Source organism: Hyperoodon ampullatus, assembly GCF_949752795.1.
Source record: "Hyperoodon ampullatus genome assembly, chromosome: 12".
NCBI classification, from domain to species: domain Eukaryota; kingdom Metazoa; phylum Chordata; class Mammalia; order Artiodactyla; family Ziphiidae; genus Hyperoodon; species Hyperoodon ampullatus.
The window spans coordinates 57611733-57755911 of record NC_136925.1 but is presented as its reverse complement, the minus strand read 5'-3'; the positions used below and the strand labels follow the sequence as shown (position 1 = coordinate 57755911).

Below are 144179 nucleotides of genomic sequence, written 5' to 3'. Positions count from 1 at the left end.
ATCATTTGAATAAAATACGCCAATAGAAAAGTGGGCAAAGTATAAAAACAATTATGTGCATGTGTGTGTGTGTACACACACTACATACATATATAGCTAATAAAGATAGAATGTATGCATAAATATTGTATATATCTATAAATAATATATATTATATAAAAATATTTTACATGGCTAATAAACATCAAAATATATTCAACCTCACCAGTAATCAAGATATGCAATTTAAAACAATAAAATATCAATATTTACCTCTTTGATTAGCCAAAATAAAAAAGAATAATAAAACCGGAGGTGGAAGAGTTGTGGGGAAATAGGCACGTGATGGGACTGTTGATGGGAATATACATTGGTGCTAGTCTCTGAAGGGCACATTGACAAGGTGCATCAAAACCTTAAAGATATGCAAGCCATTTGACCCAGACATTACACTTCTAGGAACTCATAAAGAGATAATCTAACAATAGTATTTCGTATGCTACTGATTATGATAGAAAAAAAGAAAGCAAATATGGAACTAAGCAAAAAATATGGAACTCTGCTTAGGGAAGAGAGTTATGCTCCACTTGCTTTTGCTCACCAGTGTTTCCCTAGTTCCTAATACAAGGTCTAGATGCTCAATATAGTTGTTGAGTGAATTAAGATAATGACATAATTAAGATGTTGATGGTATAGTTAATTACCTGGAAAAATGTCCATAGTATATTAAGTGAAAAAAAAAAAGACAGAGAGAATATAAAATGTGATGACTTTTAAAAAAATCATCCCCATATCTGTACATGTGTCGATAAACTTGAAATAATACACACCATAATGACTGAATGAAAACAGTGATTCAGAATAAATGAACTGTGAATGTGAAATAGTTTTAGAAATATCTTAACTAATGTGTTTTGTTCATATTTTCCTTCTATGTATATACAGAGAATGACATATAATAAAAATTGATGCCTGAACACCTCTAAAGAAGTTCTTCCAATAAATATAAAATGAAAATTCTACACAAGAAAACGTTAGATCATAGTTCAATGGCAGTTTTGTTTTGTTTTGTTTTTTCCTTAGAGGCATATAAAAAATGGTGTGTCTAACAACTGATATTGTTGCAGGTGGGATGAAATATTGTACCTCTAGATTGAACTATTGCAATGATATTTTAACTGGCCTCTGTATCTCTTTTCAATTCATTCATCTATTCACAGCAGATTTACCTTCGAAAGCATCAATCTAATGATGGTATTTGCCTTTTCAGAAAATGTCAGTTCTTCTTTGCGTACAAGTTAAGATCTGTTATGTACTGAATGGTTGCAACCCCCAGCCCCCAAATGTATATGGTGAACTCCTAACCCCCAAGGTGATGGTATTTGGAGGTGGAGACTTTGGGAAGTAATAAGATTTAGATGACATCATGAGGGTAGGACCTCCACGATGGGATTAGTACCCTTATAAGAAGAGGAAGACACATTGAAACACTCTGTCTCTCACTCTCTCTTTCCCTCTCTTTCTCTTTATCTCTGCCATGTGAGGAAAAAGCAAAAAAGGTGGCCATCTGCAAACCAGGAATAAGGCCCTCACCAGGGAATTGAGTTGGTTGGCACCTTGATCTTGAACTTCCAAGCCTCCAGACCTGTGGGAAATAAATTCCTGTTGTTTAGGTCACCAGGTCTGTGGTATTTTGTTGTGGCCACCTGAGCTGAATAAGACAAGATATGAACTCTTTAACAGGGCACAGAAGGGGCCTCCATGCTGGAGACTTCATGAGTTCCTCAGCCATTTGCCACATACTCAGCACATCCACGATTCTGCACCCGATTCCCCCAACGTCCTCTGCCCCTTTCCACCTCTGATCCTTTGTTTATATTCATCTGTCTACCCGGATTGCTCTTCTAGACCTGCAATCTCAGTCACTGCCTGAGGAAATCCCTTGCTTATTTCAAAATCACCAACTCCATGAGGCTTCCCAGACTGTCTTATTCATAAAAGAATTGTCCTCTTACTAGGATAATAATATTGGACATTGATTATAGCACTTAATAAAGTCAGCCATGTTTAATTGCTGATTTTGAACACATCTGAGTCTAATCTTGTCTTATTTGGCTTTTCCTTTTCTACCTTTTCACATACCCAGATACTATGCACAACACCAAACAAGTACATGATAAATGTTTATTGGGTCAGTGTTTGATTTATTAAACTCTCTTATCAGAATTCCAGAACTAATATTAAAATATATTTAAATGTATTTAAAAATATAGGTTTCTCCACAAAGCTAAGACAATCTGAGCCATCACACTTTATTCCAGCATGAGAATTTCTGCATTTGGTTGAATACTGTTTATTAAAAACACAACCAGGGCTTCCCTGGTGGCGCAGTGGTTGAGAGTCCGCCTGCCGATGCAGGGGACACAGGTTCGTGCCCCGGTCCGGGAAGATCCCACATGCCGCGGAGCGGCTGGGCCTGTGAGCCATGGCCACTGAGCCTGTGCGTCCGGAGCCTGTGCTCCGCCACGGGAGAGGCCACAAAAAAAAAAAAAAAAAAAAAAAAACACAACCACACAGTAATCATAGCACTTACTATGTACCAGGCACTGAGCTGAATATTTTATAGGCATCATGGCATTTAACTCAACAAGAATTCTATTGTGTGGAAACTATTATTCCTTCTCATTTTACTGAGAAAAAAAACAGGCTTTGGGAGGTCAAGTAGTTTCTTTAAGATCACACAGAGAGAAGAAATAGAGCCAAGTTTCTGACCCAAGTCTGTCTGAATTTAGTTGATACTCTTAACTTCCAAACTATATTGCATCTTAATACATGTTGTTATTGAACATTTTACCCTGCCTTTGTGAAAGTAAAATAATAAACAAGTGACTGCCATTTGGAGCTACAAAGGAGAGCCGCATAACCTTTACCACATCTGTTTGATTAGATTTGGTACTTCTTGGATTCTGAGTTTCTCTGTAGCATGGAATGCCTTTGCTGCAATGCTCTCATATTCTCAGATTAAATACACAATCATAAAAAAGATACATGGACATATTTTCACTTTCTGAAATTATTGCATAAATCAGATTTCCCAGTGATTTCTACTTCCTTAAAATACTTCACGTGAATATTTCACGTAGATAATTCTGAAATCTTCTAGGGACAAATTAAGACTTAAATCTTAGACTTGGATAACAGTACCTTAAAGATATGTGAAGACTAGAAAAAAGTCCATGTACCATTAAACTAAATCAGATGAAAATTAAAAAAGTTAATAACACATTCCACAAACGAGAAGAAAACAAAGGCTGTTTTTTTTTCTTTTTTTTTTTATTAGTTTCTGCTTTATAATAAAGTGAATCAGTCATACATATACATCTGTTCCCACATCCCTTCCCTCATGCATCTCGCTCCCTCCCACCCTCCCCATCCCACCCCTCCAGGCGGTCACAAAGCACCGAGCTGATCTCCCTGTGCTCTGCAGCTGCTTCCCACTATCTATCTACCTTACGTTTGGTAGTGTATATATGTCCATGCCTCTCTTTCGCTTTGTCACAGCTTACCCTTCCCCCTCCCCATATCCTCAAGTCCGTTCTCAAGTAGGTCTGTGTCTTTATTCCCGTTTTACCCCTAGGTTCTTCATGACATTTTTTTTAAAATTCCATATATATGTGTTAGCATACGGTATTTGTCTTTCTCTTTCTGACTTACTTCACTCTGTATGACACACTCTAGGTCTATCCACCTCATTACAAATAGCTCAGTTTCGTTTCTTTTTATGGCTGAGTAATATTCCATTGTATATATGTGCCACATCTTCTTTATCCATTCATCCGATGATGGACACTTAGGTTGTTTCCATCTCTGGGCTATTGTGAATAGAGCTGCAATGAACATTTTGGTACATGTCTCTTTTTGAATTATGGTTTTCTCAGGGTATATGCCTAGTAGTGGGATTGCTGGGTCATATGGTAGTTCTATTTTTAGTTTTTTAAGGAACCTCCATACTGTTCTCCATAGTGGCTGTACCAATTCACATTCCCACCAGCAGTGCAAGAGTGTTCCCTTTTCTCCACACCCTCTCCAGCATTTATTGTTTCTAGATTTCTTGATGATGGCCATTCTGACTGGTGTGAGATGATATCTCATTGTAGTTTTGATTTGCATTTCTCTAATGATTAATGATGTTGAGCATTCTTTCATGTGTTTGTTGGCAGTCTGTATATCTTCTTTGGAGAAATGCCTATTTAAGTCTTCTGCCCATTTTTGGATTGGGTTGTTTGTTTTTTTGCTATTGAGCTGCATGAGCTGCTTATAAATTTTGGAGATTAATCCTTTGTCAGTTGCTTCATTTGCAAATATTTTCTCCCATTCTGAGGGTTGTCTTCTGGTCTTGTTTATGGTTTCCTTTGCTGTGCAAAAGCTTTGAAGTTTCATTAGGTCCCATTTGTTTATCTTTGTTTTTATTTCCATTTCTCTAGGAGGTGGGTCCAAAAGGATCTTGCTGTGATTTATGTCATAGAGTGTTCTGCCTATGTTTTCCTCTAAGAGTTTGATAGTGCTTGGCCTTACATTTAGGCCTTTAATCCATTTTGAGCTTATTTTTGTGTATTGTGTTAGGGAATGATCTAATCTCATACTTTTACATGTCCCTGTCCAGTTTTCCCAGCACCACTTATTGAAGAGGCTGTTCTTTTTCCACTGTACATTCCTGCCTCCTTTATCAGAGATAAGTTGACGATATGTGCGTGGGTTTATCTCTGGGCTTTCTATCCTGTTCCATTGATCTATCTTTCTGTTTTTGTGCCAGTACCACACTGTCTTGATTACTGTAGCTTTGTAGTATAGTCTGAAGTCAGGGAGCCTGACTCCTCCAGCTCCGTTTTTCGTTCTCAGGATTGCTTTGGCTATTCGGGGTCTTTTGTTTTTCCAAACAAATTGTGAAATTTTTTGTTCTAGTTCTGTGAAAAATGCCAGTGGTAGTTTGATAGGGATTGCATTGAATCTGTAGATTGCTTTGGGTAGTAGAGTCATTTTCACAATATTGATTCTTCCAATCCAGGAGCATGGTATATCTCTCCATCTATTTGTATCATCTTTAATTTCTTTCATCAGTGTCTTATAATTTTCTGCATACAGGTCTTTTGTCTCCTTAGGTAGGTTTATTCCTAGATATTTTATTCTTTTTGTTGCAATGGTAAATGGGAGTGTTTTCTTGATTTCACTTTCAGATTTTTCATCATTAGTGTACAGGAATGCCAGAGACTTCTGTGCATTAATTTTGTATCCTGCTACTTTACCAAATTCATTGATTAGCTCTAGTAGTTTTCTGGTAGCATCTTTAGGATTCTCTATGTATAGTATCATGTCATCTGCAAACAGTGACAGCTTTACTTCTTCTTTTCCAATTTGGATTCCTTTTATTTCCTTTTCTTCTCTGATTGCTGTGGCTAAAACTTCCAAAACTAGGTTGAATAAGAGTGGTGAGAGTGGGCAGCCTTGTCTTGTTCCTGATCTTAGTGGAAATGGTTTCAATTTTTCACCATTGAGGACAATGTTGGCTGTGGGTTTGTCATATATGGCCTTTATTATGTTGAGGAAAGTTCCCTCTATGCCTACTTTCTGCAGGGTTTTTATCAAAAATGGGTGTTGAATTTTGTCGAAAGCTTTCTCTGCATCTATTGAGATGATCATATGGTTTTTCTCCTTCAACTTGTTAATATGGTGTATCACATTGATTGATTTGCGTATATTGAAGAATCCTTGCATTCCTGGAATAAACCCCACTTGATCATGGTGTATGATCCTTTTAATGTGCTGTTGGATTCTGTTTGCTAGTATTTTGTTGAGGATTTTTGCATCTATGTTCATCAGTGATATTGGCCTGTAGTTTTCTTTCTTTGTGACATCCTTGCCTGGTTTTGGTATCAAGGTGATTGTGGTCTCGTAGAATGAGTTTGGGAGTGTTCCTTCCTCTGAAATTGTTTGGAAGAGTTTGAGAAAGATGGGTGTTAGCTCTTCTCTAAATGTTTGATAGAATTCGCCTGTGAAGCCATCTGGTCCTGGGCTTTTGTTTGTTGGAAGATTTTTAATCACAGTTTCAATTTCAGTGCTTGTGATTGGTCTATTCATATTTTCTATTTCTTCCTGATTCAGTCTTGGCAGGTTGTGCATTTCTAAGAATTTGTCCATTTCTTCCAGGTTGTCCATTTTATTGGCATAGAGTTTCTTGTAGTAATCTCTCATGATCTTTTGTATTTCTGCAGTGTCAGTTGTTACTTCTCCTTTTTCATTTCTAATTCTATTGATTTGAGTCTTCTCCCTTTTTTTCTTGATGAGTCTGGCTAATGGTTTGTCTATTTTGTTTATCTTCTCAAAGAACCAGCTTTTAGTTTTATTGATCTTTGCTATCGTTTCCTTCATTTCTTTTTCATTTATTTCTGATCTGATCTTTATGATTTCTTTCCTTCTGCTAGCTTTGGGGTTTTTTTTGTTCTTCTTTCTCTAATTACTTTAGGTGCAGGGTCAGGTTGTTTACTTGAGATGTTTCCTGTTTCTTAAGGTGGGACTGTATTGCTATAAACTTCCCCCTTAGAACTGCTTTTGCTGAGTCCCATAGGTTTTGGGTCGTCGTGTCTCCATTGTCATTTGTTTCTAGGTATTTTTTTATTTCCTCTTTGATTTCTTCAGTGATCACTTCGTTATTGAGTAGTGTATTGTTTAGCCTCCATGTGTTTGTATTTTTTACAGATCTTTTCCTGTAATTGATGTCTAGTCTCATAGCGTTGTGGTCGGAAAAGATACTGGATACAATTTCAATTTTCTTAAATTTACCAAGGCTTGATTTGTGACCCAAGATATGATCTATCCTGGAGAATGTTCCATGAGCACTTGAGAAAAATGTGTATTCTGTTGTTTTTGGGTGGAATGTCCTATAAATATCAACTAAGTCCATCTTGTTTAATGTATCATTTAAAGCCTGTGTTTCCTTATTTATTTTCATTTTGGATGATCTGTCCATTGGTGAAAGTGGGGTGTTGAAGTCCCCTACTATGATTGTGTTACTGTCGATTTCCCCTTTTATGGCTGTTAGTATTTGCCTTATATATTGAGGTGCTCCTATGTTGGGTGCATAAATATTTACAATTGTTATATTGTCTTTGTGGATCGATCCCTTTATCGTTATGTAGTGTCCTTCTTTGTCTCTTCTAATAGTCTTTATTTTAAAGTCTATTTTGTCTGATATAAGAATTGCTACTCCAGCTTTCTTTTGATTTCCATTTGCATGGAATATCTTTTTCCATCCCCTTACTTTCAATCTGTATGTGTCTCTAGGTGTGAAGTGGGTCTCTTGTAGACAGCATATATATGGGTCTTGTTTTTGTATCCATTCAGCCACTCTGTGTCTTTTGGTGGGAGCATTTAGTCCATTTACATTTAAGGTAATTATTGATATGTATGTTCCTATTCCCATTTCCTTAATTGCTTTGGGTTCGTTATTGTAGGTATATTCCTTCTGTTGTGTTTCTTGCCTAGAGAAGTTCCTTTAGCATTTGTTGTAAAGCTGGTTTGGTGGTGCTGAACTCTCTCAGCTTTTGCTTGTCTGTAAACGTTTTAATTTCTCCATCAAATCTGAATGAGATCCTTGCTGGGTAGAGTAATCTTGGTTGCAGGTTTCTCTCCTTCATCACTTTAATTATGTCCTGCCACTCCCTTCTGGCTTGTAGAGTTTCTGCTGAGAGATCAGCTGTTAACCTGATGGGGATTCCCTTGTGTGTTATTTGTTGTTTTTCCCTTGCTGCTTTTAATATGATTTCTTTGTGTTTAATTTTTGACAGTTTGATTAATATGTGTCTTGGCGTATTTCTCCTTGGATTGATTCTGTATGGGACTCTCTGTGCCTCCTGGACTTGATTAACTATTTCCTTTCCCATATTAGGGACGTTTTCAACTATAATCTCTTCAAATATTTTCTCAGTCCCTTTCTTTTTCTCTTCTTCTTCTGGAACCCCTATAATTCGAATGTTGGTGCATTTAATGTTGTCCCAGAGGTCTCTGAGACTGTCCTCTGTTCTTTTCATTCTTTTTTCTTTATTTTTCTCTGCATCAGTTATTTCCACTATTTTATCTTCCACCTCACTTATCCGTTCTTCTGCCTCAGTTATTCTGCTATTGATCCCATCTAGAGTATTTTTCATTTCATTTATTGTGTTTTTAATCGATGCTTGATTCATCTTTCGTTCTTCTAGGTCCTTGTTAACTGTTTCTTGCATTTTGTCTATTCTATTTCCAGGATTTTGGATCTTGGAAATAGAATCTTGGATCATCTTTACTATCATTATTCTGAATTCTTTTTCAGGTAGACTGCCTATTACCTCTTCATTTGTTATGTCTGGTAGGTTTTTATCTTGCTCCTTCACCTGCTGTGTGTTTTTCTGTCTTCTCATTTTGCTTATGTTACTGTGTTTGGGGTCTCCTTTTTGCAGGCTGCGGATTCGTAGTTCCCATTGCTTTTGGTGTCTGTCCCCAGTGGCTAAGGTTGTTTCAGTAGGTTGTGTAGGCTTCCTGGTGGGGGGGGGGGGACTAGTGCCTGTGTTCTGGTGGTTGAGGCTCGATCTTGTCTTTCTGGTGGACAGGTCCACGTCTGGTGGTGTGTTTTGGGGTGACTGTGGCCTTATTATGTTTTTAGGCAGCCTCTCTGCTAATGGGTGGGGTTGTGTTCCTGCCTTGCTAGTTGCTTGGCATAGGGTGACCAGCACTGTTGCTTGCTGGTCGTTGACTGAAGCTGGGTGCTGGTGTTGAGATGGAGATCTCTGGGAGATTTTTGCTGCTTGATATTATGTGGAGCTGGGAGGTCTCTTGTGGACCCGTGTCCTGAAGTTGGCTCTCCCACTTCAGAGGCACAGCACTGACTCCTGGCTGCAGCACCAAGAGCCTTTCATCTACCCGGCTCAGAATAAAAGGGAGAAAAAGTAGAAAGAAAGAATTAGTAGAAGAAAGAAAGAGAGAGAGAAAGAAAGGAAGAAGGAAAGAAAGGACGGAAGGAAGGAAGGAAGAAAGAAAGGAGGGAGGGAGGAATGAAAGAAAAAGGAAGAGTGAATGGAAGAAGGGAGGGAGGGAGGGAGGAAGGAAAGAAAGAAAGAAAGAAAGAAAGAGAAAGAAAGAAAGAAAGAAAGAAAGTAGGGAGAGAGGAAGAAAGGAAAAAGAAAGTGAAAGGAAGAAGGGTGGGAGGGTGGGAGGAAGGAAAGAAAGACAGACAGGAGGGAGGGAGGGAGGAAGGAAAGAAAAAGAAAGAGTGAAAGGAAGAAGGGAGGGAGGGAGGGTGGAAGGAAAGAAAGAGAGAAAGAAGGAAAGGAGGGGCAGAGGGAGGGAGGGAGGAAGGGAAGGTAGGAAAAAAAGAAAGAACAGGTAAAGTAAAATAGAATAAAGTATGAAATATAGTAGCGTTATTAAAATTAAAAAGTAATTATTGAAAAAAAAACGGACAGATAGAACCCTGGGACATATGGTGGAAGCAAAGCTATACAGAGAGAATCTTACACAGAAGAATACACATACACATTCACAAAAAGAGAGCAGGGGGAAAAATCAAAAATCTTGCTCTCCAAGTCCACCTCCTCAATTTGGGATAATTCCTTGTAAAAAGAGGAAAAGGGGGGAAAGTCTTAAACCTTGTCCTCAAAGTCCACTTCCTCAATTTGGGATGATTCGCTGTCCATTCATGCACTCCACAGACGCAGGGCACATCAAGCGGACCGTGGAGCTTTAATCCGCTGCCTCCGAGGCTGCACAGAGAGATTTCCCTGTCTCTTCTCTGCTCTCACAGCTCCCGGGTCTCAGCCTTGGACCTGGCCCCGCCTCTGCGCGTAGGTCGCCGGAGGGCGTCCGTTCTTCGCTCCGACAGGACGGGTTTAAAGGAGCCGCTGATTCGGGGGCTCTGGCTCACTCAGGCAGAGGGGAGGGAGGGGCGCGCAGTGTGGGACGGGCCTGCGGCGGCAGAGGCCGGCGTGACGTTGCCGGGAAAGCCGTCCCCGGGTCCCGGGACCCCGGCAGTGGCGGGGTGCACAGGCCCCCCGGAAGGCGGGGCGGACAGTGACCCGCGCTCGCACACAGGCCCCGCGGCGGCGGCGGCAGCAGCAGCCCCAGCGTCCCACGCCGGTCTCCGGGGTCCGCGCCTTTAGCCGCGGCTCGCGCCCGTCTCCGGCGCTTCCCCAAGCAGCCCTCTTAATGCCCTCTCCTCGCGCTCCAGGAAACAAAAGGGAAGACAAAGTCTCTTGCCTCTCCGGCAGCTCCAGACCCTTTCCCCGGACTCCCTCCGGGCTAGCACTAACCCCTTCAGGGTCTCTTCCTGCCGCCAGCCCCAGACCTCTCCCTGCGCTCCGACTGAAACCCGATACCCGAGCCTCAGCTCCCAGCCCCGCCCGCCCCGGTGGCCGAGCAGACAAGCCTCTCGGGCTGGTGTGTGCCTGAGGGCACCGATCCTCTGTGCCGGAATCTCTCCGCTTTGCCCTCCACACCCCTGTTGCTGTGCTCTCCTCCGCTACTCCGAAGCTTTCCCCCTCCGCCACCTGCAGTCTCCGCCCGCGAAGGGGCTCCTAGTGTGTGGAAACCTTTCCTCCTTCACGGCTCCCTCCCACTGGTGCAGGTCCCGTCCCTATCCTATTGTCTCTGTTTATTCTTTTTTTTCTTTTGCCCTACCCAGGTATGTGGGGAGTTTCTTGCCTTTTGGGGGGTCTGAGGTCTTCTGTCAGCGTTCAGTAGGTGTTCTGTAGGAGTTGTTCCACGTGTAGATGTATTTCTGATGTATCTGTGGGGAGGAAGGTGATCTCCGCGTCTTACTCTTCCGCCATCTTCCTCCGGGCTCCCAAAGGCTGTTTTTGTAAAGGCATAAACAGTGAAGCAGGATGCTGCCCAAAGCTTTGCAAATGACATCACCTGCACAGGAACTTGTCTGCCTGAACATCTGCCCGAATAGTCAGGGCTCACCCTGTACCCCAGGGTCTGCTCTGCTCCTGCTCTTTTTTTCCCCTCAGTGTAGACAGTCTTTACTGGCAGGTGTTGAGTGCAAAAGAGTAACAAATCCAGAGGGATGGGTACGGAGGTGGGGCATGGCTCTCCTCCCCCATGTGAGGATCCTGTAACCAGGCCAGTGGGGTGGAAGCACTTGACTGTGGCCATCTTGGGCCCAGCATCCCCTGGAGGGCAAGCTCCCAGGCAGGAGGTCTCCTCACAACACAGGGAAGGGAGTAGCACCCCGGCAGGGGCAGGGGCTGTGTCCCACCCCAGGCTGCTTGGTTCCTGCCCACCAAACACCTCGACAGTTTGGAGGAGGGGTGTTAGGGGACTGGGCTAAACCAGGCTAGTTGCCTGCTTCACCAGGTCTTTTTTGTGGTCTTGAAAATTGCTGCTTACAGTGCCCTATTCATTGTATTTCTTGACTTTCTGTCATTTATCATTTTTCTTTTGAGAGATATAAATCGATCGGTCAGAGAAGACTTGATTCATCATTGGTTGTGCCCCAAATGCTTATTCCACTGTGAATTACTGGGTTAGCTCTAAGAGTGAAGGTGTGGAAATAAATATATATATTTCAAGGTTAAATATTTAATACAGGCTGTTTGACTATTCCTATATAGCTCTCTATATTTTACTTCTACATCATTGGGAGATTTCAATGGCCTCCAAAGACCCCCTTTGCTTAATTATCTTTAGTTAAAGTGTGGTTTATTGACTCATTTCAACAAAGGCAAACACAAGCCACAGGGAACTGTGCGGCCACTCAGTACGAGGGTGTTAGAACAGGCTTAATGTTATTATCTTTATGAAATCTTTTTTTTTTTTTTTTTGCGGTACACGGACCTCTCACTGTTGTGGCCTCTCCCGCTGCGGAGCACAGGCTCCGGACGCGCAGGCTCAGCGACCATGGCCCACGGGCCCAGCCGCTCCGCGGCATGTGGGATCTTCCCGGACCAGGGCACGAACCCGTGTCCCCTGCATCGGCAGGCGGACTCTCAACCACTGCGCCACCAGGGATGACCTATGAAATCTTATCTAAATAGCAGGAGGAATGAAGCCAAGCTTAAGCTATAATTAGTAAAGCTGCAGCACTCCTATCAGCCGGGATAGGGGATGTTAGTGATTTTGGTGACAGTGTTTGGACAATGTTCTTGTCTGTGTCATTGTTCAGACATCATTTGGAGGTAGTCTTGATTGTGTCATGATCTATCAGAGTCACAGGGTGTACATGACCAATGTGGCTGTTCTGTGAAATTATGTCCAGCTGGTGAACACTGCAACTTGGCCCTGTCAGGCCAGCATCTAGTAACACTAAGGCCTAAGTGGTAATGCCAGGCTGGCTTCTGACTGCCAGGGTCTGCTTTGCTCTTTCTCAGAGTCCATAACCAAAGCTTAGAATCACTCAGGTCCGAGTCTGTGTCCCCACGACCCTGGCCTTGAGTAACTTCTCATGAATGTGCTCAGGGAGTGTTGGTTGGGACTGAGTTATCCTTTCTCTCTGACCCCAGGGTGGCTTTCAGCTGAATAATCTGAAAATCTTAAAAAAAAAATCTAATTTTAAATCTATTTGGGAAATAAAAAAAATTAGGAAAATAAGTTTTCTTGGTTCCAAATATACTGCTTTTCAGCTTAGTTGTCTTAATTAGCATAATTTACCAACACTAAAAATAATTTCTAGAACAAAAACCTCTGAATATAGATGCAAAGAGAGCTTTTGTCCTCCTTATTTTAGAAATCAATTCCCCACTATTTCACTATAAAATCTTTAAAAGACCATGATGAAATACTGATACTGATTTATACACTGAACTATTTCCTTATTATTGTCCATTAACCATTTGCAATTCCTACCATGAAGTACAGTACTGGGGGTGGTGTAGGGGAAATATTTCCCCCTTGATTTCAAGCTCAACCTTCTTCTAAGACTAGCCTTGGACATAACAGATTTAAAAAACAATCTCCAAGGTAACCTTGAGAGAAACAATGATCACAGTTTATCACATGGTGGCCATTCAGAAAAGAACTCTGATGGCAGAGGTCATTCATTCACCAAATCATTAATTACTTAATTTAATGTGTATTTGTTGAATTCCAAATCTGAGCCAAATTTAGTGCTCTGTAGTGGAATGCCAATGGTGAGCAAGAACAAGCAGGGCCCCTACTCACATGGAATTTTTTGTTGAGTAGGTGAGACATGAATCAAACATGCAAATTAACGCCCATATAATTGTAAACAGAAGTCCTCTGATTTTGAAAAACAATTATTTTATTGAAGTATAGTTAATTTACAATGTTGTGTTAATTACTGCTGTACAATAAAGTGATTCAATTATACATATATACTTTTTCATATTCTTTTCCATTATGGTTTATCACAGGATATTGAATATAGTTCCCTGTGCTATACAGTAAGACCTTGTTGTTTATCCATTCTATATATAATAGTTTGCATCTGCTAATCCCAAACTCTAAATCCATCCTTCCCCCACACCCCACCCCCTTCTTGGTAACCACAAGTCTGTTCTCTATGTCTGTGAGTCTGTTTCTGTTTCATAGATAAGTTCATTTGTGTCATATTTTAGATTCCTCATACAAGTGATATCATATGGTATTTGTCTTTCTCCTTCTGACTTACAGAAGTCCTCTGATTGAAGGGAACTGGTTTTCATGAAAGTATGTAACAGCAGGACCTGAATTAGATGGACTTTCAGGAAAGGCATTACTGGGGAAATGATCCCAGAGCTAAGAAAGAGGGGTAAGTGAGACAGTCAGGGGAAGAGGGAGGGGAGGATGGCTAAAGATTGTTCCAGACAGAAGAAAGAATAGTCACCAGACTTCTGGGCAGGTATGAGTGGAGCTTGCGTCTTATATTGGGTTCCCTGGAAACAGACTCTGGGATGGAGATTTGCGGTCAGCTGTTTCTTGGGAGTGCCCTCAGGAATCACACTTGTAAGGAGGCGAGGCTGGCTGTGGAGCTGCGGTGACCCCTCTGAACTGCCTCAGATTGAACCCCTGCACCCCCTTTGGACCTTCATCCCCAAGGTGGAGGGTGGGACCTTAGGCGAGCCTGCAGAGGGCAATTCCCAGCATGAGACGGAGTGGTGGACATTAGCAAGCCACACCCTGGGAGCTGGGAAAGAGTACCTCGGACCTGGAGGAGGGGCCGGTAGGATGCCACAGCCTTCACTGCTGCTGGCCCCATGAGGCTCTGCGGCTGGACATCGGAAAGCTGGAGGGAGAGTGAGGGGTAGGACAGAAGTCAGAAGGGTGGGCAGGAGCCAGACTACAGAGGGCCTTGGAAGCTGTCTGAGGGATTTCAGACTTTATCTTAAGAGCTAGTGAAGGGAATCAGAAGGACAAGGGATGGACACAGCTTCAGGCAGGTAATGCAAGTCCCAGGCAATGCGATCCCCATAAATTGCAGTGTAGCTGTCCCGTATGTTTCTGCCTCCTTTCAAATTGGCTCAGTGACCTCTACACTCAAGGACATCCATTTCAGCCCTCCCAGTTGCTCTCTTTCAAAATTTCCAACTCAGAAGCAAGGTAGAAATATAAAAGAAAAAAGTGAGATAGGGGGTGAAAAAATGAGGAATATTTTGACTGCGGGCTGAAAGATACTTGTTCCATCTAAAGGTATTCAAATTCAAATGTTTCAAAAAGCTGTGCAAAACGTGTTATATTTTACTGGCTATTTCCCCACTGGCTGTCGAATGTAATATGTAATATAAGAAGTCCATTTCCTTAATGACACATGAAGCGTGTTACTGTGTGAGGCTGTCATAATTGGTGTCAGTTGACCATGTTTAGTTAGAAAGATTCTGTTTCATATGTAGGTAGCTATATTCTGGATCTCTACAATCCCTAAACCCCTAAACTCACATGAAAACGACTTTCATAATACAAACCAGAAAAATCAGGTTGATTTAGTAAAACCACATCACAGGCTTGATAATAAGATATCAGGAATGTACACTTTGTGTGTAGATGTTCAATCAAATCTGGATGCTATTACTATGAATCATTCTTTATGCTCTAATGCTCTAGTTATGTGATACTTCAGGAACTCCCAAGAAGTGGCAGAAAAGATTCTTACTCGGATCCTTCCCCTGGAAAGATGAATCATGGTAATTCATAAAAACCATGGCAAGCTCTTGCCTGAGAGTTTAATAGTGTTCCCTTTAGTCAGTTGCTGTAAGAATCTAATTTTTAGCCTATTCATTTGTGAAAAAGGTCAGTGTAATTTCCTGATATCTCCTGTGGCCTCCTCCAGAATGAGTTGTCTTCCATATATAACATGATGCTGGGGGTGCCATATTGCATAAAGGTAATGCTCTGAGGTGTTTTTCCCACTGAGTGATGCTACATAGGCCAGATTCACAGGTACAAAACCACATCTGGATGTCATGCTAGACCTTCATCTCTGTCTCCTCACAATCAGTCAATTATTTAATCAATCAGCAAGTCTGGCAAGTTCTACCTCTTAAGTGACTCTCTTCTCCCCCTCTTCTGCTATCACCATTGACAAATCTACCACCATCACCCCCTGGTTTGACTCCTGTACCACCCTCATGACTAGTTCTCTAGTCTCCTGTACCCCTCCAGTTCAGCTGGGCAGTCTGCAATTGATTCTCCCAGAGTTTATTCCCCCAAATGCAATGTGATCAGGTACTCCCCTTGATAAAAACCCTTTAGGAGCATCTATCACTCTATTTAGCCTGTTCATAAACCACTCGCCACTCCTATCTCCACACACAACTCTGGTTTCCATAGAAGGAGACTCTTCCATTGGTCCTTAGGGAAAGTCTTTCAAATGGTAATATAGCCTGGATATGATAGGCAGTTTTTCCAGTTGGAAGCTTGTAGGAAGGATTACTCTTCAGAGGAACAGTCATGATTATTTCAAAGTCATAGTTAATATCTCCCCTTTGTATTTTTGAGAATAGAGTGAATCATTTCCCATATGCAAAGGCCTGTTGAAACTGTATGTTGTAATTCAGCAGACCTTGATATTGTATTGTATTTTATTGATAATTACAAAGATGACTAAAATAAAATACCTAACCCTGGTGTGATTAAAATCTATTTGTGAGATAGAGACTCCTAAAAAACTAATTACAATTGCAACTAATTCTGTATTTAAAGTATAATGAAATAGTATGGGAAGAACACAATCCATTCTGACAAGGGTACAAGGAAAGATAGCATTTGGTCTGGGTTTTGAAGTAGAAGGAGTATATTCTAGGTGAATAGAATCACAGCAACGGACCTCTTCCAGGAATAGAATCTTAGGGGTGCTATGCAGTCATTGGCAGGAGGACAGGATGATGGAGGGTCAGAGTGGGAAATGAGTTTTGAAGATGAATTAAAGTTAAAGGATGGGGATTTCAAATGCCATGTTAAGGATTATATACTTTATTCCATAGGCAACAGAGAGGTTTTGAAGGTTTTTGAGCAGATGTGATTTATATTTTAGAAATGTTACCCAGCTATGAAAGGGAATTTCTAGAGGCTACAGACTTGAGGCAAGATGGCAAGAAAAGGGAAATAGGGCAGGGGTAACTGGACTCTAAAGAAGAAAACACGCATGGCAGATAGTGAATGTATAATTGATGAGTCTTGGCTATGGGTTGTATATGGCAGTGAGAGTAAGAGAGTTGAAAATATCCTGGTGTTTCTTGTGGTTGTGGTATCCAGTCTTCAAGATGACTCCCCATGGTCCATACCTCCTGGCATTCCCATGTTTGTGTAGTCCCCTATCAGACTGCACCAGGGTTGGTCTCTTTGGCCAATACAATATGGCAGAAGTAATGGTGTGTGACTTTCAGTATTAGGTTATAAAGTCACTGTGACTTCTGTCTTGGTTGCTCGTTCTCAGATATTTGCTCTGAGAAAGCAGCTGACTTCTAGTGAGCAGCCCTATGGATAAAGCCACATGCTGAGGAACTGAGACCTTTTGACAATAGCTGTGTGAGTGAGCTTGGAAGTCATATCTCCAGCCCAAAGGAGGCTTCATATGGATATGGCCCCAGTTTGACCACAAGCTCTGAGCGATCCTGAGCCTGAACCATGAAGTTAAGCCATTTCCAGAATCGTGACCCTCAGAAACTGTGTTGGAGAATAAGTGTTTGTTGTCTCCAGCTGCTAAGGTTGGGGAATCTGTTACATAGCAATAGATGACTAATAAACTGGGTAACGGGGCAGATCTACTTAGCTAAGATAGAAAATACGAAAAGAGGAACCAATATGCCAAGGAGATGAAACACTTGGTTTTTGGTGTGTTTTTGGATTGTGCCGTCTCTCTAAGTCTCCACTCATCTGGTATTTGGGAACAGATGTAGATTTGGAAGCCACCCACCTGGTAGAGAGTGGTGGTTCTCAAACTTAAATATCCATTGAATCGCCTGGACCTGGAGGGCTTGGTAAACAGATTGCTTAGCCCTGCTTCCAGAGTTTTTGGTTGTAGATCTGGAGCTAGACCCCAGATTTGTTTTTCTAAGAAGTTCTCGGGTGATGCTGATGTTTCTGGTCCAGAGATCAAAGTTCAAGAACCACTGGCATAGAGTGAAATTGAGAAGAAAACCCAAAATGATAGCATTTATTATAATGAATAGTTATTTCTCTCTAGTACTATATATACATCATAGAGCTAAAGTATTTAGCCATTAAAGAATATGAATGTTTAAAATTATTGACCAAAATTAAGGCTGGGAACAGTTGTAGATAATTAAAAACAATGTACAAGGTGAAAACTGCATTTCCTTGCTCTATAAGGTACATATATATTCAACACCTCAACTATGGATTTACAATGAACTTCTTTTTCTTTATTCCACTATTGAATTTTACTCTTAGTTTTGTATTTATAACCTGCAAATGAGTTTCAGTTGGACAGTGAGTACATGTGAAAAAAATCCAGAGAGAACTTTCTATAAAATATTCAATTATGTGCTATAGGACTTTCATATTTCTTAGATTGCTGGAATAAATCTCTGGAGATTTTGCTTTGACAACCAGGAGGACTGATTACATAGACCCCAGATCAAAATTGCATGGTGTAGAGCTCTGCATCTCAGCAGCTAAGGCCTGACAACCAATTAGAGGTGAGGCCATTTTCATAATGAATAGCTGCTACTCAGGGATAAAGGGTTGTATTTCTTAACTCTTTTGAAAGTTTACAATGTGTACCAATTAAACATTTGATTCATACAATTAGCTAAATAAGGAGAGCTAATAAATTGATTTGTTTTCTTAATGAATTTTTTTACAAGGGGGCCCTTATGGGTTTTTTTTTTTTTTTATGTCAAGGATTTTGGTTTAAATACCTTCTTCCTTGGCCATACAACATAGAATGAGAATAGAGTACATAATCTCTGCTGTTCCACTGGAGAAAGCTGATCCCTCTCTGAATTAGGTACACTGGTTTCCTAGTAACTGATCTCTTTCCTTGCCACTTTGAGATAGAATTCCAACCTGGTTGCCTGGTGACTGTGTTTATCTGGATTTCCTGCCAATGAATGCTGGATTCTTCATGACTGGATTCCAATGCCAACCACCTGCCTTCCAACACCTTCATCTATTTCCTCTTCCTTAAGAACTCATAGATTACACATCATACCCACCTGTGCTATCTCCCTTACCTCCTGAACATTTCTTATAGCTAGACCTTCTAGTTTGGGACTTACCTATAAATTCAGGTCCCTATCAACCTGTCCTTTGAATCACCCACTCCAGATATTGATCTCATGGGCTTGTACCTACCCTTTGTTTGTTCATTTGTGTCTCACTAGACTCCTAGCTCCAACCTTCTCCAGTCTGGTTCATTCCATCACTAGGTAAGCCACAATATGTCCCTAGGGAAGAGAGAAGAAAGAACAAGGGGAAGTGTGTAGATTACAGAAAACCAAGTTCAACTGCCCCTTGGAATTATGATGTTGCTTCACCCTGAAATCTGAAACTTAAAACCATCACCATATTTGTTCTGTCATATTCATTTGTCTATAAAGAAAAGAACCCACTTCTGGTTATTATCTAAGCTCAGTGGCCCAATTAAAATATCTCATTTTAGCAGACATTTCCTACTAATCACTTTTACCTTTTCCCAACCACTTCTCCATACAGATAAGCTGGTCAGACTCTCAATCTGAAGGTTTGTGTTAATGTGAGCTGACAGAGGGAATGGCTGCCTTGGCAAAGCGCTCCATCAGGATATCCAGAGCATTCTTGGCATAGAACTTAGAGCATAATCATCTCCCAAAGGCAGGACAAGGAAGGCAGCTGTTTCACAGCCACTCATTAGACTAGTATATGAATGTAGCCCCCAAAATGTCCACAAAACCCAGGACTGGAGGGAAGCAAAACCTAACACTCAGATTCTGATGTATGTTCAGAGGCTTTGTGGCTTTTGACACAATGAGCATGTAACATTACCAGCTAAAACTGATGTATGAAACAGCTTTGTTTTATTCAAGTATGCTACACAAAGAGGTGAAAAGGTTAATTCCACCTCCCAAATTTGGCTAAAAGTCTTGCTAAAATTTCCTTGTTGAAAAAGTTCCCAACTAATTTACACAATCATCAATAGCAGCCCTGCAGGATTTTGGTCACAGGCAGGATAATTGTCCATATGATGGGGTGGAGGTAAGGGCATGTGTGTGTGTGTGTGTGTGTGTTTGTATGCACACACGCTTTACTTCCCAAGTTGTCCCACAGTACTGGGGTCTTCATGGCCTATGAATGCCAGTTTTGTATAAATCTCTTCTCTTTTTAAAAAATTTTTAATACAATTTTGAAAGGTTACTTTCCATTTACAGTTATTACAAAATATTGGCTATATTCCCCATGTTGTACAATGCATCCCTGAGTCTCTCTTATAAATCTCTTCTCTTAAAAACTTCCCTTTTAATTAACCTACTTACCCTGCCCCTGCAAATAGTCAACATGTCTTTAGTTACTTTTAATTACTTTCTGTGAAGAATACCATGTCTATTTTGGCATGTCTGAGTGACCAACTGTCCCAGGTTGTCCAGGACTGAGGGGATTCCTAGCACAGAAGTGTCCTGGGAAAACTGAGACAACTAGTCATCCTAGCCCTGTGATACCACTTCACATTGGTGGGTCTTAATGACAGATCTCAAACTATTCAGACTTTTGCCAGAGAATGTCTATTCAGTGAATCTTTCCTGAGATGCTCTCTGAAGGATCAACCATCAGGTATTATTTGAAGTACAGTGGTGCTTTTACATGAAATTAACAATGAAAATACAGATGGGAAACTTCTCTCAGTTTTTTTCTTTTTTTAATGAAATCAGCTTTCCATTTTTATTGTCTTCCTCAAAAATCTCTATCTTTCATATTGACAGAATGGAATGTATATAGCTCAGCATAAGAGGGATTGAAAATACAATGGGCGTATTTCCTTAGAAAAACTGCAAATATTATTAATTCTGTTGTGACTGCTCACACATTCTAAGTCATCTTTAAGTGTCTCCCACCTTATAGCTGAAAGTTGGTACCCTTTTACTAATTTTCCCATTTCCCCCATGCTATAGTCCCTGACAACCATTTTTCTACTCTCTGTTTCTATAAATTTAAGTTTTGTTTTGCTTTTTAGATTCCATATATAAATGGTACCATGCACTATTTGTCTTTGTCTCTCTGGCTTATTTCACTTAGCATAATGCCCTTAATGTCCATCCATGTTGCCACAAACGGGAAGGTTTCCTTCTTTCTCATGGCTGAATATTACACTGTGTATATATATCACATCTTCTTTATCCATTCATCCATTGATGGATGCTTAGATTATTTCCATATCTTGGCTATTGTGAATAATGGTGCAATGAAAGGGGAAGTACAGATATCTCTTTGATATTCTGTTTTCATTCTTTTTTGGGGGGGGATATATACCCAGAAGAGGGAGTGCTGGATTTTATGGTAGTTCTATTTCTAATTTTTTTTTTTGGCTGTGCCACGTGGCTTACAGGATCTTAGTTCCCTGACCAGGGATGGAACCCGGGCCCACGGCAGTGATAGCACCAAGTTCTAACCACTGGACCGCCAGGGAATTCCCATATCTCTAATTTTTTGAGGAACCTCCATATTGTCTTCCACAGTGGCTGCACCAATTTACATTCCCACCAAAAAAGAGTTCCCTTTTCTCCACATCCTTGCCTACACTTATCTCGTGTCTTTTTGATGATAAGGTCTGAGGATCTAACGTAAAACATGGTGAATATAGTTGACAACTGTGTTGTATAATTGAAATTGTCAAAAAGAGTAGAACTTAAATGTCCTCACCATATATGTGTGTGTGTGTGTGTGTGTGTGTGTATAGATATATAGAAATATGTGAAGTGATGGATATGTTAATTAACTAGATGAAGGGAGTTCTTTCACAATGTATGTGTATATCAAACCACCACAACATACACTTTAAATATTTTACAATTTTATTTGTCCACTGTACCTCAATAATGCTGAATTTTTTTAGAAAAAGATCCCCCAAACGCTAACCTGGAGGGGACCTCTGACTCAGAGCATTTCCTGCTGTTTAACGAAGTAAGCCTGAACGGAAAAAAACAGTGCCAGTTCCTAGCAGATGCAAAAATATTGATATCATCCTTGAAAGAGCTGGCATCTTCAGAAAATGTCCTCCTTTTATACATATGATTGAGGAGGTTGGGTTTATTTGCATGCCAAAGAATCTATTTTTTAACACCTGCAAAATTTGTTCACTAACTAATTTATAGATATGTCTCACACACAGATCAAACCATGGTGTCTCAGTCGTCTTTATGCCACAGGGAAAAATTAAGGCTTAAAACAGCTCCAGGAACTTCAAACAAACAAATTCATAGAAAAAGAGGTGAGATTTATGGTTATCAGAGGTGGGGATGGGGGAAGAGGGCATCAGATGAAGGTGGTCAAAAGGTACAAACTTCCAGTTACAAGATAAATAAGTCCTAGGGATGTAATCTACAACATGACAAACATAATTAACACTGCTGTGTGCTATATATAAAAGTTAAGAGAGTAAATCCTGTGTTCTCTTCACAAGAAAAAATTTTTTTCTAATTCTTTAATTTTGTATCTACACGAGATAACAGATGTTCACTAAACTTACTGTGGTAATCATTTCATGATGTATGGAAGTCAAATCATTATGCTGTCCATCAGTGCTGTATGTCAATTATATCTCACTAAAACTGGAAGGAAAACAAACAAAAAAACAAAACAAAATGACAACAACCAAAAAACAGTTCTGAGAACTTCATGTAGAACGTTTTTATGTTCTTTCTGCCTGGAGTGTTCTTCCCCCACTTTTTCTGGAAACAAACAAATAAACAACAAGGAAAAAACCCAAACACCTACTCATCCTTTTCAGCCTAATGTCACTTTTCTGACTCTTCAAACTAAATTAGGCATCACCCTGCTCCATCCTAGTTCCTAAAACAGTGTTGTTTGCATGTTAACTTGGGTAATAATGTTCATGTCTCCATAGGATGTATACCCTCTGAGGGCAGCAATCTCATGGATTTGGTTGATTGCTCTCTCCCTGGGACTTAACACAGTACTCAGCACATGGAGACACTCATTACATATTTGCTGAATAAATAAAAGAATGAAACATCAAAATGATCAAAGATATGGGCTCCCTAAGAACATGCAAGTTTCCACAGAATTTACTATAGATACTTGCCATTACACATCATGATGCTTTCCTGGGAAAATGGTGCTTAACTCCAAAGGCCTTAACATTTAAATTCTAAGAAGGCCACTGTATTGAAAAGCTTTATTTTATTTCTACAAAAATGTCATAAAGTATTTAATGAAAAGCACATTGAAAAATATTTAGTGCCTGTGCACTGTATTTTAATGACAGGTTAGGTGATTCCTTGACCTTCTGTGCAATAACACTGAGAGTACAGGTATCCATGAAAAAGACAAGATTAGGCTTTGGTCGTTTCGAAGCACTATTTGGGTGGCCTAGTTGACCGCTTAGTGTCATGATAAGGATGCTATTAAAAGCCAGCTTGGTTATGGCATTTTTGAAAAGATGATAGCTAGGTCATTGTGAGGATGGCAATCAGCTCTCTCAAGAGGATCATCTGAATGTTCTTTTGCAGGAGAATCAGTGAATGCAGTATCATGCCTGACAGGATAAGGGGCAAAGTGTAGCTTTTTTTTTTTTAACTGTTTATTTGACAACAGACTCACGCTGTGTTAAAAGAAACTCAGATCGTAGGCAGTACAGTCCTGATGTATTCAACATCGACAAGGTGACAGTTGAAAAGTTGCTTTTAATTATTTAATTGGATGCACTACTCTTTAAAGTAGAAATTTATAAACTAGAATTCACCCAGAGGAGAGCAACCAGGGTGATGGGGAGGGTTGACAGACTGGAAAAACTAAGGACATGCAATAGTTATATTTACACATGGTGCCAAGAGGGCAGAACTGGAATTAAGTGTTCTCCATATCAGAGCAAAGCATATCTGTGTCATTTTAAGAAGGTACTTTTCAAGTGGCAGAGCTGTCCAGCAATGATACCAGAGCCTTTATGAAGTAGTGAATTCCCTATCACAGAAAGTGTCCAAGCAGAGTCTGGATAATCTTCTAAAGAGGCCTTTATAAGAAGGATGCTCCTATTGGGCAAGAATTTAATTTACCTTTAAGATTCCTTTCAATTTTAGAATTATTCTAACATTCTAAAATCTATATGAATGCCAGGTATATAGATTAAAAAAATAAAGATGGCTCATGTTAAAAAAAAAAGATTCCATATATAAGTGAAAAATAAATAAATAAATTAAATAAAAATAAAGATGGCTCTGACCATCGGCATCTCAAACCTCTTCCATCTTAAAAAGAAAGCAAATTTTCACATGCCCCATTTTCTGTCTCCTTCCCTTCACAGCTAAATCACTTACAAGAATTGACCACGTTTGCTACTACCGCCACAATTTTACCTTTCCCCCCACCACATCTCAAGCTACTGAAATCCAGCTGTTGTCTCCTCAGCTCTGTTTGTAATGTGTCTCATTAAGGTCACCAATCACCTCCTTATTGATAAATGCACTTGAAAATGCTGAGTCATTATAACACTATCTGGGGCATTTACCATTGCTGGCCACTCCCATCTTCATAAAATACTGTTGCCTCTGGGTCTCTGCAACCTATGCTTGTGTGTTTTTTCTCCTCTTTCTTTGGCTCCCCCTCTGTCACCTTTGAGGCTTCCTCTTCCTCTATCTCTACAACATGGTATTCCTGAGAGTTCTGTCCTGTGTGCCTTCAAATTCTTACTGCACCTGCTCGCCTGAGATCTTGCAATTGTTCCTATATCTTCCACAATCATCTGTGTGTTAATGACTCCTGAGTCTGTATCTATCTCTAACCCAGATAATCTGTAGGCTGAGTTCCCATCCCACATATCCAATTGCCTTGGAATCTCCATCGGGGTGGCCCTCACACATTTTAGCTCTGAGCTCATCTCCTCCTCCAACATCTGCCCCTTGGCTTTCATGCCAGGTTTCGGAAATGACCCCACTACCCACCCAATTACTCAGGTTAGACACCCAGATATCTCTGTTCTATTCTTCTAACCCATATTCACCCAAGTGCCAATTGCCTGTTCATCCCTGTATTGGTCCTCTCATCCAGAACACCGTCATCTTTTGCCTGGGCTGCTGCGGTAGCCGGATAAAAAAGTATCTCTGGCTCCAACTTTTCCCAACATTAGTTCACACCACAGATGGTGATTTTTCTAAATGTTCTTATGTCCTTCTCCAGCTTCAAAACCTCCAGTGGCCCCCAGTGCCCTCATGGTAAAGCATAAACTCCTTAGAATAACTTACAAGACGCCATTCTCTGGTCTCTGCCTATGCCCTCCGTCTCAGCTCGTGCCTCTTTCCTACTGCAGCCGTACAGAACTTCTTTCATACACATTTTGTTCCCTCAGCCTGAACCCTCCTCCCTGTCCTTCCCCTAGGTTCCCCCCCACCCCCCTGCCATTCTGCTGCTACCACCACCATGCTAACTCACCTTTCTGGCTTCACTAAACTTAGAAGTTTCTTCCTCTGGGAAACTTTCTGTGATCTCCACTCCTGCCCCTCCTACACTGAACTTTAGCAGCTCTTCAGCCTCCCAACATGCAAGCTTAGCAAATGTCATCATAATGCATTTAAAGGGGTTACTTGTGTGTGTTCATCCCCGGGATGTTCCTTGAGTAGAGATGGTCACTGTTCCTTCCAAAGGGCGTAGCATAGTCCTCGGCACATCAACTATATTCTATGGTTAGCAGAGGCTAAACTTGGCTTTAAGACATCGTATGGCACAGAAAACTTCACCTCACTTCATAGACTCTCATGTGATACGTGGTATGGTATTTATATAGGTGTACTAGTAGTGTCTTAGTACATGAGCATATGCATACAAATGTATGTATTTATATATTTACATATATATGTATATGTATACATACACACACACAATACATATACATATTGTATTAGTTTCCTGTGTCCTCTATAGCAAATTACCACAAATGGGGTGGCTTACAAACAACAGACATTTATTCTCTCACAGTTCTGGAGGACAGAAGTCCAGTAACAAGGTGTTAACAAGGCTGTTCTCCTGCCTGAAACTCTAGATTCTAAATTCTGTTCCTTGGCTCTTCCAGCTTCTGGTAGCTGTCAGCTTTAGTTGGCTTGTGGCTTCATCACTCTTATCTCTGCCTCTACCTTCATATGGTCCTCTCCTCTGTGACTGTATTCTCCTTTGTGTGTCTTTTAGGAAAACACTTGCCACTGGATTTCGAGCTCACCTGGGTAATTCGGGATGATCTCTTCATCTCAAGATCCTTAATTACATCTGCAAAGACCCTTTTTCCAAATAAAGTCACACTCACAGTTCCCAGGGATTAAGACATATCTTTTTGACATATCTTTTTATATTATCCTGATGTAACTTAAAGACGCAAACTTAATATCTTTTTTTTTTCTCCTGGAAAAATAAAATTCTCTCTCTCTTAAATGTCCTGCCCTACCCTGACTCTACAAGTGTGTGTGTGTGTGTGTGTGTGTGTGTGTGTGTGATATATACACACATATATGTACTTCTAACCGTTTTAATATATAATGTAAAAGTATGTATATGTGTAAACGTATGTGTGTGTATACACACACACACATATGTATTCTTTACTCTTGTTACTTTCCTTCAGACTAAGCTCCCCAAACACCACTGTTTTAGAGTTATTAAAAAACAACTCTGTGTCTTCAAGATAGAATTTTAAGGAATAAAGCAGGTTGCTGCATAAATTTAGCCTCCTTTTAGTATGTGTGCTATTTAATCTACTGAAATATCTGTTCCTTCTCATTTTAAAAGAAGGAAGGACTTAGCTGGTGCCACAATTGATGTTACAGTGTAGGTATTTCTAACTAAATAAGATTACTTTTACATGTCTGTAGGCATTTTGCATACTTTTTTTCTTCCCAACTTATATTCCCTCCATTCTATAGTTCAAGTTTAGCTAAACATATTTGCATGCAAATCTACTCCTAGACAATGTAGCTAAAAAGAAATGTTCCCAAACAGGTTCTTACATTTGTAAAAATCTTACTTTTCTTTTAGTATGAACTTTTGTTTAAAACTACCAAAAAGAACATTGAAACTAGACCAAATTTAAATTGGGACACATTTATACACTGCTTTTAAATGTTACTTATAAACAAGCATGTTGATTAAGATGATCACAACCTTCTACTACATATTATGAAGAGTTGGTATCTCTATATTTAATAACGGTAACCTATAAATATAATGGAAGGATTATACAGGCTGCATTTCTTAATTAATTCTTCGTAAGAAACACTAGGAATGATTAAGATATTTCTGAAAGTTAAAAATGTTTTAAAATCTCTTTTTGAACAGAAATAAATTTAATCCTCTTTAAAGTTCTGAAGAGAGACTTAAACGGAGATGGGTAAATTAAGGCTATGGTATTTTGTCGCATAGGATTATATCCTCAAATGTTCCTTATCTTTTCCACCTTGTTTTTGATGATTCAAACTGTTGCACAGTTTTCCCAGGAAGGACTTATTTTTTTCTAAAGTTTTTAGTTGTGTAAGTTCTAGTTAAAGATGCTCAAAAATGCATAAACATTTATTGATAGCTCATATGTATTCGTTATTTTTTCTTCTCTGGTAAATGTCTAGTAACAACACCCTTTAAATGTAATTATTTAACATTGCTTATTATTCTAGATTGTGAGTTATCACTCAGGAAAAGACCTCCTACACTTGGTCTAGGAAGATGTTGGACTGACTTCTGTTTTGATGTCGTGTGGTTTTTCTTTACCAAATTATTCCATTAAGCATCATGAGTTTTTTTTTTTTATTAGTCTCTGCTTTACAACAAAGTGAATGAGTCATACATATACATCTGTTCCCACATCCCCTCCCTCCTGCGTCTCCCTCCCTCCCACCCTCCCCATCCCACCCCTCCAGGCGGCCACAAAGCACCGAGCCAATCCCCCCGCGCCACACGGCCACCCCCCACCATCCATCCACCCCACCAAAATGTTCATTGCAACTCTATTCACAATAGCCCGGAGATGGAAGCATCATGAGTTTTTGACAAACGAGATAATGGTAGCCCTGGGGAAGAAGTGATATATTATAGAAGGAATTCTGTTATTAGAAAAAGAGGTAACAAGAGGAAAATTATTTGAAGAATGAAGACTGTGAGGCTGTAGAGATTGATTTTGGTAACAATGACTCTGCTTTAAAGTACTAGAGGAAATTAATTAGGTAATCTTTGGGGTGGGTAGATTTAGTCTTTAAATCTAACAATGTGAAAAAATCTCTGGAAGAAAAACAGAGTAAAACTTTCTTAGGATATTCAAGTGTCAAAAAAGATTCAACTGCCTTATTTAAAAACTAACATTAAGAAGTCAGTAAAGGTAACATACCTGTGTTATTACTTTGTGGATTTATAAATATCCTTAGGTAAAGTTTATGTATAAATATATAGTAACCTTGTAGGTTTATTTCATTTCATCTCATACAGATACTCTCTTAGCTTCCTTGAAATATGTTTTAATAATACAACAATATACAACATTGTAAAAACCTTGTATTCAATTCTGGATCTTAGTTGTTTAGAACAAAAGTTTTACAGGGCAGAGATCTGTATAGTCTATGGCATAAAAAAAAATCTGCTTACCTTGTGGATCTAGAAAAAATAAGGATATAATATTGAACTGTCTACATAAAATGCAGAGCAAATTTTCATCTAAAGGGTACATTTCACTTTTATTGTTCAGTGACCAAATCAGTGTAAGAAATAATTGATGTCGTGCATGTCAACGTTTCCAGGCATTGCACAAGTGCTCATCTTTGATTTTCACTCACAAAAGAGACAATGTGAATAGATATTAAAAAGAAATCACTGATAGAAGAGGTTGACAAAGAATATGGGGTTAGAGCTTCCCTGGTGGCGCAGTGGTTGAGAGTCCGCCTGCCGATGCAGGACACATGGGTTCGTGCCCCAGTCTGGGAACATCCCACATGCCGTGGAGCGGCTGGGCCCGTGAGCCATGGCTGCTGAGCCTGCGCGTCCAGAGCGTGTGCTCCACAACGGGAGAGGCCACAACAGTGAGAGGCCCGCGTACCACACAAAAAAAGAAAAAAAAAAGAATATGGGATTAAATAATTTATTAATGAAGGGATAATTTTTAGAGTTTCTTTTTCATTTCTAACTATACAATACAAAAACACCTTCAAAATGTGAGTCATATGTTATTTTCAATACAAGTGCTCCTTTGCAGTTGGTAGCTTAGTAGCTTTGGCTAGGATACAAGGCGTGTCTGGCATTATTAATGGGTTATTCTATCAGATAATAAGTGTACCCCATTGTTTCGCACTGTGCCTAACACAGAACAGACACTCAAGAAATGTTTCTTAAATGAATAAACAAATAAATCCTTTCCCTTCCTTCCTGCTAACTCCCTCCAACTCCACCTCAACCCTCCATCTGAGAATGCCAGCAGGCAGCCAGCAAAGGACCAGGAAACTCAGCCCAGTGCCTTGAGCCCTTTCAAGTTGTGTTGAGATTTGCTTAAAGGTTTTTTAAACCAGGTAAGTTCTAGGAACTTATAATAAGTTATGGCAGTCTTGTTCGATCACTTGGTGTTCAGTAGATCAAAGAGGTACTCAAACATCTGGATCACTTCTACTCAACATCTTGGATAAGCTACAGTCACTACTGCCTTTGTGCCTTTAAGTTCTTCTCAGAAGTTTTATTTTCTACCTTTGTTCACCCCTCTGCCTCATCCTGTGACTGTACCATAGTCTCCCACATGAGGTCATGCCAGACAGAGATTGTCACAATGGGAGGCTCATTGCATTTGAGGCTCATTGAGGCTCATTGCATCACAACCTCTCTGATTCAGGTCAATACTTACCTATCCCCCTTTTCTAGCTGGCCAGAGAACATAGTTAAAGTGACAGAAAAAAATGCACTGAATTCTTTGCCTAGTTAGGAAGCTGAAGAGCAGGAACTTTTACCCACATTGTTCCTGTGCTTGCTATGGTCGCCATGTGCAATGTGTTCTCTGTGAAGAATGTAGCTATTTTCCAGTCTTTGCCTCTTTCTTACCCATCACAGTACCTTTGATTCCAGGTTATAATGACTGAGCTTCTTCACACAGTCTTTCACCACGCTGTCCTGTGCTTGCCACCCTTTCATCAATTTTAACCCTAGAGTTCTCATATCCTGTTGAACTGTGGGCCTCTAAAGAGATTACAGTTTGAGACCATCAACCATCTGAAGACATTTATTTAGCATTTAAAATGTTCAGGGTATAATATCAGGTGTGGTGAGAGAGATCCTAATCTCCAGAAATCTTTCAGTCTAAGAGGAGAGAAGAACCAACAAAACTAACAATCTAACAGATGGTCTCTCTGTTGGCCTCCTGCTCTCTGGCTTCAAACCTTGCCTGTGCCTTTCTTATCTTCCAGAACTTTTTTTTTTTTAACTATTCACCTATTTTCCTGGTTTCATCGCCAAATTTTCTTAAGGAGAGACAGTATAATATCAGGCTTGACAGTACTGATGTTGGATTTAGGCAGAATTAGGTTTGGATCTTGTGTAATCATAAACTGTCCTTTGTATTTCAAAGACCTGCACCATACCAAGACTTAAAATCTATGGATTACTTTATGGATAGAGGGTGGAATCAGCTCTTTTGTATTCAAAGGATTAAAAAAGGGAGTCTGAAGGACCTGAGGGAAGAATGGGGTGCTTGGTTCAAGTTCTTTGCTCCCTTTGGCTTGTGGGTGAAGATGTGTGTACTCTGGAGAATGGAGCAGGCATGGTGGGCATCCTGAGCTGGGGCCAGGGCAGAGTGGATTTGCTGTGGCTTCATCTGCCTCTGTGTTTCCATTGCCTACTCTCAAACTCCAGGGATCTTACATGTACCCTAACCACTCCACACAATCGATTCTTGCCATGAGTCCTGTCCTAAGTCGAACTGTGTGTGCTCTTCATAGTTTGGTCTTCCTCTCTCCACTGTTCTCTTACCATATTATCTTCCTTAGAAATCCCATTTACTCTTAGGTAGTGGAGCCAGACTTGTAATGTTCAGTGAGTGACTGACACAAAGTGAAACCACCCAAATTGTCCTTAGTCAAGAAAAATGATAAATGAAGCCACAAAGGGTAGAATCAACATTAAACAATGGTTCTCAACCAAGAGCGTGTATTAGAATTTCTTGGGAAACTTTTTTTTTTTTCCCTTGGGAAACTTTTGCTGAATACACAGGCCACCTCGTGATCAGACGCCCCAGGAAAGTGATCTAGGCATGTGTATTTTCACAAAGCCTCCCAAGAAATTCAGAAGCATGCTTATGGTTAGAACTGCTGGTCTAAGAGAATTTAAGCTCCTATTTAATCTACTTTTATCCCTTATTTTAAGTATCCTGAATTAAAATTTATGCCCAGTGAACTAAAGAAATACTTTCCAATGACCAATCAGAATTGTAATGTGGCTGAAACGAAGGGTGATAGAAATAGCTGAAAAGGTTTAATATGGGGAGGAAAAAGATTAGAAAGACAAAGCATTGTTTTTGTCACAAAAATCAGACTGCATGAATTGTGTAGGAGGAATAAAAAGGTTTACAAGACGTGTAAAGGTATTGTCAACCAAACATCAATGTCAAATGAACTAGTCTTAAAGGAGTATACTTTTAAGGGTCAGTGTTTTATATAACAACTTTTAGAGCCAGATGTTTGTTTTGAATTTTAATCAGGAGCAGACTGCTTGCGTTTTAGGTCACGGCACACTTAACTCATCCTAGAATCTGCCTGTATAGATGTTTCTTGCCAGATCTCATCTACATATGAATATAATACAAAGCAGCTAGAAAAGTATGTAATATCTTCAAATACTTGCAGTCTGCATGGTATATGAAATACACCTTAGACTGCCCAGTAGGATAAGTAAATGGTTATTACAGGAAGATTTCTTACTCAACGTAGCTAGCAGTTAGAGCTGTCCAACCCCAGAATGAACTTCCGCCCGAGGCTTTTAGTTGGGTGGCAGTGAGGGCATAAGAGCTGTGGTTGTAAGAAGACTCACAGGGGTGGGTAAGAGTAGGGAATGTTGCATCGTTTGGACTCCAACATGGTATGACTGGGAGTCTGGGTTGCTGGTCGGAGCAGATGTGGTTGCTCTACCTGAGTGCCTTCTTTCAGAACGGTCCTTTTACAGATTTTAAGAGCCCAAAGATCTTTTCTATAAGCTTTCTGATGGTAAAACCAGTCTATGTCCTGACCTCCAATGAACCCTATAATTGTGAGAACCTACAATTCCTAGATCCTGAACCTTGAGTACCAACTCCCGTCTCTTGCTCGGCTCCCTCCCTCTCTCCCTCTCCCTCTCCCTCTCTCTCTCTCTCTGTCTCTCTCTCTCTCTCTCTCTTTCTCTCTCTCTCTTTCTCTCTCTCTCATCTCCAACTGCCCAAGTCTGTATTTTCCCTGTTTATACGTCACAGATACAAACATGTAGATTTCAAATGACATATGTAGATTTCAACATCACTTTTATTCACCAACATAAGAGCAAAAGCTTGCTTTCCAGTAAGTGTGTAAATGGAGTGGAATGAAAAGCCTTTACCAACATCAGGAAAGATTATTTATTGTTTCCTTTCAATCTACAAGGCCTCTGAGTCTGTCAGAGTAGGAGATTAACCCATCAGCAAGGAATTACTGTTAGCAAAGCTGTCTTACTTGTGACACAAATCCCTGATCTCTGCAGGGTTTGTTAATTTATTTTGGAGTTGACGAGCATGTTTTCTGGTAGAGGTTGATCTCTGTTTACAATTAAATATATTTCTGATGATCAAGGTGTAAACCAAAGATCTGTAAGTACTCAGTATTTTCCTTCTCATTGTCAAAGAAGTATTTCCCCACAAGAAATAAAAGGATCTAATGTGCAGAGAAATTCACTTTTAAGGCTCCAAGCATCGCCTCAAGAAGCATTCCATCCTTGCCAATATTCATTATATTTAATTCTCCATAGACCCTGAATGCAAGGCTAGTAGAAGGAACACATGAGAATCAGGTACACAGAGCTCAAATCTTAGCTTACTTTTTTGTTTTTTTAATTGCATGACTTTAGTTAACTGCTCAGCTTCCTCATCTTAAACACCTACTCAGTAGTACTGCTGTGAGGATTAAATGAGATAAAGTATGTAAAGCCCTTAGATAGGTGTTTGGTAGTTGAAATTTTTTCTGCTTTCTTTTGTCCCGCCTTTATTGCATGGTCGACTCCATGATGGGTTATTATTTCAGGTATTGAGGTCTGGAGAATCATATAGACATAATTCCTAGATGACTTAGGCAAAGTCAGCAGTATCTGATTTATATGTGTCATAGAGCCCTTCAAACAGAATTCACTGCACTGTGGTTTGGAGACACTGCTGACTGATAATATTCCAGGACCTCAGACCTGATTAAAACAAACTATACAGACGTGTGTGGTGCTTCCCAAGCTACCATGGATGTTCCTTGACTACTAACATGACAGTGTGTTCAAAAACATTGTGTTCAAAACCTAGCACCTGATACATCAGCCACATCCCTGTCACACTTTAATCCCAAAGTCAAATCCAAACCTGTGTAAGGGAATAGGTACAAATGTAGTTCCTCCATTTAGAAGTAGTTTGGTTCTTCCCATTCCTTTTATTGCTACCAAATTTTTTCATTTAATTAATTTTCTAAATTTACTTTAAAACATAGCACCCAAGTCAAAAATGCTGCAGAGCAAAGAGAGTCAAATAGTCCTATAAGGTTTGTTAAACCAAACCCAGCAGCCCTTCAACCTCAGTTTCCATTTCCTGCTCCTCAGAGACAGACTCTTTCACTTCTTTTCACTGATTAATTTGGCATTTATTTCCAAATCTTTACATTAAAAATAGGATCTAAAAAATTTTAGGAATAATATATTAACTACTTTCTATGGAAGATAAGACTTTTCTTCCTCCTAACACATAAATCTCCTCACCTGCCAGTGCGGATATACAGAATTTGATTATATTCATATTCAGTGTTTACATTATTGTGAACACATAGATGATGTTGACAGTTGACCCATACATATACTAGGATTCTTCCTTCTTTGTGAACTTTTTTTGGCTCATTTTTTCACTCTTTTTAGACTCTCATTTTTCCAAACTCGTTCCCCCCTGCCCCACCACTGACCCATTTGTTTTGGCCACTATTTTCCTAATTTGAGGCCATCCTCCAAATCCACTCTTATTTAAGAGTAGGGCAGTAGAAGGCTAGAGGGATATAGGGCTTGTTAACTCTGGGCTTCAGTGTAGCAGGTTCTGGTTGGGACATTCTTTTGGGAACTTGGATGTCTGTATTCTTAAATGTTTTTTTCTTCAGATAACCAGATTACTGGGACAATTCTCCTGTAGTCTCAGGCTGAATGTATGTATACTCTTCTGCACGTAACTGTCACTTAATCCTCCTGTTTCTCTATAGCAGGGCTGCCTCAAATGAACCTGGTGCTCCCCAGACCAAAAACTTTATGTTTTTATCCTATCCAGAGAAGAAATCTTCAGGCCTCTGTTGGGTGCAGAAGAGAAATTAGCCTCCCTACAGATATATAGGGTGCAAAATAGGCTGAACATTTAAACATGCTTATTTTTTGTATATAATGATGTTTTAATAAATTTTATATTATAAAAAATTATATAAATTTTAATTAAAAGGTTTTAATTTCCCACTATATTTACAAGTATTAATTCTTCTTTAAATATGTGTATCTTATTCAAATTATTTTTCAACTTTTAAAAATTTCTATTTCCTATAATCCTATAATGTTAGGAAGAAAACATCTTGGCTTCCTTTTGAGGCCAAAAGAAGCAAACCACAGGAAAATTGTAGATTACACAATATACATTAATTAAAGAGCATGGAAGCTACTGTTTTCCTATTTATTAGCATCTTGCACTATTTCTATCTTAATGATATAATGAAGCCTGATATACATTAAGGTTAACTTTAGAGGCAGTTGGAGTTTATTTTGACTTGATTTCTTTGTTTTAATTTAATTTTTATTTTATATTGGAGTATAGTTGATTTACAATGTTGTGTTAGTTTCAGGGGTACAGCAAAGTGATTCAGTTATACATATATCTAGTCTTTCTCAGATTCTTTCCCCATGTAGATTATTACAGAGTACTGAGTAGAGTTCCCTGTGCTATACAGTAGGTCCTTGTTGATTATCTATTTTATATATAGTAGTGTGTATATGTTAATCCCAAATTCCTAATTTTATCCCTTCCCTCACCTTTCCCCTTTGGTAACCCTAAGTTTGTTTTCTAAGTCTGTGAATCTGTTTCTGTTTTGTAAATAAGTTCATTTGAATCGTTTTTTAGATTCCACGTATAAATAATATCATATGATATTTGTCTTATTCTGTCTGACGTATTTCAGTTAGTATGATAATCTCTAGGTTCATCCATGTCACTGCAAATGACATTATTTTCTTCTTTTTTATGGCCAAGTAATATTCCATTGTCTATATGTGCCACATCTTCTTTAGCCATTCATCTATCAATGGACATTTAGGTTGCTTCCATGTCTTGGCTATTGTAAACAGTGTTGCAATGAACATTGGGGTGCATGTGTCTTTTCGAATTATGGTTTTCTCTGGATATATGCCCAGGGGTGGGATTGTTGGATTATATGGTAGCTCTATTTTACTTTTTAAGGGACCTCCATACTTTTCTCCACAGTGCCTGTACTAATTTACATTCCCACCAACAGTGTAGGAGGGTTCCCTTTTCTCCACACCCTCTCCAGCATTTATTATTTATAGACTTTTTGATGATGGCCATTCTGACTGGTGTGAGGTGATATCATTGTAGTTTCGATTTGTATTTCTCTAATAATTAGCAATGTTGAGCATCTTTTCATGTGCCTTTTGGGCATCTGTACTGACTTGATTTCTTTTTAAAATGTTTTTTCAGTTTCACTGCAAGATAAATAATTTATTCAAGGTAAGACATACTATATATTTGAAGTAGGGCTTTACACCTTTTATCATGTACCCTTTCTTGAATTGTAATGTTTTGAAACATTTACTTATGTATGATTCTACTGAAGCATTATGGAGTACCTTCATTTTATGTAGGAACTGTTTATATTTTCAAACATAGAACTATAATTCATAATATACATATCTTTTAAAGACATTTTTTTGAATGCTTGTACTCATAACTGCTCTCTTAGCTGATAAAATCTTCATTCTATTTCTTTTTAACATCTTTATTGGAGTATAATTGCTTTACAATGGTGTGTTAGTTTCTGCTGTATAACAAAGTGAATCAGTTATACATATACATACGTTCCCATATCTCTTCCCTCTTGCGTCTCCCTCCCTCCCACCCTCCCTATCCCACCTCTCTAGGTGGTCACAAACCACCTAGCTGATCTCCCTGTGCTATGTGGCTGCTTCCCACTAGCTATCTATTTTACGTTTGGTAGTGAATATATGTCCATGCCACTCTCTCACTTTGTCACAGCTTACCCTTCCCCCTCCCCATATCCTCAAGTCCATGCTCTAGTAGGTCTGTGTCTTTATTCCCATCTTACCCCTAGGTTCTTCATGACATTTTTTTTTTCTTTTTTGCGGTACGCGGGCCTCTCACTCTTGTGGCCTCTCCCGTTGTGGATCACAGGCTCCGGATGCGCGGGCTCAGCAGCCATGGCTCACGGGCCCAGCCGCTCCGCGGCATGTGGGATCTTCCCAGACCGGGGCATGAACCCGTGTCCCCTGCATCGGCAGGCAGACTCTCAACCACTGCGCCACCAGGGAAGCCCCTTCATGACATTTTTTTTTCTTAGATTCCATATATATGTATTAGCAGACGGTATTTGTTTTTCTCCTTCTGACTTACTTCACTCTGTATGACAGACTCTAGGTCTATCCACCTCACTACAAATAACTCAATTTCGTTTCTTTTTATGGCTGAGTAATATTGCATTGTATATGTGTGCCACATCTTCTTTATCCATTCATCTGTTGATGGACACTTAGGTTGCTTCCATGTCCTGGCTATTGTAAATAGAGCTGCAATGAACATTTTGGTACATGACTCTTTTTGAATTATGGTTTTCTCAGTGTATATGCCCAGTAGTGGGATTGCTGGGTCATATGGTAGTTCTATTTGTATTTTTTTAAGGAACTTCCATACTGTTCTCTATAGTGCATCTTCAGTCACCGAAGTATAACCTGAAAACTCCTAAACTTTTGTAAATCATGAAAAGGATTATATTTCTCAGTTAAGAATTTCTACCAAAGATAGTTTAATATTGGGCTTAATGGTTCTCAAAATAGAGAAAATTGTATTAATGTATTCAATCCATGCTCTGTTCTCTCTGTATTCTCCTCCAAACTCACATAACCACAGTAGAGATGCCTAAATCCAATTCTTAGGTGCTTTCACTCAGCCCACACTAGCAGATAATCACATATTTTAGTCATAATGGCATTGGTATGTATGTTATACCAATTAAATAATTAAATGAGAAAATTAAATGAGAAAATCCAATCTACCTTTGTTGATGGGTTCTAAGGCCGCTAACTATTTCATTATCATGTCACACAAGTTGTTTGTCTAGTTTTTACTGGGAGAATGTAAAATGAGCAAAGCAAATATAATCAAATCAAAATTCTACTCATGCTCCCTTTACGGGTTTGCTTTGGAATACACGTTTTACAAAAACGTTGATTACTTTAGCTGCAAAACTGTTTTATCTTTCAGTGGTAACTTAATGATAACAAACCTCTGCTTCCTGTTAGAGAATCAATAACACTGGTTAATTACTCTGTGCAGAGAACTTTTCTGTAGTCTCTCTAAACTCTAAAATCTTAAGTATAAGGAAACCTAAATATAAACACCAACATAATTGGAAAAGAAGTTGGGAAGCATGACAGTAGGGACCTGGCTAGTTTCAGAAGAGGGTAAATTCCTTACATGCTTATAGAGAGGACTTGAGATGAGGCTTGGATGTAGTTTTTTAATGAAGAGAAGGGAAAAAAAAATAGGGAGTAGATGAAGAAGGCATTCTCAGAGGAATGCTTGAGCAGAACCTGTTTTTGGAGTTGGTTTAGCTAAAGATGAGTCATTAAATGAAAACATTTAATAATTGTCCCCGATAACTGTTTTGGGGGAATGAGTTAATGAATGACTCATGCATCCAAGACACAAGTTGAGGTCTCTGTAAGGTTTGATTATTAGGAGTCATGGGATCCAAGCCAGTCTTGGAGGAGCTCCTACCCTGTGACTGGCTGACTGAGAAAGGCCCTGAAGGCTAGAAGGCTGACCACAGACTTCCTGAGGGCTGTGGGGGAGTAAATGCCAAGGGTCAAGGAGACAGAAGATGTCTGGGAAAAAAACATTTTCTCCTCCACTCACAGAATACTTCTGCACTCTTAGTACTTCACTTCTGGCCACCAAATGTTTGGGTTTTCCATACCAGGCAGTTCTGGCATTAACTGCCTGTGGTTAGCATAGACCCCCAGATTAAGGGCTCAGTCCCACAAGATTGCCCCCCACTTCAGATGCCAGTCATAAGTAGTGAGTCCCCAGGTTACCCACAACTTCTGTGTGACTTAGCTGCAAATTAGAGGCTCCCACATCTCTCTGGGTTCCATCATTTACTACATACGACAGCTCACAGAACTCAGGCAAACATTTACTTTACTGGTTTATTATGTAACAAAGAATATGATAAAGGATACAGAGGAACAGCCAGATGAAGGGGTACATAGAGCAAGGTCTGGAAGGGTCCCAAGCACAGGAACTTCTGTCTCTGTGGAGCTGGGGTGCACCACTCTCCAGGCACATAGATGAGTTCACCAACCCGGAAGCTCCCCCAATCCTGTACTTTTGGGGGTTTTATGCAGGCTTTATCACAGACATAATCAATTATTAATTCTACTTCCAGTCCCTTCCCTCTCTGGGTGAGGCTGAAAGTTCCAAGCTTCTAATCATGCCTTGGTCTTTCTGATGACCAACACAACCAGGAGCCCACCAAGAATCACCTCATTAGAACAAAAGATGCTCCTGTCACCTAGGAAATTCCAAGAGACTTAGGAGCTCTGTCTCAGACACTCCTATCACTCAAGAAATTCTAAGGTTTTGGAAGCTCTGAATCAGGAATTGGGGTCAAAGATCAAGTACTAACAAGAACCAGCATCAGAGAACAATTTATATTTCTTATTATTACACAGACTGCTTATGGACATAAATGTAATGCTTGTAAGGCATTAGTGTGCTACTGCAATACTTTATGACTGTTTTTCAGCTGATAAGAAGATGAACCATTTAACATATTTTGATGACAAAAACTGAAGCCTCAATCAAGAGAGACTAGACTTGACTTTCAAGTGTTTTGAGGTTCATCATTTTACATTTTTAAAAAGTGACACACGGATTATACATAAATGCCACTTCCTGGACTAATAGAACCACGTCAATCCGATCATTGTTTTCTGAATAATACATATTAACAGCACAAAAAAAGTATGCCACAGTCTGCACTCGGCAAGAAAAAATAGAAAAATGTCTTCATGTGAGTTGTTAAAACCATTGTTTAGGAGTAGAAAAACAGACCAATAAATTATTTTCAGAAACAGACCAATCCATAAATATGTTCAGGAGAAACAGCAGGAAGCTGTTTGTTCCACACCTTCAAATTTTCAGATTAAGAAAATTATTAGCTGTTGAAATGTGTTAGAAACTTGTCTAAGGTAAATTGCAGTCAGATACATAAATTGGAATCTAAGCCATAAGGCGGGGTCAAATGCAAACTTGTCATCAAGATAGGAAATAAAACCCACTGTTACAAAACCAAAATAATCTGTGACCCCCATCTATGACCTTGCTGATGTTTAGTAGACAAATCTGTTGATTATGATAGCAGTTAATTAGATCAGATATTAATTCATAAATATTAATTTCACACTTATGCATGCAATACCTCCCTTTCCATTTTTTCTTTTTACTTCTAAAATGAGATGGAAACCATATAAGGAGATCAGAAATACTTATTAATTTTTAAGTCTTTGAGATTGTCACTCCCTTTAATAAAAATACAAAGCTCACTTAAGGTTATACGGTGGCCAATGGTAAAGCAAAATTAAATGGGAAATTCTCACCTTTCTCCTATCATTCAAACCATGTGCCTTAATAAAAGGGGCCAGGTTTTAATGCCTATAAAGTTTATGATAAAGACAGCATATTAGAAATACACACATGAGAATATAGTTATAAGAAAGATGATGAAAGGGTGAGTTTATATGCAAGGTATTTTCATTTTCTCTCCCTGTCAAGCTTTTTGACGAAGTGATGAGATTCACAGGAAGACCAGGCTAGCTCTGTGCATCCCAAATTCCCTGAAGGTTGAGGGTGCTTCAGATTAAACAAATAAACAACCCCAATCTCCAGGAAGGGTGCCAGATATAGAAGAGAAAAATTACAAAGATTGTTAATGGGTTTGGGGAGCAGAGAGACAGGTAGACAAAGATGGAGAAAAGTGCCGACTTGCTTATGTGACCTTTACCCCAATCATGGACAAATATTAACCTGCAGCTTTCAATTCATTTTTGCTTGCCCTAACAGGGACAAAGTAAAGCCATATGTATATGACCTTGATGCAGTACACCACAATGCCCTACTGAGATGGGAAGCAGGGAAAATGTTTCACCCTGGCTGCTTCAGTCATGTGATAAAAATTCACAGGTTGGGGAAGACAGTTATGACTAAAAGGGTTTCCCAGTGAAGGAGATAAAACTTCCAGGCAACACCTGATGCTTTAAGACAGGAGGGTCTTCAAAATGTTCCACTTCAATAATGGAAGAGATTTTCCTAAAACTATTGGTAGATGCACTCACAGTGCAAGTTGTAGGTTTGTAGAACACAAATGAAAATAGCCCAAGTCAAAAAATGTGGTTGAAGACGTTTGTATAATCAAGTCACAAAATTCCTGAAATTTAAAGACTATACTTTGTGATTGCAGATGGGGAGGTTGAGAATACTTTGAAATTATTTTATCCTTGCAGCTAGATTAGACTAGACCAGAAGACCGTGCTTGGTGTGTATGTACCCTGGACCCTCACGGGCTAACTCTTGCTTGCCTCCCCAGCCTCTTCACAGTCTTTTTGGATTCCCAAACTATAAGCCTACAAAACTGTACCCAGTTCTCTGCCACATGCTACTCCCTCTCCTTGGAAAGTCAATCCCTGTACTTTACTAGTGCCTCAATTTTCATGCCCCAGTTTGAAAATAATCTCCTCCAGGAATCCCTATACAGGTACGCTAAGGAAGATTTTGTTCCCTTGGAATCATCTACTTACTTGTTAATCTCCCCAGCTAGACTATAAATTCATCCATTCACTGGACAAAGATTTAACTTTCTATGCACGTCAGTAACAGGCCCTGGTGGACAACTGGGAAGCAGATGGAAATGGTGCCTGCTCTCACAGTCTTCCAGTAGAGAGAGAGGTTCCAGAATCTTTGATCTTCTCGGCACCTCTGCCTAATCTACACTGTTCACTGAGTTTCCAGATGTGTCATGGAGAGATTCAAAAAGACTAAGATCTGTGTGTGGAATTTTACCACTTTGGTAATACAAAAAGCCATATCTAATACTTGTCAGTCATTGTTCAGGGTATCAATTAGGAATGGGTTTGGCTGAATATAACTGAAAACCCATTTTACAAATAAACGTTTAGTGCTTTTTCCCATACCAAGAAGTGTGTAGGTAGGCAGACCATCATCTCCACGATGCCATCAGGGATTTGGACTCTGATTTCAGGCACCCCTAACATGTGGCTTTAATTTTCAAGATTGTTGCCTCATGGTGGCAAGGTGGCTGTTCCCACCTTCAGCATCATGCTGCAGTCCAGGCAGAAGGAGGAGAAGGTCAAGGGGCAAAAGGTACAGGCTAAGTGAGCCTCCTTTTCAGGAGATTTCCCTTAAGTCACACCCAGCAAGTTCCGCTTACATCTCATTGGCCATAAAGTGTGTCACAGGACCATAGCATAGCTAAAACACAGGCTGAAAAAATATATTTTAAACTCATCATACATTTTCACCATGAAAAAAATTGAATTTCTGTTTGTGAAAGAGGAGAAAATGGATATTGAATAGATAGCTGGCAACGTCTGCGGTAGAGAGAGATCATTATTCTAAGTCATTTTATTCATTTGTTTACACATATTTCACAGGCAATTACTAACTCTGGATTGACTGAAGTTCTAACGATGTTATTTCCTATATTTATTGTTTGTAAATCCAATTGTATTTACTTGTGGTGAAACTATACATGGGTTAGGAGTGCTCATTTATTCCCAATGTGTTCCAACCAATACAGATTAGGATCAGGATCATATTGCATGGAGGTAAACGCCAAAAATCCTGGAGGATTTTTAATTCTCTTGACAGTTGTGGGAAGCCTTATCCTGTTTGGCACAAAGCCAAACATCTTATAACAACTGAATGTCTCAAAAGATAAATGAAACAATGAGTGGAATTAACACTAGGACTTAATTCTAACCCACAAGAAAAAATTAGACAAGTGGTGTAGTGTAAAGAGTCCTGGCTTTAAAATCAGATGGCCCAAGTTTGAATTCCTAGCTTTTATTCGTGTTGGCTATTCAACTTTGGGCTGTTTATGCAATCTTTCCAAGCCTCAATTTTCTCATTTTATTCGTGTTGGCTATTCAACTTTGGACTGTTTATGCAATCTTTCCAAGCCTCAATTTTCTCATTTTATTCGTGTTGGCTATTCAACTTTGGGCTGTTTATGCAATCTTTCCAAGCCTAAATTTTCTCATCTAGGAACTGGGATAATAAGACTACTTCACAGGGTTATTGGAACAATTAAATAAGAGAATAGTGTGTGTTAAAGTCCTAATACATAGCCCGAGTTCACTTTTTTTTTTTTTTTACTATAAAAGGCATATTTGTGTTTTCAAGTTGAAGCAATTGGAATATTTAGGGATAAATGATCCTTTTAGGGTTAATAAACCTTAAGGAAGGGAATTCTAGGTATAGACATACTTCAGAAAATACATATTTGGAGCCGGAGGAAGATGGCGGAAGAGTAAGACGCGGAGATCACCTTCCTCCCCACAGATACATCAGAAATTCATCTACACGTGGAACAACTCCAACAGAACACCTACTGAACGCTGACAGAAGACCTCAGACCCCCCAAAAGTCAAGAAACTCCCGACATACCTGGGTAGGTCAAAAGAAAAAAAGAATAAACAGAGACAATAGGATATGGACGGGACCTGCACCAGTGGGAGGGAGCCGTGAAGGAGGGAAGGTTTCTACACACTACAAGCCCCTTCGAGGGCGGAGACTGCAGGTGGCGGAGGAGGAAAGCTTCGGAGTAGTGGAGGAGAGCACAGCAACAGGGGTGTGGAGGGCAAAGCGGAGAGATTTTGGCACAGAGGATCGGTGCCCTCAGGCACACACCAGCCCGGGAGACTTGTCTGCTCGGCCGCCGGGGCGGGCGGGGCTGGGAGCTGAGGCTCGGGTATCGGCTTTCAGTCGGAGCGCAGGGAGAGGTCTGGGGCTGGCGGCAGGAAGAGACCCTGAGGGGGTTGGTGCTGGCCCGGAGGGAGTCCGGGGAGGGGGTCTGGAGCTGCCGTAGAGGCAAGAGACTTTTTTCCCTTTTGTTGCCTGGTGCGAGAGGAGAGGGCATTCCCCTCCCTCCCCTCTGCCTGAGTGAGCCAGAGCCCCCGAATCAGCGGCTCCTTTAAACCCGTCCTGTCTGAGCGAAGAACGGACGCCCTCCGGCGACCTACGCGCAGAGGCGGGGTCAGGTCCAAGGCTGAGACCCAGGAGCTGTGAGAGCAGAGACAGGGAAATCTCTCTGTGCAGCCTCCGAGGCAGCGGATTAAAGCTCCACGGTCCATTTGATGTGCCCTGCGTCTGTGGAGTGCATGAATGGACAGCGAATCATCCCAAATTGAGGAAGTGGACCTTGAGGACAAGATTTAAGACTTTCCCCCCCTTTTTTTTCCCTCTTTTTACAACGAATTATCTCAAATTAAGGAGGTGGACTTAGCAAGATTTCAGACTTTTCGCCCTTTTCCTCTTTTTACAACGAATTATCCCAAATCGAGGAGGTGGACTTGGAGAGCAAGATTTTTGATTTTTCCCCCTGCTCTCTTTTTGTGAATGTGTATGTGTAATCTTCTGTGTAAGATTCTCTCTGTATAGCTTTGCTTCCACCATATGTCCCAGGGTTCTTTCGGTCCGTGTTTTTTTTCAATAATTACTTTTTAATTTTAATAACGCTACTATATTTCATACTTTATTCTATTTTACTTTACCTGCTCTTTCTTTTTTTCCTCCCTTCCCTTCCTCCCTCCCTCCCTCCGCTCCTCCTTTCCTTCTTTCTTTTTCTTTCCTCCATCCCTCCCTCCCTCCCACCCTTCTTCTTTCTACTTTCTTTTTCTTTCCTTCCTCCCTCCCTCCCTCCTGTCTTTCTTTCTTTCTTTCCTCCCTCCCTCCCTCTCTTCTTCCATTCACTCTTCCTTTTGCTTTCATTCCTCCCTCCCTCCTTTCTTTCCATCCTTCCTCCCTCCCTCCTTTCTTTCTTTCTTCCTTCCTTCCTTCCTTACTTCCCTTCTTCCTTTCTTTCAATCTCTCTTTCTTTCTTCTACTAATTATTTCTTTCTACTTTTTCTCACTGTTATTCTGAGCCGGGTGGATGAAAGGCTCTTGGTGCTGCAGCCAGGAGTCAGTGCTGTGCCTCTGAAGTGGGAGAGCCAACTTCAGGACACGGGTCCACAAGAGACCTCCCAGCTCCACATAATATCAAGCAGCGAAAATCTCCCAGGGATCTCCATCTCAACACCAGCACCCAGCTTCAGTCAACGACCAGCAAGCTACAGTGCTGGTCACCCTATGCCAAGCAACTAGCAAGGCAGGAACACAACCCCACCCATTAGCAGAGAGGATACCTAAAAACATAATAAGGCCACAGGCACCCCAAAACACACCACCAGACGTGGACCTGTCCACCAGAAAGACAAGATCGAGCCTCAACCACCAGAACACAGGCATTAGTCCCCCCCACCAGGAAGCCTACACAACCTACTGAAACAACCTTAGCCATGGGGGACAGACACCAAAAACAACGGGAACTACGAATCTGCAGCCTGCAAAAAGGAGACCCCAAACACAGTAACATAAGCAAAATGAGAAAGCAGAAAAACACACAGCAGGTGAAGGAGCAAGATAAAAACCTACCAGACATAACAAATGAAGAGGTAATAGGCAGTCTACCTGAAAAAGAATTCAGAATAATGATAGTAAAGCTGATCCAAGATTCTATTTCCCAGATCCATAATCTTGGAAATAGAATAGACAATATGCAAGAAACAGTTAACAAGGACCTAGAAGAACTAAAGATGAATCAAGCATCGATTAAAAACACAATAAATGAAATGAAAAATACTCTAGATGGGATCAATAGCAGAATAACTGAGGCAGAAGAACGGATAAGTGAGGTGGAAGATAAAATAGTGGAAATAACTGATGCAGAGAAAAATAAAGAAAAAAGAATGAAAAGAACAGAGGACAGTCTCAGAGACCTCTGGGACAACATTAAACGCACCAACATTCGAATTATAGGGGTTCCAGAAGAAGAAGAGAAAAAGAAAGGGACTGAGAAAATATTTGAAGAGATTATAGTTGAAAACGTCCCTAATATGGGAAAGGAAATAGTTAATCAAGTCCAGGAGGCACAGAGAGTCCCATACAGAATAAATCCAAGGAGAAATACGCCAAGACACATATTAATCAAACTGTCAAAAATTAAACACAAAGAAATCATATTAAAAGCAGCAAGGGAAAAACAACAAATAACACACAAGGGAATCCCCATCAGGTTAACAGCTGATCTCTCAGCAGAAACTCTACAAGCCAGAAGGGAGTGGCAGGACATAATTAAAGTGATGAAGGAGAGAAACCTGCAACCAAGATTACTCTACCCAGCAAGGATCTCATTCAGATTTGATGGAGAAATTAAAACGTTTACAGACAAGCAAAAGCTGAGAGAGTTCAGCACCACCAAACCAGCTTTACAACAAATGCTAAAGGAACTTCTCTAGGCAAGAAACACAACAGAAGGGCTATACCTACAATAACGAACCCAAAGCCATTAAGGAAATGGGAATAGGAACATACATATCAGTAATTACCTTAAATGTAAATGGACTAAATGCTCCCACCAAAAGACACAGAGTGGCTGAATGGATACAAAAACAAGACCCATATATATACTGTCTACAAGAGACCCACTTCACACCTAGAGACACATACAGATTGAAAGTAAGGGGATGGAAAAAGATATTACATGCAAATGGAAATCAAAAGAAAGCTGGAGTAGCAATTCTTATATCAGACAAAATAGACTTTAAAATAAAGACAATTAGAAGAGACAAAGAAGGACACTACATAACGATAAAGGGATCGATCCAAGAAGAAGATATAACAATTGTAAATATTTATGCACCCAACATAGGAGCACCTCAATACATAAGTCAAATACTAACAGCCATAAAAGGGGAAATCGACAGTAACACAATCATAGTAGGGGACTTTAACACCCCACTTTCACCAATGGACAGATCATCCAAAATGAAAATAAATAAGGAAACACAAGCTTTAAATGATACATTAAACAAGATGGACTTAATTGATATTTATAGGACATTCCACCCAAAAACAACAGAATACACATTTTTCTCAAGTGCTCATGGAACATTCTCCAGGATAGATCATATCTTGGGTCACAAATCAAGCCTTGGTAAATTTAAGAAAATTGAAATTGTATCAAGTATCTTTTCCGACCACAACGCTATGAGACTAGACATCAATTACAGGAAAAGATCTGTAAAAAATACAAACACATGGAGGCTAAACAATACACTACTCAATAATGAAGTGATCACTGAAGAAATCAAAGAGGAAATTAAGAAATACTTAGAAACAAATGACAATGGAGACACGACGACCCAAAACCTATGGGACGCAGCAAAAGCAGTTCTAAGGGGGAAGTTTATAGCAATACAATCCCACCTTAAGAAACAGGAAACATTTCGAGTAAACAACCTGACCCTGCACCTAAAGCAATTAGAGAAAGAAGAACAAAAAACCCCCAAAGTTAGCAGAAGGAAAGAAATCATAAAGATCAGATCAGAAATAAATGAAAAAGAAATGAAGGAAACGATAGCAAAGATCAACCAAACTAAAAGCTGGTTCTTTGAGAAGATAAACAAAATTGACAAACCATTAGCCAGACTCATCAAGAAAAGAAGGGAGAAGACTCAAATCAGTAGAATTAGAAATGAAAAAGGAGAAGTAACAACTGACACTGCAGAAATACAAAAGATCATGAGAGATTACTATAAGCAACTCTATGCCAATAAAATGGACAACCTGGAAGAAATGGACAAATTCTTAGAAATGCACAACCTACCAAGACTGACTCAGGAAGAAATAGAAAATATGAATAGACCAATCACAAGCACTGAAATTGAAACTGTGATTAAAAATCTTCCATCAAACAAAAGCCCAGGACCAGATGGCTTCACAGGCGAATTCTATCAAACATTTAGAGAAGAGCTAACACCCATCCTTCTCAAGCTCTTCCAAACAATATCAGAGGAAGGAACACTCCCAAACTCATTCTACGAGGCCACCATCACCTTGATACCAAAACCAGGCAAGGATGTCACAAAGAAAGAAAACTACAGGCCAATATCACTGATGAACATAGATGCAAAAATCCTCAACAAAATACTAGCAAACAGAATCCAACAGCACATTAAAAGGATCATACACCATGATCAAGTGGGGTTTATTCCAGGAATGCAAGGATTCTTCAATATACGCAAATCAATCAATGTGATACACCATATTAACAAGTTGAAGGAGAAAAACCATATGATCATCTCAATAGATGCAGAGAAAGCTTTTGACAAAATTCAACACCCATTTATGATAAAAACCCTGCAGAAAGTAGGCATAGAGGGAACTTTCCTCAACATAATAAAGGCCATATATGACAAACCCACAGCCAACATTGTCCTCAATGGTGAAAAACTGAAACCATTTCCACTAAGATCAGGAACAAGACAAGGCTGCCCACTCTCACCACTCTTATTCAACCTACTTTTGGAAGTTTTAGCCACAGCAATCAGAGAAGAAAAGGAAATAAAAGGAATCCAAATTGGAAAAGAAGAAGTAAAGCTGTCACTGTTTGCAGATGACATGATACTATACATAGAGAATCCTAAAGATGCTACCGAAAAACTACTAGAGCTAATCAATGAATTTGGTAAAGTAGCAGGATACAAAATTAATGCACAGAAATCTCTGGCATTCCCGTACACTAATGATGAAAAATCTGAAAATGAAATCAAGAAAACACTCCCATTTACCATTGCAACAAAAAGAATAAAATATCTAGGAATAAACCTACCCAAGGAGACAAAAGACCTGTATGCAGAAAATTATAAGACACTGATGAAAGAAATTAAAGATGATATAAATAGATGGAGAGATATACCATGCTCCTGGATTGGAAGAATCAATATTGTGAAAATGACTGTACTACCCAAAGCAATCTACAGATTCAATGCAATCCCTATCAAACTACCACTGGCATTTTTCACAGAAGTAGAACAAAAAATTTCAAAATTTGTTTGGAAAAACAAAAGACCCCGAATAGCCAAAGCAATCTTGAGAACGAAAAATGGAGCTGGAGGAATCAGGCTGCCTGACTTCAGACTATACTACAAAGCTACAGTAATTAAGACAGTGTGGTACTGGCATAAAAACAGAAAGATAGATCAGTGGATCAGGATAGAAAGCCCAGAGATAAACCCACGCACATATGGCCAACTTATCTTTGATAAAGGAGGCAGGAATGTACAGTGGAGAAAGGACAGCCTCTTCAATAAGTGGTGCTGGGAAAACTGGACAGGGACATGTAAAAGTATGAGATTAGATCATTCCCTAACACCATACACAAAAATAAGCTCAAAATGGATTAAAGACCTAAATGTAAGGCCAGAAACTATCAAACTCTTAGAGGAAAACATAGGTAGAACACTCTATGACATAAATCACAGCAAGATCCTTTTGGACCCACCTCCTAGAGAAATGGAACTAAAAACAAAGATAAACAAATGGGACCTAATGAAACTTCAAAGCTTTTGCACAGCAAAGGAAACCATAAACAAGACCAAAAGACAACCCTCAGAATGGGAGAAAATATTTGCAAATGAAGCAACTGACAAAGGATTAATCTCCAAAATTTATAAACAGCTCATGCAGCTCAATAGCAAAAAAACAAACAACCCAATCCAAAAATGGGCAGAAGACTTAAATAGGCATTTCTCCAAAGAAGATATACAGACTGCCAACAAACACATGAAAGAATGCTCAACATCATTAATCATTAGAGAAATGCAAATCAAAACTACAATGAGATATCATCTCACACCAGTCAGAATGGCCATCATCAAGAAATCTAGAAACAATAAATGCTGGAGAGGGTGTGGAGAAAAGGGAACACTCTTGCACTGCTGGTGGGAATGTGAATTGGTACAGCCACTATGGAGAACAGTATGGAGGTTCCTTAAAAAACTAAAAATAGAACTACCATATGACCCAGCAATCCCACTACTAGGCATATACCCTGAGAAAACCATAATTCAAAAAGAGACATGTACCAAAATGTTCATTGCAGCTCTATTCACAATAACCCGGAGCTGGAAACAACCTAAGTGTCCATCATCGGATGAATGGATAAAGAAGATGTGGCACATATATACAATGGAATATTACTCAGCCATAAAAAGAAACGAAACTGAGCTATTTGTAATGAGGTGGATAGACCTAGAGTCTGTCATACAGAGTGAAGTAAGTCAGAAAGAGAAAGACAAATACCGTATGCTAACACATATATATGGAATTTAAAAAAAAAATGTCATGAAGAATCTAGGGGTAAAACGGGAATAAAGACACAGACCTACTTGAGAATGGACTTGAGGATATGGGGAAGGGGAAGGGTAAGCTGTGACAAAGGGAAAGAGAGGCATGGACATATATACACTACCAAACGTAAGGTAGATAGATAGTGGGAAGCAGCCGCAGAGCACAGGGAGATCAGCTCGGTGCTTTGTGACCGCCTGGAGGGGTGGGATGGGGAGGGTGGGAGGGAGGGAGATGCATGAGGGAGGGGATGTGGGAACAGATGTATATGTATGACTGATTCACTTTGTTATAAAGCAGAAACTAATAAAAAAAAAAAAAGAAAGAAAATACATATTTGCATTCTGGGCATAAAAATAATGGCATTTCTGATTTTGGAATATAGATTTTAAAATTTGCCAAGACAAAATAGATATGAATTTATAATCAGAGATTTTAAAAGGGAAGAATCGAGGAGATAGGTAGGCAATAATAAATAACACTTAGACCACATCATTCCTGTGATGAGAAAGAAATAAGTAACATTCAGAGAGCATCTCAATCAGTAGCCACAAAGTTTTAAAAATATACCCAGAAGGTGGTAAAAGAGGGGCACATAAGTTAACATGCTGTGCAGCTCTAGAATAGCTGGCCTGGCCAGCCAATCAGAGCCTCTGTGAAGTTCTCTGTACCTCTCTCAATCCTGTACTTCAGAAAGGTTTTTTAGCAAATCAAAACAAGTCAGGAGACCATTCAGGATGGTTAGGGATTTGGCACACTTATATACCAAATGGTTAATGAAGGTGGTGGCATTTGATCTGGAAGAAAAGATATCCCTGGAGACTCAGTGTCTGTCTTCAAAGGCTCAGAGGCTGATGTGTGGTTCAGCCTTCAGACTGGAGGTAGCAAGATGGTGGTCTACAGAGGTATGATGTTTGGCCAACTCACTGTTGGCCCAAATAAAAATTTTAAATGTTTTTAATTAGCTGCTGACTCTTAAAATCATAAGATTTCACTTGAAAATCTTGCTCTCTGACCTCTTGAAGAATTAGAAATTCTATCTCATTTATATCAGCAAACAGCTGGAGAGGAGTAGCGGTTACCCTTTGTACAGGGCATGTGTCTTCCATTTCACCAATCACTGTTATTCTCCCTTACAAACTGAGGGAAACATCAGTTTATAGCCATCTTTCAGCATTTTTTAGCCATACTTTTTCTAATAGGATAATTGTATTTTTCACATCTCTATCAATTTTTTTCTTACTCCCCAAAAGCATCACTCACTGTCATTCAAGATTGTAGCCCATGGTTTAGATTTATTCTCTATTGTGTTGGGTGTAGAATTAGAGTTCATGAGAAGATTTAAGCCCAATTAAAGAGTTTTCTGGCAGAGTTGTATGAAGAAGAGTGAACAGTGCTTTCAGAATGTGGCCATTGATGGCGAGTTCCCTATAACTATAAATATTTCAGAAAAGGCTGAATGTCAAGAAGTAGAAACAGCCTAAATGTTCACCTATGGATGGATAAAGAAAATGTAGAATATACATATTCTGCCTTAAAAAAAAGGAAGGCAATCCATCCCTGGATGAACCTTGAGGACATTATGGTAAGTGAAATAAACCAGTTACAGAAGGACAAATACTTCATGATTCCACTTAAAGGACGTGTCTAAAAGAGCCAAACACGTAGAAGCAGAGAGTAGGACAGTGGTTGCCAAGGGCAGTGGGTGGTGGGGAGCTGTTATTCGATGGGTATAAAATTTCAGTTATGCAAGATGAATAAGCTCTAGAGACCTGTTGTACAACATTGTGTCTATGGTTAACAACACTACGGAACACATAAAAATTTGTTAAGAGGGTAGATCTCATGTTAAGTATTCTTACAACAATTTTTTTTTAAAAAAGGAGAAGTCTGAATGTTGACCATCATTGATGCTGTGTGAGAAATTCTTGTATGTCTTAGGATAGTTCATCATTGTTGGGCTACAGCTCAGAGATATAAACATAACTCCCACCCATCTGCCACTACTTTTTGACCAATATAGAAAAAAAATCACTTAAAAAAACTGTAACTGAAGCTGAATCCTGTACTGTTAGAATGTTGGGCTGAACTGCTGAGAAGATAGAAGATAATGGTAGTGCAGAGTAAGGTTCATCCTGCTACAAGGACAAGATAAGAGAAAAGCAGATATTAAAAATTGCATGTTTCCAGGGAAATAAGAAAACTTTGCCTTTGGGCCTCTAAGAAGGTATGGTCAGGGCAGTAAACAATTCTACTCAAGTGGAAATATAGCGCTGAAGGACAACCAAGCATAAGCATGGATGTTATAGATTCCGTGAAGCCCTGTTATGTGAGATAGTGATTCCACTGCAATTATTGCTAATTTGTTTGGTACTCTTTTCAGTCTTCTAATCTCTTTAAGCTCACTACCACAAGGTTCAGAATTTGTAAGTGTGCTGCAAACACAAAGCAGTTGAGGGCTGGACTCAAAGACTGAACTGGGCAGCCTGTGCTTTTGTCCAGCTCTGAGAAAGTAATAGACTGTTCATGGAGATTCTAGACAAAAGAGAGCCTACTGTGAACTCATCTTGTTTTGTAAAGACAATAAAAAGTGTAGATACACAAGGGACCATTTCTTTGATGTTCAAAGATATGAGACTTGATGCGTTTTTTCGTATTCAATACATTTTGGGCAATAGCAAAATATGATTCCAGTCTAGTCACATCTGTTAACGTTGCTACACACCATTTGTTGATTCAATCAAGGAAATAGAAGACTTTCTGCCTGTTTAGGCATAAAGTACTAGAGTCCATGATGGCTCCAAAACAGGTGCTACTCTGTGATGTGGGCCTCTACCCAATAACTTATATTATCCCTCTTAAATCAATTGAGATTAAGGCTGAAGATTAAGGAAAAACTTGAAAATAAATGCAAATAATGTGCAAAATTCAAATTTGAAAAGTCAATGGCAATAAAGATTTAATCTCAATGGAAGAGCAAACTGTCTTTCCTTTTTTCCTGCTGTTTAATTTAAGGGGGCTTTTTTTTTTTTCATAGCAACAGAGTATTTCAAACCACTTTGTTGGGGATTTATGAGAATGTTTCTTCCCAGGGCAACTCATTCTTCTCTTTGGAGACTCTTGCTCATTTGTGCATTAAGAAAAGAGTATAAAGTTTGTGGTGAAAGATTAGACAACTATTCTCAATTCATGGGTCCACAATGGCCATTATCTCAAAATGTTTGTAAAAAAATTGAGACTATCCTGTTCCTTTCTTCTCCAAATGTTAAAAGTTTATTCCATGTACATGGCAGAAAATATGAGTTTATCTTTGTTTTTATTATTTGATGAATTGATTTAAGTTAATGGAATACAACAAACATTTTTTTAAGCACAGATGTTTTTCAATGTGTTACAACATAGTAAAATTATAAAATGTAATTGACATACCTTTTTTTAACTGACATTTTTATTTAGATAATTGTGGAATCACATGCAGTTGTAAGGAATAATACAGAAAGACTCTTGTACACTTTGCCCAATTTCCCCCTATGGAAATATTTAGCAAAAGTATAATATAAAATCACAACAGGGATATTGACATTGATAAAACCCACCTCTATTATTCAGTTTTCCCCAAACATACTTGTACTATGATTAATTCATAGTAATTTTGAGTGAATCTCTTTATATGATTTTCATAGTGGTTGCTCTGAAGATTACAATATAAATACAGGACTTATCACAGTCTCCTGAATTCAACATTTACTGCTTTGAATGAAGTATGGAAATATCACTTCCATTTAAGTTCCTTTCCCTTCCCCACTTTTAAATATCATTGTCTTGGATGTCAGATGGTGTTATAATTTTTGTTTCAATCATCAAATATACTTTATAAAACTCATGAGAAAATGATAGTTTATTGTATGTACCCATATTTCTTTCCTCTCTGTGCTTTCTTCCTTCCTGATATTCCAAGATTTCTTTTTAAAAAAAATCAATTCCTGTCTGTTTGAAGAATTCCCTTCATCAAAAATTTAAGTGTGTGTCTGTTAGAAACAAATTCTTTTACTTTTCCTCCATCTGAGAATGTTTTTCTTTTCTCTCATTCCTGAGAGACATCTTTGCCAGGTTCAGAATTCATGGTTGACAGTTCTTTACTTTCAGCACTTGATTAATATTGTGTCACTTTTTTCTGGCTTCCTTGGTTTCAGGCGAGGTATCCGCTGTCACTTGAACTGGAGTTTCTCTAAAGGTAATGCATTGTTTCTCTCTGGATTTTTGTCTCAAATTTTTCTTTTTCTTTTTCATTTTCAAAGGTTTAATTATTATGTGTCTTGATATGAATTTCCTTGTGTCTATCCTGTTTGGGTTTCATTCAGCCTCTTGGCTGTATCTTTTGCCAAATTTGGGGAGTTTTCAGCCATTGTTTCTTCAAATATTCTTACTGCCCTGCCCCCCATCACTCTCTTTCTGAGACTCCAGTATTACTGTTGGATCTTTTATTATCCCACAGGTCCCTGCAACTTTGTTTTTTTGTTTTGTTTTGTTTTAAACTTATTTTCTCTTTGTTTTTCTATTTTTCTGTCTTCAAGTTTGGGTTAATTCCATTGTTCTGTCTTCAAGTTCACTGATTCTAACCTCTGTCATCACCACTCTACTGAGCCTGTACAGCAAGTGTTTTTTTAAAAAATTCTGTTACTGTATTTTTCAATTCTATAATTTCTGTTTGATTCTCTTTTATAACATTTATTTCTTTGCTGAGATTTTTTTTCTCATCTGTTGCAAGAGAAATTGTAAGTGATTGTTAAAACACTGTTATAATGGTTGCTTTAAAATCCTCGTCAGAGAATTCTAACATTTGATCCATCTTGGTGTTACATTAGTTGATTACCTTTTCACACTGAAGTTGTGATTTTCTTGGTTCTTGATATGACAGGAGATTTTCAATTGTATTCTAGGCATATTGTCTGTTATGTAGCAGATTCTGGGTCCTATTCAATTCTCTTATTTTAGCAGCAGCATGCAGGTCTTGGCCTACTTTTGAGGGCTGTTCTTCCAATGGCAGTTTAATTTTTACTGATTTTGTGGTGTTATTTTGATCCGTTTGGTTTATCAGGTGCCACTGGGGTTCTCACAGGTCCCTGCTGGTGCTGCCTGAGGGGGATGGCAGAGGTTTCCCCAGGCTGGGCCACTAGAGGTCTCTCAGTGGGAAAGGGCATGGTGGGATCCCCCTACTGTACCTCTTTCCTGCCCTGGTGTCTCTGACGGGTGGGGGCAGGAGAAGTCACAGACTTAGGGACTTCCTGGACCAAGCTGCCAAGCTGTTGCTTCTGCTGGGCCCCTTATCTACATGCACTGGTATCTTTGGCCCAAGAAAGAGAATCTCAGGCCTAAAGGGAAAAAAAGTCTTCCCATACTAGCCTACATGCTGCGACTTGGTCCCCTTATCAGGTTCTACCTCTGCTCCAGATAAACATGTTATTTAAAAATTACCTTTAGGGGCTTCCCTGGTGGCACAGTGGTTGAGAGTCTGCCTGCTGATGCAGGGGACACGGGTTCGTGTCCCAGTCCGGGAAGATCCCACATGCCGCGGAGTGGTTGGGCCCATGAGCCATGGCCGCTGAGCCTGTGCATCTGGAGCCTGTGCTCCACAACGGGAGAGGCCACAACAGTGAGAGGCCCGCGTACAGCAAAACAAACAAACAAACAAACAAATAAATAAAAATTACCTTTAATGGTGATATGTAGAAAAAGCTAGTTTAATTATGATTGGGAATATTTCCAGGCTGTATTTGTGCAGTTGATTTTTTTTTTTTTGAGTGTCAACAACTTTTATTACAACTCACATATTTCATAGGAAAGGGAATGTAGCAATCAAGTCAGAGTTGTATAAAAACACAGGTCGGCCCGTGGTCCTCCATTGACACCTGGGGCAGGCTCTCCGCGACATCAGGCACAGCAGCTGCACTTGTCCGAGGCCCCTTTGCAGACGCAGCCCTGGGCACACTTGGCGCAGCCCACGGGGCAGCAGGAGCAGCAGCTCTTCTTGCAGGACGTGCATCTGCAGGCCTTGCAGGTGCAGGAGCCGCCAGTGGGGCAGGAGCACTTGGGGTCCATCTGAGGAGAAGTGAGGCCCGAGGTCCAAAGCAAGGGGCGAAGCGGCTGCACGGGTCCGGTGGGGGCCGTGTGTGCAGTTGATTTTTGAGTATGTTTCCTAGAACTCCAATTCCACAGGCTTACCTTGGGGCATAATCTGATATTGCTGTTCAGGACATCAGTTACCTTCTTATCTGTTGGAATGATGACATCCAAAGAGTGTTGATGCCAAGCTGGAGAGAGGCCCAAAGGTAGATCACAGGTTTTTACCTCAATCATTGGTTTTATCACAGACTTAGATATAGCAGACAATGCAGACTTATCAGATTTGATAACACAGTTATCCTCCCAGAATGGACTTGAGGACACGGGGAGGGGGAAGGGTAAGCTGGGATGAAGTGAGAGAGTGGCATGGACATATATACACTACCAAACTTAAAATAGATAGCTAGTGGGAAGCAGCCACATAGCACAGGGAGATCAGCTCTGTGCTTTGTGACCACCTAGAGGGGTGGGATAGGGAGGGTGGGAGGGAGATGCAAGAGGGAGGAGATATGGGGATATATGTATATGTATAACTGATTCACTTTGTTAAAAAATAGAAACTAACACACCATTGTAAAGCAGTTATACTCCAATAAAGATGTTAAAAAATTTATCCTCCTACTTCGTGGGACAGACTCCTCAGCTTTCTGCCCTCTCAAAAAAAAAAAAAAAGCACAAAAAAAAATAAAAACAAACAAAAAAACCTTGGTAATCCAGACAATGGAATATTATTTGGTGCTAAAAATAAATGAGCTATTAAACCACAAAAATATATGAAGGAAACTTAAATGCATATTGCTTAGTGATAGATGTCAATTTGAAAAGGCTACATACTGTATGATTCCAACTATATACCACATTCTGAAAAAGGTAAAACTATGGAGATAATAAAAAGATCAGTGGTTGCCAGATGTTGGGGGCACAGAAGAATGAATAGGCAGAGCACAGAAGTTTTTCGGGCTATGAAACTCTTCTGTGTCATTCATCTGCACTATAATGGTAGATATACGTCATTATACATTTGTCCAAACCCACAGAATGTTCAACACGAAGAGTGAATCCTAATGTAAACTGTGGATTTGGGGCAATAATGATGTGTCAGTGTCGGTTCCTTGATTGTAACAAATGTACCCGTTGCTGGGTGGAAGAGGTTATACATGGGGATGGGGTATATGAAACTCTGTACTTCCCACTCAGTTTTGCTGTGAATCTAAAACTGCTCTAAAACATAAAGGCTATTAATTAAAAAAATGGATGGACATAGATTCTTCTCTTCCTCTCTTTTGTCTTAGTAGATGAGGTGACTATTCTTCTGCCCTATCTCTCACCAGTTCTGAACTCACACAATGACAAGGGTTGATGTGTCACACAAAGCTGCAGAGTACCATCACTTAGACTAAGATGGGAATGGTGCCTACCCAGGAGTTGGGTATACAATAGTCACTTCATCCTAAACCCCCAAACTCTGTGCTCTCTCCCTCCTCATGATGCTTGCAGTCTCATACTCAGCCTCAAAAAACATGTTTTCCTTTTCTTAGCCTAGATAACTCCCATTCTTCATTCATATCAAGGTCAAGTGCCACCTTCTTCCTTCACAATCCCTTTCCCCACTTGCCTAGCCCTCATCATGGCCAGGTTTCCATTCTCCAAGTCCCTGTAACATAATGAGCTTCCCTTGTATACAGCTCTTAGCATCTGGGGTAGCAATGTCTTTTTCTTGGCTACCTGCCCCATTAGATTGTGAGCTCTTTGAAGGCAGAGTATATGTATTTTACTTCTGTATCTCCAGGCTCCTGCTTTCCCTATTACAGAATGGCATGTTTACTAAATAAATGAATGAATAAATGAGCTAATATCATTGCTATTACTAAAATCTGGTGTAATTTGGCATCCATGAGGTGTACAGTACTCCACTGGGCTTCAGGACTTGATACAGAGCTCATTCATAGCTCCTACCTTTAAAATATCTCCATCCATTGGTCCATCCAGACAATATTTATACCCCCTAATCCAGTGCAATTCATGTTTATTAGACTACTCAGCTCTATAGTTGATTCTATGGGAAGGAGTACAAAACAATCGTAAAAATAAAACACTAGGAATTTCAAAGAGCTCCCACCAGCTTTCTTTCCACTTACAAGTGTAACCCTAATCATCCAAACTCCTTTATTTAAAGAATGAGCCATTCTTTCTGGCTTGAAACATCAAACAACAATTTAAGGATTCTCGCAATATTTCCACATGGAGTAAGAAATGGCATTGTATCCAATGTACATAAAAATAGGCTGAACAAATATTCCCCATGCTGACAGAGTGTATACTATGTACAGAAGAGAAATTTCTGGAAGGAGGGGACTTACACATGTTATACTGCAAATGAAAAGTTTCAGTGTCTTTTCCCCCATATTAGAAGTTACTCTAAAACCCAAGAAATTATTAGGGCTTGACCTGTGTTCTGGTTTTCTTACCTGAAAAAAAAAATTGATGTGTGTCTCTTTGTTTTAATTACTAGTATACCAGGGTTGAAAAGTACCAGGGCCTCCTGCTGCCAGCAATTAATTTGCACGTGCACCAGGGCATGCACTGAGGGTATGGCCTGGTTTCAGGGGAAATGTGCCCGTCGTTATTTTGTAAGCTAATGTAAGCTTGTGCCTCATTACTGGGTCTGTCATTGACTAACTGTGGCTCAGAAAACCCCTGTTTCTATTTTTTGCCTTTTTAAACTGACTTATTGTGTGTCCTTAATCTTAACACTTCTCTACCTCAGTGTCCTCACCTACGCTGTGCTTTCTCATTTACAGAGGATAAATAAGGTGGCGAAATATTGATTGACAGGAAAAATAAGTGTTTGCCCCAGCAAAATATTGATTTTTATGAATTAATTCTATAAATTCTGATTCTTTGTAAACACAGTGAAAATGAGATGTCACAAAGGAATATAAGAAAAGAGGGTTTCCTTGGTGGCGCAGTGGTTGAGAGTCCGCCTGCCGTTGCAGGGGACACGGGTTCGTGCCCCGGTCCGGGAAGATCCCACATGCCACAGAGCAGCTGGGCCCGTGAGCCATGGCCCCTGAGCCTGAGTGTCCAGAGCCTGTGCTCTGCAACAGTGAGAGGCCCGCATACTGAAAAAAAAAAAAAAAAAGAAAGAAAAAGGTTAAGGAATATAAGAAAAGAAAATCTGCCAAGTGATAAGTTAAGAGAATCTTGCTAGTTACTGTAATAACTGTCCCACATATTATTATTACTCATAATGTTGAGTTCATGGGGCTTTACTACAGAAATGCCACAGTTTGAATTTCTGTCCAATCGGACATGTCATTCACAGGAGCTACATAATAAGAAGGATGAAATTGTCTCAGGCATCTCGTTAGAAAACAAAGAATGTCAAAACCTGAAGGGACTTAAGTGTGCCTCAACTCAGCTAGCTTTTCTGAGTCCTGAAATTTTTTATTTGAGGGTCAAAGAGGTGAATTAACTTGATTAAATTCACATAGCTAGTGTCATGAATAGAACCTATGTATCTTGACTCCTAATTCAAAGTTGGCTACTGTTTACTATATCAGTGCATTAAGTAAGCTTCTTTCCTTTCCAAGGATATGCATTTTGTTTATTACAGCAAGGCTGAAATGTAATGTAAGAACTATAACTTGGTGGTTAAGAACATGGGTCAGGAATCAGTCTGAGTTCAGATTCTTTTTTTTGTAAATTTAATTTAATTTTTTTAACATCTTTATTGGAGTATAATTGCTTTACAATGGTGTGTTAGTTTCTGCTTTATAACAAAGTGAATCAACCATACATATACATATATCCCCATATCTCCTCCCTCTTGCGTCTCCCTCCCACCCTCCCTATCCCACCCCTCTAGGTGGTCACAAAGCACCAAGCTGATCTCCCTGTGCTATGTGGCTGCTTCCCACTAGCTATCTATTTTACATTGGTAGTGTATTCTACATTCTCTACATCTGCATCTTTATTCCTGTCCTGCCCTAGGTTCTTCAGAACAATTTTTTTTTTAGATTCCATATATATGTGTTAGCATACGGTATTTGTTTTGCTCTTTCTGACTTACTTCACTCTGTATGACAGACTCTAGGTCCATTCACCTCACTACAAATAACTCAATTTCATTTCTTTTTATGGATAATATTCCACTGTCTATATGTGCCACATCTTCTTTATCCATTCATCTGTTGATGGACACTTAGGTTGCTTCCATGTCCTGGCTATTGTAAATAGAGCTGCAATGAACATTGTGGTACATGACTCTTTTTGAATTATGGTTTTCTCAGGGTATATGCCCAGTAGTGGGATTGCTAGGTCGTATGGTAGTTCTGTTTTTAGTGTTTTAAGGAAACTGAGTTCACATTCTGATGGTACAACTTAATGTGAGAACTTGGGAAAGTTATTAATTGACATAGCTTTTCCATTTCCCCATCTGTAAATGGATAAAATAATAATAACCTATAGGGTTTGTGTGGGGCATAAAAATGATATAATCCACATAATAGTAGATAGTACAGTCTGTAGCACTATTTAAGCAGGTAATAAATGATAGCAAAGTATACAGCAAAAAGTAAGTTGTTTTTTCTCCTGGAGTATTTTTGCACAAGTCCAGTTAAGTTACAGAGACATGTCTTATGTCCATACGTGTTTGAAAACTTGAGCTTTCTTTCTTTTTATCTTTTAAACAATTATTTATTTATTTAAAAATTTATTTTATATTGGAGTATAGTCGATTTATAGTGTTGTGTTAGTTTCAGCTTTACAGCAAAGTGATTCAGTTATATGTATACATATATCTATTCTTTTTCAGAATCTTTCCTCATATAGATTATTACTGAGTAGAGTTCCCTGTGCTATACAGTAGGTCCTTGTTGATTATCTGTTTTATATATAGTATTGTGTAAATGTTAATCCCAACCTCCTAATTTATCCCTCCCCTCAATCTTTCCCCTTTGGTAGCCATAAGTTTGTTTTCTAAGTCTGTGTGTCTGTTTCTGTTTTGTACATAAATTCATTTGTATCATTTTTTTAGATTCCACATATGAGTAATATCATATGATATTTGTCTTTCTCTGTCTGACTTACTTCACTCAGTATGATAATCTGAGCTTTAGATGTCATCTCAAGAATAAGATTCAAAGAACTGAAAGAAATGACTCTTGAGAAATATGTGAAAAGTTCTTGAATGTTTGTTTATTTGAAATAGATAATTGATTCTGAAGTCAAACCTATAGCAAATCTCAAATATGTAAAGGAACACAGTGTATCTTAATTTGGAAGAGGAAAGGAGAACGGCCAAGGAGGACAAGCTTTCAGTGAGATTTCCAATGATTACTTTTCCCTTTTAAAACCCCGAGGGGCTATACTCATCTTCCAAGCTTCACACCTGGCCCTGATAATTTGTTTCACAGTACCTCAGAATACAGAAGTATGGCAAGACGTATGAATCCAGCCACCATGCAGGTCAAATAAGAAGCAATGGCAGGTTTTGCACTTCCCTACTTTCATCTCTTGTCTCAGTTTAATAGATGAGCTCTATGTAATTTGATCCAGCTCTAGGAAACAGAATATAATCCCGACACTACTCCAGGAAGAGAACGTCTCCACTCTGCATCTCACTTCTCCGACTGTGTTTCCATTTTCTCTGCCAGTCACAGGTGATTCAGTCTCTCTTGCTCTCATTCTCTCTGCCACTCTGCAGGCTGCCGATGAGCCCATATTCAAGTCCAGTTGCTGAGTCAGTAATGAAATCTCAAGCCACAGTCCTTCCTTGTTATCACTTGTAGTTCTTTTCACCTTGACCATTATGAACCCTGTATATGACTTTTCAATATAGAATCTAAGTGCATGTTGGCCAAGGAAATCCACAAGTTAATTATGCCAGTGGTTCTTCTTCCTATTTCTTGAACGTTACATGTAAGTAAGCATATAACCATCTAAATTGCTCCTTACACATTTTCCTCTATTATAAACCTTGAAAGCTGTAAAAAAGTTAAGCTTCATTTTAAAAAATTCACTTACTACTCATTTGGAGAACCAAACAGGGACTAGTACGAAAGCACCAGGACTTTATGTAATCACTTTGCTTTGAAAGAAAATGATATCGTAGTCTCAGCAACGCACTTTTGTAGTGCATTTTTCCAAGAAATTAAATATTAAATAATGTATTTGCTCAATGTATGAGAGCAGAAGCTGGATGGTGGCCTACTGTATTTTATGATGATGGCACTGTGGGCTCTATGTGCATGTTTTGTTTCTCTCGGCATTGTCCTTTCAGACAGAACCCCATTGGCACTCTTGGCAAACGCCCAGACTTTTAAGGCATATACCTTGTATACAGACTCTACCTTCTACCTTTCATTCTATTATCCTCCTTCCATTTTTCCTTTTCCTCCCACTTTCTGCATGTATCTTTTCCTGTTTTATATTTTTAAAGGCTTCTTAAATACTTTCCAGAATGAGGTATGAGTGAGTGAATGATAAATGATAAATGACACACTTCTAAATGTGATCTGTATGTTTGCCTTACTCTTACATTTTAGTTTTAAAATTAATCCAACAACCCAACATTTTGCTTGTTAATACCATAGCTCCTAGGATAATCAAGTCTAAATTAATTTATGTATTTGTTGATTGTTTGTTTTGTACCAGGTTCTATACTATGTGTTAATATAGTGGTAGGTAAAAAGAGGTGGTTCCCAACCCCATGGAACATACATTCTGTATAAATAAAGTTTTCTACTAATTAATTACTACAATGTCTGCACCAGTATCTTCTCTTCAATATATTTAACTTTAATATACCTTGAAATACTTTCAATATACTAATGTGTGTTTTTTTGCATTTGTGATATGTGCATCTATTTATATTAAACTTGTCTAGTCTGACAGAGAATACAGTATGCCACAAAATCTTCTGGCCTTCTGTTGAGCATTGTTAGGATTGTCAATATAAGAATTATTGATTAGGATTCTGTCTTCATATAACTCTCCAAGAGATTTTAGTCTCTGTTTGTGTAATTGTTTATAGGATAAAATTTATTTTCTTTTGCTCATTATAGAAAGAATTTCCTCTGAGGGTCATAGACAGTCCCCACTACCTTATAAATCAGAACTGAATGTTTAGCTGTTAAACTAAATCAGGAAGTGTGGTACTGTGTGTGTATTCATGTGTGTGTGTGTGTGTTTGTGTGTGTGTGTATGAGTGCATATGATTAGACATTTATAAATATGCAGCAAGTAGTCAAATCCTGATTCTCTTAAGCACATACTTTTATCTTTTCTTTCCTTTCCTCCTCATTAAAGCATTTAATCATCTATTTGCTTATGGGCTAAGTGGGTTGAACAGGCAAGACACCTGCCCTCTAGCATTATTGTCAAAAGATTTTATTAAGCACATCATTGCACTAGACACTGGGTAGTTGCTGCACCAAAAGAGCTGCATACTACGAGTTTCCAGGTTTTTTCCCTGTCAGAGATGGTTCTTATGCAACTTAATCTCCACATTCATGGAATTAAAATATAGGGTTTTTTTGTTTTGTGGAAGATTGATTCAATGTACACCAATTCAAGTGTACTTCCCCATTCATAGTCATGTGGAAGTAGCTATTTTCTTTTTCTGGTTCTTTTACTTCCATAGTATCTTTTCTTCTCTCTGTCCCAGATTCTGTCTTTCTCATGTAAGAAATCCTTACATATTTTAATGAGCATTTTGGGGGAAATCATAGGATATTAAATTCAGTTTGATATTTATCTAACTGACCATCTGTTCAAATCCATTTGAGAAAAATATCTTCAATAATTACAACTGCAATGCCTATAATGTGCGCCAGATCACTACACAATTCCAGGGGCACCAGCTGTAGTCTCTGTGACTCAGACCTCACAACTACATGCGTAAAGGGACCCCCAGAACTCCATCCCTGGCTCTGATCTTTCTCCTATGTTTTGTCTGTCTGCTGAATGTCCTGCCTTCTCAATATCAACATATCTAAAAATGACATTTTCTTTTACCTCCTCTCAACTCAATCAATTCCTTGCACTGATTTCCCCATCTTGGTTCTTTCAATCCTGAAAAAAATCCAATATGTTGAAGTCCTTCACCTTGTTTTGTATTTAGTTAGTCACATAAATGTATTGACTCTTTTATCAAAATATTGCGGGCATCCATCCAGTCCTGCTCCTTGCTGGTTCTAATGCTCTTAGTTTAAGTTTGTGTCTTAATTCGTATCTGGGCTCTTGCCAGTCCCCTTTCTTAACAGGGCCTTTCTCTGTTTCACTGATCAAAACTCCACTTAAAACTCCCACTGAAGTCGGCTAGTTGCCATGACTGAAAGAGATTTATGCTTCCAAGCACTCCTGTGGAACATATGATTATTTTCTAAAATAGTCAATAAAGTTGTAAGCTCCTCAAGGGGCTCTACAGCTCCTGATGCATCTTGTACATTCACATACCCAGCTCTGCGATTATCACCTAGTCCATGATCAGGGAGTAAACGCATGTTCAGACCTCTCTCTGAGCTCCAAGTGCTTATCTCTAGTTACCTTTTACACATCTCTATCTGAGAACATCAAACAATAATCATCGTGTCCGCATCAAATCTTTCCCCTTTACTGCCTAGTTCTGTGAATCATCCACTCTCCACCCAGGTACCCAAGCCAGAGACCTCAGCTCATCTTTCAATCTTCCTCTTTCCAAGCCCCAACATTCACTCAGTCACCAGACCCTGCTGAATTGTCCCAGCATGCTAGCACCTCCTTGAGTTTTCTCAGTTCATCCTTAGTACCGTTATCTTCATACAAGCGCTGTGTTTCTCAGTTGTATTGCTGCAGTGGCCTCACGGCTCCCACAGTCATCGGTCTTTCTCCCTCTAATCAATGCCATTTTAGTGATCTTTATACATTGGGAAACTGAACCTACAACTTTGTTGCTTAAAACTGATCATTGTTTACCAGTAGCCTTCATGGTAAAGTTCAAACTCCAAACTCCATAAAGAGACATCGAAGACTTATTTTCTGACTTTTGCTCTCCACTTCTTTCCTCCCTTCCCCTCCAAACTCCATTAGTAATGGTGACTGACTCTCCGAAGGTCTTTTCCCCAGGTAATTTGCCCAAGCCAGTCATGGTAGTCCTGAATTCTCTTTTCTAGTGAATATTTAGGAAAGGCTAAGTGACCCAATTTTGGCCAGTGGGGTGTGAGAAGAAGTCTGCTGATAATATTCTAGGAATTATTTTCTCATTTAAAATACAGACCCAAGGAAAAGACAGCTCCTTTCTGCTTCTGGGTATTCCCCTGGCTGGAAATGATATCTGGACATTGTGCAGCCATCTTGCTACAAGAACAAGGTTAAGACCAAAAAAGGGAAGAGGGCAGAGCCACAAGAATTTCAGAAAAGCATTGTTGGAGACCTGATACACTGCTCCTGGACCATGCCCTATTTATGAGTTACCGTTCAGGTGAGACGATACATTTCTTCATTGCTTAGGCCAGTCTAAGTTTGGGTTTTCTGTTATTTGCAGTTGAAGTTATGATAAGGAGTTGCTCCAAACATGCCATGCTTTCTATTTCCTTCTGATCTGTGCAGATGCCCCCAGCTAAAATGCCTTTTTTTTTTCTAGGTTTCATATCTTAAAAAAAAGTCAAGCCTTTCCCAACTTCCCAAAGTAGCCATGGTAAAACTCTTTGCTTACCCAAATCTTAGAACTTTTCACTACAGTTAAAATTACTCATCCATCTCCTCCAGTAGTCTTGTTCTGGACATGTCAATCATGGTTCTTTCATGCCCATGGTACATTTTAATTCATTCATGTATACATTTATTTGACAAACATTTATTGAGCACCTCCTATGTGCCAAGCATTATTGTAGATACTGGGATACAAGAGTAAATTAAGAGTAAATCAAACCAATAAGTTCCTTGCCATCATGGAGTTTAAATTCTAGGAGGGAAGGCAGTCAATAAACAAAGAAGCAGATATACAATATGAAGAGTTCAAGGAAATAGTGATGGGATGAGGGTCATAATTTAGATAAAAGGTCAGAGAAGACTTGTCTGAAAAAAGCCCTGAGGGAAATAAGAGAGTGAGCACATGGATGCCTGAGAAAGGAACATACCAGGGAGAGAGGACATTGAGTGAAAAGGTCTTGAGGGGAAAGAGTGCTTGGTGTTCTGAGGAAAAATAGGTGGCTGGAGCAGGGTGGAGGGCGGGGCAGAGCGGTGGGAGATGAGCATCAGGAAGTAGCTTAGGAAGAGTTGTGGGATCTCATATGGGTAGACCTAGAAGTTTAGATTTGATTCAGAATGGAATATTTTCAGTGAGGAAGATGATTTGAGCTGAGTTTTAAGTGTATTTTACTAGCTTCTGTGTGAGGAAAGGGCTGTGGTGAGAGGGGAGGGGAAACAGGAGACTGTGGTGGCTGGACCAGGAATAAGGCGTGGCCATTTCTAAGAAATGTTGCCATGCTCACTTCCTTGCAGAGGAAAGTAGCCCTGGATTTATGACCAGACAGCTCTCTTCCCCCTGCCAAACCTCCTCAGCCCCTGCTACTGGACTTGATGTTGGTGTCCCATCCCAGAGCAACTCATCCATAAATTCTCCACTGACCTGTGAGACAGCTTCAAATGAAAAGCAATGTCAAGATATGAATGAATCATTCGGTAAGCCACAGAAAGAAGTGAGAAGAACCACAGAAAAGGAGACAGGAATGAATAGGTGGGTTGTATCAGTGGCAGAGTGTAGAATAGGAGCCATGCATTGAAGCTTCTGTGGCAGACACAAGTTGGCTTGATCTCTAGAGAAGCCATGGGTGCTGAGTGGACTCTGGGTTCCACCACTGTGGACCCATAGTGAGTCTCCTGGTACCCAGGAGTCCTGATTTTTCCTGTTGCCTTCTCGTATTGCCACATGTAGCCCTACTATAAATCCTTATTAATAGAAAATTACTTGAACGAACCTATGCTTCCTGCATCCAGGATATCAAGACTTTGGGTTGTCCCAACAACCTTACAGGGAATTAGGATGTATGACATTTGGTTGTGGCCTTGGAGCAAGTGGGAAGCTCTAAGACTCTAGTTCGAATCTCACCATGGACGCCAAGAGCCCATGGTCTGCAGTGGCAAGTGAAACTTTTGCCTGTAATTTCACACACGCCCAAAATGTGTTCTCTTTGAAGGCAGCACTTTGCATGACTTGGTGGCTGCTGTGTTTGTGAAATGTCACGAAGCTCAAAAATGTAACCACAAAGGAGTTGGATGGTTGCTTCTCTTAGCGTTAGATGCTTTCGAAAATAAATTTGTAAGCTCTGACCTGGGTGGCTCGACTAATGGCAGATAAGGAAACAGTGCACCATTATATAACCATTGCAAGCTGAATTTTCTGCCTACATCCATATCCAAGGTTAAGAGGCCGCTGAATATCATGTTCAGAAAATTTTTTTTGCATTGAAGAAATGAAACATTAAACACATCCTCTTTCTTGAATGTGAGCTAAGAAATAACTGCTTCACTGGTAATGGGAATAGAAGCTGAAACGATGCACAGTGTAGGGTCATGCTGAGATAAATTTTTGAGTAAAAAATCTATAAGTAACGAGAGTCAAAGAGCCAAAGACAAGAGCATGGGCATTTACAAGTGAGGAGTGGCACTTATAGTAGAAACAAGATGGACAAAGATCACAGTGGTGGAGGAGCAACAGATACTTTTTTGCTGAGGGACAAAGAAACGCTGGAGTCTAGAAGCTGTGCTGGATTCTTCCAGTGCCCCGACAGCCGTCCCATCATGTCAAAAGCCTGCCTGTGCAGCTGTATTCGGTGCCCAGGGTGGTTTCAACCTGCTCTGATATTGGAGAGGCATACACTTTCTGAATCGCTCTGAAAGCTCATAATGAGGTAAATATAAAGCAATTTTAACAGTCATTTAGAAAGTGATTTCACATGTATTTTTCAATTGATGCAAGAATCCTAATAGACTGTTACAAGAGGGAGTGTCTTCATTTGACACATTCACTTGAATTTTCTTTGGAAAAGTTACACAGCTCGTGGGTAGTATGACTTCTCCAAGTCCCATGTTCTTGCCACAATTTCAAGGAACGACACAGCTTTCCAATGAGCAATGGACACCATTTAGGTTCCATATTGAATGTGTAGGTCTTTTGCATTATATCTTAATTCCCATACATTAGTATTTAATTATCTAGGTTTCAAGATCCTAGCTTCCTGGTGACTAATAACAGATATTGTTTGTTTTTCTTTTGAATGACAAGTTCACAGAGTCAGAAGGTCATGTGTTTGCCACTGAAAATGTACAATAAAGCACAGGGGCTATTTGATGCTCTAGGTTTCTGTATGCTGAGGACTGCTTGTATTCAATCACACTTAACAGATATGATAGGCACTGATAATCTTAAGAAAATGACTTTGATATATTAGGAGGACAACAAAACACAATTTCCTTAAAAATGTTTCAAATCCACACACAGATTAGTAAAAATGACAAACAAAAAACAGGTTTTTCAATAAATTGATTTTTATTTCTTCAATACTCAATGCCAAGTCATCTTCTAACTTCTTTTGTCTGTAAACTACAAGGAGTAACAAAGAAAAATCCAATCAGATACAACAACCTTTCCCTCTTAGCTGATATTACCACTGAATCAGTAAAGGTATGTCCTATTTGTGAGATTCATGTTAATTCATTGTAGAATTATAGATTTTCAGGGCTGTCAGAAACCTGAAAGATCATCTGGTCCCACCATCGATCTCAAACTTATAGAATATTCTAGCAATTTCACTGCTTGCAAAGAGTGAATTATTTTTTCCTGACACTGTATTCCTGGCACTTTCTAAGAAGTCTAGCCAAATAAACCAGCACTCTAAATGAAACATAATAAACAACAACACTCTACAATGATAGCAATTAAAAGACAATGTGTCTAAAATTTCCTTGCACTGGAGAAGGCCTTTGTGGTTGATCAATGTGATGTTGCCACATGAACGTCTTTGTATCCAGGCCTCATGACCTCATTAGAGACAAGGACTCAGCTCTGTAGGGTCCAATAAAGACTCACACAAAATCACGATGAAAAAAAGAATTGGTGCACACAGAGCAGGAATCTAGGATACATTCTTTTCTTTTCTTTCTTTCTTTTTTTTTTTTTAAATCTGGTAAATCCTCAGTAAATTTAGATGGACTGATGTGAAGCTGCACTAGTAATTTAGTAAGATTGAATGATAGATTCAATAAAAGATCGACATGTTGCACAATAAGAGTCCAGAAAACTCCTCTTGTCGGGATATTCTAATAATCTTCTTAGAGACATTCTTAATCAACTGCACCAGCCTTTCAAATACAGGATTTTAATGAGACACAGAGATGTTCTCCTAATCCTTCTAGTCAGCTGAAGTTATTGCAGGAATAACAGTGTCAAGGAATACACAGTTGCTTGTAACTGCCATGGAGCTGTGATTGTTTCAATAAAGGGTTTAGGAAGAAAGGAAGTGATGATTAGAGTTCACATCTGCCAGACTCTAAAACCCATACTAAAATCCACAGTACTATTCTTTCTCTCAGTCAATGCAAAGCATACATTCAAAACAATATGTTGTCAGCTTTTGGGAATAGCATGGAAATATTTCCATCAAATATAATTTGCTGTAAATAGACAAAATGTATTGACAACTTGAAAATTCAGGTGTGTCAGATGGGAAATCAAAGATAATGGGGTAATGCTAACAATGACCATTTCCATGCACAGTGTTTAATCAATTATAAGCCATTTTAATGTAAATTTTTCTACTTGACCCTCACAACAATCCAGTGGAGGTTCAGAGGTATTGAACAACTTATTCAAGGTCACAGAAATAATAGATGGAGTCAGTGAGTCCCAAACACAAAGATTCTCAGATAGCTTTTAAATTGGTCAAACTCTAAACCCATATTTAGATTGACAGAGGCCATTTTGAGATCAAATCATATTTGATGCTACTCTTCCAACTCATTCAATTGATTATTTATTTATTTTATTTATTTTTTTATTTTTTTTGCGGTACGCGGGCCTCTCACTGTTGTGGCCTCTCCCGTTGCAGAGCACAGGCTCCGGACGCGCAGGCTCAGTGGCCATGGCTCACGGGCCTAGCCGCTCTGCAGCATGTGAGATCTTCCCAGACCGGGGCACGAACCCATGTCCCCTGCATCGGCAGGCGGATTCTCAACCACTGCGCCACCAGGGAAGCCCCTCAATTGATTTTTTAAAAATTCAAGGTATGAGGTTCAAGTCTAGGAAAAGTCCCCAGTGGACAAATATAGGATGCTCTGGTTTCAAAATAACAGAGTGAGCATGCAATAAATTCTGATGTCTTACAACAAACTCTAGAAATGAATGTGTGTGTGTGTGTGTGTGTGTGTGTGTGTGTATATATATAGTCACACTCGCCCTAATAAAAGAAAGAAATTTTAAAACATTGTGACAAATCCCTAAATTACTTAAAATAAATGGAATCAGATTTTAAAGAGGTAAATAGCAGCACCAAACATGTGCATAAACCCAAGGGAGTCACACCACAAAAAATAAGAGAAACACCAAATGCAGTCCAAGCTAAGAAGTGGTGGAAACCAGAAGCTGGAGGAGGCCAAGGAGGTGGTCAGCAGGATACTTGATTGGTTTATTGTCTTCAAAAGTACTTGGCCAATGACCCCTTAGAAACACATACACAGATGCTCACACACACGCACACACTCTATTTTAGGGTAGGAATCTGTGACAAAGAGTATCCATTTCCAAGAGAAGCAATGCTTGGGGCAGAGGGCCAAGCCCTTGGTGACAGACAGAGGAACAGGAATTGTTAAGCTCAGACCAGGTGCCACGATGTCCCACCAGGGGCATCCTGCCCTCCTCCCACACTCGTTTAAAGCCTTGCGGAGCCCAATCCCCATATTAGCTTTGGCTTTTCCCTGCAGATAAGCTTTGTATACAGAGGGAGCTGACCATCCACAGGAAGCATAGTAAAGAGATAAGCCCAAAGTTAAGAATGAGAGACCAAGGAAAGCCACCCAGTGAAAGAGAGGCAAAACACAGAACTTAGTCTGAAAAAACAGAGCTAATAAAGCATTAAGAGCAAGATGTGTAAAATGATCCTAATGCTATCACCAGAAAATGTAAAGAAAATATTACACTCAGGAAACAAATTACAAGAGGTTAAAAGAAAGAACTAATTAGAAATTCAAAGTTCAATAACCATACTTGATTAAAACACACACACACACACACACACACACACACACACACACACACAACTAATAGCTAACTAGGTATAGAAGAAATTTTCCTCAGTCTGATGGAAGTTATTTACTAGAAATATCTAGCAAAGATTATACTTAATGGTGAAATATTCAAAGCCTTGCAAGTAAAACCAGGAATAAGATGAGAATCCTGGCTGTCATTGGCTAATATCCCAATTGTACTAGAGTAAGGCAACAAGTCAAAAACAAGAAGTAAAAGGTATAATGATTAGAAAAAAATGTGATTATTTATAGATAATGTAACTGTTTACCTGAAAAACATATAATAATGAATGGTAAGCTATTGGAAGTACATGAACTAATCTGAAAGTGTCTGATATGATATCAACGGACTAAAACCAATGGCTTCCATATCCCTGAGCAATTGCCATTTAGAAAATCCCAATCATGATAGCAGTAAAGACAATGAAGTAACAAGAAAGAAATGTAAGAAAGAGTAGAATACATTTATAGAGAAAATTATGAAATGTAATTGAAGAACATAAAGTAAGACCCCAATAAATGGTGAGAAACCATGGTCATTGAAAGGAAGGCACATTATTACAAAGATGTTGCTCTTTCTCAAATTAATATGTAAAAGAAGTGCAGTCCCAATCAATATGCCCACCAGACTCTTCATAGAAGTTGACAAACTGAATGTAGAATTTGCATGGGAAACTAAATATGCAAAAATAATCAAAACAATTCTGAACAAGAACTCTAATGAGCTGGACTTGCCCTATCAGACCTCAAAGTTTATTACAAAGCTAGAGTAAATAATGTGGTTTGGTGCAGGAATAAACAAATAGATTAATGAACCAAACAGAGAGCCCAGAAACAGATTCATAGCCATGTGGGGAATTGGAAGAAAGGATGAACTACTCAATAGTTTTATGGCAACTGCCCTCTATATAGAAAAGACCAATTACATCTCTACAAAAAAGCAAATAAAACTATATTATAGATCTAAATGAAAAGCAAACTTAAAGCTACTTAAAGAATATCTAGAATTGGCAATATTTATAATTGGCAAGTAAGAAAGTATTTCTTAAGACACAAAACGCAAAAAACAGTTAAACATTTGCAAATATGCCTACCTTTGATTACAAGATATATCCCCAAAAGACTTTATTAAAAAATTAAAAGATAAGTGACAGACTCAAAGACTATATTTGCAACATATATAACAAAGGATTCATATCTAGTACATATAGGGAAAGGTTAAGAAAAACAACATATTTTTCATTAACCAGTCTGGCAAAATTTAAACATTAGATAATATTAAATTTGGTCAGATCCTGGTGATGATTTTTTGAATTTAACATCAAAGGCAAAGGCACAAAAGAAAAAAGTAAAGTAGGACTACGTCAAATTAAAAAGCTTCTGCACAGCAAAGAAAACCATCAACAAAATGAAAACCTCGCAGGTTGGGGAGGACTTGAAAACAGGAGCACTTATAAACTGTAGGTGTGAATGTAAATGGATATAATCACCTTAGAAAGGAATTTTCCAATAGCCAGTAAAATTTAAAATATGTATACCTTGGAGTTCTACTTCTGGCATATACCCCTGACAAAATTTTACACCTGTGCCAAGTTTGTTCATAACATTTTTCTTAATAGTAAAAAATTAGAAGCAATATGAAAGTATACCAATCAGGGATGGATAAATAAAATGTGGTGTGTTCACAGATTGGAGTGCCCCAGTACAAGAGTTAAAAAGAATGTACCAGATTTAAGTATAACAACATGGCCTGATCTCAAAAAACTGCTGAGTAAAAAACACTACTAGAATGGTACGTATAGTATCATAGCAATTTGATAACTGATATAAAAATTTTTTAAACCTTATATACTTTTTCATATATTTATGCTTAAATATCAGCATCTCATGATACTTAAAACAAACTAGTGAATATAACAAAAAAGAAGCAGACTCACAGATATAGAGAACAAACTAGTGCTTACCAGAGGGGAGAGGGAACAGGGGAGGGTCACTATGGGGTAGGGCATTAAGTACGAACTATTAGTTAGAAAATAAGCTGCAAGGATATATTGTACAACACGGAGAATATAGACAATATTTTATAATAACTATAAATGGAGTATAACCTTTAAAAATTGTAAATCGCTATATTGTCTACCTGTGAATTATATAGTACTATACATCAACTATACTTCAGTAAAATAAAAAAAAAATCTCATGTTGGGACTTCCCTGGTGGTCCAGTGGTTAAGAATCCATCTTGCAATGCAGGGGATGCCGGTTAGATCCCTGGTAGGGAAACTAAGATCTCCCGTGCTGTCAGGCAACAAAGCCCTCATGCTGCAACTACTGAGCCCACATGCCTCAACTAATGAGCCCGTGTGCTCTGCAGCCCTCGCGCCACAACTAGAGAGAATCCAGCACTCACAAAGAAGAGCCAGTGCGCCCCAATGAAAGATCCCGTGAGCCACGACTAAGACCCAACGCAGCCAAAAATAACTAATAAATATTAAAAAATCTCATGCTACTGATTGTTTCTTAGGAGGTAAGGAGTTAGTAGAGAGTGATTAAAGTAATGACTTCATATGTAGTGTTCAGTTGTTTTTAAGGGAGAAGATACTCTATTTTTTGTTGTTGCAATATTTGTTCTTTATTCCACCACCATCCCCGTTTAGGTCTAGAATATTTCTTTTTCCACTTTCTAATTCCCTCATCAGAGAAACAGAAATTATGGCTTTTCATTTCATTTTGACCCAGAAACCTGAAGGCAGATTATACAATTTCCAGCAAAGCACTTCATGAGAATAAAAATTCAACAAAACAACACATTTTTACATATTCCATCAGTTCATGGCAATGAGATGCAACTTGCAGGGTAAAGTTACAATTTAAAAATTGTGTAAAATAATAACATTTGTTTATTTAGGACTTACTCGGAGGCATTTTCCAGATATTAACTTTACTTCTAATAACAAACCTGCAGAGAAATTATGATTATGAGAAGATATTCTATTAACTTGTATAGTTGAAATTAATTCTTCAAACTGTTATAAAGATATAATGTTATAACTGCACGCACAGTTAGTATTATAAGAATACATATAGTTATTCACTTAGTGCAATTGTTCTCATGATTTATGGTTTATTCTTGTAATAAATATAATAGGTGCTATTTGTTTGTCACCTACCACATGCTAGGAACTGTACCAAGAGTTTTATGCACATCTCATTAATCCTACTATTCATCCTGGGAGGTAAGTATTATTAGAGTATCAAAGGCAGAAAAAACAGATCCTCAGAGAGGTCAAGCACCTGACCTGATGTAGGGCAGGGACTAAGTTTGTAAAAGCAGGACTCAAACTCATTTCTGTAAAACTCTGAAGCCCATGCAATTTCCGCAGGCTTACAGTCTGTCGCAGGTGACTAAAGCTGACCACTCTTCCTGGTTAATATGAAGACCAGGAGTATAGCATCATTTCAACATGAACCCTTCCCCACAATTGTCTTCCTCTGGGCCTTTATATTTTATGGCCAGTGTGGGAACATATGGCCCCATTTACTCTTTAATCTCCTGTTAAGAGGAGATGGACAGAGCTCCTAAATGCTCTAAATGTTTCTACCTATGATCCTAAATTTTCAGCATTCAGAAAAAACTCAGCTAGTCTAAGGGATTTGTTAGCCACATGACCCAATCTGCAACACTAAAAATATTCCTAGACCAGGATGTACCAGGCTGGGGAGAGCAAGGGTGATGAATGAGGCTTTTGTTTATGCCTGAGCAAGATGTGTGTTGTGTATTACATAAGGCTGAGATTGATGAGGTGTACCTACCTGCCTTGGAAGTGGTGCTCTCTGGAATGTATCTTTCTAGCCTGTGTGTAGAAATATGCTAGACTGATACACATAAAGCTGGGACTAGAGAGGGGCAGTTATGCTTCTAGAAAGTCACTCGTGTAAACACTGTCATCTGTAACTTTGAAAACCCTATAGTAAGGTATTGGGGGTGAATCCAGAGGCTGTATCTGCCCGGGATAATGCAGTTCTCTCTGCCCAACAGAGTGCCAAGTTGCAGAAGGTCCTAGTCACAGTGCATTGCCATTGAATGGTGCCTCTAGAGTTGGGCAATGCACAGTCTGGGCAGCCATCCATGGTGGTCCTGTTGCTGTGTGTCTTGACTGTTCTTACTTCTTTGGTGAACTCTGATAAATAAGCGCTATTTGATCAGTCCTAACAGTGCCTACATCTGGTCTTTTCATAAATCTGTACAATCTCTTGACATGGGCCAATACAGTGGCTGTGCACACCTTATTATGGGCATTGGCCTTTGTTTCTGTGGATGCTCTGGTTATTATTAGTGAAGGCACAGTTGTCAAATCAACTCCCCATGTTTCCAAAGTAACCATTTGGATAATCTGTGTAATGGTTATGTAATCTTCCAGCATCTTATTAAAATCCTTCTAAAGGGATACATTGGATTTATAGCTAATAATCCATTCACTTATTCAATAAATAATAATTTTCTATATTCTCTTTTATTCCATCCAAATGCTTTTTATCTCACACTTCTATCATACTCATGCAAAACAAATGCTATAATCCACATGATTAGTTCAACTTATAAAAGTACCAAAGAATTATAGTGAAGGAGGGATCTGGGGAGAGATTCTTCTTGATCCCTGGATAATAGCAAATGCTTTTTAGTTTGAGTATAGTTCCATTTTGTAGATGGCATCTTTCTTGTGCTGTTGGCAAGTTTTATCTTGAATCCATTAGACAAATCATTGCTAGACACTGTTCCAATGCCGTAAATTGAAGCATAAGAGATAGGAAATAGGAGCTTCTCATGAAAGCATGTAGTCATCACAATGAACTAGCCCAGACTTGAAAATCACGAAATATTTGACATTCTAAAAATTGTCCTCAGGACAGTGATTTCAATGCCATAGATTTTCCTTTCCAGTGTGAGTTGTAGACATTCAAAAAGTTTACCTTTAAAATATTAATAAAATATAGCAAGCCTGGCAGATGTTGAATAGCCTCAAGAAGAATAAAGTGATTGATTTAGTTTAAGGATATCTTCATCAAGAACGACATAGAGCTTGTTTTGGTTGGAGTGATCTCACAGAGGGATGGCTGTGTGCTGTGCCTAGAAGTCACAGATGAGACAGCAAAAATGGTGGCACGGGCTTCCCCGGTGGCGCAGTGGTTGAGAGTCTACCTGCCGATGCAGGGGACATGGGTTCGTGCCCCAGTCCGGGAAGACCCCACATGCCGCAGAGCGGCTGGGCCCGTGAGCCATGGCCGCTGAGCCTGCGCGTTCGGAGCCTGTGCTCCACAACGGGAGAGGCCACAACAGTGAGAGGCCCGCGTACCGCAAAAAAAAAAAAAAATGGTGGCACTATTGATTTCACATGTCCCCTGACTGTGATGTGGAGAAAATACAAACTACTTGCTGAAGCCTTTTTATGAATATATCCTCCTAATATATTAGGAGAGCATAACAATAAGTTACCACACCTGGAATCCTGTGGAGAGAATGGTTTCACAGCTTTTAAGAATTTTACACCCACAGAAACTGTAAAAGAAAGGCATTTTAGACAGTGTTTCTGGATGAGAGACAATTGGCTGAATGCAGGAACCATATATGAATAGCTCTTAGAAAGCTTGAGAAATGTCAAGTTTGTAAAGACCTTTCCCCAAGTGTAACAGTAAGGATTTAATTGACTGTTCGCTCTCAACATGGGTGCAGAGAAAGAATCTTGTTCCCAGTGCTCTTTGCCTTATTTCCTTATTAGGTCTTAATGTCAGCTGAACCAATGTGAGGACACTTGGTCTGACCAGATGCTGAAACTCTTTGTGCAAAAGGAACGTTAATAGATCTCAAATATATTATTGACAGGTATGCTGATGTAGGGTATCTCTGGCTCCCTTTTTTAGCTCTCAGGTTCTTAGATAACACGTAGGCAAAGGTAATCATTACTACTCTGAGTAGCTCCCACCCTGGCCCCCAGTGAATATGGAGACTACAGGAATTTAGACTCACAAACATGAATATTGAACCACAGAGTTATTTTTATAATACTAATACTCTGGGGCACAGAGCAGACAATAATTAAAATTGTACAGCTCTTTCAGTTCTCTTATTTCATTTAATCCTAACATCCTATGAGATAAATTAATTTCCTTTTACAAATGAGAAACGTGAAGTTCAAAAGAGTTGTGTAGCTTAACCCCAAATCATATGGCTTGTAAATGATGGGTTTGGAATGTACACCTGGAATTTCTGACTGTAAAACCTGTGTTATATCTTGTTGGATCTTACTGCACAACATTTAAGTGATTTTTCAAACTACGTTTTAAATCATCTTTCTTGAACAGATTAATTAATATTTTGCTATCACAGCAATACAAATAAATAAGATCTTTTTCCTACTATTTTTAAAAATAAATTTTATTTATTTATTTATTTATTTTTGGCTGCATTGGGTCTTTGTTGCTGCACGCAGGCTTTCTCTAGTTGCAGCGAGCGGGGGCTACTCTTTGTTGTGATGTGCAGTCTTCTCATTGCAGTGGCTTCCCTTGTTGGGAGCACGGCTGTAGGCACACGGGTTTCAGTAGTTGTGGCACGTGGGCTCAGTAGTTGTGATTCGTGGGCTCTAGAGTGCAGGATCAGCAGCTGTGGCACACAGGCTTAGTCGCTCTGTGGCATGTGGGATCTTCCTGGACCAGGGCTCAAACCCATGTCCCCTGCATTGGCAGGTGGACTCTTAACCAGTGTGCCACCAGGGAAGCCTGGGATGCACTAAACTTTCAAAAATCATTTTTGATTTCCATTGAGATCTCTCCTCTTTAAACATATAAGTGAAGCAATGGGATGAGATGATAAGAATATCAATAATTATCCAGCTGTCAAGCATCTACCATACACCATAAATCATAGATGAAGGTTACATATCTTATTGCTAATCCTTACAAGAACCCTGCAAGACACATTTTATTGACCCATTTTACAGATGATAAAATTCAAGTTCCAAGAGTTAAAAAAGGAAAACAGTGGCCCAGATTTCTTTTTTTGCACTACAACTAGTGTGAATTAAATGTAAAAATAACCTGGTACTCATCAACAAACACTAACAACAAAATTGTGTTTGTAACTTGTGTTGGATCATTTTGCTTTACTGAAAGATATGGAAAGAGTGGCTCAGGACTTTAGAAACCAATGAGACGTGAGACCACTTCTCATGCAGTCTCCTTTCTGGTGATAGAGCAGTGATTGGCAGCTGCTCATTCTGATGACAGACCATATTATTGGAGAACTGAGGCCCTGGTGAGATAGTGTGGATGCATCCTGCTCACCAGATAGAACCGAACAAATAACTTCCACTTGACCAAGTATATAAAGTTAGGAGCCAGCATCAGCCAGCCAGAGAAATGTGCCTCTATCCCATCCCATGATAGATATAGAAAAAAGACAAAGAACATCCAACATGCACATATTTGGCATCTTTAAAGAAAATGGAACAAAACAATGGAATACAATAAATATTCAAAGATACAATTCAAGAATTTTCCTGAAATGAAAGATTTAAATCTGTAGATTGAAATGGTATGCTGTGATCCAGAGAAAGCTGGCCCAGATCAGTCAACACAATAACATGTCTTAGTAAAGTAACTGGACTTCAAACAAAAAAAGCCTTGGTCAGCTAAGTATAAAAGAACCAAGTCTTTTCTCAAGAGGAAAAAGAAAATCAGCTGACCACAGCTTTCTCCACAGATGCATTTACTGTTGGGGAAAAATGGAGCCAGTCCTACAGAATGTAGGAAATCTATTTGTGGATTCTGTCCAAGGATTCTACCTTTGGGCAAGCTGTCCTTCATGTATAAAGGCTACAGTCTTTCATGTTACTTTTAATTGATTAGGATATACCATATTACCCGAAAGAGGAGAAGTCTATCACAAAGCGTCGTGATTTATCTAACAGAATGTGAATGGACCCGTTCTTATTAATGTTTGAATTGCATTTAAAGCCCTAAAGGTCATAGATCACCAGGTGAAGAGATATTGCATCAAGAGTCCAGGGGCAGGAAGACACAAGAGCAGATCTCTCAGGTCAGAGAACTATGCAGTGGAGAGCCCTGTCAACAACCAAGTGAGGACGAGAATGACACTCAAGCCTAGAGGAGCTAAAAGCAGAAGTAGGGGAGTGGACCACGTGCCCTCCCAACTCCAGGTCCTCCGGTGGAGGCCTGACTGGCCCTGGGGAGCGGAGCAGCTGAGTGTTAAGTTGCAATGAAGTTTTGAATCGAGTAAACCAGACTGAACTTTTAATAACTGAAGAGGTCAAGAGAGCTATGGCTCCTGCATGATGTGTTTTTAAGGGGCAAGAAAGGGGGCCATCCTATAGCTCCTTTGGGGGTTGTGATCAGAAAAACAAATAAGCAATTTCTTGCTGTACTCTCCTGAGTTCAAGCTCTTCCATGAAGCATCTAACTGAAATAAAATTGGAGGCAGGTTATTGTGAATTTGGACACCTAGACTTGCTTTTAGAAACTGTTGGATTCAATCTTGTGGCTTATAGCTTAACATGAACTGTTCTGTGTTTCAACATTTGCAAGAAAATCAAATATGAATAAGAAGCAGACTGATCTGAAACATGCCTCTTTAGGACATTCTTTTGCCTTGAATTAGGTGGAATTCACAACCAGTAAATCCTATTTGAACTGATTGACACATGTCCTCCATCTCTATTTTGGAATGTATTTAAGATGAGCTTATGTTACATCTGAATATCTGACCATATTTCTTACTAACAAACTTTTTTCTTTTCTTTCCAATATAGAATGCATATTTGTCCTCAAAAAAGGAACTTAAAGTAAATGAAAAAAAAGAGTCCTGGTGGTTTGTTACTATAACAATAGCTACACACATAGTGTGAATTACACAGGTGTGTTCCACGGTGGGGACCATTTCATTGGCCAGATGGGTGGTATCCAGAAATGTGTACTCATGATTGACAACCACAACTCCCCGCCTGTGTCTGGGTGACCTCTGACATTCCCATAAGTATAATTGCTGCTTCCCTTTGAAACAGAAGCTTCTGGTCTCTCAGCAGAGCTGACAAGGCGGTGAGTAGTACCTTCCCCCTCTTTCTTTGCCACTCCACTTCAGAAGAGCAGATACAGAAGCTGTGTTTTACTTGCTAGAGCTAAAAATAACTCATTTGTAAGCTTTGTTACCATGACTTAATCCTTCAAAGGTAAAATAAAATAATACTTCCTGATGGTAAAATTACATAGACGGGGGCAGACAGGTGTGGAGAACCATCTTTCCCTAAGCTGCAGTGTAGTTCTTCTGATAGACTGCAATGTGGTGATAAGAGCACAGCCTTCAGTAAAAATACCACCTTTGCCTCTTACTAGCTGGGTAACTATATCAGACTCACAGCTTATTTCCCCTGGGGTATGAAGAGCAAAGAAGGGAAAGGAAATACCAGTATAAATACCTGTTCTAACCAGGAAAATGGGAACCTTTTCTTACAATAGAGGAATTTAATGGAGGGAATGAGTGGAGCAGGTGATGGAGGCTAAGAAGCCACCTGGGGCATAGTTAGAGACTCAGAGATTATGCCCTCAGGTAGGCACTACCACTTAGGCAGAGGAGGTGGTATTACCACTAGGGTGACCAATTGTTGGGTTTGTCCAGAACTTTCTGTGTTAGCACTGGAAGCCCTGTGTCCTAGAAAACCTTCAGTCCCAGGCAAGCCTAGGTGGTTGGTCACCATTCATTACCATAGCCCAGGGCAGGGATCTACAGAAGCTAGGGCTACAGAGGCCAGTCTAGTGGGAGTTGGAGCCACTGATGGAATTCAGCAACTGCCAGAGAAATGTCTCAGGTGAAGGGAGAGGTGTGATGGCTTCTTCCTCGTTCTTGCCCTCCCGTCTCCCATCAGCGCCTCCTACTGGCCAGCCCCAGCAGGCAATCAGCTGACATGGGAGCAGAAAAAGGCAGCCCCCTGTCACCGTACAGAGCAGAACAGGAAAAGGCTGAAGAAGCCGTCTGAGGGCAAACAGGCCCAGGTGTGGCTCTATGACAGTGAACAAGTAAGTTCACCTCTCTGAGACTTGGTTTCCTGGCCTGGGCAGTGGTGCCAGAGTAGCTGGGTGTGAAAAATAAAGGAGGTAGGCAAACACTCAGTATACACGCCCACACTGTGGGCATTTGATAGATGGTAGAGCGGAGGGAAAATATTTGGGGAATATCAGCTACTGGTTTTTATGTTGGTATTTCCTTTCTCTGTTCTTCATAGCTCAGGGGAGAGACGGACCCGGGAAGCAGCCTTGAGCCTCTTCTTGGCCTTTTGTCTTCCAAAGTGTAGATCTTTGGGGGTGTGGAAAGACTAGGCAAAATGTCTGAGAACAGAGATTTGAGTAGTATCGAGATTTCTTCCCTCCAGACCGAAACCCTGATATTTGGTAAGGATTCCTCAGCAAAGGGTTAGGAGAAGAGACCGGAGAAGCAATGACCACATCTGCTCTGGTGAACGCTAGATTAAAGGACTCTGTGGCCTCCTTCTGGCCAGAGACTTGAGGAGACTCCAAAACCCAAGTAGGATTCTGGGATTTGAGAGGAGAAAGAACCCTGTGTTCTGCTGCTGGGTGGAGCCCCAGGCAGACAACAGCGGCAGTGTCTGCCTGGTTAATGATAGACTACTTCTGGCTATTCCCATCACCCAGCCGGGTCCCCGCACAGCAGAAGAGCATGGGCCTGAAGAGGCAGATAGACAGGAACAAAATACTTTGGTAGCAACCCAACTGAAAGCTTAACCACATAGTTTTCTCCCTGGATTCTAGTGAAAAGCTTTGAAACTAGAGGTAGTATGAAGAAGGTGCTGTGGGACTCTGACAGAAAACACATCAATATACTCACAAATAATTTTATTTATAGGGAATCAGGCTAGGCTGGCATTTGATTTTCAGTGGACAGCTGTTATTTTTGGTTCTCAGCATCTGTATCCAGGCTTACTTAGCCAGTCAGTGTATTATAAGCCCTGCATGATTGCTTCAGTAGTAGACACATAGCCTCAGGGTAAAAACTTTGGGGTTTTGGCTATTGGGAAGTAGATTGTTTTCTGACTGAGTGGATGTTTCCATGAAACTCCACATGGGGACAGAGCATGGAATTAAGACAGAAGACGCTGAAGTAGAGACCAAGAAAATCAGGTCTGGTGACATCATTCGACTCCTGAATCCAGCTGTACCTGAAACTGGTACTATCACCAGACTTTCCAGTTGTTTGAACCAATACATTCCCTTTTTTGTTTAAGTCCATTATTGTCGAGTTTTCTGTCATTTGCTTCTAAAAATGTTGTAAGTGGTACAGCGTTCGATCAGTTTATTTATTGCCCTATGCAACCTTGGGTAAGTGCCTGACACTCCTGAACCTGTTTCATCAGGAGGATTGAATGAGGTAATACGTGTAGCACCCTCAACTCCAGGGTATTCAACAAACGTTAATTCCTTGCACAGTACTGCCTACTGTTCAAAGAGCTTGGGTTTTGGAGCTGAGCACCTGGTTCTAATCCTTATCCTGTCCCTTACTAGCCGTGTGCCCTTGGGCAAGTTGCTTATCCTCTCTGTGCCTTTGTTGTTCTTAGTTGTTTCATAAAATTGGGAGAGCAGTAGTATCTACCCCATAGGTTTGTTCTGTGGATTCAATGAGTTAATTCTTTTTAAAGGCTTAAAATGGTGCCCGGCACATAGAACTCAAAAAACATGTGCTGGGATTCAGAGCAGGCTACCCCAAGACATGGCACAATGGCATATTGCTTATTTTGAATTAAAGTTACTTGAGAAACAGCCGGTGGAAAAGAATGATATTTAAAAAACTCACTCATTTTTCCCTTTCCCCATGAAAGTGGGAAATAAATCTCCCATGTGAAAGTATCATCTTTACTCCAGGAAGATACAAATCATCCTAATCACCAGAGTTAGGGAATTCAAGGCCAAGAAAGCTGTATAAAGAAACAAACTCTGTTACTTCTTTAGAAGTCTGCTACCCCAAGCAGGAGCCCCTTTGTTTTGTTAAATCTTCCCAAATAATTGTTTCTTTGCCTAAAAATTATATATAAACAGCCAGCTTTGTTCACTTCTGGGGTCCCCTTTCTATAAGACCTCCAAGCGTATGAATTAATTTTTTTTCTTCTGTCAATTTGTCTTGTGTCAATTTAATTGTTAGACCAGCCAAAAGAACTCAAGAGGGGTAAGGAGGAAATTTGCCCTACCGGACACATGTTACCTACTGCTATATATGATAGCATGGGGTCTTTGACATAGTAGGTGCTTGATTAAATAATTACTGTGTGAATTTAAATGATGAGAAGGTTTGGTATACAGTGAATTTGGCACTGGATTTGAAGTCAGAAGAACTTGGCTCCGGCCCTACCTCTACTACTTACCTGCACCTTGTCTTTTGATAAGACATTTAAATAATCTGACTCTCAGAGATCCAGGGCTGTTGTTCTTTTTGTCTGTCAAGTATTAATAATCTTCTCTGGAAAACTCAGTTTTTTGTCTTTCGATATGGATTCCAAGTTTTTGATAGAGTTGTGTTGTGAAATGGGATCATTTTAAAAGCACTGATAAAGCAGCACTGCCCAACCTGGCAGATCATTAAAATCACAGGTAGAACTTTGATACTAAGCAGATTCCGGGACCCACTGCCCTTGATCCTTGTTATGTAGGCTGTGGGTGAGGCTTGGGAACCTGCATTTTTAAACAGTTCCTCAGATGATACTGATGATCATCTAGGCTTGGGAACCATTGCACAAAGAGGCTTGGTCATTGCATGGTGATGCTGAAGTCAGTAATAGCTTCTTAAATTAAAAATATTAATTTAAAGATAAGTATTTTAGATAAAATTCTTTACGCCTACATAGTAATAGAATACTAGCGCTGGAATGAGGCAGAGATGATTGAGTTTGATCCATTAATTCACAACTCACGTATTTTCCAAATCTCTTGATGTTTCTGGATTTTGGAGATTAGCTCAAGGTCATACAATTTGTAAAACAGCTAGAACTAGAAACGGGGTTCTGACTCTCCTTTGCCTTTTTGTGTGCTGTCATCCTAACAGGACACTCAAACAAGGCATGCTCTCTGCTTCAAGAAATAAAAGGCAAGATTTAAAGCCCACTTTCTGAACATTATTCGCAGTTCTCTTGTTTCAGCAGATGGCAGAGAGGGGTTTGCCTTCGCCTCTCTGCTGTATTCTTTTCTAAACTCAAGGATGAGTTGTTAGTCTGGGAATGCAAGGAGGCTAAGATTTACTGAAGGCTGATTCTGTGAACTAATTTGTAACCACTCAGTGTTGCAAAGAGCAATGAGATATTGACCCTATCAGTAAGATTCTGTTAAAACAACTTTTCTGTATCAGAGAAGGGGCTTCTGTGAATATTTAGTATGCTATTTTTGTTACCAGGCTTCAGAAATGTCCACCTGCCATGTCCCATTTAATTTTCACACATATTTCACTCTTTCCTGGGGACAAGGAATGGATGAATAATCACTCTTTTAATGTGGTGAGCAAAACAAATCCCTCAGCTCTGGTCTTATTAATTCAAACATCAAATTTGTTTTCTTAATAAAAACTTGCACTTATTTAAAAATATTTTATAAGTTATTTCTGTAATATAAACAGTATTCTTTTCTAGGATTTGCACTATATATATATTTTTAAATATCTTTATTGGAGTATAATTGCTTTACAATGGTGTGTTAGTTTCTGCTTTATAACAAAGTGAATCAGCTATACATATACATATGTCCCCATATCTCCTCCCTCTTGCGTATTCCTCTCTCCCACCCTCCCATTCCCACCCCTGTAGGTGGTCACAAAGCACTGAGCTGATCTCCCTGTGTTATGCGGCTGCTTCCCACTAGCTATCTATTTTACGTTTGGTAGTGTGTATATGTCCATGCCACTCTCTCACTTTGTCCCAGCTTACCCTTCCCCCTCCCCATATCCTCAAGTCCATTCTCTAGTAGGTCTGTGTCTTTATTCCCATCTTGCCCCTAGGTTCTTCATGACCATTTTTTTAAAATTTAGATTCCATATATATGTGTTAGCATACGGTATTTGTTTTTCTCTTTCTGACTTACTTCACTCTGTATGACAGATTCTAGGTCCATCCACCTCACTACAAGTAACTCAATTTCGTTTCCTTTTATGGCTGACTAATATTCCATTTTATATATGTGCCACATCTTCTTTATCCATTTATCTGTCGATGTACACTTAGGTTGCTTCCATGTCCTGGCTATTGTAAATAGAACTGCAATGAACATTGTGGTACATGACTCTTTTTGAATTATGGTTTTCTCAGGGTATATGCCCAGTAGTGGGATTGCTGGGTCACATGGTAGTTCTATTTTTAGTTTTTTAAGGAACCTCCATACTGTTCTCCATAGTGGCTGTATCAATTTACATTCCCACCAACAGTGCAAGAGTGTTCCCTTTTCTCCACACCCTCTCCAGCATTTATTGTTTGTAGATTTTTTGATGATGGCCATTCTGACTGGTGTGAGATGATACCTCATTGTAGTTTTGATTTTCATTTCTCTGATGATTAGTGATGTTGAGCATCCTTTCATGTGTTTGTTGGCTATCTGTATATCTTCTTTGGAGAAATGTCTATTTAGGTCTTCTGACATTTTTGGATTGGATTGTTTGTTTTTTTGATATTGAGCTGCATGAGCTGCTTGTATAGCTTGGAGATTAATCCTTTGTCAGTTGCATCATTTGCAAATATTTTCTCCCATTCAGAGGGTTGTCTTTCCGTCTTGTTTATGGTTTCCTTTGCTGTGCAAAAGCTTTTAAGTTTCATTAGGTCCCATTTGTTTATTTTTGTCTTTATTTCCATTTCTCTAGGAGGTGGGTCAAAAAGGATCTTGCTGTGATTTATGTCATAGAGTATTCTGCCTATGTTTTCTTCTAAGAGTTTGCTAGTGTCTGGCCTTACATTTAGGTCTTTAATCCATTTTGAGTTTATTTTTTGCACTATGTTCTTACTCATCAATAATAAATCTCTTAATGAGCCTATATTTAAGAATCATCACCAAATAAACCTATTATTACTAAACGGCTACTGATATTTCATACAAGTTGTCGGAAAAATGATTCCGTTTGGATATAATTTATTTCATCTATGTCTTTATATTTGGTTTTAGTTGTAATTAGTAAAGCTGCATCTAATTCCATATATTGCTTTTGTTTCTATAATGAGGAAGCCTATTTAAGTAGGAGAATGGTAAAAATGCTTTTTTTTAATAATAGTTAATAAAACCTGTGGGAAATATTGATCAGCATAATGCATACATGAATCTGAATAAAATCTTTTAATAATTTTCAAGGATAATTTGAAGGTTTCATTAGAAAGGAATCTGAGAATATTATATACCCACGGGGCACTTTGTCTTGCACAAATAACAAAGTATTAAATGTAATGCTTTTAACATAACTTTTTATGCAAATGTTTTCTTAAAACAGTAGAATTATAAAAAGAAAATGAGAATCAGAAGGGCAAAGTTAATGTCCACTTGTAACCAGTTGGGGCTTTCTAAAGCAGGTTAACCTCTTTTGAACTCAGTTTCTTCTTTTTTTTCTTAAAGAGAAAAATAATCATACATACTTTAATGCCAATGTGAGGATTAAGTGGCATGATTTATGTGAAAGTGCTCTGTTAAACTCTTTACAAATGTCAAAAATTATAATCACTCTGTGAAGTTTCACAAGCTATTTTGGCTGTAAGGAAGAGACGGGGCTTTTTTTTTTTTTAACATTTCCGCAAGAATCATTATTATCCCAATAATGACCTGATCCATTGTGCTTTTTGCAATCTCAAAGTCAGGTCAAATCTATCATTGATTTTATCCTCAGTTTGCTCATCTGTCTGATAGGGTGAATTTTATTTTCCTTGTTTTATAAAAGAAGAGACAAAAAGAAACATTTAGTTGAGTAACAGTTTTATCATCTCAATTAGAGTCTAAGCCAAAACGTGGAGACTGGGACTTCCTCCTGGCAGTCCTGTGCTCTGTTCTGGAATTGCCTGTCTGGGGGAGCTAGCGGGTCTTTACTAGCATCCTCCTCCAAATGATTTCCTCGGTGCCGAGTTAAGAAAAAGAGAAAGTGGGGATGTGACTATTTGCTTTTTGGTGTGCAGAAATGTCTTTTCTAGGACACAGGGTAGACAGCGGCAGAAAGACAAGTTGGCGCTCCTCAGCACTGGCTGTCCCATCCCCTATCCCCTGGTGAATCTGAGGCATCACTGGAGTGGTTAGACTCAGGAGAGCCTGAAGTCTGTCCTGCGTAGAGTGATTGTGCACGCTCTTCCGAAACATTGGTATAAGGCGAATGAAAAGGAATGTGCAGCAGCACACAAGGTCACTTCTCCTGACAAGACACTCCCTAGGTCACAGCGTCACCCGCTAGGTGGAAACATAAGGAAGAAAAGGATATTTCTTAAAGCCCACCTCAAGCAGAGAAGGACTTCACCCAGTGAGGGCACACTGAGAACTGGGTGAGTGCCTGAGCAGGGGGTACAGGCGCTGGGTGGGGCAGCTAACCAGCGGGTGTGGCCCGATGGGGCCTGCTGGGACCTGAAAGTGTAGCAGTGGGGTGACCGGAATCCCCAAAGATGCCCTCATAAGAAGCACAGCACTGATGCTGCAGATAGGGAGCCGTGCAGATGGGTGATGCACTGTACACGTGCCTTGGTGGTTGCTCTGCATGCTACCATCCAGAACTTATACACATACCACGTTGAGGGAGAAGTGACTCATGTCTTGCCAGCAGGAAATATGGGGCCTCAGCGTCAAAAATGAAGTTGATTTATGGAAAATGGACGATGAAAAATATGAAAAATATTTCCTGTAACCCTGGGCTTGAGATTTATAACTGCTTCCTCTCTATGTGGCTGGGAGTGCTTAAGAGAATTTCCTTCCTTTTTGGATATTGAGAGAAAAGTATTCCCTCTTCTCTCGACAGATGAAGCTTCAGGACTTGATGTGGAATTCAGCCAGTGAGTGTCTTTTGTCTCTCTTGTTTTTGGAGAAGAAGTAAGAGTTTTCAATCTGCTTCTAAGAAAAACTTCCTTTAGTGGAAAAATTCAAAGGGGAAAAAAAAAGAAGCATTTGGCTCTGAGGTTAACTGTGATTTTGTAATGTGAAACTGCAGAGAATAAATGAGATCTCGATTCCAGTGTTTAAACAGTTTTTAAAGCGATTTCAAAGGTAGAGGAAACCTAATCATGTTTTCACTCCAAGGAGAATTCATCTCAGCATTGCAGTCAGGAGATCAAAGAGCTCATACAGTGTAGGGAACATCTTTCCTTCCGAGGTACCCGAGGCTAGCTGAGAGCACAACAAGGCTGAGCCAGGTCTCTCTCACCCTGTCCTTCTTGGTTAATTTTTTTAAACCTAAGTGAAGTGTCTGACAGGTAATTCTCTGAATTCCATACAGTTGGTTTAAATATATTCATTAAACCTACTTTTACTGAGCACTGTTCCAGGTTCTAGTAATAAAGGAAATATTTTGAGAGTCAGACAATTTTGTTTTAAAAAGGTTTTATAGGAGAGTCTACATTAGGAGCCTGTAAATTGGGGATTATAATAATAACTTCTTGAGAGTGTTGTTCTGAGGATTAAATGACATTCATCTAAACCACTACAGTCTCTAGAACATAGTAAACACTGAATAAATATTCATTACTATTTTTGGTATTTTACTAGCCTTTTTTTAAATTTTAGAAGCTATTCTTACAGAAAAATTCAAAATTTTCTCAAGAAGAAAATATAACCCTATAATCCAAAGAAATTTGATTCTCTTTTTTTTGGTATTTATAAATATATTGCATGGGATTATAGTATCAAATACAGAGTATTTTATTCTCTTAAATATATAACAAGCATATTCTCATATTTACTAAAATTATTTGAAAGAACTTTTATATCTGCATGATATAATGATATTCATGAACTATAATAGATTTAGCTACTCTTCTACTGATAGAATTTGGGGGGTTGTTTTCATGAATTTGGGGGGTTGTTTTCATTTTTTCATCTTTTTTTTTTTTTTAGTGAAAACATCTTTGTGTATTGCCTGGATCTCTGCTTATTTCCTTAGGAAAAATTCTTGTAAATGGAATTACTGGGCCAAAGATGATCATCATTTTTAAATCTGATACATTGTGTTTTGGAAAGGTTGAACTGCAATCAATTTTCGCAGCCAAATTTCATGAGAGATTTATGCTCTCATTGATACTTTATCTGACTCTACTTTTCCCATAATGGAGCACTGATTATATTTTTATACTCCCCCCCTCTTTTTTTTTAAGTGTGAAAAGTCATGGTTACTCGTTTTAATTTGCATTTCTTTGATATGCAGTGAGTTTAAATCTTTTTCTTTAATCGTTCCTACTTCTTATATAAATTACCTATTTGTGTCCTTGGCTGATTTTCTACTTTCTTCTACTTGGGATCTTAATAGTATCTTAGAAATCTTTGTATATTAAGCATAGCAGCCCATGTTCTATTGTAGCACATGTCTCCCTCCCCGGCCCCCCCAACTTTTTTTTTGGCCTGTTAGGTTTGTGATAGTTTTTGGCATCAAGGTTTTTAACTTTTTAGTGAATAAATCTATTGACTCTTCCTGAATGTTTTAAATGTTTTATGTGTTACAAAAGCAGGTAGTCACTTAAATTTTTTTCATATAGTGTTTTCTTTTTAAAAGTTAACTGTTTTAAATCATCTGGAATTTATTGAGGGGTATGGTATGAGTAAGAATCTAATTTGTTATTTTCTTCCATAGTCATTTTCCCTAGGATCATTTACCGACTAATACAACTGTACCTAATTGATTTACAATGCTTCCTTTATGTTAAAGGTTTTCTATATATTAATGTTGCTGTATTAGTTTATTTCATCGATTTGAGATTTTTTTTATATCTTGACCTGTCACAGAGCCTCGAAGTTAGCTTTCCCACTACTGCTTCACAACAGTATTAGCTAAACATGTCTTCTGTCATCATTCAAGGAAAAAAGTCTAATAAGGCAAAAACCATGTGGCATGAACATCAGAAACTTCCCTTCAGTTTGACAGGAATTCATTTAGCAATAGTTTTTGGACGAGCTCCTTTAATCAACTAAAAATTCCTTTGCCTTATGTGCTTCTCTGATTATAGTAGACTTTATTAAGTATCCATTACTGCACAAGTATTTCTTGAGCCCAGTACTGAGCCAAAATGAAAGCACTCTGTAAATAATGAGTTTCTCTCAAATACAAACCTAAAAATTCTTACACAACTGTATTTGGGATAATTTATGAATAATATTATAACTTCCTTTTTAAAAGTGTATTTTCTGATTATAAATGAATTTAACACTTAATATTTATTATAATTTATAAATATAGGCAGAATATATGGCAATGTGAAAATAAAATTAACTATAATCTCAGTACATAGAGGGGGAAAACTACTAGCAGTATTTTGGTATATTTTCAGGCTTTATATATATGTTATATACATTTAAAAATAATGTCCATTTATCTCTGATTATGACAGTAAGACTTTTTTCTATAAAAATACTATAAAGCATAAAGAAAAAAATCATTCTGATTTTTTTACAATGTTTAAGCGATCACAGCTTCATCAGTGTCTAAAGATTTAAATTGTTTAGACCAGTGCTTCTAAAAATACGAATCACCTGGAGATCTTGTTAAAATGCAGATCCTAATTCAAGAGACCCAGGGTGGAGCCTGAGAGTCTGTGTTTCTGAAACGCTTCCAGGGGATGTGCCTGTGTGGTTGGTCTCCAGGTCACAGGACAGTATTCAGATGCCTTATTACTGTCTTATCAAATCTTGGGCTTCACTTCCTTCTTATGTATATTTTACCTTTAAATTTGAAAATTATTCTTCTTGATGGAGAAGATTTAAGGAAAAAAAAAGAGAGAGAGAAAGAGAGGGGAAGTTGAGAATGCTGTCTTCTGACTGCTATGTGTTAGAATTATGCCACATGACCCAAGATGTGACCCTCTCCTTTCCATGTTTTTGTTTTTAATATTTTTTGTCCTTAGTATTATAGCAGACCTCAGATCATTTTAGGATTGAATCTCACTGTTACTTGTCCCCCTTTTGTTCTCATCCTTGCCTTTGTCTCTTCTTTTGCCATTTCTCAGTGTGTCCACCACTGTGAGCCCCACTGTTTTTTTTTTTTTTTTTTTTTTTTTTAATGTTGAGCGTTCTTTTAATTTAGTTATTTTTATTTTTGGCTGTGTTGGGTCTTCGTTTCTGTGTGAAGGCTTTCTCTAGTTGCGGCGAGCGGGGGCCACTCTTCATCGCGGTGCACGGGCCTCTCACTGTCGTGGCCTCTCTTGTTGCGGAGCACAGGCTCCAGACGCGCAGGCTCAGTAGTTGTGGCTCACAGGCCTAGTTGCTCCGCAGCATGTGGGATCTTCCGAGACCAGGGCTCGAACCCGTGTCCCCTGCATTAGCAGGCAGATTCTCAACCACTGCGCCACCATGGAAGCCCCCCACTGGCTTTTTAAATGCCCTCATGTACTCTTCCTCATTGTGACGACTGTATCATCAGAATTCAGGTCTGTAGAATCCCCCCCAAGCCTCTTGAGCCAACCTGCCTTTTCACTCAATCCAGGTCCTCTCACTTTACAGTCCACTCTGAGCTTTTGGAAACCCACTTTTACAAACTCTGGCAAAATATATAACTTTATACCCAGACATCCCCTTCTTTGGCTATTGTGGCCCCTGGGATGGTATAGTCACCACTTCCCAAGATTTCTATCACTTGTGTAGTTCTTCATTATTGAGGCTGGTCAAAATTGAGATGACACATTGTGATTTTGTATGTGAAGGAAATTGATTTGCAAAATGTAAAGCCCTTAATGTGTTATATCCCCCTGGAGGGTGAGTCATTCCTCTTGTTCTTTCCTTAGTCTTGAAATTCTCAGCAAAGCAGGTAAAAATGTATCAGGCTGCTTTTAACAGGATGAGGCTTTCACATGCCAAATTGTTGAAATCCTTTCTTGTGTTACATCTTGCCTCTATATCAGCAGATCGGTGGTCTGTGTTGGGAAGGCATGCACCCTTGCTATGACATCACTTCTATTTTTCCTCTTTCTCTTTCTTCTAATTTATTATTCTTTGATTTTTTATTTTAGTTACAATTTTATATCCTACATATCAAATGATCCTGACATGTTTTAATAGCTATATTATGTTCTATCGAGTAGATGTCCCATAATTTACATAAGCATTTCCTTATTGAAGGAAACCTGGCTTGCCTCAGATTTTTTTGTTTTGTTTTGTTAACATTGATGTTTATATTATCATTCATATAGTTTTTCTATATCTTTGATTTTTTCCTTAATATATTGTAGATTTCTAGGTGAAGTTCCTGGTAAATAAATTGCTACAATCTTTTGAAGATTAAGATAAAAAATATCTTGACTCGAAAATCCTAGTTTTAGGAACATGGTCTGTAAGATAAATTTTACTGCTGTAAATTAGATCAAGTTAAATGTCTACTTGCAAACTGAATCGTTATTATAAATTGCTCTCTAAACAATTCCCAATATGTTTTCCAAAAGAAATAATGATGGCTGACCAATATATGCAAGTTAGAGAGAACCTGTCATCATCACTTGATATTACAAGCTTAAAATATTCTTTCCAATTTAGTAGACACAAAACAAAAATGGTACTTTGGTTTAATTTCCATATATTTGATTGCCTGCTAGGTTGTATATCTTTTGAAATTTGTTTACTAATTGTATTTCTTAATTTGTGAATTACCTTTTTCTGTTCTCTGCCTATTTGCTTTTTTAAATATCAAATTCTAGGAAAATAATAAAAAACATAGAAATAATAAATAGTAATAACCATCCATGTATTTGTTATAATTATTTCCCTGTTTCCAACCTCACGCTTATATGTTTCTACATCTGTAAAAAAAGCTGTGAGTTATCTTTTCACATACAGTGCTAAATGTTTATCCTTTTCAACAAGTTTGTTTATTTAGAGAGTCTTATTCATCATATTCATGGAATGGACACTATCCAACAGGGCCATATTCCTGTGAACTAACATTTAACTCTTTGTGTTAGCGTTTCTAGTTCACTCTGTTATCCACACATAATCAGTGTTTAGAGACTGTGCTCCTGGACTATTCCTACACACTTCAGAAAATTACTTCAAATCATTGAGTCAAGAGCTACAGAGTCATCTAAGGATATTGATGTGCAAATTACATTAAGTCACATATCAAGAGTTTTGAAACGAAGCCTAAAAAATGGCATATAAGAAGAGCATTCATATTTATGTGAAAGCCATAGCAATCAATATACTTTTGGAAACTAAGCCCATCTCTTTCAAAGGGTCAAGAAAAACATTGTATGTTTAAATCACTCATTTCAGATCTAAAACATCTGAGTAATGTTAGATATGTAAAGAATTATAGAGTTCTATGTGAATCACTTGTGCATCAACTTACTAGCAACACAGATTTTATATGGATCAAGAGGCTTGTGACATGTAAATGTCTTAAGTAAACTGGTCACAAAATTCATGTTATTCTTATTTCAAATACAGCATCAATGAAGTTCTAAGTCATTAAGGAGATTGAAGTGTCAATCTAAACTTGGTTTTTGGTTCTCCACAGATAGCTTTAAAGCCTGAGGAACATGGAATTTGGTATCTTTGCTGACTGGTGAAAATTGCTCTTAGTCTCTGGACAAATGGTAGCTATTATTTTGTTATCTGAGGATAACTGGATGTGGGGTGAGAAAACAGACCAGAACAGCAGTTAATAGGTTAACATCTCAAGTTCTTAATTCATAACATTATCCACCTGTAGAATAGGAAAAAAGTAGTGTTATAACAACTGGGTTTCCATAGACACATTCTAAGGTCATACTCATAACAGTGAACTGAAGGGTTGGAAGGTGAAAAGCACCAATATCCTAAAAAGACATCAAGTTTAAGCAATGGTTTTTAATAGGGAGGCAATTTTTTTGTACCCAGAGGTCATTTTCCAATGTCTAAAGACATTTTGGATTATCCTAACTAACTTGGGATACCAGGTTGCTACTGACATCTACAAGGCAGAGACCAGGGATGCTGATAAACATCCTGTAATGCACAGGACAGCTCCTATGACAAAGAATTATGTGGCCCAAAATGTGAATAGCGTTGATATTGACAGACCATGAATTAATGAGGTATTTTTTAAAACTGGGAATATATAGAACTTTATCCCTACGGCCAAATCAATAAAACATCATATATTTTATTGATTTGGTCGTAGGGATAAAGCAAATAGGGAACATAGGATTTATTAGCAAATTTGCTTAACTTGTTTATTAATGCATAAGATGTGAGGCTCATATCCTAGAAATGTGTGATCAGTTTCTGACGCTGCCAGTTCTTTAAGTGATGGCACTTACCTTGTGCTGTGGCAAACGAAACAGGTAAAAAATGAATTTACATGGAATAATAATAAAACTTTGATTGTCTCAATACCACCCAGAACAAAATGGAATTTGGCAATGATGTAGTTAACGTGATTAATAAGGATAACAAGCAAGACACTTCAGGGCACCAGTGGAACATTTGTCCTGAATTATCTGGGTTGACTGTCCCCTCTTATTATGAGAACTGAAGGAGCGCCAAATCTTCTCTCCATGCAACGCAGACACAAACTAGATATTGCAGTGTTTGGGGGGTAGGCAGGAGAGGTCGTTATCTAGGTGTATTATTGTTCTTAGCTAAGAATGTAACTTGAGAGAAATGGAAATGAGGAGGGAAATGTGACAGAATGCTCCATATATCAGGATTGTATGCTAATAGATGATATACTGCAAAACTGTCAGTTCATTTCCCCAAATTCTTCTCCTGCACAATTTCAGCACAGTCCTTTTAAAACATGGATCAGGGATGAAATGCGTGTGGAGCTCACAGGTACATTAACCCTTTGTTGCCGTGGTCTGCCTACCTTTGATACCCTGTTTATGTGGCATGGATGGGCTTCTTTTCACAGCTGCTTTCATTTTTTGAGTGTGTATCCACACGAGTTTGTAGTAATTTATTGGTTGTCCATGGGTAGGAGAAATGAAATATTTTGTAAGGTTGGCAGATAGCTGTGAACCATTTTGATAAGACATTAATCATGGGTAGTTCATACCTTACAACATATTTTTTAAATGATACAAAACGTGTGTCCCTAGAAAATACCCTTAAATGTTAGAAAGTCCAATTACATAGAAAGTTTTAATAAATATAATGAATTAAAACATTTGACATGTCTTCAGCAGGTTATGATATGATATGAACCATTCCTTTTTTATTTGGTGACTATTTTTCTTCTACTCGCTAAGATAACCAATACACATTAAATAAAAAAATGCAGGTGAAAAGCAAATTCCTATGATTATGCTTCAGGTCAAGAGAGTACAGTACCATCGAGTGTATACACTGAGCTTATGCTCTCAACCTATAGCAGTGATAAAATAGAAAACCGAAAGTATATGTCCAGGCTCAAAAACAAGAGGAACATGTGCATGAACCAGAAACCACCCAGAAATGAATACATAAGTGGATCTGAAGCCACTTGCATTCTGTGATCTGGTTCCGGAAGCCAGCAGTGGTGTCCAGGAGTCCCATTCCTGCCAGGCAATGGGGCCAGAGTCCTCACACAGTGAGGGATCGGAGAGAGGTTTGCTGAGTGGGACCATGGGCTCATGTACAGCTATTTGACCCATGAAATGAAAATAAATAAATGCTGCTAACATGCAGCTTTGTGTGAAGCTGATCTAGGGAAACGGTTGGAGCAAGCCAAACTTCATGACCTTGAGCTAAACCAATGCAACTGCTGGCTCAGTGCTTGCATTTGTAATGTCTCCAATATTGTCACAGCATAGGGATCCCAAAACATCGTTATGAGTCCTTGTTTTGGATTAGGACACCAAACTCCTGGGTGGAAGTGATTAAAAGAAAAAAACCAAGCTTATAGGCAGGAAAGAATGAGGTCAGATTTGTACATGTTGGCGGGGGGTTGGGGGGCAGCTCTCAGTGAGGAGAGATGAAAAATAAGAGGAGAAGAAAGGAGCAGAGAGGGAAAAAGAGAGACAGAGAAGAAGGGAGAGACGGAGGGAGGATGGAGAGGGAGGTGGAAAAATCACACATTTTTCACATAAACACATAAAACAAAACTCCAAATACATGAAAAAAATGATAAAGAACACTAATAACAAATGTGAATTCCCTACATGCAGTATTAAATGTGCTCAGGATGCTTAAAGAGGTAAAGAATATGTAACTTCTATTTTTGAATTAAACTTTTGTCTTGAGATAATTGTAGATTCACATTCAATTGTTAAGAAATGATACAGAGAGATCCCACGTACCCTTTACCCAGTGTTCCCCGATGTTGACATCTTGCAAAAACAGTTGTACAATAGCACAACCAGAATATTGCCATTGATATAGTCAGACACAGAATATTTCCACCCACAAAGACCTTTCTTGTTTCCCATTTTACAGCAACATTCAATCCCCTCTTGAGCAACCACTAATCTGTTCTGAATTCTATAATTTTTTCATTTCAAGAATGTTATATAAGTGGAATCATACAGTATTTAACATTTTAGGACTGGCTTCTATCACTCAGCATAATTCTCTGGAGAGTCATCCTGGTTGCTGTGTTTATGAATAGTCTGTTCCTGTTTATTGCTGAATAAAATTCCATGGTATGGTTGTACCACAGTTTAACCATTCCCCTGTTGAAGGACATCTAGGGGTTTTCGGTTTATGGTTATTAAAAATAAAATTGCTATGAACATTCATGTCTACATTTTTTTTTTTTTTTTTTCGGTACGTGGGCCTCTCACTGTTGTGGCCTCTCCCGTTGCAGAGCACAGGCTCCGGACGCGCAGGCTCAGGGGCCATGGCTCACGGGCCTAGCCACTCCACAACACGTGGGATACTCCCGGACCGGGGCATGAACCCGTGTCCCCTGCATCGGCAGGTGGACTCTCAACCACTGAGCCACCAGGGAAGCCTCATGTCTACATTTCTGTGGGAGCAAAAATTAAAGGGTTTTAAGTTTTCTAGAATAAATGCCCAGTTATACAATTCCTGGATCATATGGTAGTTGCACGTTTAGTTTTTAAGAAACTACCAAAGAGCTTTCCAGAGTGGCACTAACAGTTTACGTTCCCGCCAGCAATGTATGTGTGATCCACTTACTCTACATCTTCATCAGCATTTGGTGTTGTCATTATTTTTTATTTTAGCCATTCTGATAGGTGTATTGTGATAGTTCACTGTAGTTTCAATTTGCATTTTTAATGGCATTTTATGTGCTTGCTGCTATCTGTATATCCCATGCACTGAAATGTCTGTCTATATCCCTTGCCCATTTTCTAATGTTATTGTTTGCTTTTTCACTGTTGAGTTTTGAGGGTCCTCTATATATTCTAAACACTAATCCTTTGTTGGAAATGTGGTTTGCAAAATATTCTCCCAGTCTTTAACTCGACTCTTCATCCTCTTCACATGGTTTTTAACAGATCAAAAATGTTTAATTTTGATGCAGTCCAATTTCTCAATATTCTTTTTTATGGCTCTTGTTTTTGGTGGTAAGTTAGGAAGGGACTGGTAGCTTCATTGTTGCTGAGCAGTGGTAAAGGTCCCGAGTCTCCGGTTAACCCTGCTCCAGAATCACCCCAGTGGGAGGGGGAAGGGCACCTCCTTACTCCTGGGGGCTGGGGAGGGAGTTAAAAATCCCGGCTTCCCACATGGTCTCCACTGATACTACAGGGACAGATGTCATTACCACCCCATGAGAATGAACCCTGCTTCTCTGACACCACCCCAGCCGGAGGATGGGGCACCTCATTACAGCCTGGCAAGGTGGAAGTTAAGGATCTGCACTTGGCCTTTGCTGGCGTGAATCGGGTAGAACCAGTTTTTCCTATGACGTTTGGCTGGAGGAAAGCAATTTATTGCCTAAAAGCGTTCTGTCTTGCCAAGCTTCCCATTTTCTGGTCCTTTGGCTAGAGAGAGTAGGCTTTTCTTGGCACTTTTTTGTCTATACCTGATGGTATCTGGACTGCCAACTTCTTCAGCTTCAAGTTTGATATATTTGAGGCAAAAAGAAACTCCAGGGAACTCAGTACTCTGTTGTTCCTTGCATGTCAAGGTCCCTGGCAATCTGCTTTCTTTCCTCCCCCTTTTAGAGTTGTGTTACCTTTGTTTCATATATAATATCCAGGGATTTTAGTTGTGCTTAGCAGCAAGAATAGGGAAAATTTTGTCAACTCCATCTTCCTGGAAACAGAAATCTGTAACTTCTATTTTAATGTAAGAAAATTTGAGTCAAAATCATCAGAAATAAAAATGCTCTGATAGATGTGAAAAAGACTATATTATAAATATTAGAAATAAAAAGACGGTTATTACCACTTTTAGTTTCTGCTTAGCATGTAGAGAGCTGAAAGAGGCATTGCTCTCACCATTGTATGTTACAGTAACACCACCAACACCACAAACCTGAGCACACTTCAAGTTTATGAGTTTTCTTGAACTATCAGGGAGATGAGGTCACAGGGCAACCAAATAGCTCAAAATTTAAAGAGAGAGAGGACCTGCAAGGAGAGATGGATACTTGTTCACTCGTAGCAGAAGTTGAGTTTTGTCAAATACTTTTTCTGCCATCTGTTGAGATGATCATATGGTATTACTTCTTTAGTCTGTTAATATGGTGAATTATGTTGATTTTTCAAATTTTGAAACCAGTCTTTCATTCCCAGGGTGTGAATGGTTGTGAAGTATTACTCTTGGTTGTGAAGTATAAGCCTTTCAATATACTGCCAGGTTTGATTTGCTAAAATTTTGTTGAGGATTTTTGTGTCTATGTTAAGGATATTGGTCTCTCGTGTTCTTCTTTACAACATCTTTGTCTGGTTTTGCCGTCATGATAATTCTGGGTTCTTAAAATGAGTTGGAAAATGTTCCCTTCTCTACTATTTTCTAGGGGAAATTGTATAGAATAGATATTATTTATTTCTTAAATGTTTGATAAAATTTACCAATAATCTATTAGAAAAGCAAGATCTAGCAAAATGTTGTGTCCAAGGAATATAATTTAAGCAAATATGTAAATAAAAATTGAAAATTAAAGAATAGAAGATGAGATACCAGACAAAAGAAAATTGGAGTGGATACACTGTTGTCTGATATAGCAGAATTCAAGACAAAAAATATCATGAGGAACAATGTACAGTTTTATACTGCTAAAAATGAAAAAGAATAAGAACAATAGAATAAGGAGGTATGATTATTATGAATACATATGCACATAACAATATAACCAGACACATAGAAAAATATTAACCGTTAGAATAGCAGGGAGAAATAGAGTTATCACCAATTTTAGTTAGAAATTTTTTACATGTTCCCACCCCCCATCAAAGAGATACAAAGATCTGAATATATGAATAATTCAATCCCTAATAAGCTGAAACCAGCTATATAATAGGATACAAGAAACATGCTAAGGTATTACATGCAATAAATAGACAAATAGAATAATAAACTCTTTGTGAGCACATATAGAAAATTTGTAGAATCTCCCCATGTACTAGGGAACAAAGGAAGCAGCAATAAATTCCAAAATAACAAAGACTATATTCTCTGGCAATAATTTAAATAAAATTAGAAAATAAATGGATTGTTTAGAAAACACTCAATAATGGCACTTATAAAGTATACTACTATACAGCTCTTTTGTGAAAGGAATTCATAAAGGCTATTGCAAAATACTTAGAACTGAATGAGGATGAAAATATGTTTATCATGAATTGTGTGGCACAGGTGTACCAGTATAAGAGAAATTGATAACTTTATGCATGTTTATCAGGAAACAAAAGATATCTTTTAAAATGAGCTAAGAATTCAATTAATGCAATTGGAAGAAGCAGTAGAGCAAAGTCAAAGAAGAAAGAAAGAAGAAAGAAAGATAAGGATGGAAATAAGTGAAATAAAAAAATTGTGTAGAATAACAAAAATAGTTTTTTGAAGAGATTGGTTAAATACAGAGACCCAGGCAAGACTTTAAGAAAAAAGAAATTTGAGCAAACTACAGAATAAATAAATTGAGAAAACCACAGATAAAAAAAGTTTTTAAATGATTTTTAAGAGTATATAACTGTATGCTAATAAAATTGAGAATCATTGTAAAACATGCACATTTCTGAAGGAAAATAAAATACCAGAAATTAGCACAAAAAGAAATAGAAAACTTGAATAGACAAAGAGTATTAAAGAAAAAGAAACTTTTTTTTTTTAGTTCATCCTCTAAAGCCACAAGCTAAGACAGTTTTATTTTGGAAGTTCTACCAATTTAAAGGAATATTACTCAGCCATGAAAAGGAATGAAATTGGGTCATTTGTGAGACGTGGATGGACCTAGAGACTGTCATACAGAATGAAGTAAGTCAGAAAGAGAAAAACAAATATCATACATTAACGCATATATGTGGAATATGAAAAAATTGGTATAGACAATCTTATTTACAAAGCGGAAATAGAGACAAAGACATAGATGACAAATGTATGGGACCGAGAGGGAAGGGCACGGGGTGGGATGAATTGGGAGATTGGGATTGACATATATACACTACTGATACTATGTATAAAATAGATAATTAATGAGAACCTCCTGTATAGCACAGAGAACTCTACTCAATGCTCTGTGGTGACCTAAATGGGAAGGAAATCCAAAAAAAGAGGGGATCTGTGTATATTATAGCTGATTCACTTTGCTTTGCAGTAGAAACTAACACAACATTGTAAAGCAACTATACTCCAATAAAATTTTTTTAATGGTAACATATAAAATTTTATAGAAAATAGAGAAAGGACACTTTCTAGCTCATTTCACGAGCATGATGTAACTTGCTTTCAAAACCAGAAAAGGGTCACACAAGAAAATAAACCAGAGGCTTATTTCACTGATAAACACAGATGCAAAAATTCTAAATAAAATATCAGCTAACCAAAATAAATAGTATATTAAAAAATACCATAGCACAGGGCCTCCCTGGTGGCGCAGTGGTTGAGAGTCCGCCTGCCGATGCCAGGGGATACGGGTTCGTGCCCCGGTCCGGGAGGGTCCCATATGCCGCGGAGCGGCTGGGCCCGTGAGCCATGGCCGCTGAGCCTGCGCGTCCGGAGCCTGTGCTCCGCAACGGGAGAGGCCACAACAGTGAGAGGCCCGCGTACCGCAAAAAAAAAAAAAAAAAAAAAAAAAAAAAAAAAAAACCATAGCACAAGCAAAGGGTTTTATCACAGAAATGCAAGAATGGTTAAATATCAGAAAACATATCAATGTAATCTCCACATTAATTGACTAGAGGAAACGTTATCTTGTTTTCTTACTGAAAGTGGAAAAGTTATGTGCTCAGGTTCAACATCTAATTATGATTACATCTTATTAAACTAAGAATAGAAACAAATTTCTCCAATTTAGTAAGGATTATGAATCAAATATCTGTGGCAAACCTTTATCAAATATCACAGAATGCAAGTCAGTTATCAGCTGTATGACTTAATACTATTTTATATTCCACTAACAAAGAAAATTACACATTGTCTGTGACTGCTTTGTCACCACATGGCACAGGCTAATTGCAATGGAGGTCCCATAAGACCCAGAAAGCCCAAAATATTTACTATTTGGCCCTTTTTTTAAAAAGTTTGATGACTCCTGATCTAGACCATAAAGGAACTTCTACAAATCAACAAAACTAAGTCAAGGGCCTAACTTAGAAAAATGGGCATCTGACACATCATACAGTAGGCAAATTACAGACAGGCAAACCAGACAGCTACAAAGCAATTGTGGAGATGCTCCAACTTATTAGTAATTAGAGAAAGTATTTTGAAACCAAAAAAGGAAGTACATTTGTCAGCTTGACAAAATTTAATTTAAAGCCAATATTAAAAACAGAATTTTGGGGAAAATTATTCTATTAATCTGACTCAGATACTAACTAATTTGGCTTATTTTTGCTTTAATATGGGAAGAGAAAAGGAGAAGATAAACTTTGTTGCAATTATTAATTTAAGAATGAAGAAAACGCCATAGAATTCAAATTCTAAGAGCACATTTCCTTATCAGATTAATATAACTGATTAATAAATTTGTAAATCTGATTTGTAAATCTGTCAGAACTGATTTTGCAAACCTTAATAGCTAAGTGAACCTTGAGACAAGAAAATTCTATTTGAATTCATGTGAACAAGATACCAGATAAATGCTTTGGTAAAGAATCAGCTTGCATATATTTTCAGAGATGATAGTCTATTAATTATGGGCTTAATCCACCTGCTAAAACTTGTTATAAGAATGTTCTTACCCACCTCCATCTAGCTCCACCCACTGTCATCCACTCCCACCATATTGCTCTACTCCAGCATAGGGAAGGAAGTTGTGATTCAATATGAGTATAATGAAGATGCTATTGCCTTTGTCTATATTCTTATACATGTTATCTTTGTAAACAATAAGTAAAATTATACTGCAAGGACAAAACCCTCTACTATTAGATTATTTATTCATTCAGGCATACCACATGCATTTATTTTGTGTCAGGTCCTCAATATATAAAAATAGTCCCTGACCTCAAAGAGTATAACCTAATTAACCAGTAATTACCTTACAGCTTGTACTCAGAGAGGCATATAAACAGAATGTTACTGAAGCATAGAAAAAAGACATCTAGTCCAGCCACGTGTTGAGAAGGGAGAATATCAAGGAAGATTCCTAGAGAAAGTGATGTCTGAGGTAAGACCTGAAACGTGTGTTTCTGTCTCTGGTACAAGTGTCCTGGAAATAGAAAGGTGAGTCAATGGTGGCAAGAGATAAACAAATACATTCGATTAATGAGTATTCAGCTCAATGTGTATATCACTTATGTTAAGATTTCTACACAAGTCAGGCAATAGTTAGTATATATTGTTATCATATAAAAAATGATAGTGTATTCCATATACCTGGAAGGAAAAATGCCTGCTCTCGGGCTTCCCTGGTGGCGCAGTGGTTGAGAGTCCACCTGCCGATGCAGGGGACACGGGTTCGTGCCCCGGTCTGGGAAGATCCCACATGCCGCAGAGCGGCTGGGCCCGTGAGCCATGGCTGCTGAGCCTGCGCCTCCGGAGCCTGTGCTCCACAACGGGAGAGGCCACAACAGTGAAAGGCCCGCGTACCGCAAAAAAAAAAAAAAAAAAAAGAAATGCCTGCTCTCTCTTCTCTATCACCAGTAGAATGCACCCAATCATCTTACAAATGGACATCACTTTAAGGAGGCTCGTTCCAAACTTCCTCAGGTAGCTTAAACCTTTGTCACTCAGGATGCCTTTCCTTATACCAAAGTTTATAAACAAAGGAAAATATGAAGGACTTAAGCAGCACAACAAAATGCCTTAGACCTTTATGATATTTTGAGAGTTAGTTTTAACCTATATGGATACCCTTTGGAGGATTATGAACTACTTGGGTAGAGGTCATGTAATGTGAAAAATAACTATAGTTTTGGTTATATGAAGATTAGAACTTCAGGTAGAATTAATGACATTTATTGCATTTGTTGGTTTTCTCTTTGAGATGACTTAATAAATACAAAGTAAGTCATATTGGTGATTATAAATAAAATAGAGAAAAAGGATGCTTTTGTATTTCTGTTGCTGATGTTAATTCTGCTTCAAATGAGTCTGAAAACTCAGAATGTGGACCATTTATCACTTCCTTCCCATTTTTCCTCCATTTCAGTAGATGGCACCTCTTTCCACCTACTTGTTCAATCTAAAAACATGGAAGTGATCCCTGTTTCTTTCCTTTTCCTCCCCTCCTTCCCGTATGCCCTCACTCTCCATTCCTCACTGCCACAAACAGCAGTGTATATATTTACACCTACAGCTATAACTACTTTATCTGCACTGTCACCTCTTACATGGACTATTATAATAACTGCCTCCCTGCTTTGTTCTTTCACTTTCCTTTCCTCCCAATCCAGTTTCCATACTGTAGGTTGTATCTTTTAAAAATATAAATTATTCACTCCTTGGCTTAACTCTTTCTGAGGCTTTCTATTGCATTCATAATAAAATCCAGTTATCTTACCTTCATCAAAAGGTCCTAAATAATCTGGTACCTGCTTACTTTTCCAATTACTTTCTCACTTGCCCACTGTAGTCGGTTCATATGCCTGTTTTCAGGTACTTGAAATGGCAAGTCTTTCTAGTCTTAATACATGCAGTTCCCTTTGCCTGGAAAGTTCTCCCATCTCTGCATGGCTGACTTCTTCTAATCCTTTCTGTCTCAGCTTCCATGTCACCTCTCAAGTCCTTGCTGACAACTCTACCTCCTGGCTCCTGTACATCTCTATTACAAGACCTTTTGTTTCTTTCATAACCTATCATATTTTGTAATTATTCATTTTGTGTTGATATGTTACCTATTCAGCTCTGACTTGGTACTATAAGATCTATTGGGCAGAGACTATTTGTTTAATTCATCACTGCATACCATAGAAGCGACTTAGTGCATTCTTGCTGAGTGAGTAAACGGATGAGGCAGTTGATGAATGGGCCTGTGTCCTTTACTTGGCCTATACTGATAATAAAAACTATGGAATAAAATGTCTATTAAGTTAATCTTTCATTTATACCTGTGTGGGTGAGAGAGCCTGAATAGTAACAAATGTCTTGAATAAAGGGAAGTAGCTCAACAATTTTAATGCTATTCCCCAGGGGGCTTGGATTTTATTTTTAGCATGGGAATTTTAAGTTAAAAAAAAACATGAAGGATAGAGTGGAAGAAAAATAAAACACCATGCTCTTCTTTCAATTACATAAACCAAATACTTTAATTTGGTACAAACTAACAGCTGAGATGGAATTGGCAGACATGGTCCAGATAACCTAGATAGCAAATGAATTGGCCAGAAATTTTAAAATTCTCACTGGATGGTGACATACAGCTTTTAATTTTAGTTGTCATATTTACTGCCTTCCAGCTTGAAAAATAAGTACTTCGAGATGCTTGTCATTTAGGGGATAAAGAAGAGTTGTAACACAAGGGAAACTAAAGATATCGTGTATTTAGAGCTTCTGAAATGAAAACCCTATGTAGCCAAATAAAAATAGTGGACTAAGCTACAAATTTTCAGAAGTTGGCATGACTAAGAATAAAACATCTATGCAGAAGAATCGCCCCTTCTTGAGCAATTGAACTCCTTAAAGACACAAAAGTTATGCCCCCAGGAAAAAATGGTCACAGTGCTAAAGCTTAGAAATCTAGAAAACTATTTAGACAGAAGACAAACACGACATACTTAGCACCAAACAGCTTTTAGTGCATCATGTTTGAACAAAAATTAGTCTTGTTTTGTTTTTTCTTTTTTGTTTTTAAAGATTTTTTTGATGTGGGCCATTTTTTAAAGTCTTTATTGAATTTGTTACAATATTGCTTCTGTTTTATGTTTTGGTTTTTTGGCCACGAGTTATGTAGGATCTTAGCTCCCCGATTAGGGATCAAACCCACATCCCCTGCATTGGAAGGCAAAGTCTTAACCACTGGACCACCAGGGAAGTCCCAAAATTAGTCTTGTTTTGAAGAATTTTTATGTCTAGTTATTTAAAATAGTTGATCTCACCTTGAGGCTTTTCACATTTTCCTGTCTTTGCTGAATTTCACTTTCACACTATAACATATTTAAGACTTTTCCAAAATAAGGGTTCTAATTAACAGTCTAGAAGGCAGTGGAGAGCCCTGACTAATACAGGCATGAAGGAACTTAAGGTCCACAATAGGCTTAGAGCAAAGAGATTATTTATAGATCCACCTTCTGGTAGGAATAGAACTGGCAGACAGAAGCTAGACAAAGCTGACGGTAGGTGAAGCAGGGGCTCTTCAATAACTGAATGAGATCAAGCCGGGGCTGTCACCTGAAGTCATGCAAACTCAGCTGCGTCATCAAGGGCAATTTGGAAAACACAGAGTAGTAGTGTCATCTGGAATACTTGCAGGCTTTTCTGGTGACATATGGGCAGGTAGCATCATTTGAGGTCAGCAAGTACTAGTCTGTCTAGTTTTTCTTGGCTGAAAGAAAGGAAAGAAAAAGAACATTTATTGCATTTACTGTAAGCCATCTATGGGCACTTTGCTTATATTACATCTTACCCCACTTGACGCCCACATTTACATAACAGGAAATCGTGAAACTGAAGCTCAGAAAAATTGTCACTGAGAAGCTCACAGATTAAGTCAGAGTTAAGAATTAAACTTCGATCTGTCTTCCTCCAACAATGGTGTTCTTTCTACAACTTTGCAAGACTAGGAGGTTATCCTTATCAGTACATCAAAAATTAAGACCTTTAAGGACAGATTCATACTATTAAAGTTCATGGGAGACTGGTTTATTTAAAGAGTTCCTGTTGATAACTATACAATGAGATATAAAACTGACAAGAAAGACTAGAGTGCTTGAATCAAAAATTTAGTGCATTCTCTCCCGAAATTGAAAGCATTATCTGGGAAGCAAAATTATATTCAAAATATTGCTTGGTCGGTATGAATCACAAACAAAGGACTGGAATGATCTTTAGTTTGAGGTGCCTCTTTTAAGAGAGATGGAGACTGTCCTCCTCCCTGGGTTAGAACTGGGGTTGTCGTTGGTGGTGTCCCTTGGTCATTGCTCACTGTCCAATGGGCAGTGCTGAGAAGACTGCCACCGCCATTTTTATACCATACACAGTATGTGAAAATGTTTCTCTGTTTCAGAATCTTTTACATTCATTCATTCAATATATATTGTGCATCTCTGATGGCCAGACTATTCTAGGCACTACAAACATAATAATATACAAATAAAAATAGTTAAAATCCCTGCTTTTGATGGAGGGAGTGTTAAAGTAGTTCTCAGGCAGTTTTTATCTTGTAACATTCAAGAGTGTTCCTGTAACTCCTCTTAACTCATAGGCCACTGAATTCTTTGAAAAGTTACTAAATCTCTGCAGAAGCCCTGTAAGCCAGAAGGCACAGTAGCATTTATTGTGCTCATACACAAAATGTCATCCATTTTGTGTGCTATCTGTTCCTGGGAGATGTCTAGCTTGGTTCTCAACTACCTTTTATGCTTAGACCTTTCTGAGCCACTGACTCCACAGTGGTTAATGTCAATGGAAATGCTTCCATAGATTCATACCAGGTGATCTGGGGATTTCATGTGGCACTATTATCCTTTTCATCACTAAGAGGACTCTGTGACCTTGATTCTGTCATATTTACTTTTTATTCTAGGATTGTGTTACATAAAATACCAGGAGAAATAAGTGGGCTGATGGCTGAAAATGGAAACTCTTATGATTATACAAGAATTTTGATTCAAATGCCACTTGTAAAAGAATTTATTCTGAGTATGAAAACTGCATTTGTTCTCTGCTCCCTAACGCCTGCCAAAGTAAAATCTATAAAACCAATCTTTAATATAATAGAAAGTCCTTGCTTCTACTAGTGATTAGGTAGATATCATACAGTAGATTTAAATCAAACATTTTCCGCCTTGAAGCATTTTTCATTCAAGGCTGAGTCGCGTGCAAGTTTTACACATACTAGTCAATGCCTCAGTCTTGTCTTGGAAGAATGGGCTAAATCCTGCCTCTCCCATTAACTACCTATGTGAAAGTGCCATTACTAGAGAGGTAGTAGAGCACAGGGGTTGAGTGTGCAGCATCTATAGGCATATTGCAGGCTTTAAACTCCAGCATGGCAGATACTAGCTGAGTGATCACGAGCAAGTTACTTAACCTCTCCATGCCTCAGCTGCCTTATTTGTATAAAACAACGTGTCTTCATCCATGCAGGCTGCTATGAAAGGAAACTATAGGTTGGGTGGCTTCAATAGCAAATTATTTTTTTAATCTCTCACAGTTCTGGAAGCTGGAAAGTCCAGGATCAAGTTGCCAACAGATTCTGTGTTTGGTGAGAGTCCACTTCCTGGCTCATGGCCATCTTTTCACTGTGTCCTCACGTGGTAGAAGGAGAGAGGGAGATCTCTTGCCATCTCATGTATAAGGGTTAAATCCCACTCATGACCTAATCACCTTACAAAGTCCCCAACTCCAAATACTATCCTACTGGGGATAAGGTTTCCACATATGAATTAGGTGGGGGGATATTTAGTGTATTACACGAGGGTAATAATAGTATATATCTCATGGGGTTGCTGCAAGGGTGAAGGGAGTTATTACACTTCAGATCCTCACAACAGTGCCTGGCAAAGAAGATGCACTCAGTAAATGTCAGCTTGCTATGCAGCGGTGCCTGACACACACTCATTTGTTCTCACTTCTCTTCTTTCTAATTTCCCTTTTCCCTAACTCTTGCTTCCCTGTGATTGCACTCTCTAAGAAAACCTCAACAGATACACCATTGCCTGAGGTTTGCTTTCTGCATGCTGTGCAGGATGACCTCCAAGATTCCTTAACACTCTGAAAATCACATGTGGTGGTTGCAAAGAGAGTGGACTTGCAGTCAGAGGAAATAGTTTTCTGTCCTGGTTTTAACAATGATATCTGTGTGACCATGGGTTAGCCATTTAACCTCCTCAAATGATGGTTTTCTTTTTAGTGAATGAGGATAACATGTACTTGATTCTATGAAAAACAACTTTTTTCACCAAATGATTGCAAGGGTTGACTGGGATGTTTATATGAAAACAGTTTGAAACTGTACAGCTATACAAATCTATACATTGGGGTCAGTGCTTATCCCTCTACCTTACCTTTGTGTACCTAAGGACTTCTGTCTCCTTGACCTACAAGGGGTGAGTACTGGGGAGACCTCTTTGAGCCCCTTATTCCTCCTCCCTATAGGAAGCAGAATGGCCCAAGTTTTCAGTGGGTAGAGCACACGGCTCCTGACTTTCAGTCATCTCCAAGGTATCAGAGGAGGTTCATGATCATTTATTCCAGCCATCCTCTTAACTTCCTGTTACCCTGTTACCATAAGCATATCTATGTCTCCACATGTATAAGCTTATTATTGGTTACTCCCTCCCTCTTCTGCCAGTGACCAGGTACATGGGGCCACCCTGCTAATCTTGCAGCAGGTTAGAACAGACAAGTGTACTTGGTGTTTGCCCTACAGGTTCAGCTGTCCTCACAGCCAGTCTATAAGATGGGAAAGAAGTTCCCATTAATCTAAGCTACATGACCACCATGGTCTACAGAAGACGTGAAGTCTAGGGGTATCCAACCACTAATGGAGCTGAAGGATTGTGAGCTTATTCTCTATTTGATTAGAGTCTAGAAAGGAAGAGGGATGTTTCTTCATGGCCCCACTATTCCCTCAGTCTGCAGCAATATCTCTAATGTGGAATCAACACTATCCTCAAACATTCACTGCTCTTAGCCTTTTACTGATGCTAAATCTTCAAAAAGGAAGAGTAAATTTGGAAAGGTAAATTTGCAATCACTTTCCCTTTGAAAATAAAATAAGAGAGAAAAAAATCTATTTAGAGAGCTAGATGTAAAAACCTTTACCAAGAAACAGATCCTATCTGCATAGAATTATATTTAGACATAAAGCCAGCTGACCTCAGTCCAATTGTGCTTCCATGTTCTGTTCAGAACTCAGCATATGTTGTCTGTTCCACAAAATATACCATAAGCCATAGACATTGGTTGTTTAATATGGATTTTGACTGCTAGTAATAACAGTTCTAAAAATAATCAGGATAACCTGATAATCAGGATGACTATTTTTAGGACAGAAAAAGTGCTTAAAACAGGACAGAAATGAGTGAAACCAGCATACCTCTGCTATCTCAAACTAATCAGAAAGACTGCTGTCTTGTTTTGTGGGATCAGTTTCAGTTCACAGTGTTAGCTAGAAAGATTACATGTTCTGATGGATTTGTATTATTCCAGCTTAGCTAAAATGGAGCTATATTTTCCAGAATCCCCCTTTTTTTTTCAGAATCCCCTTTTTTAAATAGTTCGATGTTAGCATGGGCCACAGTAAATATTTTGATTGATATTTGGAAGGTGGGAGTGGAGTCACAGCCATATTCCTTTACACTGGGAGATATGTTGAACCAAGCTTTGCATATTATCCCTTACCTACTGGCTCACCTTGTTGGTTTTGGGCATGTACCTCCTCCAACTCCTGCAAGATCCTCCTTTAGCATCTCTGACTTCTGAGCCAGGTGCATGTTTAGATCCTATGGGACACCCATGTCACCTAAGTTGGAGGCTTAGAGCCAGTCAAAGACCAACACAGTTTATAGTCTGTTCTTGTGGGGTCCACGTTTTCTTCTCTCTCTCCCTCTCCACATTCATTTTCCCTTCTCACTGGCCTCAGACTCCAGTACCAGATGTAAGACAATGACCTTACCTAACCATTTAACAAGCACCCACAAATATGTAAGGTCAAATTGTTTTTAAAAATCCCAGTGCTCTTTCTCTGACTGAACCCTGACAGATGTAGATTTTGGTACTAGAAGTGCTTCCATAGGAAAAAAACCTTAGAGGTAGTTTCTCTGAATTGGTTTTGCATTATCTGGGATTGATTCTCTGAGATGATTAGATTTAAAGTCATTAATGACCTGTTCCCAGTGATAACAGCTAATGAAGTACAGCAAGGAACTCAAGCTCATATTATGTACTGGTGTGACTACATTGTTTATCATCCTGAAGCATTTGGCCTGATAGAAATGGTGGAATGGTTTTTTGAAGACTCAGTTATTGATGGCAATACCAGGGTTGGAGTAATATCCTTTAGGTTATAGTATATTCCCTAAATCAGCAACCAGTAAGTAGTGCCATTTCTCCCATAGCAAAACTTGCAGGTCTAGAAATCAAGGGGCTAGAAATAGGATAACTCTTCTCAAAAAAGATCAATTAGTGAAATTTTTGCTTCCTATATTCACGACTTATGGCTCTGGTGATTTTAGGCATTTTAGTTTCCAAGTAAGGAATGCTTCCACCTGATGACACAACAGTGGTTCCACAAAACTGAAAAGTTGAGACTGCCACCTACCTAATAAAGCAATGTGCCAGCAAATCACCAGGCAAAGAAGGGAGTTACTGAATTGTCTGAGATGGTTGATCTTGATTATTAAGGGGAAACTGGGCTGCTTCTACACAGTGGGAATAAGAAGGACTTTTGTCTGGAATGCAAGAGACGGGGCACTTCTTAGCACTCCCAAATTCTGTCATGAAGTCAATGAAAACACATCAACTCAATTCAGGCAGGACTAATGACTCCTTAGGAACAAAGGTTTGAGTGTCCCCACCAGGCAAGGAACCACAGCCCTCTGAAGTGCTTGCTGAGGACACAGGGAATTGAGTAGAGGAAGATAGTAATTATAATCACCATGACCACAAGACCAGTGACAGAAATAAAAAATATAATAGCTGTAGTGTTTCTTTCTTACTTTGATATAAAAAATATATATTTGAATTCTCTTGTCCCATTCTTCTAGTATTTAACATAAGATAGGGACTAGAAGCTAACTTTATATCTCAGTATTTAAATTACAGTAAATTGAATAGAATTGAAAAGACAGTCTGTGTGAACATACTTAATATTTTAAAGTAATGCAAGCTTATTATCTCACAGTTCTGTAGGTCAGAAGTCTAGTGGGCTTGGCTGATTTCTCTGCTCCAGGTCTCACAAAGCTGAAATCAAGGTATAGCCAGCCTGGCTTCTTATCTGTAGGCAAATTTGCTTCCAGGTTCCTTTGAATTGGCAGAATTCATTTCTGCCTAAGGTCCCTGTTTTCTTGCTGGTTATTGGCTGGGGGTTGTTCTCAGCCTGCATGCCCAGGGATTCATGGCAACTGTGAGTTGGGTTCTTCTCATGCTTCAAATCTTTCTTCCTCATGTGTCCTACCTGTGGCTGGAGAAAGTTCTGACTTAAGGGGCTCATGTGATTACCTTGAATAATCCAGGCTACTCTCCCTGTTTTAAGGTCAGCTGATTAGCAACTTTAATTACATCTGCAGAGCCCTTCCAACAGTACCTAGATTAGTACTGATTGAATAACAAGGTGATGGGAATCTTGGGGGGATACATTTGGGACACCATAAAGGGGATACCATAAAGCCCAGTCACTTTTGGTCCTAGTCCGCCATCTTAGGGTACAAGATGGAGACCAGAAAGTAAGACCAGGACAAGGTCATGGACAGACTCATATGCTATGCTGTGCAGAAGAGCTTTAGATTTGCAAGTAATTGAAGGGTTTTTAGTAGGGAGTTTAGATTTGGGTTTTAGTTGGATTTCTGGCTACAAAAAGAAGGCTGGAGACAGTTGTCAACGGTCAAGGATAAGATGAGCCTGAACTATGAGAGTGATGGTATAAATTAACAAAACGTTATTCATTCCAGAAGTATCTGGAATGTAAATCGAGAAAGCAAAATTGCTAGAAGTTGGATGCTGAGGGTAAGGGAGAAGGAAAGGGAGCGCTCTCAAATAATTTCTAAGAGCACAGTGGTGGTACTGAGGCATGAAATACAGGGAAGCAAGCAGGTCTTGGAAGAGATAGGAAGGGAAAGAGAGTTTCCATTTTGGACAAAGAGACTGCTGTACTTGAGACTTATGGGAGAAATACAAATCAGCATATGTAGGTGTGCGTGAGTCAAGATTTGGAAAGAGCAAGGGAGCAGATTCATTGTAGCACTTAAAAACTACAACCACTTGGAAATAAACACATAAACAAAAAACAAATACCCCTTAAAAGTAGTTTGTACAAATCTCATACAGATTATTGCCTGACCCTTTGTGACTGACAATGCTTAACCAGTTAGTGTGTTTCAGAGATTTTTGGATGCAAATTTCATCTGATTAAAATATCAAACTCTTGTTCAGCGGTGTTCAGTTTTCTTCTCAGAGAATGTTTACCTGCTCACAACGTAAGGATATAGTTAGTAATGGAAGTTAAAGGGGAGAAAAAGTAGTTACTCAGTAAATAAAGAAAAGGGGACATCCACATCCACCTCAGCTTTCGGACATTCATTTTTTCTTTTCTGACATCCAGGGCATTACCTATAAAGAAAAACAGAAACTTTGCAGGGAGATTTAGAGACAAGCTACACAGCATGAGCCACTGGTGGGAGAATTAGAAAATTAAAAAGCAGCTGTAAAATCCTGCTGCCATTACCCATCAGAGGTTTCCTCTGAAGTCAGAAATTAATGGCAATGGTCAAATTCAACGTATTCCAAACCAGAGGCGATCAATGTTGATAACTGAGTCTATAAAGTGTGACGTGTTTGGGAATTAGAATAGAAAGTGAGAGTAAGTTAATTAAAAACACAATTGCAATATGAATTAATCATGTTGCAGGGCCTGGACTTTCCTGCGGTTACAGGCCTGCTGAGAAACTTCAATTTTCTTGTTTGTGCATTTTGATGACTCAAAATCAATTGTGCTATTTTCAACAAAGGGACACTCTAGTAACAATTGTCTCCTCTTAACTATATTTTTTCCTGAAAGTTAAATATAGCACAACTCTCTGTGCTCCATGGCACACACAGTCACACACGAACCATATAAAAGGCTTTTGTGCCCGCAGCCTTCACTCAAGCTTGGACCTCACACATGGCCCATTCTCTTAACCCTCGGAGAAATCAACTAAAAATGTCTTTGTATTTTCTTCTAATGTGAATTCTTATTGTTTTATGACTCAGAAAAATGTCAATGATTTCCATTAAGCAACTTCCAGTAAGCAACCAGGAAGTTTCACCCAGGACTGAAAATGGGAAGTGATCTGCTGAATGAAACGTAAAATCATGAGGAGTCTTCACAGCTTGTGAGAACATTCTGTGTCATTCACCCATTAACGGAAGGCCTGATACTGGCCAGGGTGCAGTGTCTTCAGCCACAGGAGGGCTCATTCTTTCCCCACTCCTCATTATTGCTGCCAACACCTTGGCTCAGGTCCTCATTACCTCTCACCTGGACGGTAGTAATAGCCCTCTAACTGGTTTCCTCCATATCAGTCTCCTTCTGGACCTGTGCCTTCAAAATGCCCCTGCAAGATTCATTTTCCTTAAACACTGTGCTGACTATGTCACATGTCTGCTCAGGAGCTTTAATGTAGCCCCACTACTTAACAGATTAAACCCAAGCTCCTTAGTCTGCTTCACAGCACTCTCCTAAATTCTTCTTCCAGAATCTTCTCTCACTTCTCATTTAACTCTCCTCCAAGTATCCCCCAGACTCAATATACTTCCCATTCATTGAACCCCCATCACTTTCTTGCCTCCATAACTCTACTGTTTCTTCTACATCAATTACTTTCCCTTCTTGATTTATGCCAATTTTTATGCCATTTTTGTGAAAAAATAAAAGCCACATGCCATGCAAAACCTCACTCATTGGAAACCTCTCTCATTAAGATTTTTTTTCTGACCCCTTCTTGAGCCAGATGAGACCTTCTGTTCATGCATCTTTCATGACATTTATCTTATTCTGCTTTGTGTTATAGTTATTTGTTCCTTCAGAATAATCTGTCTTAATTTCTTTAATCCATGCTCCCTTTTGGAAAAAAAATCCAATATGCTTATTTTAATGTTTTGGGGATTTCAAAAGAAAGGAATTTTCATGGCTGAAGTACACATTTACAGAATAAATAAGTGAGGGGGTAATTATACATCATTCTTATCCAGTAATCCAAGTTTGAGATACTGTGTGAACTTGCAAACAGCAAAAATTGACAAAGATGCCTTCTTCCTAAAGTTGAGAGTTAAATGATATGCCTTCTTCCTAAGGTTGAGAATTAAATGATGTTTTATTTTAAAACAAAAGCAAGCAACAGAAATGAATTATCATGATGAATAAAGAAATCAAAGTAATTATAGTATTGATTATGCTTTTTAAAACTCTAAGGGCCCTGACAGAATCTCTCCATTGGCTGATAATTATAGCCCTAGTGGATTATACTAGAAATATATATAAAAGTTAAGCATAGTAACTGTCCCATGATATATGTGCAATAAATGTTAGGTGTTTTTATGATTATGATTACCTCCTTGTGAGCAAGACTGTCAACTCTTGCAATATTCACAACCAGCTGGTTCAGTAAATAATCCAATTTTTACTTCATGGCCAATTTAAGATCATGTCTTCTCAATAATGATTATAGTAATAAACACTCCACATTTTCTATGACATGGCATATGGGCTTGAAGAATAAATGAAACGGTGGCCCAGAAAGGAGGATGTAATAAGATAGTGCTATGTGAGTAACTGGTGAGTTGACCCTGTGCATTTCTAGGCATCACTGTGGGTTCAGAATTGGAGTATTTTCACACTGAAAGAGATATAAAGGATACTTTAACTGATAGTTCAGCAAATCAGGTGAATAGCTGCTTCAAAACTTTAAATTGTTCAACTGTGACCACCAATATATCATCTTATAGGAAACATGTCAAACGAGTCACATGACTTGTTGAGTCCACACAAGAGAAAAGATTTCAATGTTTCTAACTCAGTGATCTTAAATGGGGGTTATGTAACAAAAGGACAAATTATGATGTCAAACACCCACTGTAACTTAGTAAAAAATCATCTATAGTAAAATAATTATGAGCCTAGAAGCACCCAAAATGGGACTTTTCTGAAGTTTTTCAGTTATAATTACTAGGAAAGGAGGCTCAGAAATCGAGTCAACATCTAAAGATAAATTTGGAGACTACACTCAATCACCTCTCTTTTAAAAAAGCTGTAAGATCCTACAGCTTCCAAATATGTTGTATCGCTGAGAACCAAGAGGGGAGGGAAGATGTGCTTAGAAAACTCAGATGACTGAAAAGGCGGCTTTGATGATGACAGAGACCCTGAGCCCACAGATGTGTTGGAAGAGGTGGCAAGAAATTGAGTCATGGACTGAGGATGAAGAAAGCAACTCTTCTAAATTAACTTATCATTACTTGTAACCTGTGAATGTAGGCATGGATGGCAAGTAAGTTAATTGTAATAAATAGATGTTTCACTATTTCATCCACTTAAAAAAAGATCATATATTCAATTAGGTCACACATCCTTTGGATCTTTTGAGTGGGGAAATAAGGGTTTGTTATTTGGGTGCTATCAGTGCCCTTTCACTCCACACATTCCCTTTCCGGTAGACCCCACTCTGTCTCTTGTGACACTTTGCCCTGGGCCTCCTCTGGCTGCCTGTATCAGAGGTGGCTGCAAGTGCCAGGGAATTGACACCCCAGGAAGCGTGCTCATGCCGTGACTGATGGGCTGAGGTATAAATTCCCCAGCTCTCTCATCCCTTGAACAAGCTGATGCTAAAGTGTGTGTTCTGCACTGACCTCCACAGTTCCCAGGGTACCCCAGTGGTAATGTGCTTGGTAACACACCCTTTATTACCTGACTTCCATTCTTTGTCTCACTTTCCCTCTTCCTTCCTGGTACCTCCAGGCTTCCCACAAAATAAAGTAGGTTGGCTAGAAAAAAAATTTTTTTAATTAAAAAATTAAAAAGGCTACAAGCATTTCCTTGGCAGATGCCTTAGAAGGTTATAATCCTGAAAAGCATGGTCACCTCAGGTAATGTCATTAAATGCTGATGAAAATACCATCAAACAGTGCAGAAAAAATTGCATTTTTCCTTAAAATTAATTTTATTATTTCTTATTAACAAAAAAAACTGTATTCTACAAGAAATGAGGCAAACGATCCATGAGTACTTTTTCAATTAGTGCAGTTTTTGGTATAGTCATAGAGCTAGATAAAGAACTAGGAGTTCAAAGCAGCACATTAACTTGGTTTTGAATTTTATCAAAAATTGAGGCCTCTATATAATTTTTACTGCCTTATCTTTAAATTGCAAAATAGTATAACAAATAATTTTCATTAACTTAAGACTTTTAAACAAATACCCAAGCAGGCTTCCAGGAATTTTACAGCGTCTTCTGTACTTATGCTCTGCTCACAGAACCTCTGGTCGTGGGTGATGCCTTTGTGACTAAAGGCTCAGATTGTAATAAAGAGACCCCATCCTATACTTTGCTAATGAAGGAGACAGTCTAAAGGTCTCTAGGTAATCTTTAGTTACAAAGACCTAGCCTGGGGTCTGCAAGATCAAGGAAGACTTCCAAGGGCAGGGGACCTGTGAGCTGACATCTTAGTGATGAGTAGGTGCTGGAGGAGAGGAAGCAGTGAAGAATACTCCTTATGAGGAGGGAGAACAGGAAAGAGGAGGACCTGAAGGGAGGCTGGTTGGGAGGCTGGGAAGTGACAAAGACCCTCTCCTTGACCAAACTTTAGTCAGTCTCTGCTGAGCCCTCTCCTTGAATAGGCCTTGACCTTGCCCCTGACTCCACCCTCCCCAGCCCTGTCTTTGATCTGCCTAACCCAGTTTTGGAAAGAATTCTGCTAAGTCAGTTTAGCAAGAATCCCCCTACCCTGATATCCCCTCTTAGTAGTTTTCTATCCACACATCTCCTCACTCGGCCCCTTGGCTATAAATTCCCACTGTCCTTGTTGTATTCAGAGTTGGGCCAGCTTCCCTATCCCAATAGCCTTGACAACGACTGCAATAGTCCTGAAAAAAGCATTCCTTACCATTTTAACAAGTATTAGATCTTTTTTTTTTTTTTCTTAACAGGAAGGAGAGCAAGGAGTTGGGGAAAGATGAGTGAGGGCTATTGAAATAAATTTTTAAGCCCAAGATGGAGCCTCTCCTGCACGGGCTGTCATGTCAGCAAACCAAAGCTTAGATAACTTCTGTGTCCCTGTAAATGCTCTGCTTGACCAGAAACGCAGCCTATCCAGCCAATCCCCAAGCACCAGGCCAGCTCTGGGCTATATAATTATTTCCTTATTCCTTATTCATTTTCTGTTTTTCTCTTCCTTCTTCCTCATTCTTTCTCCCATAAAAGCCTCCTGCCTTCTGCCCCATTTTGCAGTTCTCTGAACCCTTGGGGATAAAGATTCCCTACTTGGTGGAGTATTAAATAAAGTTTGTTTGTATCACCTAGATTGTCTTCTTGAATCATTTTTAACAGTAGGAAGAAGCAGAGGGAAAAGAAGTTGGGGAGGCAGACAGGCCAGATCAGGCAGAGGCTCTTAGGCCAAGTTAAAAATTTTGGCCTCTATTAAAAGAGAACAGAAAGACTTTGAAAAGTTTTAGAACACATAGTGACATGATGAGATTTGCATTTTTGAAAGACATTCCAGCCTTTAACAAAGAGCAACAATACCAGTTTAAAGGTTCTTTACAATATGTAAAGGGGCATGAAAGAAAAATTAGCTCATTTATGTATATATGAAAATCTGCACCACAAGAGGCTGCATCCCAGGAGGGATTGTAAATCTTTGTCAGCCCACAGCTATTAGAACTCCTCAAGTCCCTGTTCCCCTACCTCAGTCCACCTGCAGCTAAAAGATGTTAGCCGTGACTGGCCATGACCATCCCAGCTACAGAATCCTCCCTCACACCGTGGGTACATTCAGTGGTGGTATTTGCAGTCACTCCAGAAGCTCCACCTGAGACTGGTGTGGAGCTCTGGGGTTGGGCGTAAGTGCTTGCTTACAGGACAATTTGTATCCACAGGTTCTATTTTAAGATATGGTGACATTAAGATATTAATTTGAGAAAGTTCCTTTCTAACTGCAAGTCCAGTGCCTGGTGGTCATGGGGGGTAGGGGGACAATGGGGGTGTAAAAACACAGTGAAACCGTGGAGGACCATGCACACTTTAGGTTCATTGGGGTTTGGAGAATAAGAGCATTTGTTGAGAGAAAAATTGAACAGAAGAGGTAAGTTTTGGGTGAAGAAAGGTCCAAGGTGTTTTGTAGTGTGAAACCATGAACAGGTAGGCAATGGGACAAGAGCCCATAGGTATTCGAAGGGAGACCTGGGTAGCCCTGACAAGGGACTCCAGATAGGAGAGGAAACAAGTGTCCCCAAAGAACCAGCTGGAAAGTGAAACATGCATCTGTCAACTGTATCGCAGGATGGTATGCCCCCATGCGAATGATTTAAGTATCTTAGAGAAACCTATGAATTCTCTCACTCCATTCTAGAATATTATCTTTGTTGTAGGACAAATAAACCCACTTGTATGGCTTCCCTTCTGCTTTTCAGAAGAGTACTTTCCAGTACATTTTCTTTGATGTTTGGAATTTGCCTCAGAAACAAAAGTACGACCTCTCACTGCTCAACTTGACTCACCAATAACTTTTTCCCTGATTAAAAAAAAAAAAAGTGGCTCCTTACATTATACTCGGTAAGATTTTCCCATCCTCAGTTGAGTTGTGGGATGTTGCTTTGCCATTCGGCATCAGCTAATTAGCAGAGCAGTTACAATTTCTAGCATGAAAATCAGGTAAGCATCTGGAGAGAAGTGCTTTGCTTCATGATTCGGCTGCCAGCTCCTTTGAGATCTTAGTGTTTTTCTGATTTGGTTATACTATGTTACCTTGCTCCATAAGTGTTTGAAAATTGGATTGAAATTTGACAGGTGGGAACATGAATCATGTCTGACAATGCTTTTTCAATGAGCAATGGAGACATTTTAAGAAATTGTGCTGGATGCTCTGTATGACTAACCGTGATAACGACACCAAACAAAAGGACTCGCTGTCCTGTAGGTACAAGCCAATATTATATTAGAACAGCTAAAAAGCACAGTCCCTTCTGTTATATAAAAATGGGCTGCAATCAAGGCCTCCTGGTGTAGTCATCACACAGACACAGGTATTTTTAAAAGCTGGAAAACTAGGCAAAAGTAACCAATACCACATGAATTTTTTCCCTCCTACTACTTTTTCTGTGGGTGGCAATCAGCAGTGGATATTATGTGGCAATTGACCTTTGTATAAATGAATGAGCATTAGGCTAGAGCATCGATTGGTAAGAATTTTGCTTTCATTAAGCAGTAGGAATTGTCCCTTAGCTATTTGGGTTAGAAAAGCTTGATGCAATCAGAGTTTTAATTAGAAACATGCTAGGCTTAATTACCTGTTTGGCACTCTTGTTTGATATCAGTGGAAATGGTTCTACTTTTGATTCATAGTCTCTCATTCCATCTCCAACCTACCCCCTATGGGCAGTTAAATTGGTCAGACTAAAATCTAGAAAATGTGGAAAATCGCCCTAATAGTGAAAAGAGGCCGTCAGAGGCTAAGAACACAGGCAATTATGCTGTGGACTTCAGAAAACTATCTCCTTTTGTGGGAGCATCTGAGGTGTCCTTTGTGGTCCCACAGTAGGTAGATAATAAAGTTGACTTGCACAAAGCAGAACCAGTTCTGTTCCTGCCATCGAGTTCCCAAATGCAGCAGGTTAACTTCCCTGATAGCCTCATTGCAGCCAGAATGTTCATCCTCCACCTGCCAGGGCACTAGATGATCTATGGGGGCAGGATGACCCTAGAGGAAGAAGCCCAGATGGCCTGTGACACAGTGAACTCCTAGAGGGACGTTCTTATTCATCTGTGCTTCCTCACCACACACACACACACACACACACACACACACACACACACGGCTTATTGCATCACCAAGCACATTGAAGATGCCTAATGAATGTTTATAGATTGGCCAATAGATATGATGGGCCAGAGAATGTCTTCCTTCCCCAACATCATCCAGACTAATGTGTCACAACAAGGGAAATTCTGTAATAAGAAATGAAGTGATTGGTGTTAAGGTGATATTTTGAAAAAGCCCTTTTAAAACTCCAAATGACTTGAATGAAATAACACCAAATCATCAGCGTTCATTGTTAATGTTTACTGAGTATTACTATGTGCCCATACTAAACACATCACAAATATTCAAATCTCCACCCTATCCCTATAAGATATTTGCTCTTATCCCTATTTCATAAATGAAGAAAATTATTACTTTGCCTAGGTGAATTTGCACAAGACCACAGGGCTAGTAAATCCTAGCAGTCCAACTCCAAAGCTGGGACTCCTAAACCTTACTTTATATTGATGAGTTTGTTTATGACCTTGGGTGGACAAAAGGCAACCCATCTTCCTGAGGAAATAGGACAGAGAACACATATTAGGAAAGTAGAAGAAGAGGCCTGGGACTCACAGAGTAAGAGAGACAGGACAGGGAGACCTGGGGCACCTGTGGAGAGAAAGGATCACATATAGGTAAAGAAAGACCTCTGAAACAAGTCCACCCAGTTCTTACTTTAAAACTGTCTGATTATTCACAGTAGCCAAGACATGGAAACAACCTAAGTGTCCATCAATGGATGAATGTATAAAGAAAATGTATATGGTGGAATATTATTCAACCATAAAAAAGAAGGAAATCCTGTCTTCTATGACAACATGGATGGACCTTGAGGCATTATGCTATCTGAAATAAGTCAGACAGAGAAAGTGCAAATATTATATGTTCTCACTTATATGTGGAATCTAATAAAAGTTGAACTGGTAGAGAAGATGGTTGCCGGGGGCTGGGGGTGGGAGAAATGGGGTGATGAAGGTCAAATGGTACAAACACCCAGCTATAAGCTACATAGAATCTGAGGATCCAATGCACAGCATGGCGATTATAATTAGCAATACTGTATTATATACTTGAAAGCTGTTAAGAGAATAGATCTTACATTTATCATCGCACACATGTACACACACACACACACACAAATTGTAATTATGTGAAGGGATAGTGGTGTTAACTAACTTGATTGTGATAATCATTTTGTAATATATACATATATCCAATAATCACAATATACACCTTAAACTTATATATGTTATATGTCAATAATATCTCAAATGCTGGTAAACAAAGAAAATACCCAAATTATATGTTAAGTATTTCTCAATCCCTAAAGAAAAAAACTTTCTGAGCTTCACCCTGGACTTAGCTTGGTATTGCCAGCTTGGCATGGTCAAGGTAGATTCTTCTTAGGTGCAAAAATTCTGTGTATTAGTTGCCTACTGCTACTGTAACAAATTCCTACAAATTTAATGGCTTGAAACAACACAAATTTATCATCTTATAGTACCTGAGGTCAGAAGTAGTCAAATCAAGATGTTGGCAGGGCTCTGTTTTTTCTGGAGGCTCTTTCTTTGCCTTTTCTAGCTTGGTAAGGATGCCTGCATTCCTTGGCTCATGGCCCAATCCTTCATCTTCAAAACCAGCAGTATAGCATTTTCCAATCTCTTTCTCTGCTTCTGTCATCATGTGGCCTTTTTCTGACTCTGAACCTCTTGTCTGTCTCTTATAAGGACCCTTGTGATTACATTGAGCTCATTCAGATAATCTGTGTAGGAAGTAACCCAACTCAAGATCCTTCATCCAAGATCCTTAACTTAGTCATATGGGCAAAGTTCCTTTTACTAAGTAACATATTCACAGGTTGTAAGGGTTACAATGTGGACATCTTTGAAGCACCGTTATTTAGCCTGTCATAGTCAGTAAAAATCCAATGTGTTGTAAATCCAGTCTCCTGGTTGGAAAAAATCACAAAGATTGGGAATCATCTGTGTTGTTGAGAATGTGGAGAAATGAGAATTGTCCTACACAACCCAGGAGTAGTGATGAATAGATAGGAATTATTATGATCAAAGTTTTAAAACTTGTATTTCCCTTTAACAATTCAAAAACAGACATTCCTCCAGTTGTTCTGCTGTTTTAGGTGCAAGTCCTCATGGAAGGGAAGGAAGAGCAGGACTAACTTCCTCACCTCTCTCAGGATAACCCTCATCATTGTTTCCCTCCACTTCTCTTGTGGCTTTGTTCCTCATCTTCTCTACAAAGCAGCGGTATTCTCTCTGCAGTTCTGTTTGTGACTCTTCTTGCTCTCACTACATATATGTAAAAATCTGTGGCTGTGGATGATGATACTGAGGTGTAGCGGTCCAAACTTATTGGTCACCTTTCTCCACTTTAAGCCATGCAAGTTAGACCCTGTTTTAACACGGTCCACAGAGTCCATGTGTACTAGTTAGACTGTGTTTGGCTACAAGCAACAGCACAGTGAAAGCTTCTACCAATCAGGACTTTGTTCTCCCCAAAAAGGAGTCTGGGGTGCATTAATTCGGATAACAGCTCAAAGGTGCCATAAAGGCTCAGATTCTTACTGACTGCTTCCCCTTCCTTAGCATGTGGCCTTGGCCTCATGGTGGCGGGAGGACTACTGCACCTCTCAGTTTTGGGTCCAGATCTCAGGTGGGAGGCAGGTGAGCCAATGGACAGAGGAGAATGCCAGCTTGCCTGTCTCTTCTCTAATGTGTTTCGAAAGCGCTTCTCAGTGATTTCTGTCCGAATTTCACTTGCCAGAACTAGATCATACTGTCAGTTCAGACATAAGACAGCCTGGACAGGTGGGTGTTGTGGCTTTCTGGATTCTCGTGGTAGAGGAAAAAAGGAAGGGGCAGGAGTTGTGAATGGCTCTGGGTAGCCAAGCCATAGCGTGGGCATCAGCATGCTCCAGAACTGCTTTAGAGGGAATTTTAGGTACTTGAGTTGAAAAAAATCTATATTATCTGAGATGGAGCTAAGTTTTTCTTAGACCAAAGGCTGATCTGATGGTCAATCCTGCCTCCATCATAGATGCCTGGAAAAAGTCAATTTTTGATAATGATTGCCAAAGTATCTAGAAATTTGTCAGAATTATAATTATATGAATTAGCAAAGAGTATATCTATACCAGTACAATAGCCCTAATAAAATTTCAGAATGAAATAATGCCATTTGCAGCAACATGGATGGACCTAGAGATTATCATACTAAGTGAAGTAAATCAGACAGAGAAAGACAAATATCATATAATATCATTTGTATGTGAAATCTAAAAGAAGAAAAGATACAAAGGAACTTATTTACAAAACAGAAGGAGACTCACAGACATAGAAAACAAACTTATGGTTACCAAAAGGGAAAGGTGAGGGAAGGAAAATTAGGAGGTTGGGATTAACATATACACCCTACTATATATAAAACAGATAACCAACAAGGACCTACTGTATAGCACAGGGAACTCTACTCAGTATTCTGTAATAACCTATAAGAGAAAATAATCTGAAAAAGAACATATATATATGCATATATATATATATATATATGCATATATATATACATGAATCAGTGTGTTGTACACCTGAAATTAACATTACATTGTAAACTATACTTCAATTTTAAAAAATTCAGTTATACCACCATTCTATGTCTTGGCACAACACAAAAATGAGACAGAGAGAAGGGTGCTTCAGAGATTAAGATGTCCTCTCTTTTTTTGAGGATGAGGAAACAGATTAGAGTGGTGATGATGTGATTTTCCCAGGATTATCCAGTTAGTGAGTGACACAGAGGGGCTGGTAGGCAGAGCCCCTTCTCCCACCATGAGCCACCTGAAGATCAGCCCCATTAACCAGCATGTAGGACTGTTGGGCTCCACATCTTACCTGGGAGCTGTAGAAACAGTGGTTTACACATCTCTGTCTTTCTTTTCTTTCATACCTGGAAAATAACTTCATGCAACTACTGCTATTTCAATCAACACATATTCTGTTCATATTTTCATCAATGTAAATTCGATTTTAGGAGGGAAAATTTCGAACATGGAACTGAGGAGATTCCAGTGTTTGTGTGTCTATCTTAATGACAGCAAAAATATACTCCATAGACTACATATCTACTTGTTAAAAATATAAACAGTATGGGATGCAGCAAAAGCAGTTCTAAGAGGGAAGTTTATAGCAATACAAGCCTACCTCAAGAAACAGAAAAATCTCAAATAAACAATCTAACCTTACACCTAAAGGAACTAGAGAAAGAAGAACAAACAAAACCCAAAGTTAGCAGAAGGAAAAATTCATAAAGAACAGAGCAGAAATAAATGAAATAGAAACAAAGAGAACAAGAGCAAAGATCAAGAAAACTAAAAGCTGGTTCTTTGAGAAGACAAACAAAATTGATAAACAATTAGCCAGACTCATCAAGAAAAAGAGGGAGAGGATTCAAATCAATAAAATTAGAAATGAAAAAGGAGAAGTTACAACAGACATGGCAGAAATACAAAGCAACCTAAGAGACTACTACAAGCAACTCTATGCCAATAAAATGGACAACCTGGAAGAAATGGACAAATTCTTAGAAAGGTATAACCTTCCAAGACTGAACCAGGAAGAAATAGAAAATATGAGCAGACCAATCACAAGTAATGAAATTGAAACTGTGATTAAAAATCTTCCAAAAAACAAAAGTCCAGGACCAGATGGCTTCATAGGTTAATTCTATCAAACATTTAGAGAAGAACTAACACCCATCCTTCTCAAACTCTTCCAAAAACTGTGGAGGAACACACCCAAACCCATTCTATGAGGCCACCATAACCCTGATACAAAAATCAGACAAACATACTACAAAAAAGAAAATTACAGACCAATATCTCTGATGAATATAGATGCAAAAATCCTCAACAAAATACTAGCAAACAGAATCAAACAACACATTAAAAGGATCATACACCATGATCAAGTGGGACTTATCCCAGGGATACAAGGATTCTTCAATATATGCAAATCAATCAATGTAATACACCATAATAACAAATTGAAGAAGAAAAACCATATGATCATCTCAATAGATGCAGGAAAAGCTTTTGACAAAATTCAACACCCATTTATGATAAAAACTCTCCAGAAAGTGGGCAGAGAGGGAACCTATCTCAACATAATAAAGGCCATATATGACAAACCCACAGCAAACATCATTCTCAATGGTGAAAAACTGAAAGCATTTCCTCTAAGATCAGGAACAAGACAAGGATGTCCACTCTCACCACTATTATTCAACACAGTTTTGGAAGTCCTAGCCACGGCAATCAGAGAAGAAAAAGAAATAAAAGGAACACAAGTCGGAAAAGAAGAAGTAAAACTGTCACTCTTTGCAGGTGACATGATAATATATGTAGAGGATCCTAAAGATGCCACCAGAAAACTACTAGAGCTAATCAATGAATTTGGTAAAGTTGCAGGATACAAAATTAATGCACAGAAATCTCTTGCATTCCTATACACTAATGAAGAAAAACCTGAAAGAGAAATTAAGGAAACACTGCCATTTACCATTGCAACAAAAAGAATAAAATACCTAGGAATAAACCTATCTAGGGGAACAAAAGACCTGTATGCAGAAAACTATAAGACACTGATGAAAGAAATTAAAGATGATACCAACAGATGGAGAGATATACCATGTTCTTGGATTGGAAGAATCAATATTTTGAAAATGACTATACTACCCAAAGCAATCTACAGATTCAATGCAATCCCTATCAAATTACCAATGTCATTTTTTACAGAACTAGAACAAAAAATCTTAAAATTTGTATGGAGACACAAAAAACCCTGAATAGCGAAAGTGGTCTTGAGGGAAAAAAATGGAGCTAGAGGAATCAGACTCCCTGACTTCAGACTATACTACAAATCTACAGTAATCAAGACAATATGGTACTGGCACAAAAACAGAAATATAGATCAATGGAACAGGAGAGAAAGCCCAGAGATAAACCCATGCACCTATGGTCAACTAATCTATGACAAAGGAGGCAAGGATACACAATGGAGAAAAGGCAGTCCCTTCAATAAGTGGTGCTGGGAAAACTGGACAGCTACATGTAAAAGAATGAAATTAGAACACTCCCTAACACCATACACAAAAATAAACTCAAAATGGATTAGAGACCTAAATATAAGACTGGACAATGTAAAGCTCTTAGAGGAAAAAACATAGGAAGAACACTCTGACATAAATCAGAGCAAGATCTTTTTTGATCCACCTCCTAGAGTAATGAAAATAAAAAGAAAAATAAACAAATGGAACCTAATGAAATGTAAAAGCTTTCACAACACAAAGGAAACTGCAAACAAGACAAAAAGACAACCCTCAGTATGAGAGAAAATATTTGCAAACGAATCGATAGACAAAGGATTAATCACCAAAATGTATAAACAACTCATGCAGCTCAATATTAAAAAAACAAACAACCCAATCCAAAAATGGGCAGAAGACCTAAATAGACATTTCTCCAAAAAAGACATACAGATGGCCAAGAAGTACATGAAAAGCTGCTCAACATCACTAATTATTACAGAAATGCAAGTCAAAACTACAATGAGGTTTCACCTCACACCAGTTAGAATGGGCATCAACAGAAAATCTACAAACAACAAATGCTGGAGAGGGTGTGGAGAAAAGGGAACCCTCCTGCACTGTTGGTGGGAATGTAAATTGATACTGCCGCTATGGAGAACAGTATGGAGGTTCCTTAAAAAACTAAAAATAGAATTACCATATGATCCAGCAATCCCACTACTGGGCATATACTGAGAGAAAACCATATTTCAAAAAGACACATGCACCCCAATTTCAATGCAGGACTATTTACAATAACCAGGTCATGGAAGCAACCTAAATGCCCATCGACAGATGAATGGATAAAGAAGTTGTGGTACATATATATAATGGAATATTACTCAGCCATAAAAAGGAATGAAATTGGGTCATTTGTAGAGACGTGGATGAATCTAGAGACTGTCATACAGAGTGAAGTAAGTCAGAAAGAGAATAACAAATATTGTATATTAACGCATATATGTGGAACCTAGAAAAATGGTACAGATGAACCAGTTTGCAGGGCAGAAACTGAGACACAGATGTAGAGAACAAACGTATGGACACCAACGGGGGAAAGCAGCAGGGGGGTGGGGGTGGGGGTGTGATGAATTGGGATATTGGGATTGACATGTATACACTAATAAGTATAAAATGGATGACTAATAAGAACCTGCTGTATTAAAAAAATAAATGAAATAAAATTCAAAAATTCAAGAAAATATATAAACAGGAATATCTTGAGACTGTATTTTTAAATATTAAAGATGCTAATATCTTCAATGAACTACAAAATTAATACATACAATTTTTCTAAGTAATGTTGCCATAGTAACTGTAGATTCAGGATCAATTTTGAGGTTCTCATATGCTCAGAATTTTTTTCATTCTAAAAATTTTTTTATTGATTTTTTTTAAGAAATGAAATTCAGCATCTGTATGATATATGGTCTAGCTTCCTGTTAGTTATTAAACAAAATCATCATAACAGTTCTCTATTTTCTAAAAGAATGATCCAAGCAGTGTCAAAGTACTAATTCCTGCTTTTTTTTTTAGGTTTTTTTTTTTTTTTGATGTGGACCATTTTTAAAGTCTTTATTGAATTCGTTACAATATCGCTTCTGTTTCATGTTTTGGTTTTTGGCCGTGAGGCATGTGAGATCTTAGCTCCCCAACCAGGGATCGAACTTGCACCCCCTGCACTGGAAGGCAAAGTCTTAACAACTGGACCGCCAGGGAAGTCTCCTAATTCCTGCTTTGACACATCACTTCTTTTTTTTTTTTTTTAAAGCAAACTGATTTAATAGTCAGTAATTTAAAATATGACAGTTGTTACTGTTAAAAAAAATTGAAACTCTACAACTCAGTAGTTGGGTCCTATTGCCATGTCTGCCAGTATAGCTGTGACCTTGATGGATGATGATTGTAATTTAATGTCTCAGGGTTTCATATTCTCATCTGTAAATGAGATTAGTGGACTAGATTACCTCTACTGTGCCACAGTCAATGCTTCACAGATAATGTCTGATCTGTATCATCTTTTTGATCCTGATCACTGTTCTCACTGTGTCTATCCAAGGAGCCAAACCTCTAAGAATTAGGGGACAATAGATTTACTACAGGAATTAGACCTTTCACAATTGTGGGGAGGGAGAGGGTGCTGGGGAAGTGATGGTCTCACGGGGGAGATGAAGGATCAACACAGTGCCTGACCAGTTAATTTGAGAAGCCAAGCAGGCACAGACAGAGCCAGCAGAGAAGTCTAGACACAGCAGGTGTCTGGAGATAGGCTTGGGCTACTGTTGGTCAATGGTGAGAAGTCAGGAAGGATGGTTGACAGAGAAGCAGAGGAGAGTGAGTTGAAACTAGAACCAACTGGCACCTCTGACCATACAACATCCAGAGAGGGAGGCTGCTGCTACATCCTGCCTCCTGTTATCTTATACAAGGTTCTCTTTTGGCCAGTTCTAACCTGGAACCATCTAAGGATGGGGATTCTAAGAAATACAGTTGCAGCTTAATTAAGATGATAACAGAACAATGTAATACAAACCCAGCGTGACAAAGTGGTGGGAACTTTGTTCCGATTCTCTCAACTGTTTATTCAATCTTTCTATAGTCTATGTATTTTGGTAATTAATCTCAAATCCTTGGTGCAGAAAGTTAAATAATGAACACTTTTAAAGAAGTATAGCTATGAAAACATCTGAGGATTGGGGGACCATGTGGGCAATCTCAAAGTGAAGATTTTGGTCTAGAATTAACCTGACTGCCTGCTCACACCAGCCCCTCCCTCCTCACAGATGTCCAGGCTGTGGGAAGAAAGAGTAGGAGGTTTTGCAGAAATGGGACATGGAGCCAGACGGGAAGAGGAGGAAGTGGGAGGAAGTGGCAGGTGGAGATTCAGGATTGAGAAAGACAGACAGAGAGTTCAGGAGGGAATAGGAGTTCAGAGGAATAGGAGTTTGGAAGAAGCAGAGAAGAGCGATGAAAATTGGAGAAACAACACAGAATGTACATCTGGACGATTGTAAGAATTACCTTAGAAACTTTTTTTTTCATTACAGTGAAATAGTTTACATATCCCAAGGAATACAGGTCACAAATATTTAAAGATTGATGCATTACACTACATCAAATATCCACCCCCCAGCTCAAGGAAAAGGATATTATCTACTGTTGAAACTCCATGGGTGTCTTCCATGGACTGCCTCTCTTGCCCTGGGAAGTAAGCCTCTATCCTGAACTTAGAGCCCAGCAATAAGAGGTAGCTTTTCAAAAGACAGCAAAGGAGAGTAAATGATGTGAGTGAAAGGGGAGTGGATAGGGTTTCCTTGAACAAATTTTCTTTCTGAAGAAAATGTCATGGAGTTTTTGTATCTTCTGCATAGCCAGCTGGGTGGTTCCTGGGTATATTGGTAAGGTCTGAGTGGGCTGGCAGGTGTTATTGTTCTTACTCTGACTCCAGTATGTTACAGTTTAATGTCTTTTGCATCTTTTTCCCAGCGAAACTCAAGTCCTATGGCTATTCCACCTAAGCCAGCAGAGTAACCTCACTTGCAAACAGTCACTGTCTACAAATTAGAGGCATTAACTGAGATAGTTCTTATATAGAGAGTCTCAGTATTTCATAGCCCCATTGAAGGCTGTTTATTTGTAAATGATAAATTACCAGAACCTTTCTACAAAGAGGGATATTGTTCTGTTGCCTTTTCTGGGACTTCTAGATTGGTCTCTGCAGGTCCTTTTAGCTTCTTAGATCCTAAGCAGCCAATAAATTGAAGTCAGTCATAAGGAAGAGCTTTTCAGGTGGGTGAGGGAGAAAGTACACAGCAGAGAGAAGAAAGGCAGAGGGCGCTGAGGCTGTGACCCCTTGAGGAAGGGACGGTCTTATCCAATTTTCAATCTTTCCCTCTGTCTTACACTTTGCCTGGCACAGAACCCTTTGTTGAATTGTTGAGCTGAAATGAGACGGACGTAATTGGTCAGCAAAGCCTCCACAGCTTTCTAGCTTAACCATGCTTTTCGATCATCTACTTTGATTCCAACTCCACTGTTTCCGAACTGTAATCGGAGTTGAAATTCACAGAGAAATCTCTCCAGCGTGACTGTGTCTGACAACTGCAGTGATGACTCAGGAGTGGCCACAGAGCAAGCCCATCGTCCTTCAAGCCTCCGAGTCTAATTGCCTCCAAAGGGTCAGAGACGAGTTGGCATTTTCCATCCTAAATCTTGGTACCCAGGTTGTCAAAATGCTCTATAGTAAACTCCTGAGACTGAGCGGACAAGGGAGGGGGTGAGTGGTGAGCAGTCACCAATACCAGGCTTGACGTGTGGGGAACCTGGAACTAAAGGCAGAATGTTCAGAGTTTGGGACCCAAGTCCGCCAAGGTCAGTGTGGTTATAGGGCAGGTTTTCTCAACCTCAGCACCATTATCATTTTGAATCAGGTAATTCTTTGTTGCAGAGAGCAGTCCTGTGCACTGTAGCATGTGTGGTAGCATCTTTGACCTGCACTCACTAGATGCCCGTAGCACCGCTCCCCACCCCACCAAGATGTGACAATCAAAAATATCTCTAGACCTTGTCATATGTTCCCTGGGGGCAAATTCACCTCCAACTGAGAACGACTGTACATAGAATGTGTAGACAGCAGTTTTTCCCAAAACATTTTTCTAACCTACCTGCATCAGAAACACCTGGTGTGCTCATTAAAATACAGAGCCCCAGAGACCATTCCAGAATCACTGGGATGGTAGCATGTGTATGTTTGATGAGTGTCCTAAGAAAATATTATATACATGAAATTTGCAAACCATGGTCTTCACTAATATTTGAAATAGGGATTTGTTTTGATAATTCAATAATACATGGGCCGTAAGTAAAACTATTTTAATGAATTTCCTTTAAATACAGAATTTTGTTTAAGAAAACATTTCCATGTCTTAAGGTGAGGGCTTGTTGATATCATAACTAACCCTTACAGAGTCCCTTAACATAATATTTTCCAAAATAAAATGCAGTCATGTACCTGGCTCTGACATTCCTTACTACACTAATCAATGTCCCTTCTTCTCTAGTTGGTCAGCAAAGTCTGCAAATCCTACCACTGGATGTTTATGTAAGTTTGGGCGAGGAAATCCTCTGTTACTATTCAAACATATTACCTGGTAGACGAAACTCTTTAAAACTTAGTACCACTTAGTTTTGTTTTGTTTTTTCCGGTACGTGGGCCTCTCACTGTTGTGGCCTCTCCCGTTGCGGAGCACAGGCTCCGGACACGCAGGCTCAGCGGCCATGGCTCACGGTCCCAGCTGCTCCACGGCATGTGGGATCTTCACGGACCGGGGCACGAACCTGTGTCCCCTTCATCGGCAGGCGGGCTCTCAACCACTGCACCACCAGGGAAGCCCCCACTTAGTTTTAAGGTTAGTTTTAGCATAGTGCATAGAGGGAGGTAAATAAACATTTATATCTAGATGAGGGATGAGATGTTTTCTGAGTTTTGAATAAAAAATAATTTTTCTTACTAGACAATCTCTTAAGATACTTCTGTGGAGGCAACCTCAGTCTTAACATTCTTTGATTCATGGGGGGCTGGGCGCTACGTTCCTGGTTAACTTGGAAAGGGGCTTACGTTATGAGTCCTGGCTGTGGTGATTACAGGGAATGTGTCTACAGACATTCCTCTGGGCTTTGGAAGATGGAAGCTGCCCACTAAGATGTGGGAGAACTGAAAGTAGAACAAAAAGACTCTAAAAATTAACAGAGCCTGCCTTCCATTTTTGCTTACGGCTAACTCTGTCAATAACCACAGCTAACATTTGTAATGCATTTACTACGTATTTAATGGGCGTTATCGCGTTTAATCTTCTCAACAGCCCTAGGAGGCAGGCACTCTTATTATTCCCCTTGGCAGATGAGAAAACTCCAGTTTAGAGGTAGAACCATGGCCTACATGCAGACCTCTCTTCTCAAACCCATGCTCTTACAACCCTGCAGGATGGGCTGCCTAGATTCCAAAGAATTGGACTTAGAAAACACCCTCTAGGGTGTCCCCTCTAGGGGACAGAGGTTCACAGGCTTCTATAGATTGAGCATGGCTTTTGATTTGGTTTACAATTTGGGTTCTATGTTATCTGCGTCATATCTGCCTGCCGAGATGGAAGTGGGTGGTGGGATGAAGAAGCAGAGTGGTCCCGGGGGTGAGATGGAGACAGGAGGAATGCAGATGGAGTCAGCAAGACCAGGCATCTCAGAGACCGTGGTGCAAGAGGCTGCTGCCCACGTGGGCTGGAGCCCTTGACCAAGTTCAGAGGCATCCGATTTATTTTTCTATGCTCCACCCTTCTGCTGGATACTCCCTTCTGTGCCTTCTTTCCCCCTCTAAGACATTCTCTTTCGTCTGAGTTCACTCACTTAAAAATAAAAGGGAGGCGAGGAGGATGATCCCAAGTGAATTTTCTAGCTCTGCGTCCCCGCAGGGAAGGCTGAGTCTCTAGAGCCCTGCAGAGACCCCAGAGGAGGCTGTCAGTCACTGGTCACCGTGTGGGAGAGAGGTGAGGGCTGAAAGGGAGGCGGCTGTCAGAGCTGAGTGCCTGGAGAGAAGTGTCAGCAAGCTTGGCTGTATTTCAAACACGAGCCAGAGAGGGAACACGTGGTATCGGATCAGACAGTAGGATTTTAATGTTCGATCAAGTGTATTAACATTAAGATTTATCTATATTGTTCTATTTTGTGCCTCCATGATTCTGTCATCTTTTACTTCCTTTGTGTTTGCTCTCCCGTCTCACCTGGTCTGGAAAACTGGTACCTTAAGAGGCAGGACCTAAGCCAGTGTGACTTTTCCAGTTGCTGGCACACTGTATTAGCTGGTATACTGCTTGCCGTCCCCCAAATTCCATCTCCTCAGGTCATGTAGGGAATGTCAATCAGAACCTAAAATTGAGCTGTATTTGTCTTCAAAATATATTGTGCCTTTACAGTAGGACACACCCCGAGAGGGCCAGCACTGGTCTGAGGCCGCAGACAGAGCTGCCAAGGAACAGGGCCACCCAATGATTGCTCCTTCTTTTCTTCCTTCAGCCTGTAAGCCACCTGCAAATCCGAAATGCTGCAATTGAGGGCTTTTCTAGTATTTACTTCAGGTTGGTGCACTTACAATTATCATTGGGGAGGATATGGCTCTAAGTGAGCCACTAACACCTGTTTTCCTGTGCAAAGTGCCAGTCGGTGGGGAGGGTGAGCTTTCATTCCAAGGCCCTTGTGTCCTGTGCTGTGTGAGCTCTTCACTCCAACATCAGTTAAGTATATTTGTACTTCCATGTTTGGGACAGAGACCTTCCAGTTACACAAGGAGAAAAATGCTCAAAGTGGAAGAGAAATAAAGGAGGCAGAACTTGGCTTCCACACAGGAAGTGACTCGTTTTCTGCACACATGCACACACACCCTGAAAGAGCGATGTCAGGAAGCCCCAATTTCCTTGCATCCAATAGAAAGCAGCCACCACTAGGAACCCAGACTCTGGAGTTGGTTTCATAAAATAATGTGCTTTTAAAGAATCACATCAATCTTGTCTACTGCAAAGACTTCCCTCCGGGAGTGTCCACTCTCTGAATAGCCACTTCAAAGGTACAGTGTTCCCTGTAAGAGAACTGAGCTAATTACATTCATGTCTAATTCAAATGATTCTTTTTATCATGATGACAGCAGACTTTGAAATCAGTCTGAGATTCTACAGGGATTTTCCGTAATAGGAGCATAAAAACATCACAGAGAAGCAGACCTAATTACTGTGTCCCAATGCTGGCAGTATTTTATTGCCCCCCCAACACTTACATTGGAAGCACTGAAAGAGAGATAGAATCACTTAATTGTTGAGTTTCCAATTTTGGAGGAAGGAGCAGGGACTCGGGATGGGATTCATTTTGCATGGTCCTATTTTCATATTTGGAGATGTCCACTGTGTCTGAATTGAGGAATACAGTAGAAAAAGTTCAAAAGTTTGAATTTTGAGATTGTTCACTATTTCTTTCTGTTTGTTTGTTTTGAGTTTTGTCTTTTCTTTTGTTTCTTTAGCTAGTTGTTTGTGGTCACTTTTCTTTTAAAAAATTTTTATGACAGTATAGTTGATTTACAATGTTGTGCTCTGAAAAGTGAATCAGTTATACATATTCATATATCCACTCTTTTTTTAAATTAATTAATTTATTTATTTTTGGCTGCATTGGGTCTTTGTTGCTGTGCACAGGCTTTCTCTAGTTGTGGAGAGCAGGGACTACTCTTCATTGCGGTGCGCAGTCTTCTCATTGCAGTGGCTTCTCTGGTTGCGGAGCATGGGCTCTAGGCACACAGGCTTCAGTAGCTGTGGAACTTGGGCTCAGTAGTTGTGGCTTGTGGGCTGTAGAGCGCAGGCTCAGTAGTTGTGGCACATGGGCTTAGTTGCTCTGCGGCAGGTGGAATCTTCCCAGACCAGGGCTCGAACGCGTGTCCCCTGCATTGGCAGGTGGATTCTTAACCACTGCACCACCAGTGAAGTTCTATCCACTCTTTTTTAAGATTCTTTCCCCATATAGGTCATTACAGAGTACTGAGTAGAGTTCTTGTGCTATACAGTAGGTTCTTATTAGTTATCTATTTTATATATAGTAGCGTGTATATGTCAACCCCAATCTCCCAATTTAAGAGCTCTTTGTTTAAAGCTGTGCCCTTTGGCTGGACTAAAGTTTTTCCTTCCATTTTATTGCAGCCTGTCCTCTGAGCACGTGTTGTGTAAAGACCCTCTTCTGGGCGCTCACTTTCCCTAACCCTCGTCTCCTCTGCAGCCACCAGGCACCAGGCATGGACACGTCTGAACTTAGCAGAGGCAGAGCTCGTTAGAGGACAGGGTAGGAGGCCCAGTGCACACAGCAATGAGACCCCATAAAGTGACTGAATCTTAATGACTTCACTCTCTGTCCTTACACTTACCCCTCTCTGCCCCCGCTGCAGTTCTCCCCACCTCCTATCCCAGAGACGATAAAACAGGTTTCTAAGAGGGCAGTGTGCCATTCTGCAGTACCATTCTAATCTTTGGCAGGGAAAAAGATGGGGCCAATTTTGTGCATGATCACGGTGGAAGATGCTTCCATGGCATGATTTTTTTTAAATCCTAGGAGAACTATCATTTTAAAATGTATTAGTCTAACAGGTTAATCATATATTTTAGAAGACACACAGGACGAAAAGAACTTGAAGAAACGTGACAGGAATACCGACACTGTTAATTCAAGGGACCAAGAATATATAATTTTGCCCCAGGCCATCTTTCAGAAAAGACTTTCTTCCACCTTTGAGTCCACCTAGGTGTAAGACAGCCTGCTTGATTTCATTGTTCTGGAAACTCTTTCTAGGAAAATTTTGATAACTGATACAATATTTATGACTTCTGGAGAAGACAGGAAAGATCGGAGAATTTTTCTCGTTTACAATTCACTCTTGAATTTTATTAATTTTAACAAAATTCAGAAACTTTAATTCAATGTCCGTTGGGCTTTATTGATATCTCTGTTTTGAAGAATATATCAAGTTATACTTAATATTTATTTTCTTTTTCCTTGAGAGAGTTATACCTAGACCTCCTCAGTCTACTTCCATATATATATGAGAGTGATACATTATGTGTGTTTAAAGTTATCATGAAAATTTGGATGCAAATACCAGGAGCTTCTTTAGTCAGCAAAAACCCTTTGGACCTTAAAGCCTGATAACGTGGAACTGAAGGACAGAGTTGTCTCAGAACACCTTTGTAATTCACTTATCTGAATTCAGATTAGTAATAATACTTGGAAGTGAACTGGCTTTCTAATATGAGCAATGAGAAACTTATGACTGAGACTTAACATTTCAGGATTACTCTGCCCTTCCAACCACTGGAGACCAGCTAGTGCTATAGTGAAAAAATAAATATTGCAGTTGTCATGGAAACTGAGATCACCTTGGAGATGACTAATACCCATAGGGCTAACAGTGGAGGCTACAATCACATCATTTCTGGTCAAATTAATCATGATCAAATAAAGAGCAGCAAACACTTTTATAAAGGCCCATGAGCCCATATCCTCTTTTCCAGACCATGTAAGTATTATCAAGTTTTGTTCTCTGTGAGTAAAGAAGTCTCCTGGTAAACAGTTATATTTCAATTTACTGAAAAACTTTTTTCTCGTTCAAATGTAGGGGGTGTTGAATGACTCAGTCCAGGTGCAGAAAAGAAAGTCCACCTCATACAGGAAAACTCTCAAGCATTTTTTTCCTATTATTTTTTTCTTTTTGCTATGCATCCTCATCTTTTGAGAATCAGGTGAATCTAGATTATTATGATCTTTGAGGTTTTAAAAGTTTGTGGCTTTTACAGAGATTGCCCTGTTTGAGAGAGCTTTGCCAAAACCATCAAATACACTAAGATGTTATCAAGAAAGTCCATTATTGGACAGGGAGAAATTATTATTGTGTACACAAAAGAGTTCTTAACGGAATGTCAAGACAATAAAAAAATCTTTGTCACCAGGCATGGTTGGTTGAAGATTAGACTGTCCTGGTTTTAAAAGACCATAAAGTCATTATCAACAAAGATATTGTTTCAGTTACATATTTCTCTCAGAAATTTAAGTATCAGAGAGAGAAATAATTATAGAAATAGTTGTGTTTTTCACGTAAAGAGGGTTACATTATTAAAATATTATTAAAAATTGATAATGTCAAAGGTGATTGTTGAGATGTTTATAATTTATAATACTTCCTCCTGGATGAAGTGATATTACCTTAGGTGTATTAATATTGAGGAATAACATGGCTTCTGTAGTAGAAAATCTGAGAAATTGCAGAGGTTTAATTCAATAAAGATTATTTCTCAATTCCTACACAATCCAATTTTAACAGCCCACTTAATTGTAACATTACTAGTTTGGAAAAACTCAGCTTTTTTTCCTTTCTGTGTAAGGAAAAACCCAGTTCTTCGCTACTGTGTTTCTCTCCCCTGAGAGTCTACCATTACTACTCACACAAACACTTCACTTCTGGTCACCAAATATGTGAAGGTTTTTCCCCATGACAAGCAATTGTCTGCAACCTCAGCTGGGTGTCCTACAATTTAAGTCAATTCTGATGGTATCTACCTGGAGATAGATCCTACAGGTAATGGCTCAGTCCTACAAGACCCCCTGCCCCTGCACACACACACTTCAGATGCCAGTCACAAGCTCAGGTTCACCTGTGCTTCTGACCAACCAGCTATAGATCAAGCGTTCCAAAGACCCTCCTTGGGTTTGATTAATTTGCTAGAGTGGCTCACAGAACTCAGGGAAACACTCAAGCTTACCAGTTTTTTAAAGGATATGATAAAAGACATAGATGAACAGCCAGATGAAGAGATACGTAGGAAGAGGTCTGGGAGGGTCCTGAGCTCAGGTGCTTCTGTCCCTCTGGAGTTGGGGCATGTCACCCTCCTGGTGTGGATGTGTTCAACCAACATGGAAGCTCTGAACCCCCCATGACTGGGATTTTATGGAGGCTTCCTCATGTAAGCATGATCAATTATTAAGTCCATTTTCAGCTCCCTCTTTCCTCTCTGGAGGATAGGGATTGGGGCTGAAAGTTCCAAGCTTCTAATCATGGCTTGGTCTTTCTGGTGGCCAGTCCCCACACAGGAGTCATACATGAGCCCACCCAGAGATGCCTCATTAGAACAAAAGATGCTCGTAAGTGTTCTTATTACTTAGGAAATAACAAGGGTTTCAGGAGCCCTGTGCCAGGAACTGGGAGCAGAGACCATTTACAGATATTTCCTGTTATTTTGATTTACAAAAAGCGTCCATGGATTTCATGTGCCTCCTTAAGGGGATCCAGTGGAAAGTACACAATACCATCTATAAAATGTTCTGCCAAAAACCTCACTGATCGGGCAACCCATACACAGGACATATGGGGCAGTGAAACCTGTCAAATAACACCAGAGGGATGCAATCAGCTAAATCCAGAATGTGGAAAATGATATAGGAAAAATACTTTGTTTCCTTCAACAAAGAAATTGCAAGAGGAAAAAAAAAGGAGGAGAAATCTAAAAATTAAAAGAGACTTAAGATATATTAATCAATGGTAAGGTGTGGACTTTATTTGAATCCTGATATGAAGAAACTGACAGGGAAAAAAAAGTATGAAACAGTTGGAGAAATTTTAATACCAAGTGAGTATTTGATAATATTAAGAAATTCTTGTTACACTCTTTGGCGTGATAATGATGTTGTGATTAAATTAAGATGAGAGAAGACTCCTTTAGGGTTAAATGCTGAAACATTTACAGAAGAAATGGTATGTCTGGGACTTGCTCCAAGATAATTCAGAGGTAGCGGTAGTTGGGGTGAGACCTTTACCTTTTTGTTTTTTCAATCACTCAACCACAGAGACTTTGCTAATTAATATTATGATGTTAGAAATGAGTTTCCATTGTTAAAATCAGTGGCTTTCTAAAAGCAAAGTGGCTGTGAGAGATGGGCTTCTGCTTGTGAAATCTGTGGTATTCAAGACAAGTGGATTGGCTGAAATGTTTTGGAGTTATTCCTACACATTTATGAACAGGTTTTAAAGTCCTGAGATCTGTTTTATTTCATTCTTCATCTTTTACCCATAGGGATGGTGCCTGAGGATTTTATTCTTAAATTGCCCTACATCCAAGATATAGGTTCAGAAGAGTCTGGTTGCATCTGTTCCTTTTTGAATAACTGGATCGTGACTGTAGAAGAGTGATTCTGAAAGTACGGTTCAGGGACGTCTGGGGGCCCAGAAGGCTTGAAAGAGGTGCATGAGGTCAGAATTATTTTTTTAATAAAAATGTTCTGTTTGCTTTTCTCACTCTCATTCCTTGATGGGTATACAGTGGAGTTTTCCAGAGTCTCCATGATATGTGAAAACATCATTGCTCTGGCAGCTAGAGGAAGGTGTGTTTATATTTTTTTAAGTTTTCAGTTTTATCTTCCAATGCAATAAATACCCATAGATATAAGATACATAAACAAAATCTCTTTGCAGTCTTCAATAAATTTTAAGAATATAAAGGTTCCTGAGCCCCAAAAGTTTGAGAACCCCTTATTTAGATTGTTGTCGTGTCTGCCTTGAGTGAAACTGTCATGGAGAATATTGAGGGGGTTCAGGACATGCTACCCCAAAATATGGCACCTCGGCATATTGAATATCTTAAGATTAAGAAATTTAGAAAATGGCAGAAGCAGGAAGGTCACTCTGATACCCTCCACTCATATTTTTTTCCCTGAAAGCAGGAGATAATTGTCCCATGCAAAAGGCACCCTCTCTGTATCTGGAAGGATAGGGACATTCTTATGTTCCCTACATGTCCCCACGGATAGGGAGCGTAGGGCTGAGAAGGCTGTATGAACAAACTTTGTTACTTCATCATTTACTATCCCCAGCCCAAACCCCTTTGTCTTGTCAATTCTTCTCATATTTATTGTTTCTTTGTCTAAAAGGGCTATAAAATCGTCCTGCTCTGGTCACTTCTTCGGGAGTCTTCATTCTCTTGGGAAGGTTCCCACGTACATGTAAAAATTTAATAAAATTTCTATGTTTTTCTCCTGTTAATCTGCCTTTGTCAGTTTAATTTTCAGACCCAGAACTTCATGGTTATTTGTGCCCACATTGGCTTCGATCAGTCTGTAGTGGTACTGAAAACCATAAATCATATGCTCAGGAGACTTGGAATAGAGAGGTAGGAAATTGGAGGAGAAGATAAGGCGAAGGGATGAGAAGATAGAATGGAATCCAAATTCAGGCAGAGAAGAGATGAGGAGGAGTTGAGGGAGGGGCTGGTATGGAGGGAATGAAGACTGGTTCTAGGTCCTAGAAAAACAGGTGATCTGGGACTTCAGCTCCTCCATTCCCAGCAATTCCTGGAAAAGTTCTCTGGCAGCTAAGCCAGCCCTGGTTTTCCCTTCTTGAGAAAGAAGTTTCAAGAAGAGTAGAGCCTCCAGAAGTATTATTTCCCTCCTCCCCAACTTCTTGCAAAGACTGGGATAATTTACTGGAGAACAAAGACATTCATTCCGCAGTTAGAGATAAAAAGGCTAAAAATCAAAGTGTAATCAATTAATCAGTTAACGAGCATGACTTATCATTTTAGATCTTTTCCTCTTGGAAGCACAGAGGATGGAGGATGTTGTTCTAAAGAGCCACGTGTAGAGGTAGGAAGAGGAGAGTAGCAAAGGCTGACTTGCAAACAGACATATGTTTGTTAAAAATTTCCTAAGACCCCTTTGGGTTGGGTCAAGTACCCCTCCTTGCCTGGATGCTTTTTCAAGTGTAGTTAAGACTATGTGCCTCTCTGCTCCTCAGGTTGTTTTTTTTTTTAACTTTTTATTTTATATTGGAGTATAGTTGATTAACAATGCTGATATACAGCAAAGTGATTCAGTTATACATATACAAGTAACTATTCTTTTTCAAATTCTCCTCCCATTTAGGTTGTTACATAATATCGAGCAGGGTTCCCTGTGCCATACAGTAGTCGGTCCTTGTTGGTTATCCACTCTAAGCATAGCAGTGCGCACGTGTCAATCCCAAACTCCCTACCATAAGTTCGTTCTCTAAGTCTGTGAGTCTATTTCTGTTTTGAGAAGACTTTGTTTCGGCTTAAGGGACTTTTTTTTAAATAATGATTTTTAAAGTTCTGAGAAGATCTGTCACTGAGAAAGAGAGAAACTTAAAATATACTCAAATCCATTCAAATATAGGTGACTTGACAATAATTTTTCAGTTTCTGGATCATCTCAGAAACAGTCTTTTTTTTTTTTTTTTTTTTTTTTTTTTTGCGGTACGTGGGCCTCTCACTGTTGTGGCCTCTCCCGTTGCAGAGCACAGGCTCTGGATGCGCAGGCTCAGCAGCCATGGCTCACGGGCCCAGCCGCTCCATGGCATGCGGGATCTCCCTGGACCGGGGCATGAACCCGTGTCCCCTGCATCGGCAGGTGGACTCTCAACCACTGCACTACCAGGGAAGCCCTCAGAAACAGTCTTTTCAAAACTGTTTGCCTTTGGTCTTCCTGGCCTCATCCAGCCTCTTCACCCTAAGCCCATTGTTTCCACCTCCTCATCCCTCTTGCTGTCAGCAGGCGGTTCTGTGTGTCTGCAGGACTAGCACGGGTATCTACAGAGTGGGTGGTAGATACCATCTGGTAGTGCCCAGAGCAAGGTGTGGGCTAAAGGTTATAGCACAGTGGCTATTCCCATGCAGTAAAGGGGAACTTGGTTATTTGAGCTTGTAAATTCCTTGAAGGACAGGCAATGTCTTATTTTGCTTTGTTTTTATAGCACTTAACACAATGCCTGGTGCACCCTGGGTTCTCTAGAAGTGATTGTTACTGTGGCTATCCAAGAGTGCAATCATGGGAGATATTTCACTTTCTAAGTTTTACAGTTCCATTTTGTTGGAATGTGTGTGTTTTTTAAAAATAATGACTGCAGATTCTTTCCATAACCAGTAATGCCATGCAAATAATTTTAAATGTATGAATAATAGTTGAAGAAAGTCCTGAAAGCAAAGGTGAAGCAGTAGCTTGGGGTGTCAAATCAAAAGGAAAAACCTAGACACGAATGAGAGACTAAATAAACAGGGAATATAGTAACTGGCAAGAAGAGCAAGAGAGAGGGATGCAGAAGACAGCTCTGGTAGGAATCAGCATCCATTGTCCAAATGAGTCAGGACCCAGATGCAAATTCAAGCTATGCCTAGTGGGGACGGGGGAAGAAAGAGAGCATGAGAAAAGAGTAAACCATAAATACTTAACTCAGGCTCTGAAATGAAGAAGTGGCTCAAGGAAGCCCCAGGCATGTCATGCCACTTGATCTCTGGCAGGGGCAGTTATTGAAGGAATAGCATTCTAGGCAAAAGGCACACACCGTGGAAAGCCTTGAGATGGGCAAATGCTTGTTGTGTTCAATGATCAGGAAGGAAAGTGAGTGGGTGGAGCTGAGTGAGGCAGGTAGTAATAGATGAGACTGGAGGTGTAACAAGGGACAGATTATGTAGGTCCTGCCAGGGCTGGGAAGCCATGGCAGGGCATGAGAAGACAAGTGACATGACTAATCCAGCTGCCATGTTGAGAATAGACTACACTCCAGGATGGAAGTAGGAAGACCAGTTATGTGGGTATTTCAGAATTCCAGATAAGATAAGATGATGAAGTAAACAGTGGAGGTGGGCAAGAAATATTTGGATTTTATATGTTGAGGGCAGAGCCTACAGCATTTGCTGAAATATTGGGTGTGTATAATGAAATAAAAACTAGAGTCGATGATGATGTTAAGGTTTTGGGGCTAAGCAAATGGAATGAGGGAGTCACCATCAACTGAGAAGGGGATGACTACAGATAGACCAGGTTTATAGAGAAAGATGGGAGTTCAATTTTGATATGTTAAATTTCATTTGTCTAGTAGACAGCCAAGTGGAAAAGACAAGCGTCTGAATAAAAGGGAGAGTTTGGGAGTCATGGGCATGAGATGGTTTAAAAAGCCATCTGATCACCAAGTGAGTGAGGGCAGATCCAGAAGAGAGGAGAACCAAGGAATGGGCCCTAGAACACTCCCATGTTAGTGAAGAAAGGGAAAGACCAGCCATGGAGACTGAGAAGAAGGGACTAGCAAAGCAGAAAAAAAAAAATCGGGAGGATATGTTGTCCAAGAAACCGAAGATGAGGGAGAGAAAAACAGACAAATGAGGCTGGTAAATTAGTAAGACAATGACTGAGAATCAATATTTCCCCATTTTCCTTGTTACTACCTTGATCCAGGTCCCAACTACTCTTTCCTTCCTTCCAATATTTCCCAAACCACTCTGCAGATCACCATTAAGCATATATATCTAGAAAACCTCCCTTGATGTATTCCTCTTATGCTTAGGAAGTCTTACCATGAGTCTAGGAACCAGTTTCTGGCCTGGCTTTTGAAGTTACTGTGAATGTGAACTCCGTGTTCCTTTGAAACTTACCTTCTGTTCTCTCCATTTTAAACTCAGTGCTCCAGACAGGCCACGTGTCTTGCAGGCTTTACGTCTCCCTGGTTCTGGGTCTTAACCTTGGAGGTATTTCCCTCTAAAAGATTGCCCTTGAACTATTTCCTTGATTCATACAAATCCTTCAAAGTGTACCTCAAGTTGTTTCTTCCCAGAGAGCATTATCCTTCTTTTTGATATTCCTTCAGGGTGTTAAGGATAGTTCAACTCTCATAGCTGGTTCCCAATGCCATCAACAGCATCCCATGAGTGTGTATAAAAGTCTTAAGTGTCTTTTAAAAAATCTATTTCTTTATCTATTTAATAAAATGAATAACATCTGGATTCCTTCTCAACTTGGAAGAGTGGATATTTACATCTTAAATTTATATTTTCCCTCTCTTCTGGTATCTGCTG

General features: G+C 39.2%; 1 protein-coding gene across 1 annotated transcript; it reads right to left on the bottom strand.

Moving 5' to 3' along the window:
* Positions 1–55490: 55490 nt before the first annotated feature.
* Positions 55491–55702, bottom strand: LOC307061686 (metallothionein-1F-like; the record flags this gene model as incomplete). The annotated part of the gene is made up of 1 exon (XM_079716945.1): positions 55491–55702. One exon carries the CDS (start codon positions 55700–55702, stop codon positions 55535–55537), a length of 168 nt encoding a protein of 55 aa, XP_079573071.1. The 3' UTR covers positions 55491–55534.
* Between the last annotated feature and the right edge of the window lie 88477 nt (positions 55703–144179).